General features: G+C 38.2%; 1 protein-coding gene and 2 long non-coding RNA genes across 3 annotated transcripts; all 3 read left to right on the plus strand.

The window, feature by feature from the left end:
• Positions 1 to 40,266: 40,266 nt before the first annotated feature.
• On the plus strand, positions 40,267 to 63,743 carry LOC117296660. Its single transcript, XM_033779688.1, has 9 exons — positions 40,267 to 40,282; positions 48,228 to 48,310; positions 48,847 to 48,936; positions 55,380 to 55,488; positions 56,052 to 56,137; positions 56,837 to 57,036; positions 58,609 to 58,715; positions 59,683 to 59,830; positions 60,949 to 63,743. Exons 1-9 carry the CDS (start codon positions 40,267 to 40,269, stop codon positions 62,567 to 62,569), a joined length of 2,460 nt encoding a protein of 819 aa, XP_033635579.1. The 3' UTR covers positions 62,570 to 63,743.
• Positions 63,744 to 66,761: 3,018 nt separating this feature from the next.
• LOC117297015 lies at positions 66,762 to 70,680 on the plus strand. The gene is made up of 3 exons (XR_004519836.1): positions 66,762 to 66,865; positions 68,789 to 68,924; positions 69,482 to 70,680. It is a non-coding gene; the product is annotated as an uncharacterized LOC117297015 (long non-coding RNA).
• Positions 70,681 to 97,083: 26,403 nt separating this feature from the next.
• On the plus strand, positions 97,084 to 101,991 carry LOC117296275. Its single transcript, XR_004519737.1, has 3 exons — positions 97,084 to 97,193; positions 98,131 to 98,304; positions 99,211 to 101,991. It is a non-coding gene; the product is annotated as an uncharacterized LOC117296275 (long non-coding RNA).
• The last annotated feature ends 23,637 nt before the right edge of the window (positions 101,992 to 125,628 follow it).

The following is a 125,628-nucleotide window of genomic DNA, read 5'->3' on the forward strand; positions in this document are numbered from 1 at the left end:
TTGGTGGAGATCTTTACTCCTCTCTACTCTTTCTCTTGCCTGTGTTTTGACAACGGCGATTGATTGTTTGTAAACAGCACACGGTGGAGAGTAAGAGGGGAGAAACTGTGTTTGAGAGATGACTTGTGATTTCCTCCTCCCATCTTTGCTCTTTCTTGTCCATGGAATTAGTGATGAGGAGTCGAGAATCACATCACACCATGGGCTAAATTTCATAGAGCCGCTAAGCACACAAATTTGCTTAGCATGGAACTTCTTCCTTGATAAAAACAGGATGACCAACCAAATTTCCAATGGTTGTATATTGCTAGTTACTGGTATTCAGCTGTTTGCAAATCCTGAAAATCACTAGAACATTCTGTTGGTAATCCTGTTTTTACCAAGGAAAACATTTCATGCTAAGCAAATTTTTGTGCTTAGCAGCTCTATGAAATTGGGCCCAGCTCTCTTATTCCCTGTCGCACTCAGTCCGATTTTGTGGTCTATTCAAACTTGTACTAGTACAAGGAAAACAAAACATGTTATCCGCAATCGAGCCTGTGCCCATTTTTATAGGGCTGCTTATGCAGACAGTTTTGCTTAACAATTGTCTGCTTTAAAGCAAAACTAAGCAGGGTACCAATCAAAGATGTTACATGTGGCATAGTTTGGCTGGCAACCTGTTCTTTAAGCAGCTTTATGAATTTTCGCCCAGCTCATATGCTTCCAGATCATTGCTTAACCATTAATACCATAATTATTTCCAAGCCCTTTTTGAAGAAAAAAAATACACGTATACCCCCGGTAGAAACAATTATAGTCCCCAAAATAATATTAACTCCTAGGAACTCGGTGTTTGTGTGGTCTGTGCTGAACGAATGGTGCATGCAATTTCCAACTTAGGCCCCCAGAACGTGACGTCACTGAAGTAGTGCGCCTTTATGTTGAGGTTCATGCATGGAGGTTGCTCATTGATCCATTCAGTGCGATCTGCGTGTGCACCTTGTTTCACCATTGTTTCAAATGTAAGATGGCGGCGTCTGATGACGTCAGTGCATAAGGTATATTAGTTCACGCTCTACATATGCTAAATTGTAGATTCGTTTAACAATGTGAACCATTTTTCCTTTTTATAGCGACTTCCTGTTAATGTTCAAGACAAACCCTATTTGGGCATTGTTGTAACTTGGTCATTCTTCAGTATACTATGCCATGTTTAATTTCAGCAGATAATACTTGCATGCAAACTTTGTTTAAACCGACAAGGGATTTCGGGTCTCGTTAGTATAAGTATACATGCTTTGGTTGTAAGGTGTGCTGAAGTTTCCTGATTGATTAGAAATCACTTGGTTCATATACACATCTACGGTATTTTGAATTTAAAATAGTTCGAAAACACATACGAACGGAATAGAAATGGATATGTGTATTGGATGTGAGGCATTGCTGGGTGCAAAATATTGTTGGATTGCGGTAAACAACATGGTGTGTGTCTACTCTGCCAGGTAGAGTTTGTTCTGTAAATAATTGTCTAAATGGATAGGTGCCCGCACGATGTCTAGAAGTGAAATGCTATGGGCAGTGTTAGAGTGATTGTGTGGTGAAACTTTCTTTGACACTTTCCAAATGCTATGTTCCCCTTTAAGAATGTCTATGTGCTGCAGCTGTTACATCTTAACGCCCACACTGCTGGCATGAAAGCCGTCAATGTTGTCCAACATGCCCCATTTTCCTGTATCGTGATGTCTGGCTGGATTTCTTAAGTCTCAGTACGTGATAGTCCTCCTCATGTCGGCTTTATTTCTTTGCCCTTTTTTATAATGTTATTTGACTCATCACCATTTGCCTCGTTCCTGAACCCATTCTCTCTCTCCCAAACTCTCAGTAGACTATCATGGCGGCATTTCCCTCTCTGAAACCCATCCTCAAGCTTTTTTTTTTTTTTTTTTTTTTGCCTTTGCGTTTTATCTCCCCTCTCGTCTTTAGTAAGGGAGGTGTCTCCCGGCACAGATACCCACCCTCCAGGAATGAATGCACATTTCGATATCAATAAGACCCTCAAATCTCGTCTCAGATTTATCGAGAGAGAGAGAGAGAGAGAGAGTAAAGATACAATCTCCCGTTCGGGAAGCGGCATTGGGGGCTTGAGATCTTGTGTCATTAACCAACGGAGTTATCTACTATTATCTCCACAGCTACATCCCGCAATGGCTTATCGTGTGCGGATTCCCTTCACATCACCAAACCCCCCTCACACTACTCCCATGCATAATTCATGCGCAAAGAAACCTCTGGCCAGCGTTATGTGACCGCGCAACAACTTAAGAAATTTTCCCGGCTTCACAAAAAAAAGTAAGAAAAAAAAGACAGAGCGAACACTTTACTCCCTTGTCTTTGCCACGAGGGGAATGATGTTTCCATAGATCACTTTATTTGTCTTCTGTCCCGTGTAATTACATTACTTTCATGTCAGATCAAACGCAAAGAGGAAAAACTATCGTAGGTCTAGATAGCACAGCAAACTCTATAGTGTTTTTGTTGTGAGGTGTCTTTCCCTCGGATTGGGTTGCGCACAACAGTCCGCGGTAATAATCAGTTCTGACAAATGAAGTTGTAACTAGAACTATTGGCACCGTACTCTGCACTCTTACTTAGCCATAAATAGAGCCAATCGAGTCTTTACTTTAAATATTACTTAAAGGAACTTGTATACAGAATTGGTTTTTGCTAACAAAACAGCTGATGGCACTGTAAGTTTGAGATCGATCGGCCATCTGGGTCACGAGAAAATAATGAAAACCGAGTACACATTTCGCATGACATCGATTTAAAAAAAAAAAAAAGATTAAAACGCTCACTGAGCGATAAACTCCAAACGGGAAATTAGTTTTATTAACTATTTCTGTGATCTTAGACGAGCTTTTTTTCATACGAACTCTGTAAGGTTCCTTAAATAAATGCTGAGTACAGATAAACTTTGAAACTTTGTGGATTGCAAACTGCTGACAGTCTTGACCGCATCAATATATATTGGTTCTGAGCATGCATAACTCCCATTGGTCGTATACAAGGAACAACATGTAGATTAAACCATTAAAAAACAGACACTCCCAAAATCGCTCCATGTCTAAAAGAACACAAACTGGATTGTTTGTGAAAAGAGTTTGATGAAAATACAACGTTTATTATATAATTCGTAAACAAAATTGCTCTTTTCAAGTTGAGTTGAGGGTTTTCAGATGGTATAATTTGTGATCATGGTAATTTGAGTCTGCTTGTCATTTTTGAAAGTGTGAATGTTTAGGCGTTGTTTATACGTTTCCATGCTGGCACTATAACAGCAGTCGTCCTTATGTTAGATTGTGGTTGGTGTTTTGAGGACACCGTACATTTTGGTCGCACATGCACAAAGATGCCGCCAGCCTGGAGTTTCATGATCCGGTTACTTTTGAAGTGGTTTTGTTTTTGAAGTAAACACTTTACCGTCTAATGGAGGGTTGTGGTGATATTGTGCGGACTTGGTGGCACTTTTAGAAGTCAATGGTACCCTGAAAACAATCGCCGCTCTACTACAGCACGTTGTTTTGGTCGTGCTCTTGAGGTAGTTATCCACAAAGGTTGGTTTCGCCCATTGAGTAATAATACTAATAATAATAATATTAGGAGAAGAAGCATAATAGGCTAATAATAATAATAATATTAATACTGCGCTTTTCCAAAACAGGATCTAAGCGCATAACAAAAGACAAGGATAAAGATTGGCATTTATACTGCGATTTGCCAGTACATGATCAAAGCGCATAACAAAAGAAAACTTATAAATTTAAACATGAACGAAAGGGAAAGAAAACGCGCCAAGATTTTGTGTCGGCGGGATGAGTTGAAGTTTCAAACTGGGCGTTTTGTAGGATCTTCGACGGGAAAGGAAAACACGGGTTATGAAGAACGTTTTGAATCATAATGGTAAAATGACTTAATCGATCCGGACCGCTATTAAAGCTCGTGGAAGCGTGCTGATTAACATCGTCACGGGGATTAAACTACCGATGGGCGGACACTCCGCATTGAAATATAACATATACATCAAACACTTAACTGATACCTCAGACATGAAAGAAGATCTCATAAAAGTGTCTCTCACTATGATAACAACGTTTTTTTAATTCAATTCAAAATTGGTTTATTTTCATATAAAAATACAAGACCAAATAAAAAGTCACAGACTAATGGCATTTGGTTAACAATAAAATTACATCAAAAATATATGTACTTGTACACTGTAATAGCATCCGTAAATATGCAAGTCATTATTTTTTTGTGATGGGTACTTGGTAATTCTTTTGTCGCTAAACAGTGCATATTATGGCCCTTTTCGAAACCACGGCTTCGGCTCCAGACTCGGCTCAGACTATAGATTGGCGCTCGCAGGTGTTTCTGCAATTGCGCGTGCTTTGCGTATGTGCTTAGGGCTTCAGAAGAAAGAACAAAGCCTGAAGCCGGATCCAAAGCCGAAGCCGTGGATTTGTAAAGGGCCTATGTATTACGCCAATCCTATTGCACCACCAGCCCCCATAGCCACAGTGTAAAGTCATCACAGTGTAAAGTCATTTCAGAGTGTATTCTGTGTGTAGAAATGCGTAGCCGGTGTTTGAGTCGCTGCTTATAATGTCCGGTCTCTTGGCTAAAAGTTTCCGGGACGTTGAGTCGAGTTTACTCCAGAGAGCATATCAAATGTTTGAGAGAAAAAAATGTTCGCAGAAGTAGGCCAGAAAAATCGTTTTATTCCGTCCCCCTAATTCTTTGAGGAGCCTAGATTTTATTTGTCAGCGCAGGTTTCAGTGTCTGTCAGACGTTATATTTTCCCTTCTTTATTTTATTTTTGGCGAGGGGGGGAGAAAAAGCGCGCGAAATTGTTGCTAGCAGCGTATCGCGTTCCCGCCATTTTGCCTGATCGATGGCTTGATCTAATTGCGCGCGGAATGAACGAAATTTTAGACATTAATGAACTAATCCGAACGATCGGCCAGCAACAGTTTGTGGCCCGTGAACCAGTACCGTCCATTACGCGAGGTCTCCCGCTCGTTTCAAATTCAGTTACCGTCAAAATCTCTCTGTTTAGGCAGGGCAGGGATCGAGGGGGGTTGGCAGCCATTGTGTCTGCGCACGCGCATCAGAGTGGCCTGAATCGAAGGGGTCTCCTCCCTAGCGAATGCCTTACAGGAACGGGGACATCTTCTGAGTCTCTCACACACTGTCATATCTTGGCTAAAATACGATCAAAAACGCAAGCTTATCAGGTCCTATGGATTTTTTTTTAGCTGGCCTGGAAACCTAGTTTTGAGCACGTAAATTAGAACTACCATCTCGTTTTTCGTCTAGTAGTATACACCCCGTAAGACCTAGATACAGCACTTTGAAAAAAATGATCGAATTTTGTTGTGTTTTTGTTTTTTGGTTTTGCGTTCTATCAATCTGAGTGGTTTTTATTTTTCATACATCAAAGTTGTTGACTAAGTTCTGCCCCTTATTTAAGTTTGACTAAAACCTTTCAGGTTTATTTCCTTCGGATAAAAAAAACGGGAGTGTTTTAACTGTAACCTTAGCCAGGCCTAACCGTGTTTTTGTTTTGTGTTAAAGAAAGGCCCAAGGGGCATTTAAGTCCAGCTTGTTTGGTTTTCGCCACCGAATATGCGTCAGAACACAAACAGTCTTTTTATAATCCTATAACCTTATGCAACTTCTTTCAAGGAAAACTCTAAAGTCTTATTTTATTATAAATTTTCATCCCCCATATTATTGTCTTGATGGACTTTTTTTTCCGAGAAGACAAAATTAATACATTATAGATTGCCGCGGGTTGTTTGAAACATTTACCGAATCTGACAAAAAACACTTACTGGCTTCACACCACTACATCCCCCGTGTTTGAAAAACGTTTCAATTGTAACTGCAACTGTTTCCTTGCCCTTTGAAGTGACATAAGCTCTGACTAGTTAAATGGGTGCAACACCAATCGGGTATAGCCTTGAGCCACTTTTGCCACCATTTGGGTTTTTTTTTTTATCCCGGGGAGGAGCGCGGTGTATCTATCCCGTCTAATACAGGCCACGACTCCCATGTTCGTACGTGACCGGGCATGTCAAATTTGAAGGGGATATTGAAAGCGAAGGGGTTCGTCTTTGCTTCTTCGCTCTTAAACCAAAGATTTCTGTGTGGTTTCATTTATTTTCTGGCCATGCATCGCTGTGACATAAAGCCATACAAGCTGTCGACATAAACAAGTCAGTTCATTGTAGAAACCAAAAAAATGAAGAGCAGCCGTTGATCACTTCAAGACGCCACCCTTTCTCACAGAGTGACCCTATCTCTCTCACTTTAAGGGTGTGCTTGAAGAAGTTGACATCACCTTCCCTTTTTCGTGTGCGGAATTTGAGTTTACAAAACAATTTATCATGAGATGTATTTTTAAAGGCAGTGGACACTATTGGTAATTACTAAAAATAATTATTGCCATAAAACCTTACTTGGTGACGAGTAATGGGGAGAGGTTGATGGTATAAAACATTGTGAGAAACGGCTCCCTACCCCTCTGAAGTGCCATAGTTTTAGAGAAAGACGTAATTTTCCACGAATTTGATTTCGATACCTCAGATTTAGAACTTGAGGTCTCGAAATCAACCATCTAAACGCACACAACTTCGTGTGACAAGGGTGTGTTTTACTTTCATTATTATCTCGCAAGTTCGATTACCGATTGAGCTAAAATTTTTACATGTTTGTGATTTTATGCATATGTTGAGATACACCAAATGTGAAGACTAGTCTTTGACAATTACCAATAGTGTCCACTGCCTTTAAGACAAAGCTCTCATAAGAGAGAAGACAATGCTGGCTTAAAATACCATTTAAAAACAGACAATTCTTAGAGGCAGCCTGCTCCGAGACACTAAAACACATTTCAATTTGCAATTGTTTTGTTGAACATCAGAAGACACTTGTAAGAAAACCGTTTCTTGTGGCGTTGAAGTGTTTCTTTTAACATTCATTACAACTGGTTGTCGCAAAGTTGCTTAGAAGAACCGTGTGAGTGTACAACTCAAAGACGGTGCAACCGTTTCTGTTACTCACATGTCCCCTTACAAACTTACAATATCAGTATTAAACCATTGGCAGAGCGATTCAAGGTACGCAAAATGTTAAAGTATAAAGTCGAAAAACCAAGACCAAGGGACGGAATAACCTATAAAAAAAGGCATAAGATTTGATAGACACATAAACAAGACCATTTACCCGAATACAGACTGCCCACAAGCGAAGTTAACTCTAATTAACTCCAGTAATGTTAGAGGGAGAAGTTAGCTCCGGGTTAGAAGAACCCTGAAGGCCCTGGTCCAAGAAGCCACTCTTGTGTGTGTGTTTTTTTCTCGTTCGTGTGAAAGGACCATCATAACCGGGACGAGTCTTGTTCGAGGAGGCCAAGGGTCCCGGAGAACACACTCAATGAAACAGGCTAAAAGTCACGGCATCTCTGTTGTTCTTGCACCGGGCTGGGTTTTTAGCCTTAAGTTTTTTTCTTCTCTTCTTTCCCAAGTCAGAAGCCTAGGTTAGTTGGTGCAAACGTAGTTTAATCAGATTGCAACGGGGTAGTCGGAAGTGAATTTTGGGCGGGGGAAGTGTAAAGACGTGTCCGGTGATTATTAGTTCGGATGGAGACTCCCTTAGGGGACTTATACGGTGTCAAACATGGTGTTCGTTTGCACCAGAAGAACATGGAAAAAAACAAAATGGCGAAGATGTTTGCGTTTGGGGGAAAAGGGTGGCTCTGACATTTTGGTACCGTTGAGAAGATTGTGTACAAAGTCTTTAGATTGAAGAAGAAGTTTTTATAAACACTGGGAGACATTTTGTAAAAGAGTGTCCGCTGTCAGATAGACACTGGCACATACACAGCAAATTATTGTAAAGTATGGGACCTGAAAAGTTACATGGTGGGATCGTAATCAGGTGAGGTTAAGGTATAGCGTGTAGCACCGCGTGTGCTATTATCTCGTGAGTATAGTATGTTGGTTCTGAGAAGAACCGGTGGTTGACAACTCGACGTTTCGATCAGTATGCTCTGATCATCTTCAGGAGGTGCTACCGCAAACCTCACCTCATATTATTAAGTGAATGAAGAATTTATTTGATATCAAATGAATTAATGCGGGGAGGGGTAAACTTGTCAACTGCAATCCCCTAAACTGTCCTGGAAGTTTGTTGTATTAATGAACAAAATTGAAATGGCAACCAAACTTGCAAAAAAAATTCACGAGTCACGAGCTTTTGCGAGTTTGCAGGCCTGATACTTCACGGAGCCAACAACGGTGATTGCTTTGAGGTTCCCTTGAAATTATCCAGTAGACATTTACAATTTACTCCTTTAACAAGGAGAAGATTCCTTCGTGCCCGTCAAGCCTGAGTTTGAGGGGGATGCCATTGAAAACAACCCCCAAGGTAGCTGTTAGTTCTATACATTGTATCCAAGTTGCAATGCCGATGTCATCGCATCATGTCGCCGGAGTGTGACACTCAAAAAAGAAAAGAAAAACCCAACCCCGCGTGTACATCTGCAATACATGCTTGTATAAGATCTCCCTCGTAGATAACCCGTCATAACCGAGAAAATTACCCCCGCGAACGTGATTTTTGCCTCATTCCTCGGACCAAAATTTGATCCACTCTAATACCGCAGAACAATAAAAAGGCTTCCCGTGGGACTGTTTAGCTACGGTGTGTTGTTGGACCTTGAAAACAAAAAAAAATTACGTTTTGTTTCATATTCAGGTTTTGACTTTTTAAGTATTTTTTTATTTATTTTTTATTTGTTAAGGAATTTCTTTTGAATAGGGTCTACATGGACGTTTATGGCTTACAATATTTTAAAGGATTACGCTTGTAAATGGCGCCATTAACATTAGACAGAGAGGCCGGGGTGCTTCTTCTGTGGGTAGACTCAAGGAGAAGTCGCCCAGCTTTCGGTAAAATGGTCAAGCTTTACCTTGTTCTTTAGGCATGTATTACTACCGGTAAATCCAAGGGAATCAAGGGGGTATTAATGAGCGAACCGACTGATGTAAGTTTAAATTTCCATTGATTTTGAAAATATTTATAATTCTCCTCTCTTTACCTCGTTATTCTGGATGATAATGAGAGCACTCTGTTCATATCTTTATTTAGGTTGACTCATTTTGGTCGCCCTATATATTCAGTGACTTGAGGTATAACGCCGTCATATTGTGAGTGTGTAGAAGTTTCTCCAATGCCACTGAGATCTTAATTTCGAAAGAATCGGTCGCTGCTCAAATTGGGAACAATCACTTGTGAATTCAGGTTGAATCATTTTTGTCGCCATATATCTTCAGTGACTTGAGGTATACCGCCGTCAGTTTGTAAAGGTTTCTCCAATGACACTGAAATCTCAATTTTCGAAAGAAAGAAGTTTTAATTTTTTTTTCTCTAGGGAACAACAATCACTTCAGGTTGGAGCATTTTGGTCGCCATACATCTTCAGTGACTCAAGGTGACTGTCGTCTTATTTCGAAGGAGGTTTCTTCAATTACACTGAAATATCAATTTCCGAAAGATGTAACTTGACAGAATTCGGAAGAATAATTTGACAGTTTTTTACAGAAGTAACTTGACAGTTTTATTGTCTCTACCCAACTCGAGAACACCCACTTGTGAATCCAAATAACAACGTTTCGTCTCGATGCTCGCTCGACCCCAGGTTATTAAGTTAATAGCTCTCTACTGAATCCGGAACAGTTTTTCCCCTCATTTGATTTACAGTAATTAAGAAATCATGAATTTAATATTATGCAAATGACTCTGGAAGTTCGCGCAGCAGCCCGCGGGCCTTTTGGGTGTTTTTATATTATTATTATGCACTTCCCCCGGAGGAGTTTCCAGTATGCGATGGCTTTAATAGAAGTTTATGCGAAATCTAAGAACACATTAGCCGAAGGTACGCCGTTCTGCGCGGCCGCCCCTCAACGAAAGATAGCTGGGCCTCCGCTGCAGTACTAGTCCAGCGGTCTACCCCTATAAAATAAAAAGTCATGCATTTTGTGGTATCGATCGGTGCATAGTAAGGCGATCCTGGTCCTTTGCTTGCTTTCTGTTCATCGCCGGGTTCCCTCCCCGTATAGTGCCCGCTGTACACATGAGCTGTACAACAGACCGTAACCAAATTCAACTCCAGTGGATGATACTAAAAGCACTGACAATAAAACGCCGCTGGGTTTATCTGCTATTTGGCCTTTTCTTTTGAAAGGGTACCATTTGATATCTCCTTCATCAATACGCTGCAGCACCGTCACTCACAAAAGGAACTCCTTGTTTATTTCCCAGCCACTCTTCACTCGTTTTTAAGCAAACTTGAGTCACAGGTAACATTAATTTCATAAATCACAGCACGTCCTAAGCTCAAAGACTACATTGATGTGTGTTTCAGCCGTGGTGTACTCCCGTACATCGGGGAGAAAGATGTACAAGGGGGTCTTACAAAGGCAGCATCTCTCTCTGCTCCTCAAAAGGCGAACCGTTCGCAAGGCCCTCCCGGCCCCGCCGTCCACGCCGCTTGCTGTCAAATTTAAGTTAACAGTTATTGATCGGGAGTTGACTGCGGGCGGCGAGCCCACTCCCATCGACTATTTGCACTGTTTGTCTCCATTCCTGGGGCAAGCTTTTTGCCATGATTAAAATCCAGAGACGGAGAAAAGGGTTGTAAATGAATGAGAAAAAGAGGTAAGACTTAGGAAAACGGGTTAAGGGGTAAAAGTAAGTGAAGGAAATATACAGTACATAGAGAGGGATTGAAGGGGGAAGAGGAGATGGTGAAACGGTGTGATAGATTGGGTGATAAAGACATAGGGCGTTCGTGGAATGGTAAAAGCAGATTAACATGGGCATATGGGCAGTTGTACATGGCACAAATAGCCAACAGATATGGACAACCCCGGATTAAAATCAGAGTAACTACATAACACAGAGTGGAATTGTAAGCTCGCATGGACATAAAAAACATCAGTGCGAAAAATTATAGTATACGTTGCTATACAAATGCATACACTATTAGGACCAAGAAATAAAGAGACAGAAAAAAGAGACACCAAAAGTTACCAAATGCAGTGACACGTAGACACTAACATGGGGGGGGGGGGGTGTTGGTTGCCTTGCGTACATTTCCGTATGCGAAAAACATATCCATACATTATCGGTATTTCTACTTTGTCGAATACAATTTGTACAAGTAACAAAACAAACAAACAAACAAACAAACAAACAAACAAACAAACAAACAAACAAACAAACAAACAAACAAACAAACAAACAAACAAACAAACAAACAAACACACAAACAAACAAACAACCCAAACAGATAAACAAAACTAAACAACCATCAAACAAACAAACAAACGTACAACCAAACAAATAAAATCTAGAAAGACGAACAGACATAGCAGAGGAGGGGGTGGCCTCAAGACACGCCCATATGACTGGCTTATTTAAGTCTCTACCCAGTGCATTACGTCACCAGTAACCTCTCTGTGGTGCCTTCATGGGAACTGGGTGCAGTGAGTGTATCACTGTGGTTTGTTGTGTTCGCTTTGTTGTTGAGATTATTTTTTGTCTGTGAATGCAAAGATGTGTTGTCGGTAATTGAATACAATGTCCAACACAATGCACTGTTGAAAATAAACTAAAACGGTAACATAATACTCATTTTAACGTGCTCCGTTATTGACACTATTTATGGACCAACAAGTTATCACCGTTGCTTGGTCCCTTTCATACGCATCTCCTTTATATTTTTTCGAAGAATATATATATAAAAAGGGGCCAACCAAATCGAAATTAAAATTAAAAACCGCTGAAATTCCCTTGAATAAAAAATAAATAGCTTTGTGGCAAACAGAAAGATCTAGGGGGTGAATTTCTGTGTGTGTGAGTTCGGCATGCAGAGTGGGCCAGTAGAGGTAGATCGCTCTTGGTTATGAGCGGGCCCCACGAAGCGGAGAAACAATCCACAATAGCTTTGAGCAACCCAACGCCTTCCCCCCTGCAAGGCGTCATCATACCCCACGGCCCCTCTCAGACTATTGTGCCCCAGCCTGACCCGGAGGGCTCCGAAATTTAATCAATTATAGACAAAACAAGCTATGAGGCCGCTACCGACAGGGGCTGTATCCCGTGTTTAGGAGAACAAATTGCCACCTGATATCTTTAAAGCAATTTTCAATTTCCAGCGAGAACAGTTAATGGACGATGACAATAATTCCTTCTTTTATTCTGTGTAACAAAAAACGGGAATAATTGTACAGTGTGGCCCCGTTGAGAGTGTTCATTAGGTACGGAATTCAATAAAAATGCCATATTTTTGTGTGACGTTTATAAAACACATATGTATATATCAATTGTTATAGACTATAAGCAAAATAGTAAAACATTCCACAAATAAAGATTATGGAAAATGTATTCTGAAAAAAAGGTTGGCAAATTTTCGAGTGAATTTTGTAATAAAAATAAAATATAAACTATTATCAACTATAAGCAAAATAGTAAAACATTCCATCAATAAACAACTAGAATTGTACCCTGAAAAGGGTACCAAATTTGTCATTAGATTACAAAATAAGAATATCAACTGTTATTAATTACATCATGCAAAAAAATAGCTGCAAAATGTATCATGAAAAAGATGCCATGTTCTTCGTTTGATTTAAACAAATGAATATTAAAACTATTATCACCTTTAAGCAAAATAGACAAACATTCCAGTAATAAACAACTTGAAAATGTATCCTGAAAAATATGTCACATTCTTCATGTGACTTTAAAATAAGTATGTCTATTATTAACTATAAGCAAAATAGGAAAACATTTGTAATAAACAACTGAAAAATGTATCCTGAAAAAGATGCCATATATTTCGGAAGTATATAAACTATTATGAACTATAAGCAAAATAGGAATACATTCCAGTAATAAACAACTGAAAAATGTATCCTGAAAACTTTACTATGTCTTTTGATATTTTTGTCACCCTCTCTCTCTTGAGATATGATATGTGTGACCACTCACAATATTGTAGTCTACTATTGCAGGGATATAAATATCGAACTTCCAAAATCGAAATAATATGACTGATCTCAAATATCACAGCGATTTTTTTTAACTGAGCAAAAAACACATCTTGTTTGCAGTCACGGCTACACTTCTGTTTGATACCCCCTCCCTGAGATTTTTTTTTTTAATTTGATTTAGTTGAGTTAATTAAAAGAAGAAGGAAATCCTGCGATTGTGAGTGTGTGTTCAGTCCAGCTTTATTGTAACCGAAGCTATTGCCCCCGAACTAAGAATCAAAATTGGACCGATCCAATTGCGATACACCTGGCCGAGTGTTTCATAGTGAACTGACCCCTAGCTAAAACACTCCCCGGGCTCAGCTGTACGATGGTCCTGTATTGGGTTACAGGGAAAACTTTCCAGTTGAAGAAATTACGACCTATTCGACTATTAGAAGAAGGACAAAAAGGTGTGATTTGTTTGGTCTTTCTCTGGATATGTTATACACTGGGGCGTTGTCAGAGCTGGTTTCAAACCAATTGATGGTGGCCGCCACTAGGGGTACCTTAAGGTTCCTGGTGGTAGGAAGATGAGGTATCCTTTCAATGCGAAAAGCGCAGGAAGTCTTTGAAGGTGGCAGAACCCTTTGGGGTCACACCAACCAATCTTGGTCAAAGGTTCCTGACCCAGATCTCCGGATATGTTATACACTGGGGCGTTGTCAGAGCTGGTTTCAAACCAATTGATGGTGGCCGCCACTAGGGGTACCTTAAGGTTCCTGGTGGTAGGAAGATGAGGTATCCTTTCTTATGGAGAGCGCAGGAAGTCTTTGAAGGTGGCAGAACCCTTTGGGGTCACACCAACCAATCGTGGTCAAAGGTTCCTGACCCAGATCCCTGTGTTGAACAGGGTTTAATTTCATAAAGCATGTAAGCACATTATAAGGTTGCTAAGCACAGAAGAGTGCTACTTTACAGAAACAGGCTATCAGCCAAAATTAAAATAATTTTACATTGCCGCACTGGTGTCCCACAAATTTGTTTCTGCTTAGCAAAGAAATTTGTTGAGGAGTATTTTCTGCTTAAGCTTAATGAAATTGGGCCCTGGGAAATTGAACTCCCCTTTTCCCAAGGTTTCTGGTTGACTTGAATTATTACAGGACTCAAATGGTAAACTTTATTTGAGATATTATTTGATTACTCTGAAACTAAAGAAGCTCACTGATGATAGAATTCACCGGCACCACTCTTCCGGAGAATTTTTTTCCTGTTGAGCTACTATTAAAATCAAGAAAATAGCTTTTGAACCCCTGTCATCATTCCTTACTTTGATTGGAACCATCGAAATAAGGTGCATACAACCGCCCCCCAAAACAGAGGATGGAGTGAATTTGCTGTAAGGGCGGTATTCAGTACGAGACGTCAGTTGTTGCACAACTTACGAGAGAGCTCTCACCTCTGAACTTCGAACCAAAACCGATCAGTCAAAATCCCATCGGTATTGTCAATCACCCCTCTGGTAAGGTCAAACAGTTTGACCGTAAAAGGTCAAACAGTTTGACCTTTAAAGGTCAAACAGTTTGACCTTAAATGTTGAGTTAAACTATAACCGCGGAGTATCAATCTCTCACCGCTCTGCAGTTACTTGTGGCAGTCATGGTTTAATATAGAGCTAGGAGTCGGTTTCAACAAAGATAGTCCTATTAACTTAGGACTAGTCCTAGGACACTTTAGGAGTTATTAAAAACTTAAGGCTAGGCCTAGTCCTATCTCGAGATTAAAGACTAGTCTTAAATCTTTGAGAAATCCACCCAAGGGGTGGGTCTGGTGATTGGTAAGTCACATAGTGTTTTAAATTCCTACACTATGTGGACATATTTTGTTTGTCAGGTCCACACTCCGTTTGTAGGGCTTGAACACACCGTGAGAAATGTTTGAGTCAAATTTTGACTTGCGTCTCATTCTCCCCGTAACTGGCTTTGACACAATTTATCGCTGAACTTCCAATCAAGAAAATCACATTGCTTTACCATAGCCCCTGCAGAACATCAATATACCAAGAGCGATATCACACCGGCGTTTTAATACAGGGAGCCTTTTCCAATTTGTGCCGGACTGGTGTGCCCACCTGAGCTCCAGCAGACCCAAGCCCTAAACCCTGTGATGACCTCCCCTTACCCAGGTCTCCCCCTTAATCCACAGACCGCTATCGGGGCCCTATAAGAGAGGTGCACGCGTCGCTCGCTCAACTATTGTTTTAAAGGCACTGGACACTATTGGTAATTACTTAACACACAAAAAATGAGAATGAAAGCTTACTTGGTAACGAGCAATGGAGAACTGTTGATAGTATAAAACACCGTGAGAAACGGCTCCCTCTGAGGGAACGTAGGTTTTGAGAAAGAGGTAATTTCTCACTCAGATAATAAAAGACTTCTCAGCTGAGGCAGATGAAAGCTCACAACTTTGTGGAACAATGGTGTTTCTTTTCTTTTATTATTCTCTCATAACTTCGATGACTAATATAATTGAGTCAACATTTTCACAGAGTTGTTATTTTATGCATTAATTATGTTGGGATACACCAAGTGAGAATACTGGTCTGTGACAATATTACCAAAGGTGCAAGCCTTTAATCCAAATCATTTATTGCTCCGTCTGTTTTTTATATGAAGAAAGGGGCACATCTCAAATCTTGTTCAGCTCCTGAATTTGTGTGTAAATTATGACACAAAATGTAAAATGTACCATTATGGCCAGAGTAGCATCTTGCCTGTCAGTAAGGTCATGGAATGTACAAGTCAACGCTTTTATTAAAATAAAGAATGTCTACAAATCGAGTAATACATTTAAGCAAACTGTTGTTTTTGAAGACAGCATTTCCGCTGTTTGTCGGTGCAAAAATACGATTTTACTTGTGTTTTTCGGAAGTGAAATAATTGAACAAATTCATAACCACCCTACTGATTGAATTTCATATTCCCCATGCATGCTCATGCAATTATGATAATAGAGGCCTATTACTAAATTCATTTATCGAATGTATGAAAATGCTATGAGATATATTTCTGAGTAATAATGAATTAATCCACTTATTCCATTTTGTCTCGCACCATACGATTCGGCGGGGGGATCGGTAGGAAATATAACGGTACATAGGCCGTGTCCGGGAGCGGAATGTAGCGGTGGATCCGACGCTCCCTGCCCGGGGCAGCCTCCTCGCTCCGTCCCGCTTCTTCGTCTTGTTCTTTCGTGGTCGCTGAAAGCCCTCTGTCCTGAGCCCAGACACAATCCTTCGCCATTTACCTCTTCCATTCTCCTTTTTTCCCTTCTTTCTCTTCTTCCCCGTCCCTCGCACAAAGAGCTACCATCGATTAGCACACATTTTAAAAAAGACCGACGAATTGCCAGTACGGCCTATGCACATGATTTCGTCGGCTTTCTCGCCGCGTTTCGCGCCTGGCGATGCGACAATATAACCTGAAATCAAATTGTGGAGAAATCCGATACCCCTGTCCGCGGCAAGACCGTTTTGTACCAAGATGAAGGAGAAGAAAAGAGAAGACAAAAAAAAATCATACAATGATCCATTTGAAGGTGCAAGAAGGGACTTATATAATATATACCCCCAACCTACCGAAATGGTTTCTACGGCGTTAGGGGTGCTTTTGGAGAGAGGATCAATGGAGGGTAAAAGACGATTGCGAATTGATTAAATCGAGGATTAGCCATCCACTACGTAGAGAATTAAGAGTGGTTCCCGAGCGGTCCATGCCCCCAAGACCAGGCATATGCTTCATTATGCAAAGTGTAACCGATTCGGGTCAGAAAGTCAAAGACCATAAATGGAAGTAATTTCTTAATTGAGTGGATCAATTTCATTTTTTTTGCGGGAAATGAGACGGGTATTCATATAGGCATATATCAATACATACAGATACAACACATTTGGAAAAACAAATAGGCCTACATTTATTATAAAAATACAAATATAAAATAAAAATCGAAAACCGAAATTTGGACAACAAACCAAGCAGCAACAGGCAAAACAAATGGACTGACAAGTTTTGCACTGTTGAAGGGTTCTGAATAGTACAATGGCAACTCAAACCCTCTTAACGTGAGGTTCATATATACTTGTAATTGTTCCCCAACTCACATGAAGACTCTATCTATTGGGAAATGATTTCATCGCAAACTTGAATTTGACTCCCTTCCTCTTTGAGGTGACACTGTTTCATAATAACAGAAATAAACAGACAAACAAGCCAAAAAATTACAAAATGGTGACGACAAAATACAAAGAATAAGTACCAGGCTAACTGAAGACGACAAAGTTAAATGAAAAATTTGTGAAGGATAAAAAAAGCTATGCCATCAATTAATAAACTAACCCCATCTTATATTACTCGTCAACTGAACGTTCGTTGAGTGAGTTACTTGATGCTTATTTATTCTTCATCTTCTATCTTGTTTTCTGACAATCTTGGACCAAAAGTTCACTCCCCGAGCGGCTCTTTCCCCGAGCTGTTCATCCCCAAAACAACTCTGAGTTGTCGCGTCATACGCAACAGCTCCCGCCGAGCTAGCCGGCGGCGAGACAGCACCTCCACGGGTCAATACGTGACCCGGACCCAACCTCGCTCATTTCAGGCTACCCTAGTGGTCTTGGTCTTCACAGTTTGTGTCTTACTTGGCGGTCTTATCGTGTGTCAATGTCAGGTTTTCCCCTTCCACTCAGCTGCCGGGGTCTTCAACAGCCCTGCCTCCCCTCCCCTCCCCACTCCCCTCAATCCTCTCTGTCAACATTGTGCATTTGAGGACTTAGGATTGTCTTGAAAGATCACGGCCGAGACACCAAGTGGCAATGATCCGGACAATATTTTCATTTTCTTCACTACGAAATTGCCACTTAAAAAAAACTATAAATAAAAAATAGTAAACTTGCGGGTACAACCGTTTTGTAAATCACTGTTGTGGGAGTGTTGGCTCTGAAAAAAGCCGGGGTGGTCTCGACGTTTCGAGCTGTGTACTATGCTCGTCTTCAGATGGAAAATTGCCACTGTTGTAATGCGTTTCAATGGGGGAATTGTTTTTCTAAATCGATTAAAAAAGGGAATGCCAATTCTCAAAATGCAGAAACAAATTGCTACCCGGAATGTTGTCAACGGTAGGTTGTATTTTGACTCGAAACCATCAAAAGGCTTAATGGCGAATTAATGCAGTTGCACGGCTGCGTCGGGTAATACGTCCCAACACCAGAATGTATGGTTCACATTATGCCATTTGTGAACCCCCCCCTTTGAACTTTTTGATCTTTCACCGTCACCGATGGGGACATGCCAAAAGGGCAATGACGATAATGATCACTTAGGGTGCCCCCCCCCTAACCAAGTTCAAAGGTCATTGACCGAGGCCCAAAGGGGCTTGCCATACCAGACGGATCGGAGCAAGCGGGGTGTTGATTTCTTCCTTGGATTTGTGTTTGTATTTATGAAAACAGAGCTGCCAGCTGATGATGTCAGTCTTAATTATGGTTTGAGTTTGCTGATTTGATCGCAGGTGTTATATCTTAGAACAAAGGCCGCTTAACGGGAATAGGGGTTAACAGGTAAATGACCGATTACCATTTCGAAGGGTTTGAAATATTGCAGATTGTACTCACGTAAAGACGACCTACAAATGAGGTACTTTAACTTGTTATCAGAGTATAGGCTATGCTCAAGTTGTTGGGAGTTAAAGGCATTGGACACTATTGGTAATTACTCAAAATAATTATCAGCATAAAACCTTTCTTGGTAACGAGTAATGGGGAGAGGTTGATGGTATAAAACATTGTGAAAAATGGCTCCCTCTGAAGTAAGGTTGTTTTTGAGAAAGAAGTAATTTTCCACGAATTTGATTTCGAGACCTCGGATTTAGAATTTGAGGTCTCGAAATCAAGCGTACTATGAAAGCACACAACTACGTGTGACAAGGGTGTTTTTTTTCTCTCCTAGTTATCTCGCACCTCCGACAACCAATTGAGCTCAAACTTTCACAGGTTTGTTTTTTTATGCATATGTTGAGATACAGCAACTGTGAAGACTGGTCTTTGACAGTTACCAATAGTGTCCAGGGTCTTTTAGTTATTGTCATCGGAGGTCTGGGGAGGACCAGCAGACACCAACCGAAACTCATGGATGTGATTTTCCCTCATGGATGTGATTCTTCCTCATGGGTGTGATTTTCCCTAATGGATGTGGTTTTGTATAGACAAAATGTAACATGGTGTGTTCATGTTCTTAAGGAATTGTTATATGTTGGTTGCCGACAGTGTGCCGTGATGCCGGCTTTTGTCTTAGTACGACCGCGTTGTCTAACCCGATTCAGTCAGTGGACTGTCCAATGCCCAATTCAACTCAATTCAATTTAATTCAATTCAATTCAATTCAATTCAATTCAATTCAATTCAATTCAATTCAATTCAATTCAATCGACATTTATTTCAATATATATATATTTTTTTTATGCAAGTCGCTTGAAGGGCACTTCAAGGTGTGGCCTACAATTATTATTTTTCCAGAGGCCGTTGCCACCTACTCCTATAGGGTTGAAACAGGGTTACCCCTTTTACAGTCCATATACGGATGTATAGGCTTGGGTATCATCAGTCCGAAGCCTGGTCGATACAGCAGAAAGCACTACCTCACCAAATTTCGAAAAAGGGGAGATTGTTAAACAATTTGAGTCCAATTATTGAAGTCAAAGACAGCCAAGAACATGTCAAACAAACAATAAATGCAAATGAAATGAACAAATGTAATGTAATGTAATGGATACGGAGCAGTTCATATTAGACATTATTTAAGCAATGGGTTTTCAAGACTATTATAAGACACTGTTTAAGAAATAAGTTATTTACAAGACTGTGCAGTAGACATTATTTTTTTTTAAATTGGTTTGCAAGACTATATTAGACATTATTATTTTAAGAAATCGGTTTAAGACAAAGCAGTCAGGATTGATTTTTTTCCCCCATGCTGATTTATTTATCAGTTATCAGTTCTTGTGACTGTCACACGGACGGGCGGGACTCCTGTCCCGGTTCTTGAAGCGTTATCTTGCTGATAGAACCCTAATGGTACTACCGGCGGATTAATACAACGTGTGCCCCCCTTAACAATCCACAAACCCATATCTTTACACTTGACATCACACGTCATACAAGATCTCATCAAAGCCATGCAATACGCTGAATTATGAAATTACCTCCTTATATTATACAGAGAGGGGGGCGCTGCTCCTATGTGCCCCACGGGGCTGCCCCCAGTCCACTGCAACACATTCTCAGATTCAATCATGGAAATTCATGGTCATAGAAGAAGAAGTATAGAAGAAGGAAAAAAATGATTTGCCGGAAAGAAATTTCAAAATTGATAATACTAAAAAAAAATTAAAAAAATGCAAGCAAAGGCGTTAAGGCGAGACGATGAAATGAAGTGGTTTTTTTTATTTTGTTTTGTGGTTTGTTCATATTTTGTTGGCTTCGCCTGCGGGGTTAGGCGGGTGAAAGGATTACGGGGTTTCTCGGTTTAATGTGCCTGACAGGTACACCACCACATGACTCGAGTGAGAGTTGCATATGTGTGCCAGGTCTATATGCAAAAGATAAAGAAGGCCAGGCCCTAGCATACTGCAGGGGGACTTTACAGCACCAGCCCGAACACACACACTTTGCTTAAAAATTTGATCAAGGGGAGTTCTGGGCCTTAATCACGAAAAGTAAATAATTGTGCAAATATTGGATGAAATTTTCATCAGAATGTAACAAATGAGACCGCTGGGACTGGGATTGGGGTTGGGGGAGAGGTATATACAAGCAGAGTGGGGTGGAGATTGGATCCTATAGTTTAAATCGCACCGTGTCATCTTCAACGGGCCTCCGTGACCTAGCAACCACTTCACGGCATCAAGTAACTCTCCGTGGGATCTTTTTTTCTTCAATTTTCTTTTGCAAGTGTGAATAAGTTCAATGGTTGCCTATCAGCACTGTTAAGATATTTAAAAGGGTTTAATGCATGACATACACTGGGAACTAGTTACCGTGATTACGTTTGCTTAAAGGCAGTGGACACTATTGGTAGTTACTCAAAATAAACCTTTCTTGGTAGCGAGTAATGGGGAGAGGTTGATAGTATAACACATGGAAAAAGACCCCCTATGAAGTAATGTATAGTTTTAGAGAAAGAAAGCGCACAACTCGTGTGACAAGGGTGTTTTTTCTTTCATTATTATTTCGCAACTTCAACGACCGATTGAGCTCAAATTTACACAGGTTTGTTATTTTATGCATATGTTGAGATTCACCAAGTGAGAAGACTGGTCTTTGACAATTACCGATAGTGTCCAGTGTCTTTAACAGAAACGGGGTATATCACCCGACATTGCATAATGTTTGATTTGTTGCGGGACTGGTGCAACATTAATATTTTGCTTATAGCAAAGGTATACGTCAAGCAATATTTTCTGCTTTAACAGCTTTATGAAATTGGACTAGAATGTCTTTGAGCCAACTTCTTAAGCAGCTTCATCATTATTGGACACAGGGCCCCATCTCATATAGCTGCTAAAGCACAAAAAGTAGCTAAGCACAAAGTAATAATGCTTACCAGAATCAGTTTACCGGCCAAACTACCAAGTCACATGTACAATGTGTGACTATAGTATCCTGTTCATTTCTGCTTTGCAGAGAATTGTTAAGCAATATTTTCTGCGTAAGCAGCTGTATAAAATTAGGCCCAGCTTACTACACACTCGGCCTTTACTATTATTTCCTCCGACTTCACAAGATGTTTATGACCGTGTCAACGGGTCCAGCGGCCCCGGTGAGCTGCTCTTCGAACACGGGTCATGGGTGCTATCTGCCCGAGGCTTAAGCCACTGCGTCGCCAACTCTACCCCGTCTAAACCCTACATTCCACACCATTGTTTTTGGAACAATTATGCGTTATTAGAAACGATAACCCCGTCTCAGCCTCGGGCAAAAAAATTGTTTGACGAGTCGGGGGCAAGACAACTTCATTTACACGTGTATTATGTATTTTTGTTTAAAGGCACAGGACACTATTGGTAATTACCAAAAAGAATTGTTCAGCATAAAAACTTACTTGGTAAAGAGCAATGGAGAGCTGTTGATAGTATAAAACATTGTGAGAAACGGCTCCCTCTGAAGTAACACAGTTTTTGAGAAAGAGGTAATTTCCCTCTCAAATAATGAAATACCTAAAGCTGAAGCCTTTTATTGTGAATCTAAAAACACACAAAGTTGTGCAGGAAGGGTGTTTGTTCTTTCATTATTCTCTTGTAAACTCAATGTCAATTCAGCCCAAATTTTCACAGGTTTATTTTATGCATGTGTTGGCATACACCAAGTGAGCATACTTTTCCTTGACAGTTACCAAAAGTGTCCAGCCGTCGATTTAACCAAACTCTTCCTAACTTAGGTTCCGTTTCATAAACGTTAGGTCGCATTGAACCCATCCTAAGTTAGAACGAGTTACTCGTCCTAACTCAAGATAGGATGAAGCCATAATAAATAAATAACTATGACACAGGTTCATTAATGAGCAATCGATACGATATCGGGTTGTACGGGTGTTCGGATAAATTACTTAACCCTAATTGCAAATCAGGTTATGTTGGTCCGTGAATAAACCCTGATACGGGGTTGACGATGCCTCAGGTATTCGGTATCGATTCTTGCTCCAGTTATAAAGGTTAATTAACGAATAATCGATGGTCTGTTTTGAATAGTGTGGCGCTTCGTACCTAGAAAAAGTGCACTCCAAGTACACTGTAAATCCAATGAAGGGCATGTCTGATTGATTGGTACATGGTGTCATGCATGGACTAGGCAACTTAGGAGTCCTATAGGGTGTCGATTTCACCAAGATTTAGGACTAGTCCGAGGAGATATTAAACATTTAAGGCTAGTCCTAAGTTAGGACGAGTAACTCGTCCTAACTCCAGATAAGACTTGTCTTAAAGAGTTAAGAAATCCACCCAAATAGTTGGTCTATTGTCTTGCTTCACACGGTTTGACTTTATTCATTTGGAAGATGAAACATCAGCACATCTTGAGATTGAGGTTGACTTATTCTTTTGTGGCTAATAACATGTCACTGCTCTCATCAAAACCACCTCCAACCCATGGGGTATCCTAACTGCACATCGACACCCCTGACACACGATATCAACTGTAGCGCATAATGGTTTCAGATTCTATTTGGCAAATCCGACCGGAATTTGATGTGTTCCAGACTTTTGCAGTTTTTTTAACGGGTTCCGGTTGTCCTGTAACTCCTCATAAAATGTGTCAGAAAGGTAGGAACAGCTCCGGCTGTGCCGCCCCCTTACACTTAATCAATTACCGAATAAAACCTTTGAATGACTGTTTACATTCGATTCGGGATCGGTATCGCTTATAGTCTCGGGTCTCTTTTAGTTTTTTTTATATATTATTATACCATATTGAAATCAAATTAATCAAGCTGCTAAGCGACAAATTTACTGAGCACATTTTTGGGGCATAGCAATACGCTTGTAGAAATCGGTCACATGCTGTACCTAAGCATGGAGGAAGCTGCATCCATGATGACCGAAGTCGCACATTGTGGCTGCTGGCAACCCGTATATATACGCTAAGCAGTGTCTTGTGTGGTGAACATTTCCTGAACAGCTCTTACACTGCAGGGTACTATAGACATGATCATAAAGTTTTGTTTACATGTTGTTGGTAAATATTCTGTTTCACTGGGCGCAAGTGTCAGAAATTCTCGAAAACTCACACAATTCCTTTCCATGGAATGTCCAATCAGTCTGTGTATTCATTGCACATGGCCTCACTCAAATCGAGATGCAATTCTTCCCGGCATTCGATTTATACACAGGTGGATACACCTGTTTTGAGAGTGACAGTAAACGTAAGCCCGAACATTTCCCATTATTACGGCCTGGTTGTCGTTGAAACTTTTGAGGTGGTGTAAGGTTTGTTTTTCATCTGCAAACCAAAGCAAAACAGAAAAACAACAAGAAGGGAGAGCGAAATCGAGACTTGGAAAGTTAATGCCCCCCAAATGTTAAAGTTCTTTCTTCATCTTGCTATTTTATTATTTTTTGGAGTCGCCGCAACAAGTTGTATTCAGCCCCAGGGCACGCTCAGCGCAGCGGTGAGGTGATAACTTAATAATTAAGGGCATCTGATCTTGCAACTTGCACCAGGTGCTCGCCCCATGCATGCCGACATGACACTCTCTTGCCCCCGGGCAGGTATCACTGCGAACCGCACGCTAAGTATCGCAATGTTGTTTCCCCCCTTGGTGTCTTTTTTAGAGCTAGACGGTGTATGACCCCAGACGAGGTCACTGCGCAGACGCCCTTTGTTTTGGTGTTTTTTGTGGGTATCGCTCGTGGGTATTATGAGCCAGGCATGGGGGTGTGTTTTAACGGGAGGGGGGGGGGGGGGCAACCCTCTTTCTGCCCTGTGATCGGGTTTATAAGTTTTGTAAAGTTGCATATAGTTTCATGTTGTGTGTTATTCGAAAAAGGAAAAAAAAACAGTTACAACAAGTGAGTTAAAGTGTTGCCTTCGTATTGCATAGTTCGTAAAATTAATATAGTCCCATCGCTCATGCACCATGTTGTACGTTTTATGTGAATAATTGTGTGCACCATTTACTAAAATATGTATACAATACTTTGACATTGGCCACGGTCTGAGTGCCTTAAAATCCCAGCCCATCCAAGACAGCCGTTAAGGTCACTGAACACTATTTGTAATTACTCAATGAGCATTAAAACTTACTTGGTAACGAGCAATGCAGAGCTGTTGATGTATAAAACATTTCGAGAAACGACTCCCTGTGAAATTAAGTATAACGTTGTTTTTCAGAAAGAGGTAATTTCTCACTAAAATGATAAGACTTCAGGCCTGAAGCATTTTATTAGGGCATCTGAAAGCACAAACACTAATTTTTTTTTTTACTTTCATTATTCTCTTGCAACTTCGATGACCAATTGAGTCAAATTTTTCACAGATTTGTTATACTTATGTTGGGATACACCAAGTGAGAATAGGGGCTACTGGTCTTAAAAAAAAAAGTTACCAAAGGTGTCCAGTGCCTTTAACAACAACCCACGTATTTGTTTGTTCAACATAACTCCAATGTAGTGTTAAAGGTCTAGCATTGGACGGGGTTCTGGCGTCTCGAGTGACCGGCAACTGGAGCCGCGTTTCGGGTATGTTTTCTTTAGCGGTTGGCCTGTTCGTTTATGTTGCCCCTCGGCACCTGACACTAATGTTAACAGAACAGAGTATGAGAATGCTGTAATGTGTGTTAGACAAATACACAATTATTTGCAAATCACATCTGATGAAGAGGAGGGGTGTTTGTGGTGGGTGTAACTATATAACCATTGGTTCACCACACTGCCGGAACAACTTATGGCTACCACCACAAAGGCACGCCACTTTGTTGCAAGGGTAAAACAGTCACTTTTAAAGGAACACGTTGTATTGGATCGGTCGAGTTGGTCTTTGAAAAGCGTTTGTAACCGTTTGTTGTAAAATGCATATAGGTAGAAAGATGTTTTAAAAGTAGAATCATTTACCCCTTCTCTTTTCGATAAGTGCACTGGGTTCTTTTACACGCGTTACACAACACATGGGACCAACGGCTTTACGTCCCATCCGAAGGACGAAGCAATGTCTTGCTTAAGGATACAAGTGTCACGGCTTGGGATTCGAACCCACACTCTGCTGATCAGAAACACCAGAGTTTTAATTCGGTGCTCTTAACCGCTCGGCCGCGATACTTCCACAAACGTGTCCAGTGCCTTTAACGAACATTGATCACAGCTTGTTAATACGAGGTTCGAATGGTAACATTTTGGTTATTCACTATTCGTTTGACATTGCATCTGGAAACAAGGGTCCTATTAGTCTTGAACAATTCGGACGACTAAACATTGTAAATGAAGCTGTAAACGAAGTGCTCTGATATTTTGAACATTTTGTTTTCTTCTAAGATACCATTAAGGGCGATAGCTGCATGAAGATATAAATATCAATATGTTTGAAATGGTAACTCCAATGGAAGCAGTGTGTGGTCGATCCTATTTATGGTAGATTACCAAAAATGTAGACAAGACTTCAACATAATCCGATGTGTATTGCGAACGTGCTTCAACCATACATTGGCTCCGTAAAGTTTTTTAATCTATACGTGAAGAAAAAAGAAAAACGAAAAAGTGAAGTAAAATACATAAAGTCAGTCTTTTCCCCAAGTGCCTATGGACACAATACGCGTCACTTTTGTACAGCGGATTTAATCGTTAATCACGGGTATTGGAAACTCTTGACGCTAACATGTGCTGCAAGCACCACCACTGGTCCTTCGTGACTCGTCTAGGGGGTGGGGGAACTTCCCAGGGAACGCGGCTTCCTGATGAATTGCGAGGGGTTTAGTAGAGGTGCACTGGTGGGAAATCCACCAGTCATTTTCGACTGGTAATCAAGGCGGGAACCGCACCGGGACCAGGAGCACACTTCCCCCCGGGCGGCTGCCAGACAATCAGCGGTCAGCGAGGCGAGGAACACTCGCTTTAGTTGACGGTGGGTTCCGCACCGTGGGCAGGCCCCTCAGTTGGAACAGGTACCGTACTCACGACTCGGCCATCCCACGGGAGCCAATTGGAGTGCAAATTGTGGAAATTGTTTTATGGAGTGTAGATAATTAAGGCCACTGACGCTTACTAAACTGTGTAATAAGTATTTTTAACATCTGTAATAGTACTTGATTGTGAAATAAGGCCACTGAAATGAAGCTACTAAACTGTGAAATTGTCTGTAATGTGCTTGATTGTGCGTATTGGTGCAATACACGTATTGAATCGTCAATTATCATCCATTATGAAATTAAATGAACCGTATCCAATTGTTGGGTTTTACTGTGGATGGAATCGCTGACCTTCAAAATCGGAAGTTCAAGTGGTATCTTTTAGATTATACGTTCTCCATAACCATGGGATCCAAATTAAATTCAGTGAATTGCAGTGCGACTTCTCAGATATTGTTTCATTCTCAAATATTGTCCTTGTCCCCGACAAATGGCACGAAATCCTGCCTTATGCAAATGAAATCCACTGGTGACCATCAGTTTAGGAGTCTAACCAGTCTTAAATAATACCGACCATTAGGTTCGTTTCTAGTGTTACGGCCATTTCGAAACCAGGGCTTTGGTCCTGGGCTCTCTGCCTGTTTAACGCCACTCGAAAGCACACGTGTTCAGACAACACTGAGCCTAAAGCCTGAACCTTAAACCTTGGTTTCGAAAGTGCCATTGGTATCTCGCTTTCTGTTATCCTAAATCAGACTGCTTAAGCACAAAAGCAGCTACCAGAATAAGGTTACCAACCAAACAACCATGTCACATGAACAATTAATGACTGGTATCCTGCTCATTTCTGCTTAGCAGACAGTTGTTAAGCAATATTTTCTGATCGAGCAGCTCTATCAAATTGGGCCCAGACTATATTTCTCCATAAGAGTTTCCCTGATTAATAGTTGGTTCCCTATACGAGAAAAAAGAACGAAATTGTACCCTTACGAGACTACAATGTTATAGTACCACGGATGGCCACGAACTTATGCACTAAGCCCTCCCCAAAAAACGCTAACCATGTTTACTTAAGTCCAGGTCTTAATTAACGGAGGGGGAGTTTGTCCAGTATGACGGTATCCATCGCTTTCATTAATGACATTGTCACGGCAAAGTGATTCCTTAAGGGATATAAGTAGAAGGAAACGGCTCCCAAATGTCCCTCCCCTCGAAATAATAATCAAACCTTATTATTTGCCAGGCGTATAGGAAATGTAACACGAATGCGATTTTTTTTAAAGGCGAACAGGTAGCATCAAATTACATGCAGTCTTCATGGATTAATTACAACTTGGGTTTTTTTCAGAGGAGGGGGGGGGGGGCGAGCTGTGTGGCTTTTATTAATATGAACTGTCTCCTGTTGTACCACCAACTCATTCACTGTAAATCCCCAAAACACCAATCGTGGTTTGGGGACTTGATTCATACGTGTTTGCCATACACAAACTGGGACAGAGAACATACAGGAACGTATGCCTGTGATTTTGTTTTCTTCTTCTTCACGGAGCTCAGAAAAGAACTTAGTATACAGCACACATCGGTGTAAGGGTAACACCAAAACGAATACATCCATGAACGTGCTGTAGCAATAGGATGTGGTCTGCTAAACTGTATACCTCTTCTCTCTATAGTGTACTGCGATTTCATCCAAATTTTGGTCAAAGTGTCATCAACTACAAGCGGTTTTTTTTTTTCAAACTAGAAGCTAGTCTTACCAGTCTTTTGTCGTCTGACATCTTTACGGTGTTGTAGGTAAATCATAGCAATGAGTAATTTGATCCATACCAATCGATAGAGGTTGTACAACACACGTATAATGCCAAACATCGCGCAGTAAATTTAATTTTCACCCCAATTAAAAGCATCGTGGTGTTTATAACAGTGTAGAGACTCAACAACCGTGGAGTTTGTTAAGGGCAGGATTTTCATTACTGCTAAGGATTAAATCCGAATTTTTGTCCACGAGTTTTTTTTCATTCATTTTTTTTTTTAGTTCCTCATAATGGTTACCCCTTTTCCCATCAATAACGAATAAAACGCCTTTTATTTACTGATTGGAGAGGGGTATGCACTGGCATAATAAGTAGTATTTTTGTTAATAAATTCGGCCGGACCTCTCAATTTCAAGCCTCAGTCTTCTGTGTCCATTCAAGCACTCGATATTAAGAGAGACTTGTCTAAGTTGATATTTGAGTAGTCTCTTCGCGTGGTGGTTAACTAGCCGTTTATTGCACGCCTGTTTGCACTGATTTCCGTATTTCGTTTCTCGCTTCACGTCCGCTCGATGTGTAAATCATAATGTTTTAAACACCGACGTTTCGCTCAATTTCCCCCCACCGACCGACCGTCCCCCGCCGGAGCCGCAGTCAAGGATGCACTATTAGCCTTTACCTTGAACCCTTCATTCCAACCCGATCAAGGGGGCCGTCCCTCTCGCTGGTAATTTTGTCATTTTACTTGTCGCCATGATGTACCTTTTTCTTTTCTTCTTGGTGATCCTGAAGCAAAGCGAAATGAACTCCCCCCCCCCCATTTTTTTTTGTTTCGAGATCATTACATGAGGAAACGTGCAAAGTGAAATTCACAGTGGTTAGTCGGGAATGAGTTTGTTACGAACTCTGGCACGTACGTTGCGCTCCAGCTCTACCCGGCAGCCGCTCCAAACGACGGCAGGCCCAGGCTCCCTCGCTTCACCAATTTCAATTATTTACATAAAGAAGAATGTGCACCCATCAATTCCAAATTAGTTTCCAATAAAGGAAGCATAATTGTTTTTTTCTTGACTTCGCTTTCTTTCTGTCGGGAGTAAACTTGACGCAGTGAAAACCGTATTCAGCACAAATTTGTTCAAGCACTATTCGTAGTTTGAGGAGCTTGTCATTTAGGTCCTATGTATTTATTTATTATTTATTTAAATGTCTTTAAATACTAGGCACAAATATCAGCACAACGGCTGTTTCACATTATATATAGTCCTATGAGAATAAGGCAAAACATTTCCTAAAAAACAAATTGCAGTCAGAGTAAAAAGACTAGTCTTAGGACGACTAAGGACTAAGCCTAAAGTTTTTAATATCTCTAGGACTAACTAGTCCTTTGTTAGGACTATTTTTGTGAAACCGTTCTCAGGGGTGTATATCACAAAGAGTTAAGACTAGTCTTATCTCCAGTTAAGACGAGTTACTCGTCCTAACTAAGGACAAGCCTAAAGTTTTTAATATCTCTAGGACTAACTAGTCCTTTGTTAGGACTATTTTTGTGAAACCGTTCTCAGGGGTGTATATCACAAAGAGTTAAGACTAGTCTTATCTCCAGTTAAGACGAGTTACTCGTCCTAACTAAGGACAAGCCTAAAGTTTTTAATATCTCTAGGACTAACTAGTCCTTTGTTAGGACTATTTTTGTGAAACCGTTCTCAGGGGTGTATATCACAAAGAGTTAAGACTAGTCTTATCTCCAGTTAAGACGAGTTACTCGTCCTAACTAAGGACAAGCCTAAAGTTTTTAATATCTCTAGGACTAACTAGTCCTTTGTTAGGACTATTTTTGTGAAACCGTTCTCAGGGGTGTATATCACAAAGAGTTAAGACTAGTCTTATCTCCAGTTAAGACGAGTTACTCGTCCTAACTAAGGACTAAGCCTAAAGTTTTTAATATCTCTAGGACTAACTAGTCCTTTGTTAGGACTATTTTTGTGAAACCGTTCTCAGGGGTGTATATCACAAAGAGTTAAGACTAGTCTTATCTCCAGTTAAGACGAGTTACTCGTCCTAACTAAGGACAAGCCTAAAGTTTTTAATATCTCTAGGACTAACTAGTCCTTTGTTAGGACTATTTTTGTGAAACCGTTCTCAGGGGTGTATATCACAAAGAGTTAAGACTAGTCTTATCTCCAGTTAAGACGAGTTACTCGTCCTAACTAAGGACAAGCCTAAAGTTTTTAATATCTCTAGGACTAACTAGTCCTTTGTTAGGACTATTTTTGTGAAACCGTTCTCAGGGGTGTATATCACAAAGAGTTAAGACTAGTCTTATCTCCAGTTAAGACGAGTTACTCGTCCTAACTAAGGACAAGCCTAAAGTTTTTAATATCTCTAGGACTAACTAGTCCTTTGTTAGGACTATTTTTGTGAAACCGTTCTCGGGGGTGTATATCACAAAGAGTTAAGACTAGTCTTATCTCCAGTTAGGACGAGTTACTCGTCCTAACTTAGGACAAGCCTAAAGTTTTTAATATCTCTAGGACTAACTAGTCCTTTGTTAGGACTATTTTTGTGAAACCGTTCTCAGGGGTGTATATCACAAAGAGTTAAGACTAGTCTTATCTCCAGTTAAGACGAGTTACTCGTCCTAACTAAGGACAAGCCTAAAGTTTTTAATATCTCTAGGACTAACTAGTCCTTTGTTAGGACTATTTTTGTGAAACCGTTCTCAGGGGTGTATATCACAAAGAGTTAAGACTAGTCTTATCTCCAGTTAAGACGAGTTACTCGTCCTAACTAAGGACAAGCCTAAAGTTTTTAATATCTCTAGGACTAACTAGTCCTTTGTTAGGACTATTTTTGTGAAACCGTTCTCAGGGGTGTATATCACAAAGAGTTAAGACTAGTCTTATCTCCAGTTAAGACGAGTTACTCGTCCTAACTAAGGACAAGCCTAAAGTTTTTAATATCTCTAGGACTAACTAGTCCTTTGTTAGGACTATTTTTGTGAAACCGTTCTCAGGGGTGTATATCACAAAGAGTTAAGACTAGTCTTATCTCCAGTTAAGACGAGTTACTCGTCCTAACTAAGGACAAGCCTAAAGTTTTTAATATCTCTAGGACTAACTAGTCCTTTGTTAGGACTATTTTTGTGAAACCGTTCTCAGGGGTGTATATCACAAAGAGTTAAGACTAGTCTTATCTCCAGTTAAGACGAGTTACTCGTCCTAACTAAGGGCAAGCCTAAAGTTTTTAATATCTCTAGGACTAACTAGTCCTTTGTTAGGACTATTTTTGTGAAACCGTTCTCGGGGGTGTATATCACAAAGAGTTAAGACTAGTCTTATCTCCAGTTAGGACGAGTTACTCGTCCTAACTTAGGACTAGCCTTGAGTTTTTAATATCTCTAGGACTAGTCCTATGTGGGGACTATCTTTGTGAGACCGTCCCCAGAACGCTTATCGTGGAAGTGGTTATAACCTTGATGTTTCTGGTTCACGTTGCAAGCACGCTTGTTTACAGGTTTTTCATATGGCTTTACTTGTGAGCTCTACATGGATAAGTTAACTTTATGAAGCAGCCTTGGTTCCAACAATGGTAATGATAACAACTCTGTGGAATACCAAACTATACGTTGACCATAATATAGCCTTTATGGTACATGTTTGTCTGGAGTTTTCCTCATATTGGCAGTGATTGTAATTTCGATTGTTTATAATCCTCTACATCCACAAGGGGAACAAAAACAAGCCGAAAACAAGCCGAACCTCATCCCTTTATAAAACCAAAGCTGGTATAATCCCTGTCATACGAAACAAAAGCTAAGAGAAAATCCTCTATAACTGCGAAAGAGAGGGGGGGGGGAGAAGAAATGATGAAACAAAATGATACGAAGGGATTGGTTGCTACACACACACAAAACAGCGCACGGAGGTAGGGACTGAAAAACGCAAAGGCGGGAAAATCCGCCCCGGCGTGTGCTCGCTGTTTGTTTAAGATGCTATCATGATCTTGGCGGGCTGGACTCCGTCGCGAAATGCAATCACAGAAAAGCTTCACTAATGAAGATTTAAGTCGGCTTGTTCTTATTATGTGTCTGTCCTCCTCCCGAGGAAGACAGATCGGGGAGAAGGAGATGGAGGAGGGGAGGGGGGGGGGGGGACTCAATCAATCAAGGATGGCTCAATGAGGAATTGATGGGGTTTTATTTGGGCTGGCGTCAGAGTTTGCGGACTGTGTCACGTCTCTGTTACTTTATATACGGACTATTCTTGTGTGAATCTAGGATTAGGGAGTACGTTCTTTTGTTTAGATGACAACAATAAAATGAAAGTCCTGCTCCATGTGGGTAACTATAAATAATGTTAAACTTGCGGGTACAACCATGTGTAAATCTCTTTTGTGGTAGTGTTCGCACTGAAAAGAGCCGGTGTGATCTCGACGTTTCAAACAGCACACTCTGCTCGTCTTCATCTTTTCATGTTGGATACATCTTGATTGGGTTTTGTCCTTTTATTATAAAGGTTTAGTTATTGCGTGTGTACGGAACGTACTTAAAATACCCCCTTGAAATATTGTGCACATCATGTCACGCATTGCATTTTATAACAACAGTCAATTCTCTCCTGAAGACGATCAGAGCATACTGATCGAAACGTTGAGTCATTAACCACCTGTTCTTTTCAGAACCAACACTACGAGAAAGAGATATTCAAATGGTGTTATGACCGTAAACCTCTCTTAGTTATACTTCCCGCCATGCAGAGTTTCAAATTCTTCTTAATATTCAATTTAATATGAAATTATGTTTTGGAAAAATTACAGCTGCACAAAACACAGGGGAAATATTATTCACTTTGACTCAATATATAAGGATTGTACATTGGCCCCGGATGGTCCATGGAATCTAATGTGTTCACTCAACCACTAATTGTATTAGTTTGGACACGAGAAAAGCGTTAAGCTGATGAGACTAGTAGAGTATACAGCCGGGGTGCGAGAGAGGGACGAACGGGGATGCCGTGTTTGGACGAGTCTCGTCCCCCCGTTTGAAAGCTCTCCCTGGTGAACCCACGCTCTGACAAATCGAATTACGGCCGGAATTAATGGGCCAGAAATCTCTGGAAATGTGTTTGCCGCGACGATTAAATCGCCGACTTTGGATGGCCCAGCGTTGTCGAGTCTTTGTAACAGCTAAGAGACGGTGTTAAAGGTAGGGTTTGTCATCGTCTCTGAAGATGAATCGAGTCATTTATACAGTTAAAGGCACTGGACACGTTTGGTAATTTGTCAAAGAGCAGTATTCTCACTTGGCGTATCCAATCCATAAAATAACAAACCTGTGAACATTTGGGCTCAACTGGTCATCGACGTTGCAAGAGAACAATGAAAGAAAAAAACGTGTTGCATTACTTTATGTGCTTTTAGATGAATAATAAAAGGCTTCAGGTGAAGCCTTTTATTAGTAATTGAATGAGAAATTACCTTCAGAGGGAGCCGTTTCTCACATGGTTTTATACTATCAACAACTCTCCATTGCTCATTACCAAGTAGGTTTTTATGTGAGCAAATATTTTGAGTAATTAACAAATAGTGACCAGTGCCTTTAAGAATAAGAGGGAGAGAGAAACAATACAAAAATGCAACATCAGTTAATCTTCAATTTGACGCGAAAAAGACAAGATATATTCATAGACATTGTTGATTTTTGCCTGCTCGGATAGGCCCTACACGTGAAAATAGCACTGGGAGGCACCGTAGGGTACCAGACATGAGCGTGGTCTCAGTCATGATAAAAACTTGCAATGTAGTCTCTATAAAATATACTTGATTTGAATTATATTTTGATTTGAAAACCAAAAACCAAAACTGGGCAGTCTTATACAACAAAATATCAATAATTCAACAAATGAAACATTAGTTTTGATTTAAACAAAAATAAATAATAATAAGAGTAATTAAAATAGCAGCAAATGACAGAAGTTTATTTTACAAACAAAGTGTCATCATATTATGTTATTACACCAACACGCTTCAACGAAGGTAACGAAATAAAATTTAAAAAAACACACACGAATATACTGTCCGATTTAAAAACTAGACTATCCATTAGAGAAACTGTCTTCTAGACGTAGATTGGCACTAACGGGATTAGAGTATCCATGACCCGTAACAGCAGGGTCCCAAAGTTCCATTTGTGATGACAACAGGGATTGACCGATGCAGACCGCCGGACCATCTCCAAAGACTCACTAAATTACATTTTGTCCCCTCATCAGTTCTTCCCTATTACCTCAACTCTAACCTCACGAGACAACCTCCACTCTTTCCCCCATGATTATTTGACAAGCCCTGAGTCCGTATCCCACAACCCCCGCATCTTATACAAAAGAGCCAATTTTCGGCGCCGCCTTCCCATAAGTCTAGAATAAACAGCCCCGATCATTTTGAAATTTATCTCGTAATATCAGATCAACAATATTGTGTACCCACCCTCTTATAAATCCTTGAGCCGGGAATTTCCTAATCTTGGACGGCTTCCTTGAGGCTAATTAATCCGAATAAATATATCTGTCATTTCCAATTAAATATATTGGAATTGATGTGCCAATTTCACTGTTTAGCCCGTGGTAAGTAGATATTTGTATAAATGCGCAACTAGATATTACATATATCAGTTGCAGTGAAGTTGTGGCCTGGTCTGCATGCCGGAAGCCACACAAAATGAACCATAGTGTGGAATATTTTTCTTGGCCGTAATGAAAGTTTTACACATTTTTCCTACCATAAATATTGTGATCATTGAAAAAAATTCTTCGTGGCTACAATCTGCACACGTTATATGTAATCTATATTCTAATTACTTCAAACACTGTAAAATATTAACCTAAGATTTATATATTGCCCGCTTCAGTACGAGCGCCAATCCCAACGATTTTCCTCTCTAATTGAGCTAAAAATCACATCACATTAACCACAATTGGCTGTCTGAGTTCTCATCAACACAAATCACCTAACGGAAGAGTCGTTGACGATTTCAAAACGAGAAAGTTCGTCTTTACAGAAAGAAAAAAAATCAGAAAAAAAACATGGCCACACGGGAAAGGACCACTGGCTATTTTCTGGAGGGTCTCCCGAGTGCCACAGTGACACATAGGTTATCCGTCAGGGTGGCAGACAACCATGAAAGAAAAATGACGTAGTTGTACTCGGTCCGCACTAAGGAGTGTCATGGAGCAACACCGAGCCCCGACTCACAGTCTCTTACCCGGGTTCATCATTAACCTACTCACGCTGCTGATCCCAACTCGGTCTCGGAAAACTCAAACCATACGCCGTTATCCCTAATTCTTTTTAGGAGTTATCGCCATCATTTTCGCTGATGTGAATCTTTGAGCGTGGATATCGTAGGGCAAGGCCTCCTCGCTCATTACACTAAACAAACTAGAGCAGATGAGGTACGAGGAGAAGCAAACCTCGTCATCCATCATGACTGGCTTTTCATTATTAACCCTATGTTCGTTCCACCCCGTAATGGATGGGTTAGGCCTCCCTGAATGCAATCATAGTTTTATATTACCGTAATCTTTAGGATTTGTTCTCACAAGTTTTCAAAAATAATTCGATGAGTTTTTTTTTCTCTCGTTCTACTTTTTGATGCATTGCAGTGTGTTACTGATAATTCAATTTCGGTCTGAATAAAATAACAGTTCCCCATTCACCATATCGCATTTACTCCCCGAATAAATAACCAGTTCCAAATTCACCCTATGCCTATCGCATTGACTTCCCGAATAAGTAACTAATATAACAAATGTAAGAACCAGGCTGGCCCGTTTCGAAAAATTTAGCTGACCTAAATAACGGACTTACTTTTCAATGTGGTATCATGTTAAAACGATTCACTGTTGGGCCCATGCACAAACTCAAACCGTGTAACAAAGTCTTTGGTTTGCTGTACCCAAAGGAAGAAACGGCCTACCTCTATTCTTGTCCAATCTTTTTGGTACTTTTGTAAACGAAAAGAGGTAATGGAAAGTATAAACCTGATCTTCTCTATACCTTAACGCAGTAAAACCTAACTTTTACATTAGTCACAACATCTCGAACAAAGTCGGGTATTGGTTTCGTGCGAGTCCCTCATGGAATTCATTACGATTGAGTCATCCTACGTCTTTACGTAGTCTCATTACAAGGATACCAGTAATCGCGAAGTGTGTTTTTCTTGCATTTTGTTACCAGTCCGTGCGTGTGCACGTTTTAAAGCCTGACTTATCGCGGCTGGGGATGCGTTTAGGCCTCGCATCGGAACGTGAGGAAACCCCTCTAAACTTCTGCCCATCCCGGCCACTGTGAGTACCGGTTTCAATGTATACATTGTTTTGATTACGGGCACATAATGACTTGTACACTATCTCACAGGCGAGGTTGGGAACTTCTACTATAGTCACGTCCGTTGTTCCTCTAGTACAACAAGTGAACGTGAACTCTAAGATAACGTTGGCGGTCAAAGACCGGCGTGTAACAGCCCCGAAGCACGGACCCCTGTAACACATGTAACCCCCCCCCCAAACCCTTCTCTTGTTTTCTCCACTCGCTGCCATTTCAACGGATTTTGTAACCAGGGCTTGATGAACAAACGAATGTGTTGCGTGGACACGATGGAAGAGTCCCCTTAACTTCGTCAAATGTGTCCCGGGCACGTTTCGGTGACGAAGTGTTGGAGATAGATTGCTACGCTTGTTACGGAACTGAATAATCTCAAACTCGGCGGAGTCAGGCGCACTTTTCCATTTTCTCCCTCCCTGACAGAGTGCAGTTTTCATTTTAGTTGTTCGTTGACTGCGGTTGTTGTTATGGGCTAGTATTTCTACTCGTTGCGCATGTTGTAGCTCCAGCATACGCCATCCATGCTAAATGAAGTGTGTTTTATATCAATGTTTTCTAATCAGTCTGCAGATGTATTTAGTCGAGTCGAAACTCTCCTTTGTCTGTAATTGTGACAATAACATATGTTGCTTTATTGGAATTGGAATTTTTGATCAAAAGTTATACTTGTGCGAAGGTAATGTTGATATTATATTAATGCTACTTTAGGCATGGATGTAGGAACACCTACACTGCGTCAATTTAGTTATTGAAACAATTGAATGAACCAATTTGTATTTGAGTTTCTGCCATCACGCAGAATGTACAATTTTTAAATTTAAATAATTATACGGGATTGCCTAAAGAATTGTTTCTTGAAGTGGTGGAAGTAAAACATAATACAGATGAATTTTGTCGTTTGTGTAATAAAGAAGATTCATTTGATATAACGCTCGTCATCGTGTAATACAATAATTTCTCTTTGATATTTTAGAACGATCTTCATCGTGGAACACAATGAACTTTCTTTTTTATAAAACGATCATCATCGAGTAATTTCCACTCCGGGTTTTACAACTTCTGAATGCAACAGATTCTTGTATCGAGCTCCCACGTCACGTCTCACCCTCGTACTCAGGGGGGATAGGTGACAAATTCACTAACAACTTCACACTCGTTGGTACCCGCAGGGCACGATGCGCGCCTGCTGAAAGCACTACATCAAATTTGAGTCCAACGAACAATGGCGACCTTTTTGTCCAGGTTGCGTGCTTTGGATTCAGATTGCAGATTGCCCCGTTCCCCGAACACATCTCTTTCTTCTTTTTTTACTTTACAAGAATCAAATTGGTCGAAAATTGCATTCATTGAATGAAAGAACTGAAGGGTGAACTTTTGACCCCCGTATTTTTTTCTCAAACACCAAGTAGTGGGGGATATTTGGGGCGTGGTTTCGGCGTGGAGGCTTCGGCAAGTAAAGCTTGCGGATGGGGAGGCAAGAGAGGCAAAAGAACGCGGTCTTTTCTTATCCGAACTGCGGGCGGTTTTGAATAACATGGAAAAACACAAAGGGAATCCGTAGGGTACACAAACGGGGGGCGGCTGGAGATATCCGAACCGGGTGCGGACAGCCTGGACCGGCCCGGACCTGAATGGTCCTTTGATTGGAATTCAAAAGCAGTCTGTGGTTTGCCGTTCCTAAGATCGTGTTTGTGTATTTATATCACATCTTAAAAAAGGATGACTATTATAGTATAAGTAGAGGGCAGTTTGTGCCCCCTTCGACCAATTGCTGATTTCCGATCGGGCGCCATTTTTGAACACGTGCTAACTCGGTCACTTTGGTCTCACATAATGTCTTCCTGCTCATTGATGATAACAACAGCAATTGTTAGCCCTCTAAAAGCGTCAACAAATAATATTAAAAAATCAGAGCCTATTTTAAATGTACATTCAAGAACTCGTAACCATGAAATCACTCTCTCAATCAACCTACTGTCTCAGGAGTTCACAAGACCCCACATTGTTGTCTCACCCATCAAGGAAATCAAGGGCTACATTAGGTGGTCGGGCATTTCTATACGCCGCTCCAAATCTTTGGAACAATCTCCCACCTTGCATTAGACAGTCTTCTCCTCTTAATGTATTTAAATCGAAGTTAAAAGCCCATTTGTTTACTTCACCCATTTAATCAATTCTTTCTTTGTTTGTATGAATATTTTATATACCTATTGACATACAACCGTACTGGTAAAAAAGAAAGAAATTATAAGAAAGAATATAATTAGCTGATGCAATCTGCCCACCAAAAGACCCATGGACAAACAATTTTGAGTGTCCTGACGTTTCGATCCTAGCAGAGTCTTTCTGAAATGTTTCTTTTTGGCCTCGTTCGAGAAAGACTCAAAGGGTCGAAGCGGCATCTCAAACTACTGTGTTCCTTTTTTCTTTTAAATATTGTACAAAATAGTTGAAAAGTTCTTGTTTATTAAAGGGCCCTCAAGTGTAGAAATTCTTTGTAACTGTACTGGATTATCTAAACAGGAGATCAATTAAAAACGATTATTTTTTTATCAATTCTGAATGGCATTCAGTGATAAAAATGCCCCAAAAGAGAGAAAGAAACAAAAACATCCGTAAAGTAACAGTTCATTGAACGTCATGACGGGGAGCTCCAACCAAAGAAAGCACCTTAATTCAACTCGACAGTCTCAGTAACATGGTGTTGAAAATCCTCTAACTGGAGCAGACGGTTTTTTATACAATATTTGAAAAGAAGAAAAAATGCTTTTCGGTTTTAGATTGTGACTGGCAGCCGTCATCGCGAATCCCCCCAAGCGCCGGATTAAAATTGCCATCTCTGTCATCTTGCATATAACTGCCCCTGTCGAATGCAGCCAGCCATGTGTTTGAAACCTGATTTCTTCTTTTCTTGATGTTCCGTCATTGGACCGGGCGAAATGGAATCGTCTGTAACCGCCTCAAGACCTGGAAAGGAAATCCCTTGCCAGACCTCATTTGGGGGCTCAGGCAGATTCGACTGGACGTGATTCTAAACGGCATACCATGTTATCCCATTGCCGGAATTATTATACCGACAACCACACAGGTTCCCGACCCCGGTTTAAGTTGACGCACATTCTGAGTGTCAGGGAAAAAAAACCGCGCGATTAAAAGTTTGTTCAAATTGGTACAGCAATTCACGTGATTGAATTTCTATGCAAGTTGTATCTTCAGTTACCATCCCAAGTTACTCTTTCTATATATATACACACACACAGCAGTCTCCCCCGAAAGCGTGAAGTCAAATGTAGCTGATGTCGTGTCAAGGGACCATTTTACACCGGTAACCCGAGCCAAATCCCCAATCAAATTCAATCAAATTAATTTGGTTTGCGCGGCTCGTATACGATGTCGGGATCATTAGGTGAGAGACTGTTGTGTCTGTCTCTTGCAGCACGAACAGGGGGTTCGACCCTCCCTCTAAACGCGGGTTAAGAGCGGGGCTCGGTGATCACCGATTGTTACCCGTGTTTGGTCTGACGGCACGAACAAGCGTAACCGGAACGGGTCGCTCCCCTCCCGGGCAAGATGAAGCACAGTACTTGCCCCGTAAAAACCCTCCCCGGGAAACCTGCTTTTATTACGCTACAGCATCATCCAGTCGAGTTTAAACATGGAGTTCCATAAGCTCTCTTCATTATCCTAGCCCCTCGTACACTGTGCCGTAACCGGATACCCTATTTCGCTAAACGTACTCGACAAGTCTGTCAGTTTTCACACACACGGCACTGTCGTGTCGGAAGTCTTGGGTATAAATACGGACTGTCCCTAGGTGACTATACGGCAACACTCCCTCACTTGATAGGCTACGTGATGTATTAGTTGTTGATCTCCAAATATCCTCTACATTAATATGATTAGAGTGGACACTTTTGCCCTTTTTCTTGTTCCCCTGGGAGGGGTGAATGATCCCACGAACAAGTTCCTACACGCATTACACATGTTCATTTTGACGTAATGCGTCTTTATTTGGGGTACCCTTACATTTCCAATCTATCCAGTCATGTAAGATTCAACACTTTTTTTTGGCCCCCCCCTATTTCAGATGGGTGCCTATTTCCTTAATTAGATTTTGTATTCTAAGTTCTTAAACGAATGTTTTTGGAGACGTGTGGGAGGGTTAACTGCACTTTAGAGTCCACGTCAACGAAATGTGTTCATGTATACACTACAACTGTGATGTACTAAAGTTTGTTGCAAATGTTTACACTTTCTCCTGTCCTTTTGCGTTGTTTGTTTGGTTCACTTTTGTTTTGCTTCAGAACATTCGTGTCTTTGAGTTATTTCAATTTCTAGAAGAGTACATTCATAACAGTGAATACAAACTTGCACTCACAACATTTTAAAGTACTTTTGTCAAAAACACCCGTCTCCCTGTGAATAATTTTACAACAATAATTAGGCAATTGGTGGTTGATTGTAGCCTTTTGATTTTGAAATACAATTGCTTATATTATCCCCAGACTAGTAGTAATACGGGCAACTCTTTAACTTTTTTCAAATTTATTATGTTTTCTTTTGTCTGAAATCGTTAAATATCCTTAAAAATAAGGGGAAAAAAGGAAGCGGCCTCTAATAATTTACTCCCGCACAAAAAGTCATCCAACGTTCTCCTGATTATTCAGACCCACTGTTCCCGCACCCTATTAATAACAGTTGGCACTTATCTCCCGTCTCTTCGCTATCACCAAAGATAATCACGATGTCCACTCCGCTCCAAGTACCCACTCCACACCCAGACGCACTAAACATTGGAGCACTTGTATCAATCCAAACCTCTTAAGTAGAGTTTAATTTTGATTAATTCAAAAAGTCAGGGCCTATTAAGAGCGTGGTCTTTGACTAACCCATTGCATCAAGTTCAGATATTAAGTGGTTACCTATGTGCCCTATTAATATAATCAAAGTTAATGAGTGCTTTTTTGCTCGTCCGTCGGGAAGAGTAAAAGAGCTCGCTGATGCATAGCGCAGGGTCGACACATGTGACTGTAATATGTCACGAACTGTAATTTCGCCCATTCATTAATCAACGCAATTTTTGTATTTTGCTCAGTTTTTTTCCCCTCATTTTTTTTGCAGTTCCCAGTAATATTGCATGATAACTGATAACAGTATCCGTGCATGTGTCTCTCCTTTTGCTTTGTGTGGGAAGAGTGTCGAAATACACACATCATGCTATAAAATAAAATGTAAACAGAATTGTTTCGGAAGAGACCCAGATGACAGATATTGTGATATATATTCACGTATTTTGCAATATGTTTTGCTACATTTTTGTGATAGATTGAAATTTGCATCAGGGATAAAGAATATCAATTTTGGTTTTACTCATATATACCGATGTGTGTTAGCACTGTATTTTTTTTTTTTTTTTTTTTTGCTTTCTCCTGAAGACCATCAGAACATACTGATCGAAACGTTGAGTATTTAACCACCGGTTCTTTTCACAACCAACACATACCTAAAAGAGATATTAACATGGTGTTACCACACACCCCTCTTGGTTATATTTGGCTGTCTTGCCGAGTAGCCACTAGTTTGTCAGTGTGAGTAGGATATAGAGTACATGTTTAGATGAAGAACGATGGCATTGGTTGGGCTTCATTTAAAATACGGCGCACTCTTGCTTGGAAATTCGCCCCACTCAAAAGATTCCACGGAACGCGATTTTGATGAATTCACCTTATTGCTGATCACGTACACGTCTTGTGCCAGTGGCTTGCGCGCTGTGGTGACAATCTCTCGCAACGACGGTCGTAGGTAGAGTTGTAGTCACTGCAATAATGACATCTTGGAAAGGTCTGTTTGATTATTTCCGACTGGTGGAGGGTCATGCTGGGGGTCTACAGAGGGTTTCATGGATTCTTATAAACTGACCTTTAAGACATTGTTTTGTATCTTCAAAAAGGTGTTGGGTGTGGCGGGAGTCAGTATTGGTTTATCATAGTTCCAACAAATATAACTCGCATAAGACAGGCAGATATGCGAGAAAAATCATGTTTTTAAATTTTGTATACGCCACTTTAAATGCTTAAATCAAAAATAAAACTCGACACTTCTAATAATATCACCATTTGTTAATTTCTGGATACAGCCATGGGTACCACCGGCGGAGTTATCGAGACCTACAGATGAAGCTTGGAAAAACTGTCGACTGAAACGTTTTTTTTTTTTGTTTTTTTTTAATACTGATTTCATTCGGTATAGGCCTGACCTTTGATTTACACGACCGGCGGTTTGATGTATTGATTTATGCACAATAATGTGCCCAGTTCAAAAAAACTTCAACATTAATATAGATACATGGTGATTTGAAAGAGAACATTCATAGGAAAAAAAAGAAAAATGAAAATTGAATGGGGAAAAATAATGTAATGTATGAGTGACGAACAGCAGATTAGTGAAGACATGTGGGGTGGGGGGGGGGGGGCTTGAAATCAAGCATCACATAGGAGTAGTTATGCTCACTCTAACAGTGCTATAATATGCCCCTTTCAATGTGATGGGTTGATTTGTCATGATCGATAGCCTGTCATAAATTAATTGGAAAATATGCGCCTTTTCACTATTGCACTGGCACCCGAGGTGCGAACTGACGAATGCGAAGTGCATTCGTTAATTTGTCAAAGTAGGCATTCGCGTTTTTCTGTAGTATAGCATTGCCATTTTGTTTTTCGTCAAGGATTTTGTTTTAATCGATTTTAGAAGAAGGAAAATTTCCCCGTTAAAAAGCAATACGACAGTGGCAATTTTGTTTTACGGAAGAAAAAAATGCCGCCTGGTACGCAACTTGTTTTTCTGTACATCAAAAATGCCACGTCGTAGTGGTTTTTCAATAGGGAATTTCGTGTGTTTTTTTTTTCCTTCTAAATCGATTAACAAAAAGAATCCTACAAAAAAAAAATCAGGACAAATTTTGAGACCGTTACTCACACCGCGCCTTCAATAACATTGTCCACATCATCAATTTCTGGCAACCAACTTTTCAAAAAATGAAGAAAAAAAACACACAAAAAACCCCAGAGATACACAGAAGCCGTTAAAAACATGAGCCTTGACACAAACATAGCATCATCTCAAATTTGAACACCTGTGGCCCTGAGGAGTTAGGCAAAGGTAAACTTCGATCCATTGGTCGTGCAGATCTTAGCGTTTGGGTAAACTTCAGTGGTGTCAGTTTAGCAAACACTATGAACGCTCTCTGTATTGCCAAACTTGTCCATCCACAGAAAACCAAAGAATGTGTTGGTTAGAGGGTAAACAAACTACTGGGTTATTGTGGGTGTGTTTCTCCACTGTTTCTTTGAACTATACCGAAAAGAGAAGGGGTCGCCCGGTGCTCCTGGTTTGAGTGGCAGTATATTGCGCCACAGCACCAGGTAAACCATTTTAAAGGAGTTTATTTCATAATAACGTAGTCCACATACCTTGCAGGAAATTATTGTATGCACCTTGAGCGTAACTAAGTGACATATATGCCTGATATTATAAGAAGCCACTATTATTATTATTAATTGTGTTGCCAAATTCGTCTTTTTATTTATGAACTTAAAAGAAAAACAAAATGTCTAAATACCTCTGTTGACTTTATTTTTCTCCTGCCAATGTATATTAAAATAATTCAGGTTAAAAATGTTGATGGAACCCTCCCCGGGGTTAAGGGGTGTGTTCCAAGTTGGAATAAAAAACAAATGAATGAATTAATTAATTATTATTATGGTGATGGCATGAAAGATAGACCCATAGTCTGAGAATGTTGTTCCTAGTTTCTGGATGTTCATGTGTTACTGACAAATCGCCGAGTTTATTGCATAATAAAACATCAATGACAGTTGAATAAGAATGGAATGATAAATAATAAGAGTAATAGCGGATTCTTGTAATAGCGAGCATTACTCAGTGACGCTCAAGACGCTTAAACATTCAGTAACCTGCACGGTGATTGATTTATGAGACCTACTCATTTTGCATAGCACCTTGTAAGACACTTCCCCCCCCCCCCATACAAAACGAAAAAGCACCCGCTTTTAATGTTATTATACATGTTTATGACGTAGAAAATGTCATAAATTTAAGATTATTAATTTAAAATTTTATAATAGTTCTAACCATGCGCACAATTCCGGGAACATTGAATTTATCATGTTAGTCTGCTGCCACCTAGCGTTCTCACGTGTCTCCTATTTTGCCCTCTAATGATTCTTGGCGTTGTTTGTTATAAGGGAGAGCAGTCAGAAATAAAACTGGTATAAGATTTCCGGATGAAGTCATCACTCCTGAACCGAGGTGTTGGCCCATTCTTATGCAAACCCTCATTATAGACAGAACATCATTAAATAAATCATTGTGCCATACACATCCATTCAGAATTGTATTTGGGTGTTCACCGTCTCTTAAGTAACTACGAAAAAGCTTGCCCCGAATCATGTGACTTCGAATTTAAGTGGTAACTTGTGGTCAAGCACGTCATTGTACCGGACAATATTAAATTCTAACACTCAAATGGCTTATTGATGGTCAGTCAAGAGGAATACTTGTTAGCATGTTGTCATGGTGAGTTGTTCTTGCTAAGCTTGATTTTATTGTGCTTAGCGTAATTGTGTAACACCTGGAATGGGATGCTTCGGTTTTGGGCTACACTGAGCCGCTTCGAAAGCCCGTCTGTGACGTACAGGATCGTCCGTTGTTTTTACCCGCACCTTTGGTCCGGGTCTTCAAACAGCCGGACCGAGCCTAAACCAGAGCCCACAACAAAATAGCTATTTCGAGAAGGTAATTTGGCTTGAATGGAAGAAAACTAATGACTGAACGGTCCATTGAGGAGAAGACCTAGAACTCCGATTGTTCGAAAAAGAAAATATTGCCCTGGTTTTTGACTGAGAAATCAACCTTTCAGCCCCCCCCCCCCCCCCAAAAAAAAAAAAAAAAAAAAAAAAAAAAGTTGGAAAATTTCGCTCTCGACACACGTGCCCCTATTCAAACCCCGTTCAAACAAAAATAGTTGATTAGTGGCTGGGCTGCCAAATTAATATCCAGTCCTCGTTTTCCATCCAGTGTTGGTCTTATTCTTTCAGCGATATATTGCTCCCCGGAACTCTCTGGTAAACAGTACCTTTATGTTATAACGAAGTATCCTGGATTGTTCCACGACGCTAAAACACACACGCAAAGCACACCGTGAAACCTGGGTTTCCTCTGCCGTACGCCGCCGCGGCTGTAGACTTTGGCATCGTGCCGCTGTGATGTTTTCGCTCTTTCTCGTACGGGAACAAACTCATCCAGTGACGGGCTTGACAAAGACCGCTCCAGTCGGGGGTGGAGAAATCCTGTTAATTTTACGGGCAGGAAGCAAGGCCCGAGACGCTAGTGTGTACATTTTATTTGAAATTGTTTTGAACTGGAGGAGTTTTCCGCCCCGTGTTGAGGTTGACACATTGGGAGTTTTGACTTGATACGGGAAGTGTGAGGAACGGTTCGTGCTTGGGAACTTCCTTACATGGAGAGGCCGAGACATAATTATCCCTGGCGATTCGGCGATGTTGGTGTATCGGTTCATTTCACCAGTTGCTTAGTAACTCATTGTAAAGAGTGTTTTTTTATAAAGTGGCGCCTGAGGGCATCCATCATTTGTTGAATCCCCTTGTTTTGAATGTTCGGTGGTCGGCATTGGTAAAAGTGGAGAGGTTGGATACAAAAATAATGGTTATTCCCACCAAAAGAACTTGAAATGTTGTGTGTTAAGTGAACCATTCTACCCATACGGTCTACACCTTTATCAAATTTTCAAAACGTAGCTAAGCACAACAACATTATGCTTGCCAGAAAAACGTTACCCGCCAAACTACCAGGGCCCAGTTTCATAAAGCTGTTAAGCAGATAATACTGCTTGACACATTGATGAGCACAAGTTGAGTGGGACACCGGTCACAACAGTGTAAACTTAATGTTTGTATGGCTGGTAACCTGTTACTGCTAAACAATTCTTGTCTATGCTTAGTAAGTTTTTGTGCTTTACAGTCTTTATGCATTGGGCTCATGACACATGTACAATTCATGTCTGGTATCCTGCTCATTTTTGCTTATCAGAAGTTTAAAATTATTTTCTGTTTTGTAACATAACTCGGGAAAGTGCTAAGTAAACAGTGCTAACACAAATCGGTGTAAGGGTAACACCAAATTAATATCAAAAAATTGCTAAACAATATATTTTGCTTAAGCAGCTCTACGACCTTGGGCCCTCTGGACGCATCACAAACTGTACAGACTACAAAATCTTCTAAAATACCCCCTTACAACTCAATCGGTTTAACGCGTTAGTAGTCAAGCAATTTCTACCCATCGCCGTCGCGTCTACCTGCTGTCAAGCTTCTGAAGAAAAAATAGTATACCTGATTCGGAGTTGTGTTATTTTCTGCCTCGCTGGAGCCTGTGTACCGATGGACTTGCTCGCAAATTAAATACACATCATCTGTACGTACCGATAAGCACGGCTCAAATCTGCAATACAAACATCCACCTCTCAAAAAAGTATTGCAAATCCGCCAGATTTTGTTAATGTATTTTTTTTTTCAAGGCCCAGATTATGTTTTTGTGGCGATACACTTTTTAAACATGGTCCGTCCTCCTCCAACCCTTTTTAATGAAGCGTGGTAGATCAGTCAACAAAAGACACGAATTGAAACCGAATGAAATGTCAACACTAATATCGATTTGAGAGAAGGAGAAAAAAATCGCCGTTCCGTGAATCACAATTTAATCTGCTTTTCGCGTAATTTAGTCCCGTCGTTTTTTGAACCAATTAATACGTCAACACGCTGGGTGTGTACACCTGTGATATCGCACACAGAGACTATGCCCCTCGTGCAAGCTATTTTGTTTTTTTGTTTTTTTCTAGAACTGAAGTAATTTTCTGCTTGGATTGAGGAAGGTTCTGTGATCCTTTACGAATTTTGTTATTGTAAAGTTATTGTTGAAGTAAACATATTGTGGTCTGCAGACTGTGTAGCCCGAAGCAATGCAAAGAATATGATGGACAAATAAAAGAGTTGTTATGATATGCAACAAAAAGGTTTAATATTTTGTTGTTGTAACTGAAAACAATATTGTTTTGCCAAATGTGTCTTTAATTTTTGCTGTTGGTATTTTTGTTTTTGCAATGCAAGCAATAGAGACAAATGATAGATTATTCTTTTGATATGCAAAAAAAAACGGTTTCATCTTTTGATATTGTAACTGATAACAATAACTCATATCATTGCAAAAATTGGTCTTCAATTTAATAGTTTGTACTTTTTCTTTTTCTTTTGTAGGACTTGGAGATTCGTGGGGAAGTCGGGTACCAATGTCGTCAATAGACAGTTTAGCCAAGGAGCTCGGCGCTCATCTGCTACAGGTAAAACTAAACCCCGCAATATTTCCTCGTGAACTAGAGTGGACTCTTGTTGTCGTTTTTCACTTCACACTTTCAAGCAACTCTGAGATCATCTGGGCCCAATTTTATAGAGCTGCTTCAGCAGAGAATTATGCTTAAAACCTGTCTGCCAAGCAAACACAAGCAGGACACCAGTCATAAACATTACATGTGACATGGTGTTTCGGATGGTACCCTTAAAAGTGTGGTTAGCATAGCTATTTTGTGCTTAGTAGTTTTTGTGCGCCTATTAGCAGCACCAGGGCCTAATTTTATTGGGCTGCTTAAGCACAAAAGCAGCTAAGCACGACAAAGCCATACTTACCAGAATAAGGTTACCAGCCAAAATGCAATGTCACATGTACAATCTGTGACTGGTATCATGCTTATTGTTGCTTAGCAGAAACTGTTTAAGGCATGTTTCAAAAGAGGGCGCTATCAGAAGTAGTTTGACAGAATCTCCAGCCACACCCTCATCACCAATGTAATGCCTGACTTATAATCATTGTCTCTTTCAGACACTGGACGGTTTCATCTTCGTCGTGTCTCCAGACGGCAAGATAATTTACATATCAGAGACGGCATCAGTACATCTTGGATTATCACAGGTAAGGGTAGCACTTATAAGTTGGCACCTTTATATAGTAGTGGTATTCTGTGCAATGCGGTTGGTAAATGGTACGTGGTACTCTGTAGTACTTGACTTGGAACTTTGCATTTCGTGCTTGTCACTGCTTGGCACTTTGATGTGTGGTACCTTGCATTTGGAATAGATATGGTTGGTGCTTTTACTTCTTGGTACTGTTAGCACTTGGTGCTTTTTGCACTAATGTAGTTTTTGAGAAAGGTAATATGTCAGTCAAATATTAAAAGATTTCAGGCCTGAAGCCTTCTATTGGACAAACGCACAAATGTTGTGCAACAAGGGAGTTTGTTCGTCCCTTAATCTTCTTTAACTTCGATGATAATTGAGTCACAATTTATTCTACGTTGGGATACACCAAGTGATAAAACTGGTCTTTGACAATTACCAAAGATGTCCAGTGCCTTTTATGAACTTGTAGAGGTAGGTCCACCTCTTTGATAAGAAAAGGGGAAGGTCGCCTACACTGAAGTGGGTCAAACAGAAACTAGTCCAATGCTGACAGTCTGCACTATTGAGAGATCACTTTCGGTTTCGTTTAATAAACTGCGTGTCACGGTCGCTCTCATTGGTTGAGAGTGATTGATCGAAGCGAGTTCTGAAAAGGGCCACGTTGGTATCTGTATTAATACGTACACTATGGTTTCCTATTGCCAGATCAGCAGCATATACTGCACCACAGCACATTGTAAACCATTACATGGTGCTTTAAAGACAGTGGACACTATTGGTAATTGTCAAAGACCAGTCTTCTTACTAAAGCGTAATATAAGAAATGAGTCCTATTGTTATCAGATTCTTCATTATTGGAGATTATGTTTGAGCTGCTTACGTGTTCTTCGGCCATAAATGTTGATATAACGTTGAGGGCGGTTTTTTGGTTGTTAAGATAGTTGAAGTGTGTGATTGATGAGAACACTTGGAAACTAATGTCTATATTATACCAATGATTTAATCCGTTATTAGATACAGTGGTGGACTTTGTGTAGAGGACATAGACTTCCCCAGTCGCCCAGGAAGTTTTGACACTTGTATACATGATATGCCTACTATATAGAATTGACATAACATCCTTTAAATCTGGAATATGTTTTCACGAACAGAGAGACGAGTTTCCTTGTTGAGATATTTAGTTTTGCATCAAAATTCTGATTGACTTTATCATGATCGTAATCTCTGTATAGTGTCTGCTAAATCACTTGCTTATATTGACGGTCGTTCAAGTGGTCCTGGAGCTTAAAACTGTATTAGAAAAAAATGTCTTTCAATAATTTGAGTTTGAACTAGAATTGAACTTCCGTGTACATGTAGGCTTACCATTGTACACGCTGATCCCCATACACTGTGCAAACTAGCCGCTTGGTGGACTATAGTATGTACCCACAGGGCGTTCTACAACAATAGAAAGTGTGTCAAGTGGACAAGTCGACCTACATTCTACACTCCCTTTTTTGTTGGAGCTAAACAATCCCACTCACGTTGACCTTAAACATTGTCCACAACCAAAGAGAGACTCTGGCATTCTCATCCAGAGAAAAAAAACGTGTTTTGGTGTTGGTTCATCTGGTGTAAAATTATAGAAAGACCAGAAAAGAAATGTGTTTGAGGGTTTTGTTCATCGGATGAACACTATAGGGCCCCTTCCATTATACCAGCTGATGACGAGATCACGTGTGAGTTTGACCTAATTTTCACTAGAGCGGAGTCAGACCAATTCAGATCAAGGTCGCCAGACAATAGCGCCATCTCTGCGGCATTTGGGGGGGTCTTAAAATAGAAATGTTTTTAAGAAGCGTTTTGCTGGAAGTGAGTACACAATAGCCCGGAAACAAAAACCGGTTTTACTTGGCGAACTTTTGTCAGAGACGGCAACATGTTTGGCTGTCTGGTAATATTGTGAACGCCCCGCCCCCCCCCCCAACCCTAAAGAACAACTGTTTTGGGGAGTTGTCTTTCTGTACACTCATATACTCGATGTGTGTGGTGGTTGAAGGACTACATTACCAGCAGAATATAAACTGCAAAAACTATATAGGGTGTTAAAATATGACACCCTGGGAGTTGTCCCAAATAGTTACCGGAGAGAGAATCAAACTTAAAGGGTCGATGCACTTTTTCCTAACACAAAACACAATGTCCACAGATTTACACTAAACTTACACACTTTGAAGATTATGATAGTAGAAAGCTTCTCTTGAAATTTTACTCACTGAGGTGCTGCAGTTTTTGAGAAATGAGTAGGCCTAAAACAAATGATTTTTGTCTCAGTTTTTGCATGTAAAAACGTATTAACCAGTTATGCTATAGTTATGGTATAATATAATAGCTGGTTAATGGGATTTTACATGCTAAAATAATTTTCATCTTCCTGAGACGAAAATTATTTTTTGACTTGTTTTACTCATTTTTTAAAAACTATAGTAATTATTACTGATTTTCATTTCTAGTGTAATATTTAACTAGCGGATTCCTTATGACGAAATTCACGTTGTCGAAGAAGACGACAGTCTAGACTTAGACTAGGCTGTTGCTTATTGGTCTTTAAGCCTGGACTAGCCTAGGTATGCCGAGTGTAGTAATGTTTAGAGAGACCAGAGAACAGTATGAGAGTCACTGAATTCCTCCGAGAAGAGCTTCACTCGGTCTGCATGGTTACCCTTTGTCTTGTTTTCCGTGAATGACACAGAGGGCGCTATACTCAAATCACCACCCCGTATAATCAAATCCGCTGCTGTGGGACATTGACTGCATGTAAACTCGACCGTCATCTACAGTTTAATAAAAGTGTCTCTCCGATTATAGCGTGTAAATGTTTCCCCTTTTTCAACCTCAGTACGTAATCATTTAGCATGACAATTTTGAAGCATAGTTTTTTCCGATTGGATCAAAGAGGGATGAAAACAACACGGGCTTTCAAGCTGGACCTAAAGGTGGGACCTGAGCGGAAGTTACGCGCCTCATGCCCGGTGCCTGTCGGAGCACGCGGCCCCGTATGTTCACCACTTTCCTTGCCAATAAGTACGGGATAAATAGTGAATTAATATGCAAGGATTGGTCCTGATCACATGGCGACCATTACTGGCCTGTGTGGCTTTGACGTCCGTATAAAATGAACTATAATATCCCGTCACTATGTCACTGTCTAAATCGAGAGTGTCACACTTAAGAAGACTAATTGGATGCATTGACGAGGATTTGTGTCCCCAACCGACTAAAACATCAGCCGAGGAGAGAAGGCTTCACCATGCGTGAAACGAAAATGTTGTTCGAATAAAAACATAAAAAAGGCTTTCTAACCGTGGCTAGCAGTTTGAGCACATGGTGGGTGGTCATCCTTTGACTGTACGGTCTAGATGGTTGACTTTGTTCTGTCATGCGTACATGGGCTGCCAGTGGCTCTGCACTTTCAACGGTTTCCCCTCTCGTTGCTTACTGGGGGACTCCTCTACAACCCTCTATTTGCCAGCGAGGCTATTGAGCGAGAATTTTTTTTTCTGGAATCACAAACCTTAGCTTCTTAGCCGGAAAACGCTTACACAATCGGGGGGATGGAGGTGATATTGGGGTTTAATGTACCGTGGGATAAGTCGCACAGACAGTATGTAGGTCAGGCTAGGAGTGAACGTAAATATTGCCCGTTGGCTGGCCGATATCTTCGGGGAGTTGGAGTCAGGGGCAATGTTTGCATCAACACGGGTTTAGGAGAGTCGACAGTTGCCCTCCTGTTATGATGATTCTAACGGGTCGCTTTGGTATCTCCCTATATACTTCACCCCCGCCAATCAATCTACGAGAGAAGGGGACGAACCTCTATAAAACCGCAGCCGTTGAATGGCCCCTCATGACCCACATGTCGACGGCCCCTCACTCCCTCACCCCTCATTCCCGCCGGAGTCCCCGAACCCCCCATGGCCCAAGTACCGCTCAATATTACGTACGGCAAGCTGGACCCGTAGTCATGGGCCCCTCTGTCTCGCTCTCTGGGCGGAGGAACCAGGTCATACTACTGGCCAGATTATTTAATAAAGTGCACCATTTATTATTGACGTCTCCAAATTAGGTTACAAATTGGCTTTGTTGTTAATATTAGACCGTTAATGTCTGTATATTTTAGCTGGGCGAATTGGCAAAGCATGTGATGACAGACCACTGGTCCGAATATGATTGCTATAGGACATTTCAATCCTCATACTATCCTATATAAATGGACGCCATGTTGGACTATTGTTTTAGGACAACTCAATGTTCATATTATCCTATATGGACGCCATGTCTATGATTGCTATAATACATCTCAATCCTCATATCATCCTATATGGACACCATATTGGACTATTGCTTTAGGACAACTCAATGTTCATATTATCCTATATGGACGCCATATTGGACTATGATTGCTATAGGACATTTCATTTCTCATATTTTCCTATATGGACGCCACATTGGACTACGATTTCATTGTGTTTACAATTTGTTAACTCAATGGTAAACATGGACAACATCTTGAAGTAACAAGTCTTTTTATAAACACATTACTCAATGTGGACTACACAACGTGGACATATTATTTAATAATGTATCACAAACTTAAAGTGTGATGCCTTGCTTTAATTTTCACTGTACTGTATGCCTTACTTTAATATTCACTGTACTGTAAATGCTCGATTATCGTGTGATTTGAGTGTGCTTCTAACACCAACCAATGACATAATAAGACCGACCATGACATATTATTGTACCCCAAAATCAAAGCAAACAATAATTCGGATTTGTTTCGTATCATTATTTTTTTTACCAAACGTGTGTGAACCTCCTCTGGGTATCTCGGTATACCTTCCCTCCATCTCTTGGATATGTTAAGTCATACCCAATCTAGGCTAAGCCTTACAAGATCCAATTCAGCATCTTAAGCGACTTGGGCAGCGACTATCACAACTAATTTTGGCATGGGGAAGTAGAGGAAGTAATCTTTGCATTTGCTTGAGGGGGAGTCTAGAAGGGGAAGCGGGTTGGACCCTCAGTGACCCGGAAGAGAAAGTAATTTGCGTCAGTGGTCTATGTTTCCAAAGGCAGATTCTATATTCAGTTCAATTTAATAATGAACTTAGTTCAATTTTTTTTCGGGGAATACTGCACTCATTATGTATGTCTTTCTAGCCTATTCACTCCACTGCATGAGGAAAGTCTCTTCGCAAGTTCTTCCTTTCACTCTATCCTGCGCATGATGCCCCCCCCCCCAATGTACTTGCATATTTCATCTCGCCTCTTCTGTTGTCCCTCTTTCTCTCGTCCTGTTTCTTGGAGTCAAAAAGGTTGTTTCGCAAGCCAACCTGTTCTGTATAATGTTATTACAGGTACACTCTCAATGCCTTTTCTTTATACGTTATGATGGCTAGAGAGCATTGAGGCTTTTCAAAAAACTAAAAGTAATAATGTGACTAATGACCATGATGCGACAAATAGACATCACAGGTAATGACAAATGACACAAATTTGCCAGACCGCTGACAGTTCTAGAATACGGTCACAGCCAGAATATATCTCCTGTACTTCACATCTCTCTGGAAAGTATTTGAACAAAAATCTGCATTTTTTTGAAAGAATTGGTATATCACTAAGTGGAGCATTTTTGTTATAGACTTGCAAAGGCCACCATTTTTTTTATACCAGCTCTGATGTTTCTGTTCAGCAGAGTGCGGGTTCGAGTCCCGGTCGTGACACTTGTGTCCCTGAGCAAGACACTTGACTATAATTGCTTCTCTCCACCCAGGGGTAAATGGGTACCTGTGAGGGCAGAGATTGTTCTTGTGATTGGTTAGCTTAGTAGCGCGTATTTGCTGCGCAGGCTGTATACTCACGAGGGAGCTGAGATTGTTTTAAAGGCACTGGACACTATTGGTAATTGTCAAAGACCGGTCTTCTCACTTGCTGTATCTCAACATATTATGCATGAAATAACGAACATGTGAAAATTTTAGCTCAATTGGTTGTCAAAGTTGCGAGATAATAATAAAAGAAAAAACACCCTTGTCACACGAAGTTGTGCGCTTTGAGATGCTTGGTTTCGATAATTCTGACGTCTCGAAATCAAATAAAAATATTTTAGTGAGAAATTGCTTCTTTCTCAAAAAAATACGTTACTTCAGAGGGCGCTGTTTCTCACATTGTTTTATACTATCAATAGCTCTCCATTACTCATAACCAAGTAAGGTTTTTTGCTAATAATTATTTTGTGTAATTACCAATAGTGTCCAGTGTCTTTAAGGGGAATTAATTAAATTGGTCCGGTGACTAGGGATAGTATTGTTGGGAGCGCTTTGAGGCGCCCTTCGGTCGTGAAAAGCGCCATATTATATATACCGATTATTATTATTACTATATTAATAATTTTTATTATTATGTTGTTAGGTTGAGCTGACTGGTAACAGTATCTACGAGTACATTCATCCAGCCGATCATGATGAGATGACAGCCTTACTGACCGCCCACCAACCATACCATACACACGTACTCTCAGGTGAGCATATACAAACAATCACTACTTCGTTTATAAAGGCAGTGGACTCTATTGGTAATTACTCAAAATAATGATTAGCGTAAAACCTAACTTGGTAACGAGTAATGGGGAGCTTTTGTTAGTTTAAAATATTGTGAGAAACGGCTCCCTCTGAAGTAACGAAGTTTTCGAGAAAGAAGTAGTTTTCCACGAGTTTGATTTCAGACCTCAGATTTAGAATTTGAGGTCTCGAAATCAAGCATCTAAACGCACACAACTTGTGCGACAAAGGTGTTTTTCTTTCATTATTATCTCGCAATATCGACGACTGATTGAGCTCAAATTTTCACAGGTTTGTTATTTTTTTGCATATGTTGAGATGCACAAAGCGAGAAGACAAAGCAGTTGCTGACAGTGTAAGCACTTTTTGTTATCCACTAAAACGGACAAACCTGTAGAAGTTTGAGATCGATCGGCCATCTGGGTCACGAGAAAATTACCAATCCAATAAAACAACCCATGAAGAAGTACTAAAGGAGAGTTGTCATGTTTGTTTTAAAGTTTGCTTTTTTTTCTCTGTATAGATTATGAGATTGAGCGGCAGTTTTTCCTGAGGATGAAATGTGTCCTGGCGAAGAGGAATGCTGGTCTTACATCCGGTGGTTATAAAGTAAGAGCTTCAGGAAACTTATTACTTATAATAATAAATGAAATAATATTCTACATTATTAAATAACTCTTTTCTCCATACAAATATCCGCATGCACATTTTCAGAATTTAGGAGAGGATGTACCCATGAGTTTACTGTAGTTTCTCTGAGGACTGGACACTGCTCAAATTAATAGTTATCATAAACCTATCTTGGTAATAAGCAATGGGGAGCTGTTGATAGTATAACACATTGTGAGAAAACGGCTCCCTCTGAAGTGACAGCTTTTTTTTTTTTTTTTTTTTTTTAAAGAATTCAGGCCTTTTATTAGGCATCTGAAAACACTCAAATGTGTGCAACAATGTTTTTATTTTTTTGTTCATTATTCTCTTGCAACTTCTATGACCAAATGAGAACAAATGTTCACAGATTTGTTATTTGATGCATATTGTTGGGATACACTAAGTGAGAATACAGGTCTTTAATATTTACCAATTTGAAAGGTGCCCAGACGTCGATTTCACCAAACTCCTCTTAACAATAGGATTAACCGAGTTACTCGTCCAAACTCGAGATAGGATTTCTCCTATAGCGTTTCATGAGAGAGGTTGCACTCTTAAGTTTATTATAGTTTTTCTTTTAAGCAATTGTAAGGTGGTCGTTAAGTGTAAGAGAAACATAATATATTTAACATTTTGTATCTTCCTCTTTCTTGTTAGGTTATCCACTGCTATGGTTATCTAAAGATCAAACAGTACTCCATGGACGTAGCCCCTTATGATGGTTGCTACCAGAACGTGGGTCTGATCGCCGTGGGACACTCTCTCCCTCCCAGCTCGCTAACCGAAGTCAAGATGTACAGCAATATGTTCATGTTCAGGGCAAGTCTGGACATGAAGCTGATTTTCCTGGATGGAAAGTAAGTTTTGTTTGCCAATCTTGTGATTAATGTTATGTTGATATATTTCTGACAATTAAAGCAATTAAAGGGACCAGCAAAAGTGACTAACACTGCGTTCCAGCTGGGTACAGTTAGCCTGAGGATTTGACAAAGAGGTAGGACTAGTCCTAATTTAGGTCTAGTCCTAGGAGATATTACAAACTTAAGGCTAGTCCTAAGTTGGCCGAGTAACTCGTCCTAACTCGAGATAAGACTGTCTTAACTCTTTGTGATATCCATCCATCCTGTAGAAGATGATGAAAAAATGTCAGGTTTAGATGTGAGAGGAAAACCCAAACAGGGGACTAGCAGTGTGACCTCCTGTTGGCCTGAAGATACCTGTGTAGCGAAGATGGTGAATAAATTTCAGGTTTTGTTGGAGCAAAACCCCAAATGAGGACTACTAGCACTGTGCACCGTAGGCTTGAAGATCTATAGAGATTTATGAAGAAATATCAGGTTTAGATGTGGGGAAAAACCCAAACAGGGGACATAGCAGTGTGACCTCCTGTTGGTCTGAAGATACCTGTGTGGAGAAGATGATAAAGAAATGACAGTTTTACATATGAGAGGAATAGGGGACTAGCACTGAGATCCGTATAGGCCTGTTTATGTAGAGAAGATGATATTAGTTTTAGAAGTGGATGGGGAAAATGGAAAAGTGTGTGGAAAAGCCGAAAAGGGGACTGCGAACTGAATCCACTTAGAAGATCTAATCATCTACGTTAAGGCTCCAGACCAGGACTCGAACCAGGTTCCACTGATGTGAAAGGCAGGGAAGACACCACCGAATCAACCTGGTGTCCAATGGATACTTTTGTTAAATCTAGTGATAGTCCAAGCAGGGGTGGTATTTGTGGGGGAGGTTTGCTTTCCATAACTAGTATTAGAGCTCAAATCTCTTCTTTCGCACAAGCTCAAACAAAAGTATACACCAGTGATGTGTTTTCCACAAGTAGTCAATACTTCTTACAAAAAGCAAACGCATTAAGATATTTATTTTCTTATTTCTATACCACTGACTGTCCACTCCGTCTGAAACTGATAAAAGAGAAGACATTGGTATTACCTTCGTGTGGTTTTGTTTTACTTGGGGAAAATAAAGTGAATTCGCTGTCATTACTAAACAATGGTTATTGATATTTTGATTCAAACTCTGGTGTTTCTGATCAGCAGAGTGTGGGTTTGAATCCCCAGCCGTGACACTTGTGTCCTTGAGCAAGACACTTTACCATTGCTTCGTCCTTCGGATGTGACGTAAAGCCGTTGGTCCCATGTGTTGTGTAACGCATGTAAAAGAACCCAGTGCACTTATCGAAAAGAACGGGTTCGCCCCGGTGTTCCTGGTTGTGGCAGCTTCATGCGCCGTATACTATAGCACCTTGTAAACCCTTATTAGTGCTACATAATTGGGTCTCAGAATCCATCACTGCAATAACCTATCTTTCTGAAAGTTTGTATATATACCCAGCGCCTTGAGTACCTTGTTGGTAGATACGTGCGCTATATAAGACTTCGATATTATTATTATTATTATTTTGATATGAACAGAGTGGCACAACTCACTGGCTACGAACCCCAGGATCTCATCGAGAAAACACTCTACCAATTTGTTCACGCAACAGACATCCTACACATTCGATATGCCCATCATACACGTAAGTATTCCACACTCGGTGTCATTAAGTGTCAATGTCAATTCAAGACAAGTGCAATAGTTTTGTGGTAAAAGCATTAAATGCATGTTATAGCAAAGATAATTACAATATACACGTGTGCCAGATATCATGATTGTAACACAATGTGACACTAAAGCCCTGTTCGCATTGGACTTAATTTGGGTAAACTAACCGAGCCAATGGGTAACTAACCCATTTTAAGTCCAATGCGAACAGCCCAGGAAGTTTTCCTCCCAGGTATAAACTTACCCGACCCGAATGGGTAGTTTACTCGAGCCAAAGGTGCCCAGGAAGATTGACCAGGTCAGTTTAACCGAGCCAGAAAGTCCAATGCGGACGCGACAACTCGGTTAAGTCTCCCATCCGTCCGTGACCCGAAGAAGCTGACATGTTTTGTCATGAGAGAATAAGATGTTCGTGATTATCGAACTATTCAATGTTACACAGGGGGCCAGCTCGGTTAGTTTACCCACGGTCTCAGTAAGTTTAACCGAGTCAAATAAATCCAAGTGCGGACGGTGGGAAAGTTAACCCGTCGGAACGTTACCCAGCGTCATGGTTAAGTTACCCAAAATATTAATCAAGTGCGAACACGGCTTTATAGTGCTAAAGTTATAACTTTAACAAACACATTTCTTTCCGCACAGCTCTTTATTATAGTAACTTTGTGAACATTCCTCTGTTTTGTAGACTTATGGAAAATCCTATTATTTTGATGTTTTGGAACCTTTTATCCTGTCATCTGTCTGGTCAAGATTCTGCATGTCTTTTGTGGAATGTGTGTCATCTTAGTCTTGCCGGCCATGTAATGCTACCGACAATGAGTTGTGTTTTAAACCGAAATTAACAAATAAAAAATAAATAAATACATACATAAATAAATAAACGAATAATAAATAAATAATTTATGTTCATTTATTTATATTCTTCCCATCTGTTTGCACAGTATTGGTAAAGGGGCAAGTGACGACCAAGTACTACCGATTCCTGGCTAAACATGGCGGCTGGGTGTGGATGCAAAGCTCTGCTACCATTGTCCACAATAGTCGCTCATCGCGCCCTCATTGCATCGTCAGCGTCAATACCGTACTGAGGTAAGTACAGGCAGCCAATCAACTTGTTTCGGCTGTTGCTATGGCTGGATTTATGAAAAGGCCTGTCCTTCAACGTTATCGCTCAATAATAATAATAAATAATAATAACAGCATTTATAAAGCGCATACTATAAAAAAAAATGCCGAAAGACGCTGTATATCAAAAGGCAAATAACCACTGTTATTAAAAGGAAAACAACAGATCAAATTAATACAAATCGAACAAGGCAATAACTTTAAAAGGTACAATACGTACAATTCACAGCAAGGAAGGCATTGATCAATCTATACACAAACAATATAAAAAGTCGAGTTATATTCAGTATTAAAAAGATAAGTTTTAAGTCTAGATTTAAAAACCGCTATGGAGTTCAATTCTTAAGTCTGCAGGAAGACTGTTCCATAGCTGTGGTGCCACCCTACATAAAGCTCTTTCTTAGGCTGATGTGAGATTTGCTGCCGGAACCGTAGCAGAAATCATTTCATTCGGACGCGCCTTTATGTTGAACCTGCATATCGGGCGGCAATTTGTTTTCTTCACATTAGAATTGCAATCCTCAAAAATTGTCCTGATTTGTTTTCTTAAGGATTCCCGTTTTGAATCGATTTAGAAAGAAAAATAAACCCAATTGAAAAACAAAATAAGACAGTGGCAATTTCGAAGTGCAGAAAAAAGGCAATATATATATATTATTATGTAATCATAGTATGTCTCCTGACGATGACTAGAGCAAGCTAGTCGAAACGTTGAGACCAATATTAAGAGCTCACGTCTTGGTGATGAAGTTAATAACGATCCTATGTTAGGTTTCAGTAGTTGCCCCAGCCGATTTACCTTCCGCACAGGTAGTAGTTAAAAGCAAGACAGTTCTTTCCAGAACTGAGAAGTCTCCCGAAATTTTGAAAGTGTACTCCGCGGTAGTAAAATATAATATAGCAGTACAGTTATCATAAAAAAACAAATATACCTGGCAAATAGATGCACACAGGGTGTTTCCGTAAACCAATGGGACAGTATTTTTCTACCGAGGAAAAGTCAAGCTTACAGTTAATAATGAGTCTGATTGTGACGTGTCACTTTTCCAAAAGATTTATTTATTATGTTATTTGTTTTACAGCAATATTGAAGACAAAGAACTTGTTCTTCAACTGGATCAACTCCAAGCCAAGACTGAATCCGCCTACACAAGTCTTCAAGAGAAGACACGACCTGGTAAAAGCCATCGATCAAGCAAGTCCAAGAGCAAGACCAAATTCACGCCGTACCAGCTCCCCACTCAGCCGGCTGTGATGTACGGGGAAGCTGCGTCTAGTTCGGACTACACCCAGGCCAAGGCGTACGCTCAATATGCCGCTGCGTCCACCTGCGATGTGCCCATGCCAGCTGCCCAGTACGCCACGGTCCCTTACCAGGAGGGGCTGGATAGGTACAATGCGATGTACCCACACGCTAGCTACACCACAGCTGGCTACCAACACAACATGTATACGGACAGTGCATATAATTACAGTAACTCGTTCGCGTACCCGACAGCTGAGGCTTATGCCCACTGTATGAACGAGAGGTTGCAAGGTTACCGTAGTGGACATTACGGGGATGACCGGTATTACACAGCCTCTACGGACCCTAGAGGTTACTACCACCACTGGTCAGCATCGACAGACCGCCCGGTGGCGCAGTCGCAGGGATATCACTCCGACGTAGCCGCCTCCAACACGGCAACAAGTAAGAAGAGTTCATCAACGCATGTGCAATCAGATCACGACAGGCTCCAGGAGACCAATCCAGTGTCTTGTTGCAACGGGACTGGGGTGTCTACTGCCGACAGTAACCAATCAGAGCTGCTGTTGCAGCAGTGCGGGCACGCACCCAGCGTGTCGTCACCGTCTCGCTCAAACGCTGCGGTGTCCCACGGGCGCCATCAACATGAACCCATGACAGAACTGACGTCATGCCAGAGGCAATCTCCCTTACTTACTACGCGTAGCCCCTCCAGCACGTCCGACATCTCACCACGGAGATATCACAGTCGCCGGACTACCAGGGAACAACAACAACCAGACGTCGTTGAAACGAACGGTATGCCCGCCTCAACCAAATTTGATAACTTGGTGAGAGCCACGCAGAGACTTGTCAAAGACGAGCAAACCAACAAAAAACAACCCCGAACCAAAGCGTCCGCTGCCGTACAACAATCGTCTGAGACCACCTACGTCCATCGGTCAAGCCCTGCTGCCGGTAACACTGACCAATCCTGCCGGCAGAGCAGTCCCTTGCAAGCCGACACCCTGCCGGCCCGGACCTCCTCTCGGACTCAGACCCACAACAACGTGGAAAACGGGGGCGATATGGAGAGCCGTCGCCCCAGAGACTATCACGCTCATGCCGACTCGAGGCAACGTTCCTCGTTTATGACCACTTCGGAGCATACTCCAGTGTATCCCATGTCCTTGACTAACCGTAACGGGGTAACTGAGTTGCAAGACAGGGGAACGGAACTCGGCAGTTCTTTGTACAGCACAACCAAGGAGCATTCCACGTGCTATTTCAACGATGCCGCCAGTAGAGCCTACCTGGCGTTCGCCGATGGCGGCGCTTTATCTAGTCTACGTAGAAGCGGGAAGGAGCACAGCTTTATGCACGCAAACAGTGCAATATGTGACAGGGCTGCTATGGGTTGGTATAGCAACGGTACACACGGTCATAAGGAGCACATGACAAATGGTTATGCTTATTAAAAATAATATAATTATCGACAATCAGTTTGCCATAGTACAGTAGTGAGCAAAAATGAAAGCATTTTTCTTATAATGCTTACATTGTCAACTCGGAAGAATAAAATTAGAACGCACCTTTTCAGAGTTAATTATTCCGGATATCAAGTTAGTTGTACGCCTATAGAAACGTCAATCACCACATCACATGGTCACATACGCATGTCACAAGTAATAGGCCTAAATAACTGGCCCAGTCGAGAAAAGTTTCATACCCCCTGTCACACAGCGGAAGTTTGTACAATTATTGCGCAATCAGAAACATGTACATAGAGGGCGCACTATCAGTAGTCTCGGGAGGAATAACTTTGGGGGCGTTCGTTTAGCTTCCCTGGGTCTACCCCCGGTGCGTTAGAATAGCTTTGACGTCATTTCAGGGGCTCACACAGGTCAACCCCAGTGCCCTGCTTATAGAGTGGGTCACTTGGGGGCTGGCCCCAGGTGCATGGCGTCCACGAGAGCAGTGAGTGATCGCTCGGTTAGCTCTTGTCAGGGGCTCACCCGACCGAGTGAGCACTGAGGGGTCGACCCAGGGAAGCTAAACGACACACCCATAGTGTGGGAGAAGTTACAGCTAAAAATAAAGGGGTTTAAGTCAGCCAATGCAGTACCAATCTCTTTAAAGGCGAAGCCCCAGTTACGTTCATGAACTGATATGATTGGCTAGTTAAATATTATGATTATGTCAAGTAGTTTGAAAGGCATGAAAGATTGCTTTTGCGTGGTGTATCTTTTTAAACGGGTGATTTTAATATCTCGATATTTTGATGCCTTTTATTGTATAAAATTGAATTTGTTGTGCTGTCTATGAGTTTATACAGAAATATTATGATAACGGTAGAGTAGGTTTATCCCAAGTCACTACTGGGTTCAATGATTATAAGCGGACCGTCGGTTCGAAGTGTTGACTTGACCACTGTAGACTTTCCCACGTCTTTAGAAAAGCGTCTTCAGTGCGTAAATTATTCCGAACAGTCAAAAGGTATGTTTGGTCTTCGTTCATTTTCCTTAAAGGCACTGGACACTACTGGTAATAACTCTGTTGAACGTATACAACTTTGTGAGAACGGCTCCCTCTGAAACAACGTAGTTTTTGAGAAAGAGGCGATTTCTTACTCGAATATAAAAAGCCTGAAACCTTTTAGAAATCATGCAAATTATTGTGCAACACGGGTGTTTTTTTTTTTTTTTTTTTTTTTTTTTTTAAATTATATTATGTTATTTAAATTCTTGAAACTTCGATGACCACTAGATGACGCTTGTTCGGTACGCTTGGTGGCAGCAGACTTACCAGGTAAATTACATTGTTCTCGATAATGTGAGCGTGCTTAGAACTAACAATGGACATTTACCTGGTAAGTCTGCTGCCACCTAGCGTTCCGAAGTCTCCCATTGAGCAAACATTTTCACAGGTTTGTTATCTACACATGTTGGGATACACCAAGCCAAGTGGGTATACTGGTCTTTGACAATACCGAAGGTTTCCAGTGCCTTTAAAGATTGTTTTTGTATCATTGTACATTTTGTGGGGTATTAAGAATGAATCATGCTTTATGAAAATCAATATCTATGTACAGAAAAACTGTGGAGCATTCCACTTATTTATTCATTCTAAAATTGAAGTATACGAACCAACATTATTTCCTGATTATTTTTTAAATGTCCAAAAGTGACTACCATTGTCAAAGTTTTTTTTTTTTCCGGAGTTCACGTAGACTATTATTATAGTCCACATAAAGTAGATTATTCAATGCAGTTTCTTTACATTTAGCTTATTTTGCATAATAATACGAAACAACTGTTGAATGATTACATGGGTCAAAGAAAGATAGCGTTTCATGGGTCCCGTTTTGAGACAGACTTTTCTGTATGAGGGTTTATCATCGATTTTTTTTATTTTATTTTTTACTTTTACGTGAATGCTATTCCGTTATTAACAAAAATTAAGTCCGTGTCCAATATATTGCAGCAGCAGTAACATTGGAAACATTTTGAACCCTTGTCACACAGCAAGGGTTTTAACTGACATTCTTAGAAGCAACCAAAATGCACTGAATGTGACAAGAACACTGAAGGATAGCGGCATCACACTTTTGCTTGGCAATTACGAATGATGCTCGCAATTCTTAGTCAGTTGTGAAATCGCTGCATGGGCTTGCTGCGGGAACATTGTAAACCCACAATCGGAATTAGTGAATTATATGAACACGTTGCCTTGGATCGGTCGAGTTGGTCTTTGAAAAGCGTTTGTAACCGTTTTTTTTTTAATAAAATGCATAATGGTTAGAAAGATGTTTAAAAAGTAGAATACAATGATCCACACACATTTGCCTCGAAATTGCGTGGTTTTCCTTTTATTTTGCGAACTAATATGTTTCTAATCATAATATGCATTATATAACAAACGGTTACATCGCTATTCAAAGACCAACTTGACCGATCCAAGGTAACGTGTACCTTTAAGAAAACGGCACTGTGCTGCTATAATTGTGTCTAGGGAGAAAGGGGCACATATCAGTTATTGTTTAGAATGTTTTACAATTATCTACTTTATATACAACATTTCAAAAAAATATTAAAACGTAGATCTTGCCTGCCAGGAGATTCTATGGAATGTACAAAGTGGCCCTTATTGTAAACGAGGTGACAGGCCAAATGTTTACGGTTTTGTTCAAGCAGAAATCTGTTTAGTGCGATTTATCATGACACCAGTCACACATTGCACACGTGAATTAAAATGGTATTTTGGCTTGTATTAACCTATAGACATAATTGACTACTGGACTTGTATAGTATAACTCTTTGAGTCATGTTCAGTCCTAGTAGTATGATTGGTATTATTATACATTGCAAGATTGCACTAGAGGGCGGTATATAAGATGAGTGGTGTTCTCCCGACGCTAACATCTTTCTATGGACTCTGGTCGTCACACCAGAGGCAGAAACACGATTTACTTCAATGAAAACTCACTTTAAAGTCACTTTCCTAACCCTTTTCTGCAACCAATTTGTATGTGTCATAAACTGGGTTTTTTAAAGTATTAATTATAAGTTGTTTTGTTCTTTGCGAGCCTTATCACAAAGGGCAATTCTCTTTTTTTAGGCAACTTGAAAGCAATCAACAGTGTAGGCCTACTGTATGCAAAAGAAGCACTTTGGCAGTACACATTATCTTATGGTCCCTACACAATGTACAAAAATGTGGACATTGAAATGGAAAAGTGTATTTTATTTTTGGAGATTGCCTATAACTGGTTGCCTGTAAATGCCTTGTGTGATGACATGTCTTTTAGGGGTTTGGTTTTTTCTCGAGTGGTTGGGATATGCGTTTGAATTTTTATTTTTTATTTATTTCCTCTGGCGGTCGATTTCTTTTATTTATTTTCATTCTGTCTCTTGCCAAGTGACTCCACTTGTATTGTTGTGTTATTGACGTAACTTATATAATAAACCAAATGATAACTGTCTGGTTTTATGAATAATTATAAATAAATAATGAGAATTATAGATAGCACAATGGTGATTAAAAAAAGATATTTTGAAAAAAATACTTGAAAAAAAGTCAGATTTTCTTGTCTTGTGTGTTTTTTACGTAATGATTATTAGTTGTCCACGTTTATGATTATTGTTAATTAATCTTCGATATTTTAATTTTAATTTGAAAGATTTATTTCAACAAATTATAAAAATAATCATACCACATTTTTTAGAATAGGTATCTTTGGAATGTTGTTTTGAAACATTGGCCTGATAAAGAAAATCTATTCAAGAGCAGAACAGGTTAAAATCAAGCTCCTATGAAAACTTTCCAATTAAACACATTTAAAATGCTTATGCTGCATTTATTTAGCAATGATTATTTCATTCACATTTTTTGAGACAAAGCAAAATATAGGGGAAAATCGTAGACACAGGTAGGGTTTCAATTTAATTGATTAATTGTTTTTTGTTGTAATTTTATATAAAATAATATGTAATTTTTAATTTAGACTCTACTCCTAAAGAAGCAGAAACTCCATTGCAATGGAGATTGTTGAGCAAGTTTATAGTTATCATATCCGCAAAAAAATATGTTGTTAACAATTACAGGACCTTTCCAGTAGAATACCGCCCCCAAGCGTCTAACATAAGTTATGTTAATGGCGCCGCCCATGAACGCAGTTTTGACAAACAACACAATAATGATTGAAGTTTTTCTACGAGTATGAAAGTATAGTTCAATATCTGGCAGCAGAGACGTTTGTGTGAATTCCATACATGGTAAGAGAGTCAAATTTGAAGTAAACAAATGTTGCATTAACTAATAATATCGCCATTTACGCACGCGCCTCAATGCAGTGTAGTATGCACATTGCACCATTTAAAAGGCCCCTGGACCACCGTTATGGGCGTGGACAGTTTCTTTGGGGAGGGGGACATGTTTATTATTGGTGCATTTAAGGGTTTTTTTAAGGAATGATTTCTGTATCCTGCCACCACTTTTTGATTTGAAAATCACTTAGGCCTATGAATGATATAGTTGATGTCGTTTTTGGTAAAAAATTAGTTTAAAAAATCAGTAAACAAAGTCTGGTTGGTAGCGTCATACGTTATCGACCCTCATATGTTTTCAGTCCCCAACTTTGATTCCCGTTACCGCGAGATTGTGCAAGCTGCACCGGTGACAGAAGCTATGCAGTTTACTCACGGGCTGTATTTTCATCAGGCTTAATCATGCTGAGAATAAAGTTTCCTGTCGTTGGTTATGCTCAAACATTTATAAAATGATTGATTTTTGGTACTAATTTATTATGCATTATTATGCCAACATTCAAATGAGTCAAAGAAACATCATCCATTCTCGAAAGTTCAAAACAAAATTACTATCTGCTAGATTGAGTTTCATTCTGCTTTAGTCACTAGATGGATCACGTGAGGTGGTTACAATTTGGGATTCTATGGTGTGCAAATGTGGGGAAAATATTAAAATATTTTAAGTGAAAATGACAAACAATTGTTTTTTTGATTTACTGCATACTGTAATATATTCCGATAAGCGTAATAAATATTAAGTCTACATTTAAGAGAAAATATCATAGATTGGTTTCTTATCTCTTGAAACCAAACATTACTGGTCTGAAATGGAGGGAAACGGATTGTTATGAAGTGTGTGTGTTTCAAGGGGGTGGGTTGTTTTACTTTCATGCCAATTATGATATCTCTTGATTCTAATTTTTAATAGTAGCCATAATGCCTTAGGGCAAAAATGTAATTAAATTTGTAAGTAGTAATTGAATAATATTTTGATTTATTTTGCATGCCATATTAGCTTCTGAATATTCAATAAAATACCAACCAATGAATGGTGTGAAAATATATGACGTTGCTCCAATGTCGTGCATGCATTTTAAGCGCGATTAATGGCGGACTGTCTCTCGCAACGTGAAACCAAAACTTTTAAAAATTTCAACACACCATGAAGTGTAAGTGTTATTGTTGAAGCATTGGATAGATGATTTGAAAAAAATTTATATAGTTTTTGATTGTGAACAATTTTCCTGTTATCCTGAAAACACATGACACCAGGATATACTATATAATAGTATACTGTTACTAATAGTATTATTAGTAATAACAGCTTATTGTCATTATGTTAACTCATTTTCGGGAAAAGTTTCTTGGAGCGCCGCCACTTTATCATTGGAAATGAAAAAAATATATAGTTTCTAATTCTAATTTACCTCAATGAGATATCTTTTTTTTGTAAAAATGTGAGTGGAAAAAGTTATCCCATTTTATGACTTTAGTTTTCAGAAATAATTAAAAACCTGTTTCACTAAAAAGCCCCGCCCCCAATTTGAAACAATGGAAAGTGCACGCGTGTACATGTACTCTCTCTCAGCCATTGATAGCCTCACGCCTGCACCTTATAACATCAAAGATGGCAGCCAATGCAAGGGGGTCTATTACAAAGCATGATAATTGGATTACAAAATAAATCTAAGAAACCTCAAAATTCCCCCAGACATGCTAGAGCGTAATGAACACCTCTAACCTCTGGCTAACAATGTCGTGCAGGTGAAGAAACTTGGCCCAATTTCAGCCCTCTGCTTACCGCCGAACTCTGCAGTTACGGTCATCATAGTCTGCTTTATGTACATGCAAGTGCCCTGATCTTTTTCTCCTATTTCTTGTCTTCCTTAGATTCACCTGTTGACCCGTCTCCTCGTTGTCGATGCATCCATTGACAGTCTACTCTTCTACTGCAAGAACATCTGCATGTAATCGTCAAGTTTGCTGGTTTGCAAAAGCTACCAGTATGTATATACAGTACTCCGAGGTAGATATTGGTGCGGTAGCACCAGTGGTACGATAAATTAGATTTGAGAATAAGCCACTTCGGAATTCCAGCTGCGCATGTCTGTTACTGCTGACAACGCTATTTGTTGCTCTCTAGTGACCTTTTGACAATACCCGCTGGTATTACGGGAGATAGACAAAATGCATTGTCAGCAGTAACAGACATGGCTAGAATTCCACAGCTGGAATTCCACAGTGGCTTACTAAGGTTGATATTACATTAGACACCTTTATTGTCAAAGACTAGTATGGGCTTCAAGCCTGAACTCTTTTAACATTTACGTAACTTATAAAGAGGGAGCTGTTTCTCACAATGTTTTATCTTATCAACAGCTCTCCATTGCTCATTATCAAGTCAGTTTTCATGCCAACGATTATTTTGGGTAATTACCAATGGTGTCCAGTGGCTTTACATGGGATCAAACAGCACTTACATGTGATGTGCAGCCCATGACTCAATGCATTACTGAATGCAGTATGTGTGTTTGTAGTCGTTTCATGTGTTTTTGTTTGCTTTGTTTTTGACTCCGATTCCAGCAACGGCCCAGCAACGTGTATCTGACGATCTCTAAGCGTGACTAACTACAGCCATCAGCTTTGATCAGAGTCTCTCCTCCCGATATGCCCTTCCTAGGATGCTCTTCCCAAGATGATCTTCCCAAGATGCTCTTCCCAAGATGCTCCAAGATGTCACTGCAAGAAGGAGGAGAGAGAAAGAAAAACATTGTTTCTACAAGAGCAAGATTCTTAAGGATATCAGCCATTCGATGGGCACCTTGTGAGATGCAACATTGGAAGGGACGGTGATGAACTTGCTACCCCATGGGCCACTATGGGGTCATGTTTGGTCTTTTGAAGGACCACGTCACAGTTTGAGAACTGTAGACCTGATGATGACTCAAATATCTGAAAATCAAGATTCAGATTTGTCACTGGAAAAGTTTGAAAGGATTTTGGGGAACAATTTAAACAACTCCCCTGTATAACAGACCTTTCTCAAACTTAGTATTATTTAACATTTGATAAGCAATCCTGTTGGCAAGTCAGCTGTCACCTGCAAGCAATGTGCCTTTTAAAACTCGACCTAATTGTCATTTAAACTGAACCTCACTGTTTCATTGTCTAAAAGAATTTCTGCCGGCAGAAAATAGAATTTAGAATGAAAAGTTCACAACTTTACATTCTTATTTTGCATCAACAGAAAACAAACTGAAGTTTGCAACATTCATGGTGAAATAACGTGAACATCCAACTTACCAACATGATCATAAAACCAAAGCAACCTGATCCATGTACACAGCCCAGACCATAGACGATGTGACCTGTGACATCACTTGTTTACAAAAGAGCCACAGAGCCTGGACTTCCTGCAGGCTCGATTTGTACACGGCCTAATGGAACAAATCATAAAATCTTGTGATTTATGGAGATTGCTCTGTCTAATTCTTATCAACTTTTGACGTTTTGTCAGCAATAACTTTCACCCCAGATTCAAGTATTGGCTTCTTGTGCAAGAGCCATTGACCTTGTACACACCAAACGGAATTCAAAACAAAATGGTGGCTACCTGTTTTGATTTTGAATCAGAAATCTGTCATATTTGTTTGCAAATTCAGGTGGGACTTTAAACTATTATGAGAGCGTTTATTGAGACATGGTGTGGGGCTTAGTAGATACCTTCACGCTTAATAACACGGTTAGCAATATAATATCCCTACACCTGTACACTGTACAGTATCTTATTAATTATTATTTAAATATTATTTTAAAAGGTGCATCACCCAAGTCTTAGCTTTACAAAAAAATAATGTTTAGAGGCAATTTAAAAACTGTAAATGCAAAATATTTTTTTCATTTTTTTTTTCATTCACTTTACTGGCTACGAACCATAGCGCTTCAACACACAATCTCAGTTGCAAATATCCAACTGTATGCCGTGGCTACAATGGCTTCTGTACAAATCCAGATCTGGTGAAACATATTGTAACAATCTATGCAAGACATGCACACTTTCCATAGTGAATAAGAAGCACACTCTTGTTTACTGGATTCTACATGTGAGAGTTCTCTATCTTAAGTTTGTTTCTTCCACTTTTTCAATGAACATTCTAAGTAAATGCCCTCATCCTAATAAACTATTAATTCCAATTTTGAAGCATATTTTTATCATAAAATCTGGGTGATGCATCTTTAAGGTCTTTACATGTAACTGTAACTTGTTTATTTGTACACAGCCTCTCACAAAAAGTTTTTTTTTTTATGAGATTTTAAAATTGATCAACTCATTTACGTAACTGACTTTCAACAGAGAAGGCACTTTGATGCAGTGTTTAAATTGGCAAAACAAAACAAGTGCCTCTTGTTATTGATATTTAAACTGAATAAAATTTCCAAAAAATTGTCTTGGTCTTCAGCGTATTAGACCAAACTTGACTAAATTGGCATGCACTTTTTGTGCTAAATCCTGGTTAAGTCCTGCTGAATGTTTTTTTGTTTTAGTGCCATACATAAATGTCGAAAAAACATAATACATGTACATTTTGGCAAATTTGTTTCGCACATGTATCTTTTTTATAACTTCTGAATACTAATTCACTTCAATAACAGTGGTACCTGCTGGTATGTTGGATATGAACTGTCTCTAGCTATCGGGCAAGCTCGGTGGTCTAGTTGTAAGACATCTGCTCCAGAAGGGCAAATATTGTGGTTCGAATCCAACCCAAGTAACAGGCCTCTGGATTTATTTCACAGGGAAAAGTACTGAGTAGACGCCTATACAATGCTTAACACACATCGGTGTAGGTAAAACAAGCACCTTGAGTACTAATTAATTGATTTATTTATTTTTTTTTTTTACCAGTTTTTGTGAGAGGCTGTTCATAATGAGTACTGTGTACATAACTAGTAAATTATTTCTATTCCATGTAGGTTAGGAAAGGGCATAGAGTTATGTATAAGAACTAGAAGGCGCACTGGCTTATATTCGCGAACCGGTATGCGCGCAAAACATGCATCGCACAGTGTATTTTTGTGCGGCCATTTTGTAAGTTGACAAAACAGTATCACGTAGCGTTCAATAACTCCAACGTGTAGTTCATATTCAACGCGCGTACAGAATGGCGCACGCGTGTCTCCTTGCGGTCCTGTCACCTTTGTGCAAATAGCATCACCAGTGCGCCCTCTAGTTCTTATATAATAACTCTATGGGAGAGGGTGAGTTCAATGAATGCTGTTGGTAAATGTACATAGCTGGGTACAAGATTGGTTTTTATTAGAACAAAGAAGAATCAAATAGAAGCTCCGCAGCTCTAAATTGAAATATCAAAAAAAAATTCTGAAACCTAAAAATTTACACCGAAGGTTTTCTTGAAGAAGTCCATGTGTAAGATGCTCTATAAATGAACACCCATTATTAGGCAACTGACTTTGTCATTATGCATATTATGAAAATTTTTGTTAAACCTCTCAGTCTTTTTGTACGATTTGTTAACTTATTTACAGACTCAAAGATCTTTAACATTTTTCTAAAGAACCCGCATCTTTCACAACTATGGTGTGCTGGCAAAATTCCAGTTTTAATACTTGAGCATCAAACTTCATGCAACTGACCCTACCTTGACAGTTCAGTTAATCTCAACAAGGTATTTTTGTACAACTTTTAAAGCAGTTCTGTATAAAGCTAGCAGTTTTTGTGCTCCACTGTGGTCCGCCGGCTGAATGCCAGTGACATTGTAAATTACCTAGGACCAGCTAAACTCTTATCCAAGTGTTGCATCTGGCTAGTTGATTGCTTCTTATAGAGCTACTCAAAAACCAATGACTGCGCAATGTTCATTCTAGCTTGAAAATCAAGTCCAATATCTTAAGAAAAATACAAGTTGAAATATTTTGCTATTGAAGCATAGAGGGCAAAACCCTTGATGTACATCTTGTGTAAGGAGGCTACATAAACATAAAACAGACATGATAATAAGTTACTAAGGTTAGAATTGTACTCAAGGACCATTTCTTGTACCAATCTTGTACCCAGAACTTTTTCATTTTCCCTGGTCATTTGTCTTTTCATAGTCTTGGATCTTCCTTTTACACATTGAAAACTCTGGTGATTCATTTATACATGTAAGTTTGTTATTAATTTCAATCAAAATCCCTTTCATATCTGTTATTAATGAGACATTTAATTGTACTTTACCAACAGCTCATGAATGTTCCCCTTCCCCTTTTGGCACCCCGGTGCATGCAAGCCATCCTGGTGCTCGCACGAGTGTTCTCCGCCCGCAGGTGTCGGCAGGCTGGTCGGTGAGTTGCCCTCCATCTGCATTTAACTGGCGTTTGGCTGTTTGTGATGTGTCATCTTTCCCGATCCTGTAGTCTGGATGAATCAAGGACCCAAAGTTGGCTACAACATGGTAGGGTCTTTTGAACTCTAATAATCAGTTTCTTTCCATAGAGTCAAGGATGTACCTGTCCTCCATTCCAGGGATTGCTCATGGAGAGAAAACCTTCAACCCTGCTGTGAAATTTCTCCCTGGAGATTTCAGGAGTTCATGTTGCATCATGGTCTTTCAATCCATGAGAATGAATTTTGTACAAATATGGAACATTTTGTGAAATATTTCTCAGGAGTTTGTAAATGCAATATTAGATAACAGTCACATCAGTAAGCCGTTCATGTGGTTAATTGTCTCATCAACTCTTGTTAAACTCTGCTACATATTGTGCATCAAATCAAGTCCTACAATTAAGTGGACTTAGTTTTAAAACAAAAATTTGCAATTCATCGTGGTATAAAAAATCAACAAGAGTAGGAACAAATAGTTGTTTGCAGCAAAAACATTTAAGTTACGCCAATTAGCAAACATTTAATGCCAAGCTTCCTTGAGATGAAAAATACTCAAATAGAACGCATTTTCACGCAAAAAGCCTTCCAAATTGAGGAGACCTTTGTAAGCACAAACATTGATAAACTACAATCAAGTAAGGTTGTAGTTATGATCATCAGTCACTTTAAAATAGCCACAAAATCCTAAAGTATTCGACAACAAATCAAAACCCATTTTAAATTTCACTTAAAAACTCATTTAAAATCTCTTTCAGAAAATGTACCAAAAGATTCAGTTTGGAAAAATAAACTAATTTTAATTATTTTCAAAACTGGGGGTGTAAACACTTTTTAAGCTCAAAGTAAACAAAAAAAAAAGACAAAAGTAAACTTTTTTGAAAAAAAAAATAAAAATTGAGGTGAAGTAGCTGCCATTTTGTACACATTGCACGGATAGTTTTGTTCAAACAGAAAACCCAGGCAAACAATCCACCACCTTCTCATGTTTCTATGAAGTATTATTAAACATTCAATACGTCTACATTTAAAATACTAAAACGATGCGAGGCAATTATAGATTTCAGTGAAGTTCTTAACAACAAAATGATGTTAAAATGAGAATGAAATAAGAAAGTTAATGTGAATCTACACATTTGAGGACATAGTGTCCATTATTTCTATATCCATACATTTTAAAAGGTTCATCAAATGATTCAACCAAAGCAGTTGAATCTTGAACTGACTTTTTTGTGCCAAAATCTTTCTGCCAATTGAAGCTTTGAGACGATTGAACAAATCGGCAAAACTAATACGACTCGACTAAAACAGAAGTAAACCACTAAGGCTTATCTGATACCCAGACAACATATGAATTCGTCCACTAAGGCTTGTCTGATACCCAGACATCATATGAATTCACCATTGAAAAGAATGACATTTCAAAGGCACCAGTCTATTTTGGACCGAGCCTCATTTGGGTTCTCAATCAATTGTGTTTGAGATAAACCAAGATGGCAGATCTCTTATAAAGGATCTGTATCTACTTAGTGATGAAACTGAAATTATTAACTTATAGCTCCTCAAATCAGTATTCAGTCTTAGGTACGTGTTGCAGTCAGTCAAATGTATTGAGTTGAATACCAAAACCCTCTAAAACTGAGGCTAATTTGTCTAAAATGCCGGTTTGCATTTGGATTGCACCGGCTAGACTGCAACACAGAGTCCCAAACCAGGGAAACATAAAGTAGCCAAACTCTTCTAGTCTCTGTAGAGAGATGGCCTGGTGTGCTAAGGTAGAGCACCATACTATAAACTAGGGCTGTACATGGGACGATGTGGTGGGTCCCTCAGTATCGACTGGTAAAACTGTGGTGTCGACACAGGGGTCCCAGTCCTGTTAGATAGGTCCATGGTAACTTTAATTGAAGTAAGAATTCATGTACTGTAACTATACATCCTCAATAATGTGTATCTTGGAGTAGTATGCATAACGAGTAGTCTTCAATCAAAGGCAATACCAAGCAGGGTTTTCAAACAATGATAAACTATAAGACAATGAAGAAGTTGTTACAGTGAAACTGCAACAACCTGTAAACTAAGGTTACTTTACATCAAGGCATTGACAAAACTAAACACCAATGTTGTCCGAGCTAGACCAATTTTAGTGGTGGCCTCTAAATCCACCAACATAACCAAGGGTGAGCAGATCAACCTAATTATTCATGTTCATTGCTGAACTGCAATAGGGGGGAAATCTGTGCTGGCATAGCACAGTGTATTTTGCTCAGAGTTCTGGGCGAAATTTGTTAGTTCTGGGCAGACCTGCCCGGCACCCCCACCTTGGCAACAAAACTGAGTGGAAGGGATTTTGCGTCAAGTGGATTACGAATGTGTAAAGACAGGAGATGAGGAAGCATGCAAACTGAAAATATGACAAGTGAAGAAATGGAATAGTTACAATCAATTACCTCATTAATTAAGAAATGCTGCAGTTGCCTTCCCTGGTCATTGAAGCAGAAATGAAACTGTCTCCTTGCAGATATATGTAAGAGTTGCTTTTTAGCATGATGAGGGACTGGACAAAGAACTGTCATGTTCAACACTGAACTGTCTTATTAAACACTGCATAGAAGATTATACATGATACTAAAGTTGTTTTAATATACTGCTTAAGATAACCACAGTAGGCTATAAGAGATGAACCTGAACTGAGCATCAGTGCAATGTTACAGACAATACTGCTGTAGATATGGCACTTGATTTGAGGTGAAGAACTTTCAGGACATTATGAAAACCCTGCTTGGTATTGACCAAACCTCGTTCCAGCTTCTGCCCCAAGATGGGCAAAGCCTCTAAAAAACAGCAACAATTGGTGATTGTGGTGGTTCCCAATGTACCACATACAGCAGCACATGCTGTATAATAGTGAAGTCAAGGTATCAGACTGTAATGATGACATACATTACAATTGTCAAACTGGTTTAGTTTGGACTCTTATTCTGTGCAGCTTTGGGAAAAACTGCAACCACATGAGAAAGTACATACTGTTCAATGTTGAAGCTAAGGTGTGTAGCTTACCAAGGTATAAATCCACCTTGAATAGACTTTGAATAGAGACTGTACATTACAGACTGATGTAGAAATCAAGGTGCCAGACTGTACATAATGCAATCTCAAGCATGTCAAGTGGGTTCAAATATTGACTCCTAGCCTGTGGCAAACAGGTTAAATTCTACCTTGGAAATAAAGACTCTGAAGTTATACCACAGTACACACTATTTAATTATAGAGCTAACCAAACAAAGGTGCCGGACTGCATAATACAACTTTAAGTGAGTTCAAAAATGGACCCCTTGCCTGTAGCAAACAGGGCTGAAAAGTCATCTTGTATGAACTTAAGGTACAGATTACAGCACACGCTGTTCAATGGAGTAGTCAAACAGTCAGAGTCTAATGTATAGGCCTGCACATACAGAAGTATGCCAGGTTCAAATACATGTAGGAACCTGAGGGAAACTAAATGCAGTTTTGATAATATTAATCTGACTTCACTTGAATATCCAAGTTGTTTGGATACGCTACCTTGAAACAATGAGGTAGAAGGATTGATTTGGGAACGATGTTTATATTGGCCTATCGTCTATTTGGTTTTGCCGTGTTCCTAATCAAGAAACTGAGCATAAAGTAGGTACATGTCTATGGATGCAACTAAAGCGCAAAATTGTGCTTAAGGTTACCAGCCAAACTGCTATGTCACATCGTACAATTTGTGACTGATATCAGACGGCTCATTTCTGCTAATTGAGCCCCGAACCGCGTTTTGGATGAGCCTACAACCAGTGTTTGTGTTTCTAACACATTGTGCGTTTAACATTATGGAACCCACTTTCCACTGTCTTAGATCGTTGTGAGAACATTGCATTATTATACACATCACTCATTAGGCATACCAGTTGATGTACACATTGACAATTGTTAATGTGGATTACGTGAGACAACTTAGATACATGTACAATGTAAGCCTACTTTTCTGCATTTAGATTCTGTGTATCGGACACAATGTGTGTCACATATACACAAACATCGGAACACATGAAAAGCACTTTCCATTGTCTTAGATCAGGTTGGTCATGTGATGTGACCTAGGAAAAATAATTGGCAATCCTATAAATGGCGATAGGTCAGTATCCTTTGATTGAAGACTACCACTAAGCTCCATGTAGTAAAAGGCTGTATACACCATTGGTCTTAAAGTAAGGGACGGCATTAGAACTTGATCTAGATTCAGAGTGGATTATTGTCATTTCTCCATACAATAAAATCGTTTAATATTGGACAAGATCTGAATCTCCTGTTTCAAACAAAAATTCAAGCCTAGAAGAATTCCATGAAAGAACTTTACTTCCGTTTCAGGGGAAATATCAGGGGTTTAAACTTTCTTTAACACATAATGATAGCATTTTTTGGTTATTTTCATGGAAGTTAGCTACAGTCACTAAAAGTGTGAGCAGGGTTTTAGGGTTACAGTACTAGTTTGAACAGGGTTAGGTTAGTTACAGTCACTAGTGTGATCAGGGTTAGGTTAGTTACAGTCACTAGTGTGAACATGGTTAGGTTAGTTACAGTCACTAGTTTGAACAGGGTTAGGTTAGTTACAGTCAGTAGAGTTAACAGGGAGTGAATTACAGTCACTAGTGTGAACAGTGCTAGGTTAGTTACAGTCACTAGTTTGAACAGGGTTAGGTTAGTTACAGTCATTAGAGTTAACAGGGAGTGAATTACAGTCACTAGTGTGAACAGCGCTAGGTTAGTTACAGTCACTAGTGTGATAAGGGTTAGGTTAGTTACAGTCACTAGTGTGAACATGGTTAGGTTAGTTACAGTCACTAGTGTGAACATGGTTAGGTTAGTTACAGTCACTAGTGTGAACATGGTTAGGTTAGTTACAGTCACTAGTGTGATCAGGGTTAGGTTAGTTGCAGTCACTAGTGTGAACAGTGAGTGAGTTACAGTCACTAGTGTGAACATGGTTAGGTTAGTTACAGTCACTAGTGTGAACATGGTTAGGTTAGTTACAGTCACTAGTGTGATCAGGGTTAGGTTAGTTGCAGTCACTAGTGTGAACAGTGAGTGAGTTACAGTCACTAGTGTGAACATGGTTAGGTTAGTTACAGTCACTAGTGTGAACAGTGAGTGAGTTACAGTCACTAGTGTGATCAGGTTTAGGTTAGTTCCAGTCACTAGTGTGAACAGGGTTAGGTCAGTTACAGTCACTAGTGTGAACAGCTAGCTTACAGTAGTTACAGAATGCAGGCGTGTCATAGCTGTTCAGGATTCATCACGGATAATTCAGAATTTTGTGAAAAATTTCTAGAGACAATATGATACCCTCTGGGGTTTTAGAAAATTATTTTTAGATCAATTACTTTTAAAAGAAACCTCAAATACAGAAAGTTGTTCAACATGGCAGCTTGGGTCTACAGACAGTCAACATTTGTAATCAGTGCACAGGAAATTGTGCTTAGTTTTAAATACACAAAACTGTCTACTTTACACAGACTTGGGTTTTGAATTGAATCCATTTAAAGATTGCCCAAGTGTGGACTGTTTGTGTTCACACACACATAGGTCACATTATGGTTGAAGTCCATCTGGGACAAGTAGCCCAAGTGAGGATTACTTTTTTGTACACAAAGAAACTATTGTTTAGGAAGACGAAAAACAAACTGGATTAGTTTGCCCAACTGTAGACTCATTCTGTACAATGCTTTCAGTTTCCAAAATGTGAACATCCAATTAGAACAGGAAGCCCAAGTAGGGATTCCATTTCTGCATACAAAGCAAGAGTTTAGTTGAAGAAATTCAAACTGAAATAGGTAGCCCAATTGTAAATTATGTTTGTACAAGTAGGTGGGCACTCTTTTTTTTTGTACACAGGTTAGTTTGTACTTGGACTAGGCGTTACCCTTAGTACATGAAACCTTTAGTACAAATTAGGAAATAAATACACAGTCTCAAAGGTCAAAAGTCAAAGACACAATTGAGTAAAGGTCAAGTTGTACGTAATTTAACAAAACCTATAGCAGGCTCTGGGAACAAACACTTGAGGATTACAAGAAATGAATGTGTAACGATTTGGTACAGCATTGGTGCTTTATGACATATTAAACCTGTATGTAATCAAGTACCGTGCATTTAGAGCTCATTTGCCTAAATGTTCAGCTTATATTTCAGGAATGATGAGCAGGTGACACAATGTCCCTATAAAATTTATGGAAACAGTTACTATTACTTGTAAAGAAAGTAGGACAAACGCCTGGGTGGGTTTCGTTTCACACAAGGGTATGCTTTCTTAGTATAGGTGTGGCAAGGGTATGCTTTCTCAATATAGGTGTGGCAAGGGTATGCTTTCTCAATATAGGTGTGGCAAGGGTATGCTTTCTCAATATAGGTGTGGCAAGGGTATGCTTTCTCAATATAGGTGTGGCAAGGGTATGCTTTCTCAATATAGGTGTGGCAAGGGTATGCTTTCTCAATATAGGTGTGGCAAGGGTATGCTTTCTTAGTATAGGTGTGGATGTGCAAACAATTTGCGTTCCTTGTTCAATAGACACCATGAGCTCTAACTTTCATTTGTGAGTGACTCGATAATTAAGTCGCACTAATTCACCAATGCTGTCCCTTATCTTGAGGTCATTAAGGAACATTTTACCCTAACGCTCCAGGGAGATTGACTAGGATCCTTCCACAAAAACCAATGCTGCCTCATAACTTAATAGACAAATTGTTTGATCTGATTAGGGGAAAAACAACTGATTTGTGAATCATAATTCTCACAGTATAATTACTCTCAAAGTCGGAGGTAGTTTGTAGTATGTTTTCTGACATCGTCAAAAATAAATCATGTCTTCAAATCACTTGATCTATTGAAAGGGAACCTTAACCTGTTGTCAGTTAGTTGTTATGTTCAATTTGCGAAGGAACTTCAGAACCTTGTAGGGGTAGTGTAGATTGTTCCATTTAAAGGCAGTGGACACTATTGGGTACTACTCAAAATAATTATTAGCATAAAACCTTACTTGGTAACAAGTAATGGGGAGATGTTGATAGTATAAATCATTGTGAGAAACGGTTCACTCTAAAGTAACGTAGTTTCCGAGAAAGAAGTAATTTTCCACGAATTTGATATCGAGACCTCAGATTTAGAATTTGAGGTCTCGAAATCAAGCATCTGAAAGCACACAACTTCGTGTGACAAGGGTGTTTTTTTTCCATTATGTCGCAACTTCAACGACTGGTTGAGCTCAAATTTTCACAGGTTTGTTATTTTATGCATATGTTGAGAAACACTGAGTGAGAAGACTTGTCTTTGACAATTACCAATAGTGTCCACTGTCTTTAAGAAACCATTCTAGTTGTGTAGATTGTTCCCAGGGCCTGCTTAATAGGTCTACATGTGAGCTTAGTGTATAGTGGTTATGCATACAGCATACTCTGATACACATGAGGATGTATAGTAATGTGTACAGTGCATGAATTCATCAAAACTTCAATTAATCTTACCATGGACGTAATACAGGCAGGACTGGCAAACCCTGTGTCTATAAAAGGCACCATAGTTTCCCTTGATACTGAGGGGCAGTTTGAAAAGGGGCGGATCCAGGCCCAAGTAGGGGGTGTAAATTGGCCGGACGTCCTGTTGTAGAAGGAAGAAAAAAGGGGAGGGGCAATTTTATGAAGAAACAAGAAAATAGAAATTGGAATAGAATTCATAAATACAATCCATGTAGATGATGAAGAAGTCCAGATAGATTACTTTGACATTGAAATGTTAAAATATTATCAAATTTGAGGAAAACTTATTTCACAAATAAAAACCAACCCCTTTGTGCTAATTGTATATGTACATAAAACAGTGTGATGAGTACAACAGCCCAACCAAGAAACAAATGCACATGCAGGCCCAACATCATAAAGCTGCTTAGGACGCACATCAAGTAACTAAGCATAACAAAATTACGCTTACCAGAATAAGGTAACCCAGCCAATGTACCATTTCACATACTGTGTCTGGTATCATGCTTATTTTTGCTTAACAGAAAATGTGTAAGCAATATTTTGCTTTGCATAAGGAGCTCTAAGGAATTGGGCCTGGATAGTATTTGGTATTCCTTGCTAAACCAATGAGGAAATAGGTTACTAGCAAGTGATCTATTCCAAAATCTCAAAATGTTAGAAAGTTTTTTCTTTGAAATTGAAATGCTAAGCACGATTTATCTCTCCTCCAAGCAGCATTGAACAAACAGATACTGTAACAATTTGGTAGTTGGTAACTAGAGAATTAACAAACTGCTCACTACAGAGCACCATAGCAATTACAATCACTTATTGTATGAAAGGAAAACTTAGAACTAAGATTGAAAAGTTTGCCTCTCCCCTATGTTGTAGAAAAAACCCACAAGTGACAATCCACTAGGGTGGGTGAAATTAACAGGACTATCCGGCACACACGCTGCCCCAGCAAAAGAAGTAGGGGGAGATTCAACTGAAGTGTTGAATCTCCACTGGATCCGCAAAATTCAAAATTACCACCACATCGTCAAGAAATGGCGCCACAAACTGAGTATGGTGCTTAGTAATGGCACACTAGGACCACACTACAGAAGCTACTCAAAAACAATGCTGAAATGACACAATAGAATAAAAGAAACACCTAACAATGGAATCAGTAATAGTTGATGGCAACTTTTAAAATGTTTACTGAAAGAACTGGAAACTCTGATGCATAGAACTCTACTAAACATATACATGTACCTTCATTTGGAACTAACATGTATAACTCCCGCAGACTTACATTTGTTGGACTAAAAATGGTGTTAAATGCTAAATTTGTGTTGCATTCCCTTGCATTTTAGTTAAAAAGAGTTCTCAAGTATATTTGAACGAGCGATCCATGGGTACACAATGGAATACATGTATTTGTACATGTGTGGTCCAAACATTCTTGACACTAACTTTGCGACTCTCGAAATGATAAATGTTGCCTTGTGAAACACTAGAAATACATGTACTTTGTACATTGTAAGTGTACATGTAAGTGATGTAAATAATTTGGGTGTGAAATTTAAATTAGTGTCTTGCATTGTTTTTGAGTAGCAAGAAGAGTTTGGCAGACTATAAATTGTACTGAATAGTATTTAAGAGGAGTTACAAGTTGAACTTTGAGCACTTCATGGTGAATTCAGCCCACTTCAAAAGTAACGATAAAAATACCAATCGGCGGAGAAAGCACAAGTGTAAACCAATTAATCAAATGAATCTAGTAATTGCCTCAAATCACAACACAATATGTAGACATTTAAATCCAAATAGTGAAATGTAATCTGAATCATTAATGGCAGCCTCTACAGCTAGTGATACAACTCTAAAAAGTTTCAAATGTTACAAAACAAAATGCAAGAAATTCAGGTTGAAAAATACCTAAAAATAGACTTAAAAAGTGAATGAACTTCATGTTCCTGCATTTACTGATGGTTTGCAAATAGCATTTTACTTTGAGCTTAAACTGCTACAAAAAGCTTAAAACTGCTACACAAAAAGTACAACAGTAGTAAAGAAATTTCCGCAACCTGCTATTTTAAAAGTATTTCCTTTAAACCAGTTAGATTGTACCGTTTGAACACATATTCAAAGTAACGCACATCTGTTGCAACCATTCTGAAATGATTCTTAGTATCAACTGTTCGTGCTTACAAACACATACCTCCAACAATTTACCTCAAACCATTTAGATTGTACCGTTTGAACGCAGATGTTTAAATTAACGTACAATTGTTACTGAAATAAACCTTGGTATCTGAAATGATTCTTAGTATCAACTGTTTGTGCTTACAAACACATACCTCCAAAATCTTTCCTTTAAACCAGTAATTAGATACTGTTCGAACGCAGAAGTTTAAAGTAACGTACAATTTGTTGCAAACATTCTTAATTAGCTCTTAGTCCGACATGTAGCAATCAAAGCAAATATTTTATTCATTTCGCAAATGAAATTAGTCTTACAAAAGTTGCTAAGTGTCAACAGAAACTTGATAAGTAATTTCAATCCATGTAAAGGGTGATCCTTTACTTGTTCCAAGTGCTCTTGAATTATTTTAACTTGCGACGTGAAAAAAAACCATGATCAAAAACTTAAATGTACACTTCTAAATTTATGCACAACTTAAAGCAGAGATTTAATGAGATATTACATGAGGCATTGCCCTGTATGTTCAGCTGAAAGAAATGTGACTTGTATATCTAAAGATTGCGTTAAACTGTTGTAGAAAGCTCACAAAAATGTTCCCTATTTGTTATAAAAATTCATTTGATTTGATTTAAAGCCATGATGCAATTATGTAACTTCTTTAATAACCAGGTTGAGAGATTTCAGAGTTGGTGTTGTGGGCGTTTCTCGACATGAATAATTTCGAGAATGCTGGATAGACTACATCCGACTCTATGGTTAAGTTAACTGATTATTAAAGTTCATTAGATCCTTCCCTGTTATGGTCAACAGACGGGGCCTTGGTCACACAGACTTAGTCTTGGGACTTGCTGAACACATTGCTGTAAGCCACTCACTGGTTGGTGTTGATAGAGGGCACTCACTGACTAAGTCTGCCGACACCTGTGGGCGGGGAACACTTGTGTGAGCATCAGGGGGGGCTTGCATTCACTGGGGTGCTACTCCCCTTTTTAATTTTTTATGAATATTCATGGACACATGTGAATAAATAACGAGAGACATGAACACTTGTGTATACTTAGTCTTTATTTCAGACTGCTGCCCCTCTAAGTGGTGTGTACTGCCCTCTATCGTTTGTTTCTAAGACATTTGGGTATTAAACTCTGCCCTATCGTTTGTTTCTAAGACATTTGGGTATAAAACTCTGCCCTATCGTTTGTTTCTAAGACATTTGGATATAAAACTCTGCCCTATCGTTTGTTTCTAAGACATTTGGGTATTAAACTCTGCCCTATCGTTTGTTTCTAAGACATTTGGGTATAAAACTCTGCCCTATCGTTTGTTTCTAAGACATTTGGGTATAAAACTCTGCCCTATCGTTTGTTTCTAAGACATTTGGATATAAAACTCTGCCCTATCGTTTGTTTCTAAGACATTTGGGTATTAAACTCTGCCCTATCGTTTGTTTCTAAGACATTTGGGTATAAAACTCTGCCCTATCGTTTGTTTCTAAGACATTTGGGTATAAAACTCTGCCCTATCGTTTGTTTCTAAGACATTTGGGTATTAAACTCTGCCCTATCGTTTGTTTCTATGACATTTGGATATAAAACTCTGCCCTATCGTTTATTTCTAAGACATTTGGATATAAAACTCTGCCCTATCGTTTGTTTCTAAGACATTTGGATATAAAACTCTGCCCTATCGTTTATTTCTAAGACATTTGGGTATAAAACTCTGCCCTATCGTTTGTTTCTAAGACATTTGGATATAAAACTCTGCCCTATCGTTTATTTCTAAGACAATTTGGTATAAAACTCTGCCCTATCGTTTGTTTCTAAGACATTTGGATATAAATCTCTGCCCTATCGTTTGTTTCTAAGACAATTGGGTATAAAACTCTGCCCTATCGTTTGTTTCTAAGACATTTGGATATAAAACTCTGCCCTATCGATTGTTTCTAAAACATTTGGGTACAAAACTCTGCCCTATCGTTTATTTCTAAGACATTTGGGTATTAAACTCTGCCCTATCGTTTGTTTATAAGACATTTGGGTATAAAACTCTGCCCTATCGTTTATTTCTAAGACATTTGGGTATAAAACTCTGCCCTATCGTTTGTTTATAAGACATTTGGATATAAAACTCTGCCCTATCGTTTGTTTCTAAGACATTTGGGTATAAAACTCTGCCCTATCGTTTGTTTCTAAGACATTTGGGTATTAAACTCTGCCCTATCGTTTGTTTCTAAGACATTTGGGTATAAAACTCTGCCCTATCGTTTGTTTCTAAGATAATTGGATATAAAACTCTGCCCTATCGTTTGTTTCTAAGACAATTGGATATAAAACTCTGCCCTATCGTTTGTTTCTAAGACATTTGGGTATAAAACTCTGCCCTATCGTTTGTTTCTAAGACATTTGGATATAAAACTCTGCCCTATCGTTTGTTTCTAAGACATTTGGGTATTAAACTCTGCCCTATCGTTCGTTTCTAAGACATTTGGGTATTAAACTCTGCCCTATCGTTTGTTTCAAAGACATTTGGGTATAAAACTCTGTCTAGACGTACCAAGTGGAGCTGATAGGGTTTTGTGGAGGGGTTATGGGGCAAAGTTAACTTTCCTTCTAAATATAATTTTTAAATGTCAATTAACCCAAACATTATAAATTAGTGATTGATTGGCTGGTTGGCAGTGTGGGTGTATTGTTGCTCATATTATATAGTTTGTTCCTAAGACGATTAGGCATAAAACTCTGCCTATAACATGTAGCATATTTATTTGGAATGTTAATAAATCTCACAGACCCTGTCGAAATACCGGCGTTTAGGGCCTATGTGTAACTTTGGGATTTGTGTTTTGTGGATGGAGGGGGGGGGGGGGGGGGTTGCAAAATTCCTTGAATAAACATATGAATTATTTGGGTTTGAATATAAAAGTTTAGCCGGTCGGCAGTAGAGCCCCTGTGGAAATGGCGGCGTTTTGTAATTTTGGGATTGGTGTGTTTTGCGTGGGCGTGTGTGTGGGTGTGTGTGTGTGTGGGGGGGGGGGGGGGGGGGGTTATGAGGAAAACTTACTTACTTCTCCATTCACGTTTCATTAAATACAAATTAACTGTAAAATTGGGAATTTAATTTAATGTTGGCGGTCAGTCGTATAGCCCCTGTCGAGAAACCGGCGATTTGGAACAAATTAACTTTGGAATTTGTTTGTTTTGGGGAGGGGTTACGGGGAAAATGTCATTTTTCTCCATTCATACCACCTAAAATTGGGGATTGAATATAAAAGTTGAGCTCGTCAGCGGTGGAATGTTGCTCGTTTGAACTTTCTGGTGAATTTGTTTGTTTTGTGGAGGGGGTTACGGGGAAAAGTTACTTTTTCAAGATTCCCGTTTCATTTATACAAATGAACTTAAGTTAGGGATTGAACATAAAAGTTAAGACGTTCAGCGGTAGCCCATGTGGAAATATCGGCGTTTTTGGAACAAATTTGGAATTTATATGTTTCTTAGAGGGGGTGACGGGGAAAAGGTGATTTTTCTCCAGTTATACAAATGAACAAAAATTAGGGGTTCTATATAAAAGTTTAGCCGGTCAGTGGTAGCCACTGTGGGACTACTGGCGATTGAGCCAAATGTAACGTTGGGATTGGGTTTTTTTTCTGGAGGGGGTTACGGGACAAATTTGGTCATTTATCTCAAAATAAACTAAAATTAGAGAATGAATAAAGATTTAGCAATTTAGCAGAGGAATGTTGCTTATTTAAAATATCTGAATATCGTAGCCCCATTGTAAAAACTGGTAATAATGGTTTATGTAATTTTTAATATCAGAAGTGGGACCAGGGTTTTTTATGGAGGGGTTACAGCAGATAAGTTAGTTTACTTCTCAATTAAATATTTGAGCATCAATTATCATTATTTAAAGTCAAATTAGAGTTTGAATGTAAAATATTTCCCATTTAGGAAAATTATTAATGTTTATGAAATATTGGTTTTATGGAGGGGGTTACAGAAGCAACGTGTTTTCCACTTCTCAATTAATTATTTGAGCATCAATTATCATTATTAAGTCAAATTATAGTTTGAATGTAAAATATTTCCCATTTTAGGAAAATTATTAATGTTTATGAAATATTGGTTTTATGGAGGGGGTTACAGAAGCAACGTGTTTTCCACTTCTCAATTAATTATTTGAGCATCAATTATCATTATTAAGTCAAATTAGAGTTTGAATGTAAAATATTTCCCATTTTAGGAAAATTATTAATGTTTATGAAATATTGGTTTTATGGAGGGGGTTACAGAAGCAACGTGTTTTCCACTTCTCAATTAATTATTTGAGCATCAATTATCATTATTAAGTCAAATTAGAGTTTGAATGTAAAATATTTCTCATTTAGCAAAATTATTAATTTTTATGAACTATTGGTTTTATGGAGGGGGTTACAGAAGCAACGTGTTTTCCACTTCTCAATTAATTATTTGAGCATCAATTATCATTATTAAGTCAAATTATAGTTTGAATGTAAAATATTTCCCATTTTAGGAAAATTATTAATGTTTATGAAATATTGGTTTTATGGAGGGGGTTACAGAAGCAACGTGTTTTCCACTTCTCAATTAATTATTTGAGCATCAATTATCATTATTAAGTCAAATTAGAGTTTGAATGTAAAATATTTCCCATTTTAGGAAAATTATTAATGTTTATGAAATATTGGTTTTATGGAGGGGGTTACAGAAGCAACGTGTTTTCCACTTCTCAATTAATTATTTGAGCATCAATTATCATTATTAAGTCAAATTATAGTTTGAATGTAAAATATTTCCCATTTTAGGAAAATTATTAATGTTTATGAAATATTGGTTTTATGGAGGGGGTTACAGAAGCAACGTGTTTTCCACTTCTCAATTAATTATTTGAGCATCAATTATCATTATTAAGTCAAATTAGAGTTTTAATGTAAAATATTTCCCATTTTAGGAAAATTATTAATGTTTATGAAATATTGGTTTTATGGAGGGGGTTACAGAAGCAACGTGTTTTCCACTTCTCAATTAATTATTTGAGAATCAATTATCATTATTAAGTCAAATTAGAGTTTGAATGTAAAATATTTCTCATTTAGCAAAATTATTAATTTTTATGAACTATTGGTTTTATGGAGGGGGTTACAGAAGCAACGTCTTTTCCACTTCTCAATTAATTATTTGAGCATCAATTATCATTATTAAGTCAAATTATAGTTTGAATGTAAAATATTTCCCATTTTAGGAAAATTATTAATGTTATGAAATATTGGTTTTATGGAGGGGGTTACAGAAGCAACGTGTTTTCCACTTCTCAATTAATTATTTGAGCATCAATTATCATTATTAAGTCAAATTAGAGTTGGAATGTAAAATATTTCCCATTTTAGGAAAATTATTAATGTTTATGAAATATTGGTTTTATGGAGGGGGTTACAGAAGCAACGTGTTTTCCACTTCTCAATTAATTATTTGAGCATCAATTATCATTATTAAGTCAAATTAGAAGTTTGAATGTAAAATATTTCCCATTTTAGGAAAATTATTAATGTTTATGAAATATTGGTTTTATGGAGGGGGTTACAGAAGCAACGTGTTTTCCACTTCTCAATTAATTATTTGAGCATCAATTATCATTATTAAGTCAAATTAGAGTTTGAATGTAAAATATTTCTCATTTAGGCAAAATTATTAATTTTTATGAACTATTGGTTTTATGGAGGGGGTTACAGAAGCAACGTGTTTTCCACTTCTCAATTAATTATTTGAGCATCAATTATCATTATTAAGTCAAATTATAGTTTGAATGTAAAATATTTCCCATTTTAGGAAAATTATTAATGTTTATGAAATATTGTTTTATGGAGGGGGTTACAGAAGCAACGTGTTTTCCACTTCTCAATTAATTATTTGAGCATCAATTATCATTATTAAGTCAAATTAGAGTTTGAATGTAAAATATTTCCCATTTTAGGAAAATTATTAATGTTTATGAAATATTGGTTTTATGGAGGGGGTTACAGAAGCAACGTGTTTTCCACTTCTCAATTAATTATTTGAGCATCAATTATCATTATTAAGTCAAATTAGAGTTTGAATGTAAAATATTTCTCATTTAGCAAAATTATTAATTTTTATGAACTATTGGTTTTATGGAGGGGGTTACAGAAGCAACGTGTTTTCCACTTCTCAATAAATTATTTGAGCATCAATTATCATTATTAAGTCAAATTATAGTTTGAATGTAAAATATTTCCCATTTTAGGAAAATTATTAATGTTTATGAAATATTGGTTTTATGGAGGGGGTTACAGAAGCAACGTGTTTCTCCACTTCTCAATTAATTATTTGAGCATCAATTATCATTATTAAGTCAAATTAGAGTTTGAATGTAAAATATTTCTCATTTAGGAAAATTATTAATTTTTATGAACTATTGGTTTTATGGAGGGGGTTACAGAAGCAACGTGTTTTCCACTTCTCAATTAATTATTTAAGCATCAGTTGTTATTATTAAGTCAAATTAAAGTTTGAATGTAAAATATTTCCCATTTAGGAAAATTAATAATTTTTATGAACTATTGGTTTTATGGAGGGGGTTACAGGGAAAAAAAAGTTATTTACTTCTCAGTTAAATATTTGAGCTTCCTTTATCATAATAAAGTCAAACTAGTGTTTGAATGTAAAAACAAATCCCATTTAGGAAAATCAATAATTTTTATGAACTCTATGAAGTTGGAGTCGGGGGGGGGGGGGGGAAAGCTATTGTGTAGTAACACCGGAGAGGGCGCTTTCAGTGGTGGTAAAACTGTATGGGTCCTAAATTCAAAATGGAAAATTGCACAAAAATGATATGGTCTCTAAGAAAATATTGAAAAGTAGCCAGTCTGTATCACAAGGGAAGTGTTTTTCTAAAAATTTTACCAGCAGGATCTTAGATTTGTCAATTTCTTTGTGTTTTCGATGACGAATGGAATTTTATCACCATGCGATGAAAATATAAATAGGTAAGAATCAAATTGGTGAATTTAAAGTCAGTAAATTGCGTAAAAGTTGTGCTCCTTTAATTTGAATAAATCGGCAATGTTCACGAATGCAGTACTCGTGTGTACATACATGCAATGCACTAAGTGCACATTACGGTCCGTAATGATGTACAGCACAGTGCACGAGCAGTGTTGTCAACAACTTTTCACAGCACCTGCACAACTTGGCATTAATGGATTTTTTTTTTCAAATCAGTTCAAAAAATTAACTTTTTCACCGTCAAATTCACATTAATTCTTTATTGTTATTTTGTTTCATTATTATTAAAAACTTTGTATTATTATTTATTATTATTAAAATTCTATTGTTTTAATTGATTGGGGGGGGGGGGGCTGGGGCATGGGTGGTCTGGGCAAAGAAAACACAATAAATAAACAAATCAATCATTGATTTAGCTGTCAATCATTTATTATTCATGAAAATGAATTTATTATTCATAAAAATGAATTTATTATTCATAAAAAAACACACAAAATAATTGAATAAAGACTTTGAACAATAAAATGCCCATTCCTTCAAAAGAAAATAGAACAGAATTAACAATTGTTTAAATGTGTATTCTAATAGTTTCAAAACAAACACCAATTATTAAAACAAATTAACAAAAACAAATCCTCAAAAAGTGAATACACTTGATCCTGTCATAATTAACAACAAAGCGTTTACCCCCCCCCCCCCTCAAATCACTGAACTTACTGTGATTTGACAGGGAGGTGTAACTTTTCCCTCTTTTGTTTAGAATGTAAAAAGTAAACATCTTTTTTTTTGTGCAACAAACATTACTTTTTATAGAAAGCTACAAAATTATGTCAACAAATCAAAAGTATAATTCTTTTTGATAAACACAATATTGTGTACATCAAGCATAAATAAAATACACGAGATGTCCAGAGCTTAAGAACAGATAGATTACAATGCCCAAAATTAGTTTCATACTTAACAAGACGGTATACATTTGGTATTCACTCTATAAATTAATGGCAATAAAACACTTTTTTAAATAATAGAAGCCTACAGCAGCTGTCGATAGTATAAAGCATTCTGAGAAACATTTCACTTCAAAGTAATGTGATATAAACTTTAACACCCCAAAATTCGAACCTGTGAAGTGTTACCATGGTAACACTTCTCAGATTGTGTATTCTTATGGAGATTATTTTTCCCGTGTGGAAATATTTGTCCCAGATTTTTGGCGACATCTCAAAAAAAGCGCGACAACCTTTGAAGTGAAATGCTCACAGGTTAGTTTTATTGTATACACATGACTAAAACAATCAAACGGTTCCAAAATCAAAAGGTATAGGCATACTTTGTCTCTTAACCATTAAAGGCAGTGGACACTATTGGTAATTACTCAAAATAATTATTAGCATAAAACCTTACTTGGTAATGGGGAGAGGTTGATATTATAAAACATTGTGAGAAACGGCTCCCTCTGAAGTGACGTAGTTTTTGAGAAAGAAGTAATTTTCCACGGATTTGATTTTGAAGACCTCAGATTTAGAATTTGAGGTCTCGAAATCAAGCATCTGAAAGCACACAACTTCGTTTGACAAGGGTGTTTTTTCTTTCATTAATATCTCGCAATTTCGAGGACCGATTGAGCTAAAATTTCACAGGTTAGATACAGCAAGTGAGAAGACTGGTCTTTGACATTTACCAATAGTGTCCAGTGTCTTTAATAACCATTAACTGGAAAATAAACAAGATATATCTTTTAACCTGCTTCACACATACAAATTGGAGTCTAGGCCTTCTGAAACAATGACTTGAGAAATAAGTTTCAAAGGTTTAACACAATTGGGAAGACTCTAGGCTTGGGTTTAAAATTCTTAATAAATTCTTTTCATAAAGCCCTGTTCACACTAGAACGCCAATCCCAGGAAACAAAACGTCTAGGAATTTCATGAAGGAACATTAAATCCATGATGAAGCACAGAATTCCATGATAAAGCAAAGTTATAGGGCTAGGCCCAGCTGTCTTGCATGCAATAGTTCAATAGAACACTTGACTTTTAAAATAATTTAAAAAAAGGAGTTTTAAAAAGAAGCATAAAACAAACAATTTTATAAAATAGGGGCAGCACTTTGCTCCAGAATAGTTTAGATATAAAAAAGCTTTTCATATTAAAGACACTGGACAAAAACTGTCAAAGACCAGTCTTGTGACTTGGTGTATCTCAACATATGCATAAATAACAAACTTGTGAAAATTTGAGCTCAATCGGTCGTCGAAGTTGTGAGATAATAATGAAAGGAAAAACACCATTGTCACACAAAGTTATGTGCTTGTAGATGTTTGACTTCAAGACCTCAAATTCTAAATCTGACGTCTCAAAATCAAATTCGTGGAAAATTACTTCTTCTTGAAAACTCTGTTACTTCAGAGGGAGCCGTTTCTCACAATGTTTTATACTATCAAATCAACCTCTCCTCATTACTTGTTACCGTGCAAGGTTTTATGCTAATAATTATTTTGAGAAATTACCAATAATGTCCACTGCCTTTAAAGACGCCATTTTTAAAACCATGCCAAGGCTTGGGTTGGGCGACGAACCAGAGCCCAATCATGGCTCCGCTTACTCAGAGCAAGGAATTGACGCTTACAGAAGTAGGGAATTCCGCGCTTACGTCAAACATATTTCACAGGTTAGAAGGGAATTTTTGCTTGTGCATGTAGTAGCCATTATACCATGTTATTGTTTGTGACTGGTTTCATGCTTAGCAGGAAACTGTAAAGCAAATTGGTATGCATTTAAGCAGCTCTATGAAATTGAGCCCTGGTTGAAATAGACCTTTATCATGCTGACACTAGTTTGTCATGTTCCCTGTCTCCAAAACACATTCTCAATCCATAAATAGCACCAGACTATTCTGCCTCTCAGCCTCACTTTGAGTTGAATGAGAGTCAAACAAGATGGCTTGGCCATGATACAAGTCTATGGGGCCTGATCTGGAGTTGCTTAAACACTAAATTTTGCTTAAGCAAAAAAAATCCTTGGTCAGTAAAATCAGATTACCGGCCAAGACTCCACTCAATCAATATGCTAAGTAAACAATGTCAGCTAAATACTAGTCACAAGCAATGTATATGGCATGAAATTTTGGCCAGTAACATGTAAAAAATAAGCAAGCTATTTTCGTGCTTAAGCGTTTTGTTTTGCTTAAGCAGCTCTGTGAAATTGGCCCCTGGTTCATCACTTCCCAAAGCCTCAGTATGTAAACCACTGCTTGCATTGATTGTTCATATCCATGGTTGACATCACACTGTCCAGAACATCAGCTGTGCTGGGTTAGACTTCTGTCTCTGATATGAAGATGGCTGTAATAAAAAAGAAAACAAAAGCAATGTTATCAATGACCAAAGTTTAGAGGACAGTTTGCTGTTTTACATATCAAATACTCATCAGAAATACATCGGTGTCTGGGTAAAAACCAAAATTAATATTCTTTATCCCAGATGCAAATTTGACATCTATTATACAGCATAGCAAAAGTTATTTGGTTGTAGAATCATTATGAAATCCTGTTGATTGCTACAGGCCTGATACTCCACAGAGGCAACACAGGCGAATGCTTTCATGCACCCTGGTCACTTCTGTGGAAGTGTCGTGGCCGAGCTGTTAAGAGCACCAAATTCAAACTCTGGTGTTTCTGATCAGCAGAGTGTGGGTTCGAATCCCCAGCCGTGACACTTGTGTCCTTAAGCAAGACACTTTACCATTGCTTCATCCCTCAGATGGGTCGTTAAGCTGTTGGTCCCATGTGTTATGTAATGCATGTAAAAGAACCCAGTGCACTTATCGAAAAGAGAAGGGGTTCGCCCGGTGTTCCTGGCCTGATCGGCAGCAAATTGCGCCACAGCACCTTGTAAAACATTACATGGTGCTATCAGAATTAGGTCTCAAAAGAAGTCCCACATCTTGCAGGAAACACTGTATGTTACAGCGCCAGGAGCGTCATTGAGTGACGGATATGTGCGCTATATAAGAAGCCACAATTATTATTATTATTATTGCCTTGGTGCCTATAAATGCCCAGACTGTAGAAGTTTACAATTTCCACGTAGGATGCCCTTACCAAGGAGAAAATACCTCGGATGCCCTTGCCCTTTCAAAAATGAACAAACACGCTTGTTGCTTTTATCGATACTGATTTAGCGAAGTTTAATTTACAATTATAGGTGCCAATTGCCTTTATGTGTACTTTGAAAGGCAGGACCATTTATCAGCAGCAAAAAAGCACAAATCATAAGAACAAAAAATTTGAAAACCATTGTTTGAATGCGTCAGTACATCAGTAACACTACTTGAAAACTTTTGTCTACATTTTTAGTTATATTTAATGTTGGCAGTGATTCTTATAAATTCAAAATTTTGATTTTTTTTTTGTTTTAATATTTTTCGATAGAAAGTTGTCATAGGCCAACTCAATGCCCTTGCATTGAATGTTTTTAAACATGATTGGTTATACCAAATATCTGAAATTGCATTAATGACCTTAATCTCATAATTTGGAAAGAAATAGTTAGAATTCTTTTTTTTTTCTTCATAATAGTGATCACACAAAATCTGGGAACAAGTCTGGAATATTCAATACATTGCTTCTGCTGGTCTGACATATAAATACAAAAACTATTGAAAGGCATCTAACTTGCATTTTTAAGATTGCAGTAATATATTCATCTAAATGACAGCCATTTTTTAATCAAAGTGAGACATACTTCCACCGCCCCCCCCCAAAAAAAAAAGTGCAAAAGTGTACAAAAACTTGTAGTTTTGCCATGTTTAAAATGGCTACCATAATATGCGTTTTTCAAAATGGCTGCCTTTTTTCTTCAAAATGGCTGCAATTATTTGTATCAATTATTTATTCCATTTTGGTACCAAAAAGGTCTGGAATGTACAATTTTATGTCGTTCAGTTGGTTTGCATGGTTTTAGATTCTGAAAAGTGTTGTTGCAACTTTTAAATTCTTAGATCTACTAGTTTCAAAATGGTGATTTCAGTTCAAAACAAAATTCTCCTTATTTTTTGGCAGAACCTACAAAATTCTCCTTATTTTTGTGGCAGAATCTTCAATTGATATCAATTTATTGATTTAAAAGGTATCACTGTTGAAAAAGAATTGCCAAAAGTGTAAAACTTGTTAGTCTGTCATTTTTAAAATGGTTGCCACATTTTTACCAATATGGCCGCCATATTTTTTGTCAAAATGGCGACCTCATTTCCAACAAAAATGTTTGCAAAAAAAGTCGAACTTTTTTTAAATGACTGTGTTTTTTTAATTGTCTGTCATATTTCTCATAAAAATGCCTACAATTTTCCTAACAAAATACAAATTTCACAAAACATGCTCCAGATAAGACGGCAATCTAACATTTATCCCATACCTACACTATAAATCAAGATCCAATATATTAAACAATAGTTATACATAATACCTTAGAAGAAAAATGATTTTTTTTTTAATAAAAAAGGTGAATGAGGGAGGGGTCATGGGTGTTTAGCTGTGGTGAGCTGAAAAGTTACTTCAATAGCAAGTTTTTTCAAGAAAAGGTTTTGGGGGTGCACTTGACACATGCAACACTGCATTCCCCCCAAAAAAAAATTAAGGAAAAAAAAAATAAAGATGAGGGCCTTTTTTTCTTTTTTCCAAGATAGCCGCTAAGTATTTCAAATCAAACAGGCCACCAATTTTTCAATTTGAACCCACCGCAAACTTATTTTATATCTATTTGTTGCATGAGGACCCGGGTTAACTGGTAGGCATTCAGTAAAGGTTCGCTGGTAGACATTCACTACTTTTATTTTGAGCATCATGCTAGATTCGGGAAAAGCCCCTAGGCCAGTCCTTTTGAATAGATGGATGAAAAGTAAATGAAAGGATGCGGCCCCCAAAAAGGATGCAGGCGGGGACGATTAACTGGTATTTTTTTTATTTGGCCTTATGTATTATACAGTTACACTCCATCATGTCCATCTTTACACACAAAGGAACAATTAAAGACAGATGCAATTAAGTTCCAGATTGTAACTGTTTGTAATACAACAAGTAATGACAGTTTCAACCATTTTTTTAACAACTGCTTATAATAATTATTACATTAAAAAAAAATGTAATTTTAAATACCAGCGTAAAAGGCAGTGGACACTATTGGTAATTACTCAAAATAATTACTGTCATAATACCTTTCTTGATTACAAGTAATGGGGAGAGGTTGATAGTATAAAACATTGTGAGTAACGGCTCCCTCTGAAGTGACATAGTTTTTGACAAATAAGTAATTGTACACGAATTTGATTTTGAGACCTACGATTTAGAATTTGAGGTCTCGAAATCAACCATCTAAAAGCACACAACAAATGACAAGGGTGTTTTTTTCTTTCATTATTATCTCGCAACTTTGACGACCAATGAGCTCAAATTTTCACAGGTTTGTTATTTTATGTATATGTTGAGATACACCAAGTGAGAACACTGGTCTTTGACAATTACCAATAGTGTCCAGTGTCTTTAAACCCCCTGCTGTAAAGCTAATAACTGTTTTAACAAATAAATATTCAACAACTACTCAGAAATATATTTATATTTTCCCCATTTAATTGTTTACCTTAGTTTTAATCATTTATCATGAATAAAATAAGTATTTACCTTGAAGAACTGGGTTGTTGTTGAGCTCAGCTTACTCACTTCCATTCATAACAAAAACCATGTGCTCCTTCCAGCATGTCCAGTGTGTGGCAGTGTTGACATGCAGAGGTACCCTGACTTCTCACTGACTATGCCATGGCATGCACTGCAGTGGAATGGAACCAGGTTATCAATAATTATTAAATATTCTAAATAGGTAAATAGTTCTAATGTCTGCTTAAATCATTGCTTAAAATTTCCCTTAATCATTCTTTTTTATTTGCTGATAGAAATTTTTTAAACATAATTTAATTTGTAAAAGAAATCAAAAGTAAACAACACCCCATTTTCAGGGTTTTCTCAATGCAGCAGGCGGCCATTTTGTACATGTGCAGTGCATACTGTTTTTAATTAAACAATTAATTATCTTTTTGAAAGTATTCTTATGCTTCTTCTGATTAAAAGCAATTTGTGGAATCAAGGTTCAAGGTAAAAATAAGTTTTCTATATGTCTATAATTATAAAATAACTTATTTGAATGTAGACCTACTGGGTCTATTTCTATTGGTTGGAGTGTATGGTATTGCATTGGCATTTGAACACTGGTAATTAAAGTGCATTAGTAGTGCATATACAACATTTTGTATTATTATTAACCCTGGCGTTTGTGTTACTACCAGGAACACCATTATCAGAACTACATGAACTATAGCTGCAGGGTTTTCCCAGATTTGTTCAATATTTTAGGGCATTCACAACCCAATTTTTTATTTTTTTAAATTTTATTTTTTTAGGGGGGAAGCAAGGTCGGTCCTTGGAATTTGTTTTTTGTATCTTGAATTCCAAAGCCCTGCTTTGCAATCTGGAGCATTTTTAAATGGTTTTCTTTTGATGATTTTTGTGAAACTACAATTGTTAAAGTTATTTTGTCTGGTCTGGTTTGTGTATATTGCCCAAATCAAAATGTGCACTTATCGGGAGAACCTTGAGTGTTACTGTTAGAATCCCTTGATGAGTTTCTGCGCTAGCCTTGTAAGGGTAGAATGCCTAGTAACGCAGAGTACGCATGCGCAGAAGTCAAAATTCGCCGCTAACCCGTGAAATGCGCTTGCCGTAAGCACATAATTCCCTGCTTCCGTAAGCCCTGATTCTGTGCTTAAGGTAAGCAGAGCCATGAAATTGGGCCCTGATACTGTTGATGGAGACTTTGTATATGTACAGGGCCTCCAAAGCATTTACTGGACCAGAACAAAATGGGTACACAGTTTCTGGAGGGAAGCAACAGCAATAATTAAATGGAATGTATGATGGTGATAAATGTGAGTTACTAAAGGCAAAGTTTACTTTTGGGAGTACCTGTGAGTATGGGCTTGGTGTAGAGATGACATGCATCTAAATTTTGTGTCTCAATTTTCTTTTTTTCCAGACTGATTTTTCAACACTTTCTCAGGACACATTAGGCAACATGAGGTAGACACAAGTTCAACTAAACTACAAACTGACAGCCAGCAATCTGAACAAGCTACACCACACATTGAATGATCTCAACTACTGTTATATGCAATGGCCTTTCTGTCTTCATGTGTGGAGGATTTCACTGGTGAGTTGTTGTATGATTAGAATGAACCAGAACCATTGTATCCTTACCCCATAAGGCAGCTACTGACACAACAGCCAAAGATCAGACCTACATCCATGCAAGGACAGCTGCACCCCTGTCAATTGAAAAAAGGGGAAATGAATGAACAGAAAAGAATGATAGAGAGATTGAAAAAGTACACCATCCCAGTTGCAAGAGTCTTCCTTGTATCACGTTTTGATTTTCAATCCTTGTGTGTTGGTAAAGAGTTCATGTGTTGAGTACCAATGATTTTATGTGTTATATAGGCCATTCAGACGAGCTTAAACCTAAGATCAGTCCACTCTTCGTCACCATGCCACTCTTTGCCACTGGACCCCACCGGGTACCCATGAACGGGCCCTGGACCCACACCGTTAGTGCTTAAGCTTTGTCACACCCCTATACCAATAAATGCATGGAGTGCTGCCCCTACCACACTAACTTCATGTTTTTGAGAATCATTAACCCAGTTTCCATGCAGTTCACACAATAAACAGGTAACATGTTTTTCTTAATAAAAACTTTTCATTTGAATAGAAATCATACAACTACATTTGTTTTTTGCAAATGCCTGAAAATGCCCTTTTGCGAAAAAATACAATATGGAAACTGTCAACATGCCTGAAATAATATGGAAACCACAAAAAACCATTGATTTTGTTGCTTTTGGAACTTTTGGAAATATGTTTTGATTTTCCAAAATGAAACAGTCCTTCTCCTTGAATTGCCCTTCAAAAAAACCTTTAGACTTCAATGCGCTTGTTTTAACGCTGATACAGATCACAGGATCATACTTGTAGGCTATATTATTCCTAAGGTATGTTACACTGACTTGTAAAACTGCTAACCTAATGCTTTGTTTGTTTTCTTGGTTATTTATTGCAGAATCAAGAATTCAAGTGGGGGAGGAAGATTTTCAAAATGCACTGCATGAGGAGATTAACGTCAATTCTGCAAGGATTTTCTGAACAGTGAAACATCATCAACCCATGGTGCAAGATTCTACGCCTAGCTGGAGGAGACCAACATTGCAGCAATGACTCTGAACAATTTGGGCACGAGTTAAACCCAAACTCACTGTTTGCTTTGAGATGCAGCTCCAATGCTACATCTTTGAACAGTGAAACGCTATCAACCCATGGTGCAAGATTCTACGCCAAGCTGGAGGAGACCAACATTGCAGCAATGACTCTGTGAACAATTTGGACATGAATAAACTCAAACTCACTTTTGGCTTTGAGATGCAGCTCTAATGCTACATCTTTGAACAGTGAAACGCTATCAACCCATGGTGCAAGATTCTACGCCAAGCTGGAGGAGACCAACAATGCAGCAATGACTCTGTGAACAATTTGAACTTGAATTAAACCCAAACTCACTGTTGGCTTTGAGATGCAGCTCTAATGCTACATTTCAAAGCCTGGATTAAAAACAGATTTCCTGAAGACTCTTTGAACTCTTGAGATACAAATGAGATGAGAAGGATGCATCACTGCAAAGACACTATGTGTATGCAAGGCTAGAGACATTTCTTAACCCACCTTCAATGTGCACTCTTTGGAACCTCAATGTGATCAACCTACAAGGAGCAGATCGTTTGTATAGTATCTAGAAACTAATGAAGTAATGTCAATGTCCAATAGTAACAATAGTTACAGTGGACATTGTACAAATGGCAGTTTGATTATCGTCACCGTTTTCAAGAATAGACACATTTGAAAAAAAAATCAAATAAAGAAAATGCAAATTATTTTGTGTTTGTGACATCAACATTTTCTCAACCTGTTTAATTTCTTAGGTTAGAACACATATTAGCACACAGATAAAATCACCAGAGTTAATTTTGAGTTCGTTTTTTTAACATGAAATCTTCAATATCAACCCACAAAAGTGCTTGATTTTAAAAAAGAACGATCTGTGTAACCTGTGTGACAAATTTTCTTGAAGAGAAAATCTTGCCTCGTCATCCTAGTAAACTTATAAATTTTCAATTTCAAATGTTTCATCAAAACATTTAGTGACTAAAACAGTCACCAAACTAATGGTTTCTTTAACATCAAATTCAATTTTCTCCAGACATAGTTTCGCTGCAGGGGCTAAAGTGCTTTTTGTAAAAAATAAAACGGTGACGATATCTTTGACAAATATATATTAAAGTAAAACTGTAGCATTAAGGTATAGTCATCTGTTCATGCATGAACATAAATACAGGATTAGTGTAGTACAATAGCTTGAACTAGGATAAATTGCACTACTATTTATTTTAAAAAGTCATATTCCTGAAACAAAACAGGTTGCACTAAAAGGCATCAGGGACGCTAAATGGAAACATGTAGGACTACAACCGAATAGCTATTACAAAATAGGTTTTCAATAGTTTCTCCTTAAACCACCAAGAGTGCTAAATGAGAACGGACTATCAAACTAAAGTAATTAGAATTAGAATTTCAACAGCTTTTCACATAAACCCTTTACTCAATGGAGTAGGACTTAAACAGAAAATATATTTTTAAACAGTTTCTACATAAACCACCAAAAATGCTAAGTTGGATAGGACTAAAACAAAGTTATCTCTAAATAGTATGTCAACCTTTTCTCCTTAATCCAACAAAAGTGCTAAAATGTGATTGGGCTAAAACAACATTGTATTTCTGGCCTGGCACTACAGCTGGCTATTAAACTTGTGGGTGAGAATAGGGAACAGATGTATAACAATACTTTATCAACTCTCCCTAACATCAAATGTACTTTTTTTCAGCAAACAAGAAACAATAAGTGACACTAAGTCAATGTTAATTCACATTTCAAATTTTCAAAATTAACAATGACAGAAACTCTTCTAGAAATGTCAAAACTGTACAATATCCCAAACCCTGCTTTTTCTCACAGCCAACACTTTTCCTAAAAGAGATTGAATTCATTTGAGTCATATCCATCAGTTTTACTAAATTCTTACGCCATGCAAAGTTTTAAATCATGACTTGAAAGACATACAATAGGATAGTACAGAAGTTACTTGTCAATAATGTTGTTGGATTTGACCTTAAAAACTAAGTGTATCTCAGTTAATTTAGCACAGAGGAATTCATGCATGAACAGAGAAGTAATAGTAAATAGTACTTGAAAAGTCTCTCACAGAAACCCATACTTTTAGAAATGAAGTAACTAAAACCAAAAAGGCAATGTCAAGCAAAAATTTGACCACCAAATTATTCTGGTAACATGTTGGAACACTGGGTGTTAACAGAGTATTTGAATACTATGTCCAAAACTAACAAGCAATCAGAAGTCCATCGGATTCAGCTTTTTAATTAGCGTTGTGGTGTATCAGCAAATTGTTTTTTTCGTAACATATTCAAACTTCATAAGACATCAAAACAAAAGTTTAAGCTTTTTGTGAGAGGCTTTTCTGTCTTAAACGTTGTAAGCTATTTTAATTAGTAAGTTAGAGAGTGGAGGGTTAGTCTATAAGGTCTGTTGGTAAGATGGGTACAAGATTGGTCGTTACTACTTCTGAACTAAAAATCGTCAGACTCAAAAAGTCAAACATTTGATGGTACAACACATTGGCTGGCACAGCTGATGGAGTTGTTGTCCCTTCTACACTTTTTTCTCCACTTTAACAAATACTCACAAAAAGACCTCGCAAAATACAAAACAAAAATTTCACTCTATCTTTTTTTTCAGCAGCATGGACGATTTGTCGTCAAAAGCTGACATGTTAATTCTGGATCTTCCTTTTCAATTGAAATCAGTAACAACGTAATGATTTCACCCAAACAAATTTATATTAAACCAAAAGTATTCAAAATGGGACCATAATGCAAGCCATCCACAAAAAGTTTTCACAAATTTTACACTTCTCTGATGTGCTTTATGCATTGAAGTGTCGGGGCCAAGTGGCTCTCTAAACTAAGCTTACGAGACAAAATCTCAATTTAAAAAACCTGTGTTACTTTTCATTTACTTATAAAAAATTTAAACTCATTATGAAGTACTGTATATTAGCCAATCTTGTACACCAACATCTGAAATTCTAGCAGCATCGACAAAAAGTCTCCAAAAGCTGAAATCGAAATTCTGGATCTTCCGTTTACATTTCAAGTGAAATTTACACATTTATTTTGCCCATCTTTTTAAGTGAGCAATCCTGTTACTAATGAAAAGTTATTTTGTAATTTACCAACAGCTCATGAATGTACCCCTCCCCTTTTGGCACCCCGGTGCATGCAAGCCATCCTGGTGCTTGCACGAGTGTTCCCCGCCCGCAGGTGTCGACAGGCTGGTTGGTGAGTTGTCCTCTGAATGCACTTGAAGGTGTTTGGCTGTTTGTGAGGTGTCAACCTTCCCAATACTTGGCGGTCTGGATGAATCAGAGACCCACAGTTGACTTCAACATGGTAAGGATCCTTTGAACTATGATAATTAATTTTCTTTCCACAGAGGAGGATGTGTCCATCGTCAACTCTGGGCATTGCATATGGAAGAAATGCCTTCAAGTCTGCTCTGAACTCTACATTTCAGGATTTGCATCCTGGTGTTTTGATCCATGAGAATGGAATATCTACAAATGTACACTTTTGCAAGTATTTCTGAGATGTTTGCCATACATAGGGATTTTGGTCACAATGTTTAAGCCAGCCAATCATTTGTTGAATGATCACAATCTAAACCACTCTCTGCCTTGCATTAAACAAAAATCAAGTTTTGTAGTTTCAAGGAAAAATGTACTAAAAGAGCAATTGTCAATTATTTTCATACGCAAAGTATAAATCCATATAAAGTTAATCAAATAAAAAAAAAACAATTTCATCAGCACAATCAGTGAACAGCGGCTGTTCCAATCAATGAAGTAAAAATTATTGTAAAAACAAACCAAAAAAATTTGAACAATTAATTCTCAATGACATTCTGATAGTCCACAGACTAATACTGTCTGTTATTCTCTAACAAATGAATATAATTATAAGTGAATGAGTTCTTTTCAGAACTTTTCTGTGTAAAAAAAACCCCATTAGTTAAGCCTAGCAAAATGTTTAACAAAGGACACAAACATTTAAATGAAAGAGATACCAAAGTGTTGTGGAACAATAATTGAAACGGTTGCCATTTCAACATTAGCACGAAGAAAATGCTACATCAAACAATTCTAATGATGTGGGCTCCTTTAACACTCAAATAACAATCGCCAAATTGCAGTTTGTTTAAAAATAAATCCTTGAGGCTAAATCATACTCAATAAAAGTTAGTAATGTCTGAAATGATGTTAAAAATGTTTTGCAACAAACTCAAGTTTGTTCAAACTTTCTCTAACTGAAGAGACAAATCTAGGTTCTGTACAAAAAAGTCCAAATGATGTTTAACTAATCTTCAAATCCAATTGGATATTCTTGATATGAAGTAAACTAAATTTTTCAACAGAAAAAAAACTGTTGATACAAGATGTTTCAACAAATTATTTAAAAAAAATTAACAGAGCTGCACAAAAGGTAGTTCGAACATCTGTTTCACTATTTCAAAGCAGGCAAACAAATACAAGCAACAAAAACGGAGAACTTAAAATCAGTTTAAATTGTATTCTGCATGTCAATGCATTGCGAAGAAAATATACAACCTTTCTTGTTAATAGTCACCATGAAAAAGAATCACAGATTGAGAAAGGCACCAGTTTATTGGAGACTTGAGCCTCAATGTGATTCTAATAGACTTGAATATCAGAAAAGTCAAAGTGGCTTACCTTGGATAATGATCCAGTTCCAGTGGCATAGTAAACCTTTTTAACTTGTAACTCCAACGAATAGTCAGTATTTGAGCTGAAATGTAAAAGTTCAGAAAAAGTATTTTTAACTTAAAAATACTTGAGATGTATGTGCCAGATCTACATGTAAAAACATGGTAGTTCCTGGCCAAACTGTAAAATCATGGTAGTTCCTGGTCAAATTGCTAAATCATTGTAGTTGCCAAATTTTGAAATCGTAGCTCTTGGCCAAACTGTGGAACTGATCCCATCACTGGGAAAACATGGGGTGCCAAACTCTTTTAACTACTCTTAGAAGAATGGCCTGGGGTGATAAATTATAGCACCATACTATAAAATAGGGCTGCACATGGGCAATGTGGTGGGTCCCTCAGTATCGACCGGTAAAACTGTGGTGTCGACACAGGGGTCCCAGTTCTGTTAGATAGGTCCATGGTAACTTTAATTGAAGTAGGAATTCATGTACTGTAACTTTACATCCTCAGCCATGCACTGATAGTCTTCAATCAAAGGCAATACCAAGCGTGTTAGGGTTGAATATCAATCAAGGCATTGACCAAGGTCTTAGGGTTTGAAAAGGAAGACAGGTTGTCTTCAGACCTGTGTGTTTCCATAGATATAAGAAATACAATTTGATTAAACTCTGTGCCTGCAATCAATATCTGAAAAAACCCTCAGTTCTAACCAATGAGTTTTCAAAAAAAATTTAATGGATGTTTTTTTCAAGAACAAACATGGCAAATGCTGTCTAAATCCCTGAACTCGGTCATTGAAGTGACCACTCAACAAACCAAGATGGCCACAGGTCACTTGATGAAGACAAACATTGTTGCAGACAATGGACATGCAGCATGGTAGACATATTCAGGGCAATCCTTTGCTGATGATACATGATATGAAATCCCTGAAATATCCCTGATGGGTACAGTGAAGCTATCATGAGGCAGGCAAAGCCCAACCCGATACCCCCATTATTAGAGGTTACAGAAACAATGCAGGCACAGTCCACCTAGATACCCTTACTGTGGGTAAAGAGCTAATACAGTTGCAGAAGTCATACAGACACTACCCTCAATGATACCCATATCCTGGGTAGAGAGGGATGATATCTAGCCCAGTAGCTACTGTCAGATTCACCAAGAGAACTAGGACATAAACTTCACCAAAGCAAGGAATGTATCATCTGGCTATTATTCCCAAAGTGTCAACATCTTAACTTCCAGTAAACCTGTGCATGAATGTTCATGTGAAGACACTTCATGTTCATGTGAACATTCATTAAGTGGAACAGAAAAACCTCATGCACAGGTTTCTTTATTTGATTGGTCAATGCCTTGATTGAATTTTGCTAATTCTAGGCACCCTTAAACTTTTAAATCAGGCTTGGGGTATTCAGGTTAGTTTTTTTTAATCACTGCTTTCAAGTAATCAGAGAAGGTTTTGAAGAAACCAATAACTCTTAGAAAGAACTCTCTTTGCAAATCAAAGAGGAAACTCCAAACTCTTGGTCTAAAACGAAAAAGATTATCCACTCATTATAGGATTGACAAAAACAATTGATGCAGTCAATCATACAATGTTTATTACCAAGTTGGTAATAATCTTTCTTACATAACCCCAAGCCTGGTTTGTCCTAAAACTGATAGTAGGTGTGTACCTTAACAAATTAGTCCTGAAAGTTCTTCACATTTGTGTACACAATGGGATATAAACACGCAGTAAATCTGTAGAAGTTTAGGTAACCTTTGAGTATGAGGAGAAATATGTGGACTCTTAGAAACCCACTTACCTCCATCATGATGTGATGCTCTGTGACTTCACTCCTGGCTCTAGAGCCAGTTAACAATTCTCTCAACTGTCTCAGTAGTTATCACATGTAAGTCGTTGCCTTCCAGTTGTCACTTACAATGCAGGAGCAATTATTAATGTGATGTCCTGAATAACAAAAAAACATGGGATAAGCTGATCACAACCAGGAATGAACCAAGTCCTTAGGATATAAATCAGTATCAGACAACATTGTACTCATTACTTAGATCACAAAAAGCACAGCAAGCGTGACTTTGTATTTGTGGCTCTTTTAGATATTATGTGAAGAACTTTCAGGACATTTTCTTACTCAACCTTGCTTGGTATTGCCCAGCCTCGTTCCACACAACTCGTCCGAAATGGGCCAGTTGTTATTTTGTTTGTTGACCCTTTATGGAAACATGGTAATCTATTAGACACAAATTATGGGTACGCCCATAATAATCCCCCCCCCCCACGTAGGCAAACTTAAACATTACCTCACTGTCCCTTGCCAGGTGAACTGATATACATGTACCTACAACATCCACCAATAGGCCCTACTGGGCAAGGTGACAGTGGTCAACACCAGCCCCTATTGATCCACACACTACCTCCACCACTAGACCCAATTATGAGTAACAAAGTTTAGGTTAAAAGTGGCCACTTCTAGTTACTTTCGATTTGTGTGGCAACCAGTAACATACATCTAGCCCCTGTTTGGGAACCTACAGCCTACAGTGAGCGGAGCCCCTTTTTGGGCACTGAACTACCTACAAAAAGCCCATGTTGGGCAACCAACTATCAACAGGAGCCACTGGTGGACCAGCCTCAAACAAGCTCCTGCTGGTAAACAAAACACCAATGACTAGCCCCAGTTCCCAGTTGGGCAACCAATAACCTGCAAACATCCCTGTTGGTCAACCAACAACGCCTACCACTAGCCCCTGTTTGGCAACTGCAACGATGCCTACCACTAGCCCCTTGGGCAACTGCAACAATGCCTACCACTAGCACCTGTTGGGCAACTAACAACGCCTACCACTAGCCCCTATTGGGCAACTAACAACGCCTACCACTAGCCCCTATTGGGCAACTGCAAAAATGCCTACCACTAGCACCTGTTGGGCAACTGCAACAATGCCTACCACAAGCCCCTGTTGGGTAACTGCAACACTGCCTACCACAAGCCCCCGTTGGGCAACTTCAACAATGCCTTCCACTAGCCCCTGTTGGGCAACCAACAATGCCTACAACTGGCCCCAGTTGGGCAACCAACAAAGCCTACCACTAGCCCCTATTGGGCATTTGCAGCAATGCCTACCACCCCTGTTGGGAATTTGCAACAATGCCTACCACTAGCCTCTGTTGGGCAACAAACAATGCCTACCACTAGCCCCAGTTGGGCAACCGACAACCTGCAACAAGACCCAGTTGGGAGGTACGAAAGTGTTTGATAGACAGGTGGTGACCCACACTTGTTTTCACAAAACTACTAGTTATTCAGTTATCCCCATAAAAATGCCCTTTCAACCCATATATGGGGAAAGTGATTGATCAGCAAACGCAATCACTACTCCCAATATTCTAAAAAATTCAACCAGTTCAATGTCATAGTGAGAAACTGGGATGGATTACCATGGGAACGAGGTAATTAACATTGACCTATCGCCATTCTTAACTCAGCCATATCTAGGACAAATAAGTGATAGCAAGAAAATGTACATGAATAAAGAAACACATATAATAGATAGGTTTGAGTTTCATCATGTATTGTCTACATATACTGCTAGAAAAGTAGACAGAAAGGAAAAGTGCTCATTGTGTTTTTGATGAAAATACAATGAATGATATGAGCACATACTGCACATGAATGAGCATCATGTATGTTTCCATGTGGAATACGTGTAAGTACGTCTCATTGCCCTGTGTCCTAAATGAGGCACATTAATTGTACGTCGGGTATGTACATGAATAATTACATACATCTTGTATGTATGCGATAGGTTATCACTTTCCAGTATTGTAGATCAGGTTGATCATACAATGTGCTTAGTGCATTGTAATTGGCTATCATAATATGAATGGCGATAGGTCAAACGTGTTTGATTGAAGACTATCGATAAGCTCCATGTAATGTTTAGGGCTGTATACACCACTGGTTTATAAGTTGAGTAGTGAAACTAAAGTTGGAAACCAATCTGTAGACACCAATCTGTAAAAGTGTCTAAGCAAACTAGTCTACAACAATGAGCAAAAAGCATTATAACACAAGTCAGTTTTAACATTGAACTTGATCATTTGATCCTGTGTTCCACTTCATATTTGTGGGTGACACTTTGAAAGATTAGTCACACAGACATAAACAAATGTTTAAAAAAAGATTAATTGAATCAGTACAGTAGAAATTTGCATTGAGTTCAATAATCCTAAAGATGAGCTGAAAAAGATACTGAAGGTGAAAAACAAGTTAAGGATATTTTAATTAACAGATTTTTCTTAGTCACAAAGACACAAACAAAAGTCAAAAGATGATTTGAATCAGTACAGTAGAAAGATGAAATTGCATCAAGTTCAAAAATCATGAAGATGAGCTGAAAAGAAAGGAAATTTTAACTTACGCTCTACTGCGAGTGTATAAAAGTTCACAGGTGGTAATTTAAGCCAAATGCTTGAATGTAATTACCCATAGGATTCCAGCTCTGTCACTACTTATTATTTGAAACCTGTGGTGTATACAGTCTATCCAATATCCATGCATACAACTAGCTCTAGGACTAAGGCCTTGCTACTCATAGTGTTAAATAACGGAGATGTAGGCCCAAACATTATTTTGTAGTCACAGGTCTTTTTTTGTTGATTGCCTAGTAAACCAAGTAGGTATGTATACCTTGTACATAATAATCATAGGAGTGTAGATACCATGCTTGATCATATTTAATATCGCTCATTAGTTCATCAGTTACACTCATGTACAGAATGTCCATCTTGCACAAGATTTGTAGTATATGGAAAGATCAGCATTTAGGATTTTCTTATGACCTCATGTACGAAGCAAAGACACCTCAGTTTTAAGTTCCAGTCCTGGAAAGATAAAAAGAAATGTTTAATGACCTACGGGTTACATTTTGGGGTATAAACTAATTCATCAAAGCAGTGTGAACAATTAGTCTGTGGTTGTCTTTTTTTAAAGTAGACAAACAGATAGGTGTAGAGGTAGGGCCTACTTTTTGTTATCACAACTTGCTACAGTAACTGCTAATCACTTTCAGCAGCACTTGCAACATTTTGTGACAAGTTTAGGTACATATTTGAACAGTAACATATGAAACTTATTAAGAAGCTGCAACTACATACATGAATTTAGTTACAAAATAGCATCAGGCAATGTAGCTACCTTATTACATCAGGCATAGCTTTCCTTACAGACAGTATATCTACCCTAACATCAGGCATGTTCAGCTATTACACTAAGCACAGGCCATAGTTGTTCAGTTTGTACAAGATGTACAAATGTAATTCAGAAGGAATAGTTGTATGCATGTGAGACTCTTGCAGGCCCTGGGAAAGCCTACACTAATGTTTGAGGATTCACTTCATCATATCTGAAGTGAAGAAATGTTTATATTTAGGCATCTGTATTCTAGCTCCAATCAGTTTGCTCAGCAGAAACAAATTTAGTGCTAAACACTTTTACAAATCCTAGTTAGTTTTAAGCAGGGTAGTTTTATTAGAAGTTTATCAAAATGGACTAAAGAAGGCATCAAACATTAAGCTATATGCTTTTAGTTCAAGTAGAGTTGAAATAGCAGACAGGAATAGTTCTATTAAATAGCTAAATAAAACTGCTGCCCTCGACGGTGGTAAAGTGAATCACGATAAAACATCTTAGCCATCAGTAGCTTAGTTTAAAATCTGCCCACTCAGCAGATACACATTTAGTTCTAATGACCTGACTAATATAATCTTGAATGTTTTTTCGATGGACTCTTCGTTTCTTTAACCTCAAGTAACGATAAAATAGCAATCAGAATCAGTTGATATTGATTGGTCAATATGAAACTCTCCTTTTTAGTGTAGAAGAATACCATTATTTGATTGATCAGAAAGCACAGTAGATTGTAATGCAAACTAATGTTACAAACTAAATGCAAAGCTACAATCCTTTAACAAATAAGACAAGAGAATAGAAACTATAAATAGATAGGTTATTATTCGTAGCAAATTGACTGGTAGAGACGGCAGTAAAAACTGCTTTTGTATATTTCCCAGGGCCTGTTTACTATAGGTTTACATGTGAGCTTTAAAAGGTGCATGTACCCGTTAAACATGAGGATGTATAGTAAAATGTACAGTGCATGAATTTGTAATAACTTCAATTAATTTTACCATGGACAAAAGAAGGCAGGACTGGCAAACCCTGTGTCACCAAAGGCACCATAGTTTCCCTTGATACTGAGGGGCAGATTTAGAAGGGGCGGATCTAGAATAAGAAAAAAAAAGAGGGGGTGAAATTGGCCGGAGGTCCTGTCATGAAAGGGGGGGGGGGACTTAGGGTTTGTCACACATAGGATTGCGTCTAAAATGCACTTCGCATTTAGACGAGTGAACAAAATCAAAGATGGACAATTTAAGAGTAGTAGGAGTGAACTTAAGGAAATCGCACAAAAACCGTATAGATATATTCACCAAATGAGACTGAAACTTACTAACTTTTGTAGTCATTATGATATTTCATAAAAAATTAAGATGTACATTCCAGCAAGACACCTGTTTTGTAGCAAGAGTCTTAAATTTCAAAGATCGTTTAGGTTTGGTAGTTATCATGACGCTGTAAACGCGTTGAGATGAGCCAAGCAGCATTTCCAAATACTACACAAGACCAATAAAGTAATTTGTTACACTTTATTCCAATTAATACGGAAAGTATTTTGCGTATTGCGGAACGTAAAGTGCTCCAGGTAGGGTCCCTTCTGAATAATCTTAAAAACTTGCAAGGGATCAACTGTTAGATTGTGTGACAAAATCTGTATATTGCCGCCCCCCCCCCCCCCTCCCCATAAAAAGGGGGAACAAAATAGAAAATGTACCAAAGTACAGAAGGCAATTGCATAACTTAGAAAAAGAAGAAATGGACATAACAGGGCTTTCCGGCAAAATGTAGGGATTAAAAATAAGGGAGGTCCAACTCCAAAAGTAGGGACCTCCCATGGATCCGTCACATTAAATTTTTCCACCACATTGTCAAAAATTGAGCCACAAACTGAGTATGGTGCTCACAAACAGATACCCCAGGACCATGTTACAGAGAAAATATGCTACTCAAAACAGTGTTAGGAAAACAAAGAAAAAACTAAAACCCAATAAGACACACTCTATAAAGAATGAGTCGTTGCATCAGGCAATCAAGATGCGCGAATGAAAATGATAAGACAAAATTTAGTCTACACTAAGTTCAAGCAAAAATAAAAATGATTGTATCAAACTATTTGGAGTACAGGAGTACAGGAGTACAAGTCAGTGCTTCAAAAAGTGAACAAGAAGACAAAATCTTCATTAACATATGTCTTTGCAGACGAAACTTAGGAAAGTTTAGTTTGTTAACTCATTTTCGAACCTAAGCATAAACTTTTGTAACTCAGTTTGAAGTGTAGTAACATAAGTGAAGTTATGGAAGCTCACACTTAACCAACAGCTATCATTTGGGAAACATGTCAGTTTATGAACTTGACATGTTTAGTGAAGTACTTTGGACTCATAAATACATGAGAACCTTGCATTGTTTTGAGTAGCAGGAGAGTTTGGCACCCCAGAAACTTGGACAGTTTTATTTTACTGAGAAGTTAGAAGTTAAAAGTTAGTTTAATGTCACTCAAGTCTAAATGGTGAACAAAATAAAAATAATAACCTGCTTGAAATCAGTGAAAAAGAATTAAACATGCACAATAAATAACATCAAACAAATCAATTAAAATCATTCGGACTTCGGAACCTTGTATTTAACACAAAATGCCTCACAAGTAGGATGCAGGAATTGCTGCAGTTCAAATCTTTACACTCTGCGAAATGTTTCAACTTTAAGTAGAAATGGCAACCAAATAAATTAGAATCTCAACTTCCAATATAATTTGAAAAGCATTAAAAATAACTCGTCACTCAGTTTTAGAGTTTTCAAAAGCATTTCAAAATATTAACAACCTGCGTTAAACTTATTGAAATAAGTAGCTTTGTTGAAAATGTGCTAGGTTTTTACCTCTTTGCACTCCGCCAATGCACTCAAAATCCTTGAACAGTTTCTATATCAGAAAAAATGAAAAGCTCATTCATTAAAATTCATTTGCAAATAAACTTCTAAATAGAGTCACCTCGTCGTCTTTTAATTACACACATTAAATCAATTCACTGTTTGTGCTGATGAACTTGAACCAAGGCTAAATGCATTATTACATGACAACTTACTAAATATATTTCCTCGAGTGGGAAATCATTAAAACAGCATTTAGTAGCACAACCTAGTCGTCAATTGAACATATATTTGTTTTAAATCAAGCTTAGGAAAACATTTAAAATGGCAGAGAATTAATAGGGTCTTCTTTGTGGCGTTGGCAAATATGATAGGTATGGTTGAAAACAAAAAGTGACCTTTAATCTTAACATGGCAAACTATTAAAGAACACTTGCAAAAAATGTACATTTGTTTGATATTTCATTTGATACGATCAAAAACCAGGATGCAAATTATGCAAATGTAAATTCAGAATAGACATTGAGGGTATTATTTCCATATGTAATGTCAGGAGTTGGAGATAGATACATCTAACTCAGTGTTAAGTTAATTAATTATTATAATTCATTAGATCCTTCCCTTGTTATGGTCAACAGATGGGACTTTGGCCACACAGACTAATATATATTGGGGACAATTGAACACTGAGCTAAGTCTATCACTGAATGGTGTTGAAAGAGGGCACTCTCTGACATAGTCTGTTGACACCTGTGGGCGGGGAACACTTGTGTGAAAACCAGGGGGGGCTTGCATGCACTGGGGTGCTGTTCATTTTTTAATAAAGGTCAAAGGTCAAAGGTCAAATTTAAATTTTTCTATGAATATTCATGAACACATATGAACTGATGTGAATAAATAACAAGAGACTCATGAACTCTGGTGTATACTTAGTCTTTATTTCAGACCTCTGTTGCCCTCTAAGTGGTACTGCCCTCTATGTCCTTACCCTCCCCATATATAAAGTCCCTAGGTCCCCCATAATGCATCTGCTTTCTATTTCAATACAAGTTGCAGCACTATTTTATATGTGAACTTAAAGGGAAGGTACTATTTTTCAAGGAGTTTAAGTTGTCTAACAAACTTCATAGAAATTGTAACTGTTTGTGGCCTTTTTATACATCTCTATTAGAGAAAAAAAATGCAAGTTTTTATTGCATTAAAATGCTCAAACAGTACAACAAATTTGGTTGAAATTGTGAGCATCTTTTAGAGACAAAAACGCAAACTTTTCTTGCATTAAAATGCTCAAACAGTTTAAACTTCGGTAAAAATTGTGCCAATCTTTTAGAGATGAAAAACACAAGTTTTTCTTGTGTTGAAATGGTCAAACAAGATAACAACAAATTTAGTTGAAGTTGTCAGCCATGTTTTTTTGTCATTAGAATGCTGAAACAGCATAACAAATTAGGTTAAAATTGTTTAGACAACTTTTAGAGATGAAAACGCAAGTTTTTCCTGCGTTTAACTGCTCAAACAGCATTACAATAATGATCAAATTGTAAGACACCTTTTTTCAGGTGTTAAAGTTCAAGCATTTTGATTTTTCCAAGAAGTTCTCTCAAACTTTCAAAACAAACATGCCTCCTTGAACTTTCACCATTTTGTGAGAAACCACACATGCTGGTTTCATGTGTTACAATAAGATGTTTTCCAACAACTCATTGTAGTTTTAGCGGAGAATTGTTTCCATTAGTTAAGGTTATTGAACCTTGTGACCTTTTTGGTCGTAGTTTGATAACATTGTACCTTCCCTTGCACTCACCGTTCACATATATACAAGAAGTGTTCAGACCTTTATCACGCCATCTTGTTGGACAAAGCAACTTATTTTGGTAATTTTGTAAAAAAATACAGTTTCTATTGCATACTATTAAATGACGCTAAAACTTGGCACTTTTTTCTAAGCTCAGGTGATCCGATTTGTGGTTTCATCATCCGAGTACAAATAGATCACACTGGTGATAAGTAAGGATACTTGCGATATCACCAAATGGTAAAACTCTCTTTTGAGTATGTGCTGTTCCAACGGAACCTGTGTACTCAATGATTCGGACAGTATGCTGTGTCCATTGTATGGACACTGGTGATGCCTCGTAATTGAAACAGCTGCCTAATTGACATTGCTTCATTAATGATCTGATGTTGAACTGTCAGGTCATTGCTCTGATGACTTGATTTGGCATTGTTTCATTGTCTGTACACACAGATTGAATGCTTCAATGATGCCTTCTGTTTAAAAACTAACTTGTCTTTTTGACGTTGCTTTGCCCTTTAAAAAAACCTTATTATGATATGATTTTGAACTTTTCAGGTGATCTGATGTTGCATTGTTTCATCATCTGAGTACAAACAGATTACACTCTTCAAGTGTGCCTTGCATTTGAAACAACTTGGCCTCAGAAATTGGTTGACTTCGTCAACAGCAAGAGCAGTCTGACTACATGCCATTGGCAATGTTGCTCTGCTAATCACATTTGTGACTAAAGATGACTTTGGATTGGTCACAAGTGTAAGTTTTGATAGCAATACCGCTGTAACAGCACAGGCAATATTTCAATGCTATCATTCATTCCTTGTTCCTTCAAGACAGATCAGTCAACAAGTATGCAATGGCTAAACTCTGTTTTTCAGCCTTGGATTTTTGACTGTGAAAGAAAAAAAAGCAATACTAAAAACAAGATGGCGTTTGCGTGATAAAGGTCCAGTGCTGCAACAAGATTGAAATAGAAAGCAGATGCTTCCCAACACATAACAGACAACAAAATAAACACAACAATATAACGTTTTTTTTATTAATTCCTAAACACTTTGTACACTGGCACATCATATTCCTTACAGGTACACACACCACCATTGGTTCTTAAATGATTTTATAACTGAAAAGTGAGTTGATTTTTTTCACAATGTACACCTACTACATGTACATGTACATTCAAGTCTACCGGACCGATCTGATTCAATTCTGTTTCAAAGATAGTTAATTGTATGCAACAAAATTCATTACAATGACAGGTAAAGGTTTTTTTTCCTCTCACAAAGTGTTTTCTACAGAATGACCAATATGAAGTGTGTGTACCATGTATTGATAAAGTTGTCAGCTCACTTATTGATACATGACAGCGGGAGGAGGGAGTATCAGAGCTGTATCGATTCTGTAACATTGCAATCAGATGCTTCTTGAGAACAATTCCTTCACTCTAGGATAGAGTGATCAATATCAGTGCTTTATGATAGCCGCTTGTAAGCAATTGGCTAAGCACATATCAGTGCTTTATGATAGCTGATTGTAAGCAATTATCTAAGCACATATCAGTGCTTTATGATAGCTGCTTGTAAGCAATTAGCTAAGCACATATCAGTGCTATACAACAGCTGCTAGTAATTAGCTAAGCACAATTCTTGGTTGTTGCTTGATTCTAGTTCAGTGTTTTCGTTTTGTAATAAATACACCGTGACACTTTGTCATGTACCGTGACACTTTGTCATGTACTTTGCTCAGCTTTAGCTCTTTGTCAGATTGGTCAGTGTCCTTTGCACCATTGTAGCGCTCAAACTTACAGGCTAACTACTGCAATATGCGTGGGATACATGCAACAAACTCAAGTTCTCTGCTTGTGATTTTACACAAGTTGTTATGCTCTTTGGAGATTGATGCACAGCAGTACACTTCTAGTGATTTATATGCATGACACTTCAAGAATAAACTGCAGTGCTCTGTCTGAGGTTCACACTTAGGATTCAAGCATTTATATCAGTACTCTGTTTGAAGTTCATGGTGATCCATGACATCTAGCGACTCACATTTTTTAGTTGCTCTATTACCCGACTGCATCTGTACAATACCTGAATTTTGACCAGTAGGGCCTATGTATAGTTGGATTGAAAGTAGAAATATGATGTGCCAGTGTACATTTCCATAATCTATAAACACTTATATTCAATTCAATCTATCTAATTCAATTCAATCACTATAAATAATATTCATAAAACATGATAGACAAAATAATACATCAAAATTCCCTTCATACATTATTTAAAGCCAAAGCACAGCATCCTTATTAGACTAATCGATGTAAAGTATTCACCATGACCAACAATGAGGTGGTGAACCGACAGTGTCAAACTTCATGTACTCTTGTCTTGAGTTGAGAAAGTATTCTTCAAGTTTAATGAAACACTTCAATCAGAAGGTACTGCTGTAATGAGATGACAAGTTAGCTCCAAATGATTGGTTGGAATAATGAGCCAACATGAATGTCAAATTTTGATCATTCCTAATATCTGTTGAACAAACATTTGAGAGTTTAACTTTCTATACCCTTAAAAAGTCATTTTAGTGCACCGGACAACAGTTCCGGTTGAGGCACTTGTGTCCTTGAGCAAAACACTCGACCATAACTGTTTCATCTTTTAGATGGGATGTTGTAAAATACATTTGAAGGAACCATTAATACACTTTATCATTCAGAGAAGGGGTTTGCCCCAGTGTGTTTCTGGCATGGTTAACAGCAGACTGTACAGCATCACCTTAAATCTTAACAAAGTGCTGTAAATGGCTCTCATGAATTAGCTCTTGTTACATGTTGCTTTGAGATGCCTTTCTGATGTGACAAAATAGGTACATGAGACTGTGTAATTTATATAACTTGCAATAAATATGTGGATGCTGCGCTTTGACTTTAATACCAGGCACATGGAAAAAAAATGTTTCAAACCTTTTTTCATCAAATTACTCAATAAAATGATTGATTCCTTTCAAGTTAAGAGTTCAAAAGGGAAGATTAACGATTGAAGTTGTTGGAATGCAATTATCATAATGCCCTCTTGGAAAACCATTCCAAATGTAATTTATGTTTGGCCAGAACACAAATTACAAAAAGACTGCGGCAAAATTTAAAAGGAGTTGGTGCAATTTGTTTTAACAAAAGTCAAACTTGTAGTTAATTCTCAAAAAGTTTTTAACAAGTCAATTTGCTGTTAAAGTTTTGTTTTTGAATCTCAGCACTTCTTTGTACAAGTGTAGTGGGCTTTTTAGGCGTAACTTAGCAAATCATTCTACTCTTAAGCTTGATTGAAATATTTTACACATTTCTAGCTGGTAAAGGCCCTTTTTCTACCATGTGCCTGGCTCTTAAGCTTATAATACCCTTTCCACTGCCAAGGATTTGCTCTTCCATTGTAACACACTGCATAACATGTTCCCATTGCCTTGTTGTGAGTTACTAAGGAGGCTGTTGCAGACCTCACTTAAGATCCAGACAAGTGAGATGAGACATCAATCATCAAGAGTTGTTCCATCCACAGCTGCTGATCCATCTCCTCTACACCAAAAGCTCACTGCAAACAAAATGTAATAAATGCATTAGACTTTCAAGATAATGAGGTTTCTGAAAGACAGGGTACAGGATTTGGGCGCAACTTTTCATATTATGTTTATGTTCTAAATTTTCTGGAACAGAAACATCTATTCTATCAATGTTCACCGTTTGGTTTGATCATTTCATCTTTTGACAAATTTAACTGTTATCCCGATGTGCTATTATTTGTTCGCAATCAACGATTAGAAATTGTGAGAAATTCGATTAGAAATTGTGAGTTGTCTAAAATGCACTCTCGATATGAAAATAGAGGAAACATCTATCCTTAGAAATTACCATTAAGTGCTTTTCAGTTATTATTACTTTCAAATTGTTCACTCAGCTTGTAAACAAGGGTGAATGAAGTTTATCTTTTCAGTTATCGATACTTTCAAATTATTCACTCAGCAATCAGACAAGAGTAAAGTAAATTTTAGTACATGTGTAACTATCTTGGTTATGTGAATATAAAACATCCTGTACCCTGCCTTGAAATCAAATCCATCATACAATATTTCCATAAAACACTTTCTGAAGTTAAGTCATTACAATAAGTACAAAACATCATCTTTGGAAAAACATTTTTTGTTTACCCTTACACTAATAATTCACAGGAAAATCACTTGGCTGGTTTAAAACCCCACAACCTTTAAATTTTTATAGAGTAGATGTCTTACTACTAGACCACTTTAGCTAGCTATAGTTGGCAACGATTTGATAGATGTTAATTTTGCATCTAGGATAAAGAAAATGAATTATTTTTTATCCACTATGGTAATATTTTTACAATATGGTAAGCATTGTACATTTCCGATTTCTGGGGAAAAGATCCATAGACCAATCACTCGGGTGGGATTTTAACCCCTTGATTTGCTAGCGCAAATAATAATTTTACATCTAATTTTTGCATGAATGATAAAGAACATAATTTGTTTTTACCCCTTACACCGCTGTGTATAATTAGCATTGTATAGTCAGTACTTTACCGAGTTCTGTGAAAAACTGCAGTAAGTAAACACGAATTCAATGGGAAACAGTTACTATGTTCAGTATGAATTTCTTGTATGAGTTATGCATTCATACGATACAGGGGACATGCATAGTTTGGCCTGTAGTTGTCTGTGTGCTATTTCAGTGTCTTGTGTTGGCAGATTGTATGTAGGCCTACATGTGTGTAGGATGACCTTAAACTTATACATGTACACATATACATGTACATGTATGTTGTTAAATATCAATATAAGCATACAATGTAAGTGACACAGTTGGGATATGGAATCTTCTATACCGCCCTCCCACCTGAGGTAACAAGAGACATTGCACTGAAATTGAGGATGGATAGCACTGTCTGAACAGTCATTGTGCTCAACTTGGGTTTATTTCAATTGATGATTTGTTTTTGTGAGCCACATACAATCTAAGGGTCAAATCACCCTGTTTACAATAGAATGAGTGCATGATCTTAATAATTATGACTTAACCTCCTAGACAATTTAGAAAAAATTCTTGACCGGAAAAAGGGCAAGGAAAGTGGAAAGGCAGGAGATTCTCCTATGGATTGGAAATCTTGAAACCTCTGAAATCTCTGAGACTTAAGAGATGAAAAGGCAAGGACCATCACAATAAATGAAGAACAGAAGTTCTACTTATTTTTGTTATTAATAATTTGTGTGATCCATGTTTTATCTAAAGATGTGTGAGTGCAAATGTATTGCAACCAAACTTACATCCCTTGTGTCATAGTTAACTTCATCATAATGCAAGGTTCTTGAAGTTTTTGAAGTGAAAAAGCTTTGAAGGAGGACAGAAGAAAAGCAAGAGATTTAGGAAGGACATTTGAGGAAATCCAATAGGATTATCAACATTTTTTTGAAAGGCAAGAATTTACAACCAAAATAAATAGACCATGCTTTGTCTGAAGACCAAACTTATCAATAAAGATCATGCTTGAATGTGTTCTTTCACACACTCACATACATGTATTTCTTATTTGATTGTGTTGTCATTGGTATACAAATGACACACAACACAATAAGGTCAAAAGTTCATGATGAGCTTGGAAGAGAGTTTGACAAGATATGAATAAAAACACAAAATACTTGTTAAGAATTTGGAAGGCCAACCAATATTTCGTTTGAGAAATCACAGTGGGGACAGGCTTAAGAGATGGCAGGGCGAAAACAAGTCTGAAGAAAGCACAGCAGTTAACAAGTTTCTGTAACTGCATTGTAACTAATTTAACAAGAAGGGCTAAAAAATAGATTTCTTCAAGAAGACAGTTTCCTTGAAGAGAGGGAAGAAAAACCCTAATACTTGAGAAAGGGTTTGAAAATCTAAGCCATGCTTTGTTTGAGATATCACAGTGGGTCATAAACCATAGTGGCAACAAACAAGTAACACCAGCAGCGAACAAAATAAATAAACAAGTTTTTGAAAGTACACCTATAGCAGGGCCAACAATTTGAGTGTTTTTTGTTGTTGCTCAGATTGGTAAAATCAATGAGAAGAGAGAACAAAATAAAAATTAAAATAGGGCAGTTGTAGAAGTTTTATGACCTGATTTCGTCAAGGAAATTGTTATAAACAATGCATCCGCACCATGACCTGCTAAGGCGATCGGGCATTTTCAGTCATAGCTCCAACATTTTGGAAGAGCTACCCATCCACATTCAAGCAGCTCCTTCATTGGACACTTTCAATACTCAACTTAAAACCCATCTGTTTTGTCAATCTGGTTATAGAGCTTAGTAACTTCCGTATTTAGCGCTCTATAAATGTTGTAACTATTATCATTATCAACCAAAATGCTTGGATAGACTTTTAGCTCTGTCACGAAGAGAACAATGAACAGTGGGATGGATTTAGGCTTATTTCTTGGAACCTTAACTTGAAACAAATCAAATCAAATTTTAAAGCATGCTTGGTTATTTCTAGACAAACGGAATGAATCCTAAAGATGTTTGTTTATTTATAAGTGTTAATTTAATATTCATAATTATTATTGTAAAAGTTCATAAGATCCTTAGACGAAGATCTCATCACACCGTATTTATCTTCGTCAACAGATTCATGAGTGTAACTAAAATACTGGAAAGCTAACAACTGAACAGCCCTGTCACGTCAATCTTGAATACAGTCAGAGGAGTCACATAAAAATAACCAATGGATTGTTGCACTTTGCCTTACATAATATTATTCAGTCTACCTGTCAATCCAAGTATAACATTTCATTAAGGGAGAATGAACCATTGATTTTTGATTTCAATATCCATTATTGATTCTACAGTGTTTTGAAGAAAGTTTGGAAGATGAAATTTTGAAGTGGCATTCTTAAAATGCAAGATAAAGCAATCTTACAAATGTATGATTGCAAGTAAAATAAAGTATAATTTATAAACAAATTGCAATTTGCTTTGAAAAAAAGGTAGTTTTTTGTACACAGGTGCCTTCCCCTTAAATAAAAACTGATTGTAACTAATTTTCAAATATTGAAAATATTATTGGGTTTAAAACATTTGCAAGAAACTTTCAAAGCTATCCCAGTCACATGCAAATAGTAATTATTACAATGATTAACTGATATGGATGAATGGAATGAAATGCTGTCAAATTCTGAGCAATAAGTTCATTATCGTAATAGTTCTCTTGATGCTGAATGTCATTCCATTCCTTGAAACAAGTCTTTGCAATCATTCATTTGAAGGGTCTCAGGTGTTTATTGACAACAGTCAAGTTGATGTTGAATGTGATTCCATTCCTTGAAATCATCAAACTGTGTTCAATCATTTTGAAGGGTCTCCAGTGGTTATCATAACAGGTTAGTTGATGTTGTCGAATGTGATTCCATTCCTTGAAATCATCAAACTGTGTTCAATCATTTTGAAGGTGTCCAGTGGTTATTGACAACAGTCAAGTTGATGTTGAATGTGATTCCATTCCTTGAAATCATCAAACTGTGTTCAATCATTTTGAAGGGTCTCCAGTGGTTATCATAACAGGTTAGTTGATGTTGTTGAATGTGATTCCATTCCTTGAAATCATCAAACTGTTTTCAATCATTTTGAAGGTGTCCAGTGGTTATTGACAACAGTCAAGTTGATGTTGAATGTGATTCCATTCCTTGAAATCATCAAACTATATTCAATCATTTTGAAGGGTCTCCAGTGGTTATCATAACAGGTTAGTTGATGTTGTTGAATGTGATTCCATTCCTTGAAATCATCGAACTGTATTCAATCATTTTATACACGTAGGGTCTCCATCCCCAGTGGTTATTGATAACATTCAAGTTGATGTTGAATGTGATTCCATTCCTTGAAATCATCAAACTGTATTAAATCATTTTGAAGCGTCTCCAGTGGTTATTGATAACAGTCAAGCTGATGTTGAATGTGATTCCATTCCTTGAAATCAGAGTGTCTGCATTGGGGGCAGGATTGATGAACAGGTTGTAAGGATCTTGATGCCATCAATGCGCTATTAGCAATGGATACATTCATCCTCCATTGGTTTCAAGCGTCTTGTAATGACTGGGTCCTGGGTGTCAGTACGTGTCCTCAATACTGTAACACTCTATGTTGGTAAGTCTAATTCTCCGGGTTTGTCAATCTCTTTCTTCAGTAAAAATGATGAATTCTTCCTCAGAATCTCACTTGTTCCGAAAGGCAATGTTAGCTGTCTCATTTGAAGCAGACGGTGGTTACTTTGTTCTAGTTCTTCATGTCTCTGCATTTCCTTCTTATTGTAAGTTTCATCTGCCATTTTAAACACTTGAGCTGCTCCTTATTCCAAGAAGCATGGGGTTTTCACTATTCAGTTCTTAGTTACCGCAAACAACCCTTAACCCCGGGTATTGGGGCCCAACCAGGTGGAACCACCGAGGGAAAGTGGACCTGTAACATTGCGTGGGCAGGAGTGTCAATCCTGAAGTAGCTCCTGCTACCCGCTACCCTTACAAAGACCCTAAAGTAGCATGTGACCAGGATAGCACTAAAAACATACTTAAGAATCTGATGTGGGTTTGTGTTACTTTCAGACATACAAGCTTCGTGTCATTAAATTATTTGTTGCAATTATAGCATAAAACAAAAACCGATTAAATTGAGCGCTATTGTGTGTAAAAAAATAATAATAATCTTTGTGCTTCTTACAACTGAAAAGATACATATGTGTAGATCATGTACCACACAGCCACTTGTAAGAATGAAAATTCATTATCATAAAGATATACTTTGTAACTAGAAAGATGTTTCTATGTTTCAATGATAAACTTTGCCTACATTTCTCATCAGATTGAATGTAATGGGACATTGTGTATAAACTTCTTACAAGTCTATCAAATACAAACTTAGTTTTTTTGTTTATAAATTTATCTCACTCATTAAAATAAACTTCCATGTATATTTCATTTGGATGAAAAAAATGATATACTTTAACAACTTAATTCATACAATTATTTTAGTATCTCATGGCATGCACAGTACAGTGAAATCATTTAAAATATTAACTTATTAAGTAATTATTTTATCCACACTAATGATGGCTTCAATTTGTGGTCCCCCCCCCTTAAAAAAGATGTTGTGTATATTTGTCTTTAAGTGCTACATCATCTCAAGCAGCTTCAATAAAGTAAGACTCTTCAAGCCTTTTCTTGCTATAGAGACAGACAAAGGCCAGTTCTGACAGATTTCTTACATTGTTACTTTGGTTGCGGCCTGGAATATTATCTCTGAAAGGGCAAGGCCATTTTGATTTGTATTGGAAAATCATAAAGTCTGTATGGGAAACTTTTGACAGGGCACTAAAGCCAAGACTAGGGGCAACGAACACCATGGCCTCTGTCTAATTCCAGGGATGCCTTTTTTATGTAGTCAGGATTTGAACTCGCTACTCTCATGCCCATCGACACAAGAATCTAAGTTCACTGCTGGCCCGTAATATCTTTCATGTTACTAGTTGCAGTCAACAGTCAATATTATTATTGACCACCCAGTTACTGAATCTCTGCTGATTGATTTTGAGTTTTTCCTGTCAGAAGTTGAACTCGCTACTCCAATAATCTTCACCAAAAGAATCCAAGTCCAATTACTGACAAATGTTTAAGTTTTAGTCGGTTAGATGTTGAAAATATGAAGTCAGAATTCTGACCCATTTGTAACGCCATTCCCTCATGAATTAAAGTCCATTTTTTTGCCATGCCATTTATTGAGTGATGGTTCATGACAATGTACAATCAACAGTTAAAGAAAGACTCTTAATAAAGAACTAATGTTCTGGTCATGATTCATGTATACTGCAACACACATAAACAAGTACATTGAAGATTCTTAAGCTGATTAATGCTGTCATTATGTGAAACACGTACACCTGCTTTCAACTATAATGCCACATCTATAGTATATTTGTCTCTTTGAAAAAAACATAATATGTGTCACCTAAATCGAGTCCCAGCTGATCAAATTGAAGATTCTTTTATTGTGAGTATGTGTTATCCCCATACTACATAGTCTTTTTCCCACAATACTGAACATGCCATAAAGAAGCTTTGAGCTAGAAACTTACACTGTTGGTCAAAATGTCGTTATAATGGTCATTGCTGAGAACAAGATTGATGTATTTAGCAATCATGATTAAAAGTTCACCATTCTGTTTATCCTAAACATTGAAGTTGACATCCAACTACAACTTTTAGAATAATTCACTTGATTACAATGATCTTATGTTTATTTAAACATGTCTATGACCATTGGTAAGAATCCTTGACGGGAAACTATAATATTGTATCATGATAATTGATACTACATATCTATAATAATATAGCAAATTATAATAGAACATGACTGAGATCAAGATTGATGCATTTAGCAATCATGAATACAATTTAACAATCTGCTTATTCCAAACATTGACGTTGACACCAACTCCAACTTTCAGAATAACTCGATTGCAATGATCTGATGAGTAGGCCCACATTGAAAATGTCTTTGATATGCAGATATAGACGCACTGAAACTATTGACTTGACACTTTACCTATGGGTTCCTTATAGGAAATTGAAGACTCAAGTGTGACCAAAAGTGTAGTTTTCATCATTAAGCTAACATTCAGAATGTCATCACATAATCTTGTTTGTGCATCAATCGCACTGTTTGATGACAAACATTTGCGAAGTAATACGGTTTGATGCTTTGTTCTTAAAGTAAAACGTTTTACTCAAAAGATCTGTAAAGATCCTTCCCAGGATAGCAAATGATGTAACTCTCACTGTACATGTTAGTTAGTCAAGTAACTCAAAGCTCATTGATTCGCCATTATTGACTACATGTAATTGGCTTCTCCTCAAGTCAAGATTTTTATATTTTAGCATTGATCTGAAACAGTTAATTTATTAATGTGTCGACATTCAAGAATATTTGTTTATCAAAATGTGCTACAGTTCTAGGTTTACTTCTCGCAAAATGAACAAAATTAAAATAAAACACAGCTTTTCAAAGGGACAACTGTTCAATAGACTCCATAATATTTTGAGGCTTTTGTGTTTTTGCTGAACTTTTCAATTTCCAGTCAGGTTATTCAGACTCACTATTCTCACAATCCTCACCACAAGAATCTAAGTCCAATCTGACTTCTGAGTTTCGACTCAAATATATATTATGTCCTGCTGTTTGCCCTCAAAACAAACACATAGTTTTTGGATTTGATCTGAGATCAGCTTCTTTTTAAAACCGATATCCTAATTACTAATATAAGTGATGGTATAAACATTCAGTGAATGGTTGACTTTTAGCTTAGATGTTTGTTACAATAACAAAGCCATAACTATAAATAAAACTTTAAAAAATAAATAGTTTAAAGGTTTGGTAAATCTTTGGATTGTGTTCATTCCAATCCTATAACTTCTAATGAAAATAAATCTAGCTTATAAACAGGTCAGTCATGAGCTTTTTGATACAAAATTGGGTTAGTTTCACATGTACTTTTTATCCTTGTTTTTTTCAAATCTGATTTGTTTTCCTTGCCAGAAAAGAAAAAGAGATCAGTAAAATCAAAATTTAAATGCCGGGGAGGGGGGGGGGGATTACTTCCACTGATAGATTTTTTTTTACCCATGAGCA

This window comes from Asterias rubens, chromosome 11 (assembly GCF_902459465.1).
Source record: "Asterias rubens chromosome 11, eAstRub1.3, whole genome shotgun sequence".
NCBI classification, from domain to species: domain Eukaryota; kingdom Metazoa; phylum Echinodermata; class Asteroidea; order Forcipulatida; family Asteriidae; genus Asterias; species Asterias rubens.

Bases quoted from the DNA above. Each gene is read 5' to 3' on its own strand.
- LOC117296660 (XM_033779688.1), top strand. The intron at 55,489-56,051 runs GTGAGCATATAC...TTCTCTGTATAG, and splicing joins CCATACACACGTACTCTCAG to ATTATGAGATTGAGCGGCAG. The intron at 59,831-60,948 runs GTAAGTACAGGC...TTTGTTTTACAG, and splicing joins AGCGTCAATACCGTACTGAG to CAATATTGAAGACAAAGAAC.